Here is a 102,563-nt window from a genome sequence, read left to right as displayed (position 1 = left end):
GGACCTCACTATGTAGCCCTGGTTGGCCTGAACTCATTTAGGTAGACCAGGCAGGCCTTGAATTCACAAGACATCCTCCTGCCTCTGCCTCCTGGATGCTAGAACTAAATGAAAGTGACGCTCCAGTTTGCTTATTCACAAAGAGACAAAAAGGTTTTAAAGGAAAACAAATGGCAGGTTTTCTTACCAACTTATTTTTTTCTTCATAAAGAAACCCAAAGCCAGGGTGCTGCTGGGCGGGCAAAGATGAATCGCTGATCACGGCCTACGGAGCAGCGCTGCTGGTTTTGGACTCTCAGCTCCTCTGTCTGGAGCGGACCCCTATTATGATATAGCAGCACAGAGCTGAGGATATTTGCACAATTAGATGAATGGATATATATCCCACCCATCAGGCTACAACCAAAACATTATTCTCTTCCCTCCTTGTGTCCTTGAGACTTTGGGGAGAGGATTAGGACAAGTTTTTAAAATCTCTTTATAAAAATTCTACACCCACAATTGGGTGTGGTGGTGCATGCCTTTAGTCCCAGCACTCGGGAGGCAGAGGCAGGGAGACCTCTGAGTTCCAGGCCAGCCTGGTCTACAGTTCTGTTACACTGAGAAAACCTGACTCCAAAAACAAAAAACCAAACCAAACAGAAATAAAAATCCTATACTCATATAAGAAACATTATTAATAAATAAATAATTTAATGTAAATGTGTATTTATGATAGGGTTCCACTATATAGCTCAGGCTGTCTTGAACTAGAAAATTCTCCTGTCTTAGCCTTCCAAGTTTCATGATTACAGGTAATCGCCACCACTCCTGGCTTTAGAAACTTTTAAAAAGTACAGTTAGAATGAGGAAAGGGCTTGATAAAGTGCTTGTTGTACAAACATGAAGACTAGAGTTCTGATACACAGCTACGTAAAAACAACATAAACAGCCACCTAAATGATACAACTACATAAAAAGACAGAGATAGCATAGTCCCTGAAACCCAGTGAGTATTGCAGTAAACTTGGTTCAGAAATGGATAAATACTGTCCACAGAGCAAACGATATGTCCAGTGATAACTCAAGCATGTCACTGAATGCATGTGGACACGGTTCACTGAAACTTGAAGATAAACAATGGCCTATGCAAATCACTTCATACTCCAATGATTTCTAGTACCGAGATGCCATGTCTACATGACAGTTTGCCATGATAAAACATGTGCATTAAAGCAAATCTACTGCCAGGATTTGGATGAGAAAGAAATAGATCAGACAAAAAAAGGAATCATTTTTCAAATAAAACATTTTCTTTTTCATTTTGGTTTTTTTGAGACACAGTTTCTCTCTGCAGCCTGGCTGTCCTAGAACTTTCTGTATAGACCAGGATGGCCTTGAACTCACAGATCTGCAAACAGAGACTGTTCTTTCATTTCCCAAATAATCACACAGAAACTATACTGTATTCCTAGCTAGCTCTTACATCTCAAATTAACCCATTTCTATTATTTTAGATTTTACCATGAGGCTCGTGGTTTGTTACCTCACATCTTATTATCTACATGGCATCTGCCTGACTCTGCCTTCTTTCTCCCTGCATTCAGTTTGGTTTTCCCACCTACCTTTATTCTGCCCTGCCATAGGCCAAAGCAACTTCTTTTTTACCAATAGTAGTAAAACATATTCATAGCATAGAGAGGGGAACCCCACATCAGAGATTCACCTGCCTCTGCCTCCCAAGTCCTGGAATTAAAGACGTGGGCCACCACCACCTGGCAAATAAAATGTTTTATCGGGATTGAGGCTATGTCTCAGTGCTACAGTCCTTGCCTAGCGTATACTAATCCCTTGGTTTCTATCCCCCGTATCACAAGTAAGCAAACAATAGGCGTAGTGCTAGCACGTCCACCTTTAAATAATGGGTCTTCTTATTTGTTTTATTTTTGTTTCTTACTATTGTGCCCGTGCATGCGTGTGTGCACACGCAGACTGTGGTACAGTGTGGAAGTCAGAGGACAGCTCTCAGGAGTAAGTTCTTGCCTCCCACCTTTTTGAAGCAGGGTCCCTCTGCTTCTTTTGCTGTTTATTTTTTATCATTAGTGTGTGGGCAAATGCACACACATGGACACAGCGTTCTTCTGTCTTTCTCGGGGGTTTCTCTTGCTTTGCTCTGCTGTATATTAGAGGCTAGCTGGCTGGTCACCTTCCAGACAGTTTTCCCGTCCCCACCTCCATTCTGCTGTCGCAGTGCTGGGATTACAGGTTTGTGTCAGCACACTTGACCTTTATACATGGGCTCTGGGTGTTGGGAAGAAACCAGGTGGTCAGGCTTGCTTTGCAAGTGTTTACCATCTTGCTGATCTGGTAATAGTCTTAGAACTCTACTGTACTGTATTTGACATCTGTTCCAGTTGATTGCCATTGTCTTTTGGGGCCTCTTGTTTGGGAGGCATTAATATGTATCAACCTTAGTCTTTTCTTTTCTTTTTTTTTTTTTTTTTTTTGCCTTTTCAAGACAGGGTTTCTCTGTAGCTTTGGTGCCTGTCCTGGCACTCACTCTGTAGACCAGGCTGGCCCTGGACTCACAGAGATCCACCTGCCTCTGCCTCCCGAGTGCTGGTCAACCTTAGTCTTTTGAACAATTCAGGACCATGGAAAAATTAAGATATCCCCCCACTTTCCCAGGTTTCTCCCCTGGAAATCATTTAAACTAAAGAATAGTTTTGTGAGCCTGTGTTGACTGCTACCCTCAGACAGACATCCTTTATTTAGGTTAAATGAGGAATAAGATACTCACTGATACTGTCGGTTACTTTCTTGTCATAAAGCACATGCCGTAGGCTGATATACTGCTCTGATATTTGTCGCCAGTCTATTTGGCTGCACAGGTCTTGTTTGATACCTGGCCTGTCAGATCAAATTATAATCTAAAGGCTTTAGCTATGTTTAGCCCCTTGGCCATGGGTCAGTTGACAATCTAGAATTCAGAAGCAGATGTTTCCAGGGCACAGTAACTAGAGAGGAACAATTTTTCTGTGTATCTCTGGCATGAGTCTGAGCTCCACTGACCATGATCGGTCCCGCATAAGGTTTTAGTGACTTGACTCACTTGTTTCATAAACGGCTCCCCGCGTTACAGAAACTCATCACTCTGGGCACTAATTGGCATTCTTGTTGTCAGCCCCAGGAACGACGCCAAGGCCTGGATCAGTCCGGAAACCCCAACTGCGGCAGGGCCTGAGTCATCGGTCTAGGCGGCCCATTCAGCCTTTGGCCTTTCTTTAAGTTTATGGCTCGGCACTGCTGTGTAACTTCACTACCTGTGACTTTACAAAGCAGGCCAGATAATGCTTTTCTCACTTTTTGTTTCTGTTTTTACTTTAATAATTTTAGTGGCAGAGCCCTGCTATAGAGTCGTGGCTAACCCGAAACTCACACTGTGGCCCAGACTGCCCCAGAACTTGTGACAGTCCTCTTGCTTTTGCTTCCGGAGTGCTAGGATTACAGACATGCGCTACTAATGCCTGTCTTAAGAGACACTTTTATAATAGTAGTGATGCTTAACATTGTTGTTCTCATGTGAGAGACCAGGCATCGATCTGAGTGTTAATAATTGGCACAGAATTCCTACAGTGGTGGTTCTCACTACTTCCTCTTTAAAGTTTATTTATCTATTTATTAACGTCTTTACTCACTTATTTGTTTCTACAGGGCATCAATGTGTTGCCCAGACTGATCTCAAACTCTGGGTTCAAATGCTCATCCCACCTCAGCTTCCAGAATGTTGGGACTTTAGGGGCCAACCACAGAACTTGGCTTCCCATTTGTAGAAATGAGTAAACACATCCATAACATAAAGAGACTTCATAACTTGCTAGGGGTTTCTCAGACTACCAATGATGGAGTTAGAATCTGACTCAAAATTCAATTACATTCTGCCTAGTTATAGTGCTGACTTGATTTCTTCTCTTACCATCTTCTGTGAACCTGATTTCTCCATGTGTACGTGTGGGATGCATGACTGTGTGCAGGTGTGAGTTCATGCATGTGCATGTTCATGTGGAGGCCAGTAGACAACTTCAGGTGGTGTTCCCTTTCTTTCTTTTTTATTTTTGTTTGTTTGTTTTATTTTTTTCAAGACAGAGTTTCTCTGTGTAATAGTCTTGGCTGTCCTGGAACTCTCTTTGTAGACCAGGCTGGCCTCAAACTCACTGAGTTACGCCTGCCTCTGCCTCCCAAGTGCTGGGATTAAAGGCATGAGCCACCACCGCCCAACTAAAGTCATACATATTTCTTACATTTTTAATTCATTTTCATCATTCAGGACTTTTAGGTCCTCAAAGGTCTTTGTTTTACATAGAGAAACCCTGTCTTGAAAAACCAAATTTAATATTACCCAGGCTTAGAAAGAGTCTCTGCTCTCCACTTTCTAATGATGAAGAGAAATTAGCATTAGATTAAAATAAGAACTCGTTCTTCTCCTCCATCCTGACACAAGTACAGTGAGTAGCCATCAGACAGGTGTCCCAGGACCTTCTTTCTGTTGTCATAGCAACTTAATTCTTTCCGCTTACTGTCTGGTTTTAATTTTCTGTCTTACGATATAACTCAAGCTGGCCTGGAACTCACTATGTAGCCCAGGCTGGCCTTGAAACCTTGAACTCTAAGTGCTGGGCTTACAGTGTGAGCCCCCACGACTGGTCTCCAAAATTAACAAGCTGAACAAGGCTAGTCTGTATAGTGAGTTCCAAACAAGCAAAGGCTACATAGCAAGATCCTGTCCCAAGAAAATAGGAAAAGAAAAGGGGGAAAAAGGAAATAAATAGATTTTAAAAACAAGTAAACGAATCTAATTGTCTATTTAGAGATGGGGCTTTCCCATAGTAGCTAAGAAATATATTTTTGATGGGATGAATTGTCTTTAAAGTACAGTTCATGAAGCAGTTCTATTTCTTCCAATGGATAAAATAAAGCAGTCTAATTTTCACCGTTTTCGTAGCTCTGTAAAATAATGTTTATAGCAATTCCTATCTAGAGGCATGAAATAATCTTTCAATGTTTCTTTCAGTTGCTTGTTCTCATCATTGTTGCCCCAGGTCTCTCTGGCTCTCGTTTATCGCTTGGTCAGGTCCAGGGTGTTCCCCCGGAGAAGATCTCCCTAGTCGGATGAGCAGTGACCACGGGACTCGGCGTTTCACTGCTGGCGTGTCCTCACACACGGCCCTGGTCGTCACAACTTTCCTAGTATCACGTGAAGACCAACTCCAAGGACAGTGCACTTCGGCTACTTTTACTTGTATTCCTTTGTTTACAGGATGAACCCGACCGTATTGCCCAAGCTGCTTTCCAACCCTGGCCCCAAGCGCTCCTCCTGCCTCAGCCTCCCAAATAATTGGGGTTACAAAAGTTTGAGCACAGTACCCAGTTCCTTGTTATAATGGCATTATGTTGGAAATAACTTAGAAGGGTAAAATGCTAAGGCTGTGTCTGCTTGAAAGACTGGAGGGAGAGTAACAGCCTCCCATACTTGCGTGTCCCGTGCCTCCTAATCTGCAGACAGATACGGAGAGGCGTTGATTGTTGTTGTTGCTTCAATTCATTTAAGTTGCTTCTCTGACGGGCAAGAGTGACTGAAGCATCTGGATTTCAAAGGAGTCGGGAGAAGTTTGGAGGGAGTTGGTAGCCATCATGATCCAACATCAGCAGATGCTTCCTTGTTGTTCTACTCTGCCAAGGTTCCCCCAAGCCCAAACTGACTCCTGAATGTATTCCTAACCAGTGTGGATGCCTCTGAAAGTGGCTTGCTGCCGTAGAGAAGAGCTTGGGCTTTGGCGTCGAACAGACTTGGGTGTGAATCACAGCTCTGCGTGGCTTCATACAGAGTTCCTCTCTGATCTTTTGCTTCTTCCTCTATAAAAAGAAAATAATGGCATAGTACATCTTAAGTGACCTTTTTTCAGACCCTTGAATCTGCAAAAAAACATAGAGGCATGTAATTTGTTTCTCACGTACATCTTCTATAAAATAGGGATAATGACCTGCACTTCCTGAATTGTAGTAAACCTTTATATTAACTAAGGCAACAAAAACAAAGCTTGGCTGTTGTGCTGAGATCACAGCATCATGCACGGAGCTAAGAAACGCATTCTTTTTCTCTGCATTTTAGAGAGTAAATAACTAGTTTACTCTCTAGTAAATAACTAGTAAAAAAACTAGTAAATAACTAGTTTTTAACAGAGTCAAAAACTAACACTGAGATCTTTTTTTTTTTTTTTCTGGTTTTTCGAGACAGGGTTTCTCTGTGGTTTTGGATCCCGTCCTGCAATTAGCTCTTGTAGACCAGGCTGGTCTCGAACTCACAGAGATCCGCCTGCCTCTGCCTCCCAAGTGCTGGGATTAAAGGTGTGCGCCACCACCGCCTGGTAACACTGAGATCTTGATGTAAGTGTATATTATATGTTTTAAATATATTCTTTTGATTTGGTTTGGTTTTGGTTTTTTGAGATAGGGTTTCTCTGTGTAGCCCTGGCTGTCCCGGAACTCACTCTGTAGACCAAGGGTAGCCTTGAACTCACAGAGATCTGCCTGTTTCTGCCTCCTGAATGCTGGGATTAAAGATGTCACCACCGCTGCCGAGAGTTTTAAATATATTCTTTACTTCTGGACAAATAGAAAGCATGGCTGGAACCCGGAGCTGGGCTCCCCAAAATTGAGGCCTGGGAAAGGACAGAGTTGCTCTCTTAGGGTCGGGAAGTGCAGAAACCCCAGAGAAGCAGGCTGTGGAAGAGAAAATCAAACAGGAAACCAACAGAAAGCCAGGCTTCTCTCTGTGGGGTAGAGTGAAGTCAGGGGTAGATATAAAGCAAAGTTGCAGGCAGGTTCAGGAAAACCGATAGCCACTGCGGGAGATGGCAAACGTGGGAAGGACCACCTAGGAGGCTTCTTTTGCATGGATTCTTGGGCATGATGGACATCTAACAGTGCCAAACCTTTCCCAAAAGCAAGGGTTCTCCTCCTCGAGTTATGCCGGAAACTGGGCAATCACTGGGGCAAGGGCACATATGGCTCCCCACTCTGTGGCCTGTATACAGCAAATATCCAATCATCTTTAGTTCTCTACTTCATTTGACTTCATTCGTCCTAGCATTTATGGATTAAATATCCTAACTATGAATGATAACTTAGCCACCAATGAGGAGATTTCAGGCCATTTGATCTCTTGTAACACAGAGGAAATGGTAAGCAAATATGTATTGAATTAAGAGAATAATTTAGGACAACTTCCTAATAATTAGGACAACTTAATAATGTATACTTCATTTTCATGATATGCCACAGGCAAATATTTGTCACCTGGCTCCTTTGTGCTATGCTTTGACAATTTAATTATGGTTAAAAATTTTTGTGGGAAAGCCAGGTGTAGTGGCACATACCTTTAATCCCAGTGTTTGGGAGGCAGAGCCAGGCAGATCTCTGGATTCCAGGCCAGCCTAGTCTTACATAGTGAGTTCCAGGACAGCTAGGACTACATAGTGATACCATGCCTCAAAAAATATAGGTGTGGGGAGGGAGCTGGAAACATGGCTTGATGGAGGAAGGTCATTTGTCAATAAACAAACTGCCTTGGCCCATTTGATAGGCTACCCCTTAGGTGGGTGGAGTAAACAGAATAGAATGCTGGGAGGAAGAGGAAGTGAGCTCAGACTCGACAGCTCTGCTCTCTGGAGCAGACGCCATGCTCCCCTCTCCCCGGCAGACGCGATAAAGCTCCGACCCAGGATGGACGTAGGCTAGAATCTTCCCGGTAAGCGCTCCTTGGGGTGCTACATACATGAACAGAAATGGGCCAAGCAGTGTTTAAAAGAATAGAGTTTGTGTGTCGTTATTTTGGGGCATAAGCTAGCCAGGCAACCATGAGCCGGGCTGTGGGAAGAGGCCCGCAGCCCCTACTACAGATGGCACCCACGTGGATAACTGCATCCACAGAAAGCCTGAGAAAGCTTGGGAAAAAATAGAGTAAAGCGTGTTTTCTTGGTAGCAGCAATTTCTCGGGTCTGCTCTGCTTGCTAGAGGCAAGCAAATGCTCTCATCTAAGAGAGGCTTCCTGACTCAGCTTCAGCTGTGAAACCTTGCAGCTCATTTAAGAGGTCCTGCCACGAAATACTTAAAACGGTGTTGGTGAAAAGCTGAAGGCATGCTTTTCGGTTTTCAGCCGTAGCAGGAAAAAAGTTGTGCTGTTTTAAAATGCCGGCTTTCTGGGCCATCCTGCCAGGGCAAACTCTGACTGTTTGAGGCAGGAGGGCCAACTACAGAGAAAGGACTTGAATGTTGTCTGTGGATATAGTATTGCAGCTTGTTTGAAACGCCACAGAGGTGTGGTGATAAACATGGCTACAGCCGGTACCTCCGCCATGAGGCTGGAAAGCTAAGGAATGGCCTGGATTTAGCTGGCAAAGCCGCGGCTTTAATCCTACCCATATTGCTCAGTAATTTAAAGGCTCGTGTGGTCAGAAAAAGAGAGAGATACAGTAAAGACAGATTCAAAGACAAAGAAAACTTTAAATGATTTACAGTGTGTTTAAAAATATATGCAGGCTGAAAGATAAAGTTCTTAAAAGTAAAAAAACAAAAATAAGGAAGTAGTTGGGTGTGGTAGTACACATCTTTAATCCCAACACTTGGGAGGCAGAGGGAGATTGACCTCTGAGACTTCAAGGTGTGGTAGCATACGCCTTTAATCCCTCTGCCTGGGAGGCAGAGACAGACAGATCTCTGTGAGTTCAAGGACAGCCTGGTCTAAAGAGTTATTCCAGGACGAAGATATACAGAAAATATAAAGTAAAAGTAAACAAAATAGAGTTAAAATAAAGCTGCACAAAGATGGAAATTACACAGAGAATCTTGATACTGTATGCTATTATGCTCTCTTTGAATTGTTTGAATGCTGAGGAAGGAGCAACAGATGCTAAAAGATATTTGTTTATAAATGCTGCTGAACTAATCCAAGATAGATATTTTCAAAATACCTTGACTTCAGAATTTGGATCTAAGGATATGATACTTTGGAAAAGAGTTTCTTTTGTTTTCACAGAGGATGGGACACTGTGGATTGCTTCTTCGATCCCAATATGGTATGATAGACCACGTCCTCCTGAAGGGTTGCTGTGAACACCTTCAAAAAATTACTTTGCTCAACTGCCGACTGAGAGGAACCTAGCACACAGGTTATACCATGAAAGACTTGATTAACAGCGCCCCCATTCAGCAGGAAGCAGTTTGGAGAGAAATAACTGCGCCCATATTCCCAAATATTGTTTATAAATGTTCTTTTACATTTAAAGGGGGAGATGATATAGATGTGAATAATTTGCATTGCTATGAATCTTGGTTTACTGATATTAATTTAAGGTCAATTTTATTATATGTATATGTATTTCTGATATTGATTAAGGTATTGTGATTGTGTAGTTCACTTAAAAATGTAATGTCTATAGGTTGTTAATGGATAATTATCAATAATAGTCCAGTTTGTAGTCATGTTAGTTAGATTTTCTAGATGTGCATGCTTATATTTTAGATAGACATTCTTCATATCTTTCAAAGATTATAAAATATGGCATTTTAAGTGCTTTAATAACTTAGGGTTTTTCATGACAATGAGACACTCTGCTCCTGGCAGCACCAATCTACTTCAAGAAGAAAGAAGACGGGCATCGAAGAGGCACCTTATGGAGTTTGATAGCCATTTGGGCAAGAAACTGCTCTTGCCTGGACTATTTTATAAACTGGACACAAAGAACCCGCAGAGAGAGGACTGCTGAACTTGCCTAAAGGTGAGATGATCTTTCGGGGTTCCTGATTCATGAAAGAGTCTGCGAGACATTTTGCAGGACACAGCAGATAGTGACTGAACTGCCTTTAAATTTCCTGCTTCATGGAAACGTCTCTGGATACTATGGACCTTTAGGCCGAAGATGGATGCCCCAACGGTACAGAGGAACTTTGGGTGACTGTCCAGGCAGTGAGATGTCTCTGTCATTTCTAGAGTTTAGAAGTTGCTTATTTCTTGTTTGCTTAGGTAATATTATATCCTTCTGGAGTCTTTGGTAGAGTTGAAGAATAGATAGTTATAGTTTTCTTTAGTTATGATAAAGATAAAATAGATGTAAATATTGTAACTGTAATTTTTACTTGATAACTGTTTTGTTATATGTAATTTTGCTATGTTAAAGTTAAAGCCTTCCTTTTTTTTTTGTTTAAACAGAAAAAAGGGAAATGATGGAGGAAGGTCATTTGTCAATAAACAAACTGCCTTGGCCCATTTGATAGGCTACCCCTTAGGTGGGTGGAGTAAACAGAATAGAATGCTGGGAGGAAGAGGAAGTGAGCTCAGACTCGACAGCTCTGCTCTCTGGAGCAGACGCCATGCTCCCCTCTCCCCGGCAGACGCGATAAAGCTCCGACCCAGGATGGACGTAGGCTAGAATCTTCCCGGTAAGCGCTCCTTGGGGTGCTACATACATGAACAGAAATGGGCCAAGCAGTGTTTAAAAGAATAGAGTTTGTGTGTCGTTATTTTGGGGCATAAGCTAGCCAGGCAACCATGAGCCGGGCTGTGGGAAGAGGCCCGCAGCCCCTACTACAATGGCTCAGCTGTTAAGAGGATTTACTGCTCTTCCAGAAAACCAGAGGACTGTCCCCAGCACCCGCAGTGAATGGTTTAAAGTCACATGGAACTCCAGCTTCAGGGGAATCCAGTGCCCTCTTCCCGCCTTTCAGGCATATGTACACAGACACGAACACACACAAATCTTTTTTAAAAACATTTTTATATGTCAGATTCTCAAGAAATTTACCTGGGTACGTACATGCAAGTGTAATTCAACTACACACGAAGAGCAGGGCATGGAGATACACGCCTGTGTGGTGCTTAGGAGCTGGAGGCAGGGAGGTGAGGGGTTCAGAGCAACAGGCAGCGGCTAGTTGTTTCATTGCGTCCTAAGTAAAAGAAACAGTGAGAGAGAAACAGGGAGAGGAGGCAGGGAGAAGCTGGTTGAGGTTTTGGTTGGAGACAGGATTTGTGCAGAAGGTGAGACCTATTGACACAGGGCCAGGAGGATCGCGTTTCTAATGATACCAAGACCTTTCAGCGCGTAACAATTGCCCACGCACGTGGGACACAGTGCGGCTATTTCTATATGTGTTTTCTTCTTACTCTTGACCAGAAATCTGCAATATTGTCGGGCAGCTGACAAATAGATTCGCCTCTAGTTCACTGAACACTGCCCTCAGTTTTTGTGTTTAAAGATTTCTGTGACATCATCTGTTTGCATGCCCCTGTTGGTGACACTAGTGACACTGTCAGTGGCCACATTTTGACTTGAAGTTTACTGCCTAGGCTAGAAGATGAAGGCAAGGAGCTCCAAATGACAGAACACACGTGGTGATTACCGTGGCCCTGGAGACTGTTTTGACTGGGTTTTAAATAACCCAGCCTTGAATCAGAATGCATGAAGAGCAATTTGGAGATGAGCAGGGTGGATGAAAAAGCGGAACAAAGTGATTTTCTTTTTAGGTTCTTCTCCATTCAGGTATGCTCTCCTTACTTGACAGGGAGTTTATTATGCCCAGAAAACACCAAATTGAGTTGGGCAGTGGTTAGTGGCATACACCTTTAATCCCAGCATTTGGGGGACAGAGGCATGCAGATCTCAATGAGTTTGATGCCAGCCTTGTCTACAAAGAGAGTTCCAGGACAATCAGGGCAGTTACAAAGAGAAACCCCATCTCGAAAAACAAAAACAAAACAAAGGAAGGGAGGGAGGGAGGGAGGGAGGGAGGGAGGGAGGGAGGGAGGGAGGAAGGAAAGAAAGAAAGAAAGAAAGAAAGAAAGAAAGAAAGAAAGAAAGAAAGAAAGAAAGAAAGAAAGGGAAGGAAGGATAAAGAAAATGCCAGATGGACCAGATGCAGAGAAAATGTGAGCTTAGACCTATCAGCCTGTGGGTTGTGACCCTTTTGGGAGTTGAATGACCCTTTCATAGGGGTTGCCTGTCAGATATCCTGTATATCAGATATTGACGCTACAATTTGAAACAGATTATAACAGTAACAAAATCACAATTATGAAGTAGCTACGAAATAGTTTTACGGTTGGGGTCACCACAACGCTAGCGCTGTATTAAAGGGTTGCAGTGTCAGAGCGGGTGGGAACCACTGGTTAGATAAAGATATAAAATACAGACTCCTTTTGCATTCTTCACAGCTAACATTCTCCACACTCTCTCCTTATTCTCTTCCCTTTTTGGCAACAAACTCATCCCATTTGACACATTTACTAATTCCATGATAAGCTACATGTAATACGATGATAATTTCTCAGAATGTGTCTGATTCTTTGCTATTTCAGCCAATTTTATTAAGGTGTGTGTGTGTGCGCGTGTGCACGTGTGTGTCTTAAACTATCTTTCTCTTCTCTTCCTATTTCTGTAAAATAGACACCAAGTCCCTAAGAGTAATGGTTTTCACAACTTCTTTGCCTATCAAAACATAGAAATCAAGATGAGCATTCTCTTTTGGCTTTCATGGGTAGACAGTGGGGACCAATGATAAGAGGACACATTCTAAACCAGAAGACCAATGTTCCAGTGCTCCTAGCCGTGCACGCCACTGTCGGCTTACTTTGGGAAAGACACACTTCTTAATTGCCCTAGTATACACCTGTAACGTTAAGCCTTGGGATTGCTGGGAATTAAAGGAGAGTTAACTCTTGGAGTTAGAAACCCTGGTTCCCGTTTCTCCCCTCCGCCTGTCGGTGTTAATGTGTTACTCATATATCTTGAAGAAGAGCACTGAACTTTGATTCTGAGACGACCTTAGCCCAAAAATAGCCTCTGAGTGGGATCACCCAGAGCCTGACATACCAGCACATTCCACGCTAACATTCTACAGGGAGAACTCAAACCTACCTCTTGCGTGCAAAAATAGAAAATTATTGACTTGTGTGAATGTGCTCAGAAATAACATTTAAAGCATTTAAATGTCGTTTCAAATGAACAATGCTCTTAAATTATTTTAAATTGCTGTAATGAATAGAAACCTGAGAAAGTCCTGGAAGGTCCCCTGCCTGCCTGTCAGTGCCCTTCCTCTGAGCATTGTTTTGGGTTTGTCTGCAAAGTAAATCATAGGGCAGGCTAAAATCTGTCAGTAGTGAATATTCAAAAGCATCTCTACTCCCCGCCCCCTAAATTTTTTCCTTCCTCTCGTTGGTCTAATCATACCGAAGGATTCCAGAGTACATGTCAATCAGAAACAAACAAGTTTACATGAAATCTCTTTAGGTTATATACTAGAAGAAAAGGCATGTTTCATATTCTGTTAACCTAACTTAGTCTTTTAGCAAAAATGTTGGAAGTGAGAGATTTAATCGTTTGCAATGGTTATGAGCATATATTTATTATTGCTCACAAATGATAAATTTCAAACACGTAGAGCACACTTTTTGCCTCTTTTGAGGTCCCAGATTCTCCCGTAATGAAAGAACACATAAAGTGAAGCTCTCAGCAAAGTTTCTAGTGCACAGCACAGGAACGCTAACTCATTTGTACCAAAATGGTGAGTTAATATCTTTGAGATTACATATCTGATATTAATTATTTTGAAATTTTGTAACTTAGTGTTACTCACAGAATATTTTAAAGATATGTTTATTCCTTGAGAATTTCATACAAGATAGTATGCTCGTTCACCTCTCCTTGCCTAGCTCCTCCTAGATCTACCCCCCCACACACACTTTCCTATCCATCCAACTTTGAGTTTTCATCTTTTTCCCACTATGGAGTTCAGTTTGTGTTGCTCAACTGTTTTTAGGTTTGCCCTAGAGAGAAGTTTACCTACAGGGGTCCCACCTCCTTATAGAAAACTGTCTCTTCTCTCCCCGCAGCTATCAAATTCCAGTCACACCTCAGCTAGTGGTGGGATTTCGTGCCCACTTCCCCACCTCCAGGGTGAGATTTTGTCCGGCTCAAGCTTACACAGACCCTGTGCGTGCTGTCGCAGTTGCTGTGAGTTGCTGTGAGTTCCAGCGTGCAACTGCACTGCTGAGTTCGAAACAAAAAACAAGACAAACATGGCTCCCTTGATGCTATCTATCTCCCGCTTCTGACAACTTCTCTGTCTCCTCCTTCACAAAGATTCCGAAGGCTGGTGGGAAGGGGTGTGATATTCATGTCTCCTTTAGGCCTGGCATCCCACTGTCTCTTACTCTCTGTGCGTGGGTCAGCTGAGAGTCTCTGTGTCGACTGGCATCTACTACAAGGAAAAGCTTCTCTCGTGAGGGATGAGAGATGCCCTAACCTGGAGTCCTGAGTTGAACTCCACCACTCTTCTTTTTGTTGTGGTTTTAATCTTATTTTACGTGTATGAGTGTTTTGCCTGCATGTACATGTCTGATGCTTGTGGAAGCCAGAAGAGGACAGCAGATCCCCCAGAACTGGAGTTACAGACGGTTGTGAACCACCATATGGGTGCTGGGAATTGAACCTAGGTTGCTAGTTAGAGCAACAGGTGCTCCTAACTGCTGACACATCTCTCCAGCACCTCCTCTTTGTTTTCATTCTTTCTTTTTTTCAAACCAGAAAGTTTGGCAAGTTGTGGGCCACATACCAAGTTCAGAAATGTGAAAATGAGAATACACACACATCCTAGAACCAATCAGCTGATTTTGTACTTTATTCCCATCTCATATCAACTGTGAACAATTGGGGTCATCCCCCAAATAGATACTTAATTTTTTTCATTACATGTATCCATTGTACATGGTCCTGTGCTTCATGAACAGGAAGCTTACCTAATCACTTACCTTTGTGTGTATTTGCATGTGTTTATGTGCGCACACACACACACACACACACGTTCTGCAGATTGAACCTAGGGGCTAATGCATTCTACACACGCACTTTCCCACTGAGCTGCTCACCTGGTCTCAGGACATACCTTCACAAAGGTCTGGGAACAGGGACTAGAGAGATGGCACTTAACAATGCTGACTGCTCCGGCAGAGGACCTGGGTTCAGTTCCCAGAATCCATATGGTTTTGTTTTCCAGCACCCTTGTTGCGTGGTTCATAACTACTGCCTGTAACTCTAGCTCTGGGGCATTTAGCGCCCTCTTCTGACCCACACACATGTGACATACACTCTCACAGACACACATATACACATAATTAAAAATAAAAATTAAAAGTTCTGGGAACATATTTTGTTTCTAGGAAGTAATACTTTCTATACTTACATCTATACGATATAAGCTTTGATATGTTTGGAAATAGACTATATTTCCAATGTTCATACCGACAGCACTGTAAAGTAAGCATTGCTGTGTGTTAACTATAAAGCACACTGTAGCCTCTAACTACCCTAAAGCTGGGGGCACAAACAGGAAGCATTTAGTAGCAGTAATTGATTGTACCCTACATTTACTTAACAAATGCATTACCCATAGTCTCAATTTTGTACAAATTAAAGCCTCTCTGTGTCGTATATCTTACAAAGGCCTTAAATTTTGTTTTCCAGAATTTCTTGGTTTATTTTAAGTGTATTTTATGTTTTCAGTTAGCATATAAGACAAGGAGATTCCTTAGGGAGTTGTCACAAACGCTCAGTGTGGTGGATGTGCTTTGGAACCTCTTCCGGAGTCCTCTCATCTGGTCTAAGAGGTGGAGTGTGTCTGTCCATCGTCGTCTTTGCTATTATCCACCCCACCGCTGCTGCGGGCTAAAAACATCATTACAGACTGGGTTATTAAAGTCGATCTGAAAGAGCAATGTGTTCTAAGCAACTGTCCCTGGATCTGCAAAGGAACCCCGTGAATACCCTTCGTACTCAGGCTGGGCTGTATCACATTTCCTCCATGCTTCTCTTGTGCCTGGTACAAGCTGGGCAGTGAGAGCCGGGCTTTAGGTGATCCTAGTTGGATCTAGGGATGGCGCCTCTCCTGATACAGGTAATGGCAACTTTTCTTTATAGGATCATGCGTGTAAACAGGTCTGTGTAGCTTGGAAAAAGAATTGTTAGGAGGTCTTATAACCAATGAGTTTTGAATTGATAGTTTTTTGATTTTTTTTTTTTTGCAGTTTTCGCAGGTTAATGCTCTTAGGGTGAAAAAGAAACTTCTTAAGAATTTCATTGTATTTCTCAATTGTATAAAAGAGGGTTGGACAATGACGTATGCTCTACCACGTCCTTTCATTTGAAATGGTTAAGACCTTGTCTCTGGGGTTTACAAAAACCTGGAAGATGAATTTATATTGTTGGTCTTTAAATATGATACCAGAGGGGGAACCTCAATATAAAATAGCAACTTTAAGCCAAAGTGCTTAAAACTTAGCTATGTGGGAGCAGTTTCTTTTAGACATCAGAGTTTATGGCAATATAGAAAATAGGAAACCAAAATGTTACGCGAATCTCCTAGCACAGCGATTCATGTCTCTCCTCCGAGTGAAGACAGCTCTGTCGTAGATTCCCAGATTCCTTGATGTCCCCCTCCCAGTGTGGCTAAACTGTTTTAAAGGAACAGCTGAAAGCAAGCAGAGAACCCGGCTCAAAACGTAACAACATACGTAGCAGGGCTGCCCTGGGTTATGGGGAAGGCTGAAGACATGTAACCTTATATTTGTTTGTCACGAGTAAGTTAATCTATGACTATGTTAGGTTTTTAAAAGCTTTAAATTTTTTCTCCATATTAATAAACTCTGGTTAAAAAAAAACTAAGAGGTTTATGGTACAATATTTACTTAATTGTTACTAATAAGCAAGGGAAAGACTAAGACAAAATCTAGAATAAGAACTTGAGATACAATAAACAAAACACCTTGTAGTTGCTAAATACTTAGATACCTAATACTTAGCTTTTTAAAGGAGTTTAAGGCCAGCCTGGTCTGCAGAGTGAGTTCCAGGACAGCCAGGGATACACATAGGAAAAAAGAAAAAAAAAAAAAGAAGAAGAAGTAAGGAAGGAAAAAAATTCCTGGCATTCAAGACTGAATTTCGGAATGTAATCTTCTGACCAGACAGCAGTATTAAACCAACCTTTAATCTGTACTAATGGAGCTAATGTTTTTCAAAACTCATATTCTAAAAATACATGAAATTATCATCAAAGAACCTACACTTTTACAAGACTATTATCTGAGTAGATGTAGTCAGGTTAAGGATTTTTTTTTCCTTTTTCTTACTGATTATGTTTATTAAAGAAGACAACTAGCATTGATTTTTTTTTCTGACAATAAAATACACGAAGTTATCACTGGGTTCTAGTAATAAGAGTTGTATTGTACTGTTTCAGTAGTCATTTTAACTTGACCAATTTTGCGTGTGTGATGTGTGCATGATATGTGTGTCCACACACGTGTGTGCGTGTGTGTGGTGTGTGTATGTATATGTGTGTGTGGTATGTATGCATGTGTGTGAGGTGTGTATGTGTGTCTGTGTGTGTGTGTGCGTGTGTACACACGCGTGTGAGTGCAGTGCTGGAGGAAGCAGAAACATCGTCTTGGAGCTAGAGTCACAGGTGGTTGTGAGCTTCCTGGCACGGGTTCTGGTAACCAAATTCAGGTCTTCGGTAAGAGCAGTCAGGGCTCTCAACTGTGAACCGTCCTTCTAGTTCCCTTTTTAAAAGAGAGTTTTTTAGTTTTAAAGTTACATTTATTTGTGTGTGTGTGTGTGTGTACATGCAAAAGTTTATTTTTTTTTTCACCACTGGGTCCCAGGCATTGAATTCAGGTCACCGGCTTGGTGGCGAAAGTCTTTACTCACTGAGCCATCTTGCTAGCCCTCATTTTAACTTTTAAGCTTATCCAATTTGTAGAATTTTAATTTAATTTAATTTATTTTTATAGGGTCTTACTATGTAGCCCTGGCTGGCCTGGAACTTGCTAGGGAGACCACATTAACCTGGAACTCACAGAGATCTTGCGTCTGTCTCCTGAGTGCTGGGACTAAAGGCACATGCCACCACATCTGACTGAATTTTTGTTTTGTTTTTTGTTTGTTTGTTTTTCGAGACGTGGTTTCTCTGTAGCTTTGGAGCCTATCCTGGAACTGGCTCTTATAGACCAGGCTGGCCTTGAACTCACGGGTCCACCTGCCTCTGCCTCCTGAGTGCTGAGATTAAAGGCATACGCCAGCCCGTCCCGAGGTTGTGAAGACAGTCATTTAAATGTGTTGTTCCTGTGTTGATTCTCAAGCCAATGGAGTTTTCCTGTATTTTTTTTTTTAATCTGTGCTTTGGAATTAGCTCCCTGTGGACAGTTTTAAAAAGCTCTTGGCTTCAAGTTGTCAATTTCCGCTTTGTATTTCCTTCCCGTAGACAGGTTTTCTCAGTGTCTTAGCAGTTAAATGGAAGTCAGGTTTCCATTGACTAAAATTAAAGAAACTGGACCAATGGGATGGCTTAAAGGGTGAAGGTGCTTCTGACAAGCTTGATAATCTCCATTTGACCCCCACATCCCATAAGGTGGAAGAAGTCAGCCAGCTCCTGAAGCCAGCCCTTCATCTCCACAGGTACACGGTGGCGCCTGTGCACCCCCCCCCCCCGCATGCACCACACACACAAACTCACCAAGATAAACATATCTGTTTTTTAAACTTAATAACAGCAAAAATGACAAATTCTGATGCGCCTTTAAAGTAATGCCATTTTCTTTGACAGGTGGAGTGTGATATAGCTCATTTACTATTAATTCAAAATGTCAATCAATAAACATGTCGGGCTTCCAGCTGTAAATGAAATTCTATAGGTAGAAAAATACCACTGACCCGGGCTCCTGTAGGTGCTGTCCCGCAATGGAATCCCTTTGCTCAGTTTTCTCCTGTCCAATCAGGTGGAATGTTTCACAGGCACATGGTTTATACAGCTCAAAATAACTTGGGACCCGTGAGCTGACAAATGCTCTTGGCCACGGTGGTGACAGGTTGCCCAGCTTCTAACAGCCATCTTCACCAACACTGAGGTTAACTCGGAGTGCTCTATGGACGGCTGCTCTCTCTTTCCAAGGGCGTGAAGAATCTCCCCTTTCTCCCGTGTTTTCACCCGAAACTTCTCCTTGGATAATTGTCGTCTCAGAAGAAGCGAGCCTGGGTTGGACAGCCTCATCTGGGTCGGACAGCCTCATCTGGGTCACCTAAAAAAAAGCAAGGTAACATCCAGATTTAAGTTCAGAAAGTGTGTTCTGGCAGTGGGTTGCTGACTATGGGGAAAGGGACATTTCAGAGAAGTAATTATTGCTCCTTAGAGCAAAACCTAGGAGAACTTTCTAATTACGTCTGATGAGATACACAGTTAAATGGAAAATAAGGCTTTCTATCCCAAAGCTTTTGGCCGGGATGAGGCTCACGGAGATGGTATCCCATTCGAGTCCCTGTTTGGGTTCTAAGGAAAAGTACTTCAAGAGAGGAGGCGGTGGCAAACATGACTGACATTTTCTGCATACGCACCGATTATACTAATGTGGTCTACATGGAGAATATGTGTGCAATGCCTGTTTCCCTCTTAAAGGAATCAAATCTGAAATAGTATGACTCCATGGTTGAAGACTTTCATTTAAAACTTTTTTTTATCCTGTAAAAGGATCTGCTTGCTATATTTAGGGTTGGGAGATCTGCCCCCTGGATTAATGTACACAACAGCTGCAGAAAGCCCTGCTCAAGAGACACTGCGCTCTCTCTCTCCTTTCTCTCTCTCCTCTCTCTTTACCTCTCTCTCTCTCTCTCTCTCTCTCTCTCTCTCTCTCTCTCTCTCTCTCTCTCCCTCCCTCCCTCCCTACTTCCCTCCCTCCCTCCCTCTCTCCAGCTGCATCAGATACTTGACAGTCAGTGGCAAATGTTTGGCCTGGTACACTATACTCTTAGCTCTTAGCAGTAATTAGAGGCATAGCTTGAATATTTTTAAAACTATCCAAGCAAAGAGAAAAGGCAGATGACTCGGTGTCTCCAGTCAAAAGGGGTGCATGACGTGAAGAGATGGCATCACCTTGTCCACAGATCTTCACGTGTGCGTTAGAGTCGCTCCCATCATGCCGTGATGGGAGATTGCCGTGATTTGCGAGAGACGAAACTGCTAGTCTAGATTTTTATCTCTCCCAAATAATTAAGGTAATATGATCATTTTCATATTAGTAATAATTTAGTAATGAGAAAATGAATTGTATAGGCTATGAATTAACTTTTGTCATAACTTTACAGTTTCTCCTTAGTCATACTCTTAGAGTCACTTAAAATCTAAAGTATTTTTCTAGGAAGTCAAGAATGTCTACATCTATATAGATACTATCTCTGACATTCTGTTTGACAACAAGCAAAATCTTTGAAATCAAGGTCACCGCAGGAAATCTGAGGTACAGGGAGAAGTGGAGCGAGTAAGTAGACTCTGAAACAACTGGCCACTAGGCAATTCTGGAATGTCATCTGTGTCCCCACTGATACTGCGTGGTTAACAAGACTTACACTTCTGAGAGGGAGGCACCAACTCTCTCACACGTCTATAATTTGCTGCAGAGGCTCCTCACGTGCTCCTGTTACAGGAGCATACACCATGCACACCCACGGGGATGGAGAGAGGGTGCAACAGGTAAGGCACGCGCTGCCAAGTGTCTGACCTGAGGTCCCTCCGCAAGACCCGCTTCACGGAAGGAGGGAACAGACTCTCTAAGGTTCCCTTCTGACCTCCACACCATGCAGTGGCACACATGCACAATATGGCAACAACAGTGTTGTTAAAAGGGATCCACTCCGAAATACAGTTTATGAACACCATACGAGGTTATCATGCAGGTCAGTTTTGGAATTGATGGAGATAGTTTTTACAAAAGAAGTTTTGAAAAGAAATGGCCTAGAAAGATTGTTTTTTTTTGTTTTTAAAAGAAAAAACAGCCTTTCCTCCTTGCTTGGAGATGCTTTCATGAGTTTCTACCATTGTCTACAGAACATTTTTAAACATTTCTAGAGTGTCACAATGTCCTTCAAGGGAACAACCTGCCTTGTGTATGTGTGTCACATGCATGCCTGGGACCCTCAGAGGTCAGAAGGCAGCAATGGAGCCCTGGAAATGGAGCACTAGGGGTTGAACCTCTCTGGGTCCGCTGTAAAAAGCAACAAATGCTCTTCTCTTTCCTCTCTCTCTCTCTCTCTCTCTCTCTCTCTCTCTCTCTCTCTCTCTCTCTCTCTCTCTCTCTCTCTCTGTATATGCTAAGTATATGCTGTCCCATGGAACTACTCCAGCCTGCAAACACCTTTCTAGCCCTAGATCCCATCGACAGGCCCTGGGATTTTCTGGTCATCAATTGTCTGCTGTGTCTCAGCCTCAGTAGTGACTGGGCTCTGGTGTCAGCATCTCCTACACTAGTCTCTTACAGGCTCTCTCACATTGGTCCCCTCCTGTGTACAAAACTGCTATGTTGCATAGCCAATCTCCCTTTCTTGAGCATCAGTGAAATCTTTCTTTCCTACTCCCTGGCCTCTATCAGTTTATGAAAGCAATGAGAGAATGGCCTGTTGGCCTTTGCCATATTTTCTCAAAGTGCTTTCACCGGCAGACTCTGGCCTTCGGGAGGGGTCTAATTAAGAGACCCTCCCTCACTAATTCTCCTTGTGTGGGCTCAGCTTTGCCTGATTCCAACACACGCTTTTTCATCTTTAAACAAACAAAACAACTTTTTAAAACCCAGGATCTTGCTGTGTAGCCCAGGCTGGTCTCAAACTCACAAACCTGCTCCCTCAGCCTTCTAGGTGCTGGGATTGCATGTATGTGCCTCTGGCTTCACCCCCAACATATTCTCTTCCTGGGTCTGTTATCTGGATTTGTCTGTGTCTGCTGTTTTTCTTCCTCCAGAACAGAAGCTCTTTAAGAGAATGGGCCTCATTATTTCTGGACTTTGGCACGTTCCCGTATCTCGTCCCCACTTCTATCTACACTAATGCATTAAATTACCAATGCCGTTTGCATTACAGATAGACTAGAAGGAAGACAAAGGGCAAGATGATCAATGTAGTAGCTATCAAGGGATAGGCATTGAAATGGTGTACAAAGTGCGTCTCACTGGCAGTCCAGTGTTTCACAAAGGTATTCCATACATAGTTCCCCAAGCAAGGGTACCTCCCAAAGGGCTCGCTTCTGCTGGGGAATTCTGGGAAATTCTATCTGTAATCTCAGCACTCAGAAAGCTAAGGCAGGAGCATTGAGGGAGGCTAGTCTGAACTACATAGGGAAATTGTGTCTTAAGGGGAAAAAAGTAGGGCCAGTGAGATGGTTCTGTAGGTAAAGGTGTCTACTGTCAAGTTCAGTCCCTGAGACCTACATGATAGGAGAGTGACAGCTCCCACAGGTTGCTCTTCGATGTTCACGTATAAACAATGGTACACAAGAATATGCAGTCATGTTTCTCTCTGTCTCTCTCTGTCTCTCTGTCTCTGTCTCTCACACACACATTCTCTCTCTAAATGACTAAAATGTAGTTTTTTTTAAAAAGCAGTACTCAGAAGGTAGGGGCAGGAGGATCATAATCTCAAGGTCATTCTCAACTACAAATTGAGTTTGAGAATAGCGTTGTCTACAAGAGAACCTGTCAGAAAGACACAAACAAAGCCCCAAAGAGAACATTGTCTCATGGTTCCCCTAATGAAAATTCTAGGCCTAGTAATTACGTATCGGCAGAAAATAGTTATCTTAAATGTGCACATTGCTCTATTTTTTTTAACTTTATTTAACTTTATTTCATGTGCATTGGTATGACGATGTCAGATTCTCTGGAACTGGAGTTACAGACAGCTGCAAGCTGCTATGTGGGTGCTGGGAATTGAACCTGGGTACTCTGGAAGAGCAGTCAGTGCTCTTAATCCCTGAGCCATCCTGCCAGCCCCCACATTGCTCTATTTTTAAAGCGCTTTTGAGACAAACCTAGGAAGTAAGCAGGGGATGTGTGTGTGTGTGTGTGTGTGTGTGCAGTTTGAAGGTAAGTAGCTTAAACTTTTCCTGTCCCAGAATTCTTCATCAGTAATTATTAACTATTAGACTGCTTTTGTGTCAACCTAGAAACTAGATTTGATTTTATGGGTTTGTTTTGTTTTTGTGGTGGTTTTATGAATGTGTTCTCCACACTGCAATGAATGTACAGCCGTGTTTAGAGAGCTGTGTGTAAAAGATATTTCCCGTTTTACAGTTTTATTAAGGTTGATTGACAAAAGTTGTGTTTGCTGATGGTAGTAGCATAGTGTCTTATATATATGTATCGTACAGTGATTAAGTCAAGCTAATAATTGCATGCTTATATTTTGGCATACACTGTTGTATTGGCTATAGTTACCATGCTGCACGGAGAATCTCCAGAACATATTTCTTCTGTCTAATTGAGATTCTGGCCTCTTGCGCAACCTCTCCTCACCTCCAACCTCTGTGGCTGTTTTTTTGCAGTTATATATATATATAATGATACTTGACGTGTTTAGCAAGTGCAAGGCTCCAAGTTAAGTCCCTAGCACCAAAAAATAAACAATTATTAATATTTCATAACCAGAAAATTCTAGCACTTATGTTTCAATTTGAGTTATTTGATATTGGGCTTTACCAGTTCTCCAGGTGATACCACAGCTTGTTTGTTTTTGTAGCACTGGAGAGCCAACCCTGGACCTCCTGCATAGGAGACAAATGCTCTGCCACTGGACTAAGTCCCCAAAGTGCCAGTTTAAATGTAAATGAAAGATGACTTTATAGTGTATGATCTTTCCAACAACAGGGACATTTTAGAGCCTGAAGAACATAGCACTGAGTTATAATGAGTCAAGAAATATGCCCCACGGGCTGGGGATAGAGCTTAATAATAGACGCTTGCCCAGTATGCTGGAGGTCCTGGGTTCAAGCCCAAGCAGAGGGAGGAAGCAAGCAGGGTAGCACAAACCTTTAATCCCAGCACTTAAGAGGCAGATGGGTCTTTATGAGTTTGAGTCCATCCTGGTCTACATAGTAAATTCTAGGTCAGCTAGGACTACACAGTGAGACCCTGTGCCAAGACAGAGAGGGAGGGAGGAGGGAGGGAGGGAAGGAGGAAGGGAGAGAGAGAAAGAGGGGGGGGGAGATAAAGGTATTAGCATCAAGTTTTGTTTTTTATGAAGCAAACAAGTTCCCAGGGCAGATTCTCCTCAGGAAAAGTCATAGGGAAAAGAAAGCACAAAGAAATTCCGCTAAGTAAATTCTCTGTGTGGCCACTGACTTAGGACTATAGCCAGGTCTATCCAGACAACTAATGGGGCTGCTTCATTTCCGCCTGGTCCAGTTCACAGACACCATAATGTCTTCCGCCTGGTCCAGTTCACAGACACCATAATGTCTTCTGCCTGGTCCAGTTCGCAGACACCATAATGTCTTCTCAGGAGCAACTATTCATCTTATTTTGAAAGTGACATAAAACTGCATTTCAGTTTACAAGAGAAAGAAATGAGAATACGACCAAATGTCCCAGAACACCCCAGATGAAAAGTCTAAGAGAACCTTTGGTTTCCATTCCCCGGATCTGATTCTGCCATCCACCCAGTTGCTCAGGTCATAAATACTCTGGCCTTTCTCTCATCTCTCATTCTCAACCTATGAGCAAATCGTTGGCCTCTGCTTTCAAAAGGGATCTCAAGTCCAACCATTCCTTACCACCTCCTGCTGCTATGGCTCACTGCCCCCCGCCCCGCCCCTGCGACTTGCATCGCCCATCACAACTGATTCCTGTTCATCTTCTCCCTTCATATGGTAAAAAAATTGAAGCCCTTTCCATGGTCTGCAAGGCCTAATATGATCTTACCTTTTACCCCTTCCTTCCCTTCCCTTCCCTTCCCTTCCCTTCCCTTCCCTTCCCTTCCCTTCTTCTTCTTCTTCTTCTTCTTCTTCTTATTATTATTATTATTATTATTATTATTATTATTATTATTATTATCATCATCATCATCATCATCATCATCATCATCAATTATCATTATTATTACAGACAGGGTCTTACTCTACAGTTCAGGCTGTCCTGGAGCTCACTGCAGTCCAGGCTGACCTAGAACCCGTGGTGCTGTGCCTGTCTCAGCCTTCCAAGTGCTGGGATCACAGGCATGAGCCGCCACATGCATTCTGTGGCCTTGTATTTTCCCAACCTCGTGTCTTCCATTCTTTTTTATCCCTGGGTACATAGGGCTTGTTCCAACGCCACAAACGTGTTTTCTTTCTGACCTTGACATTCCTTCCTTGGTAAAGAATATTCTCCCAGGTGGTCAGATTACTGATGTCTCCATCATAGGTTATCTTGGCCTTCCCGGTAACGCACCCTTCTCGCCTACCCTCCCCACTTTAAAGTTGGCCACCACACCCTACATTATTTTTGCTCATAACATTGGATCAATTACCCCCAGGAACTCAGTTCCATAAAAACAGAAGCTCTGTCTTTTATTGGCCACTGAATCCTCAATCCCTAGAACGGCACCTGGCATCGAGGAGATGTTCAACTAATAGTTATTAGAAGACATGGCAGGGTTGTGGCCAGTGGTAGGATGTTTGCCCAAAGTGTACGAAGCCTTTTTTCATTTTTGCAGTATCAGTTAGTTTTTCTTTTGACTATACGCCTTCTTTTGTCATTTTATCTCTTCAACCTAACCCTGCAATCAAAAAAAAAAAAAATAACTAATAGAGCTAATGGGAAGTTTTGGTGAACAAAGCAACGCAGCAGGTATTTGTCGATGACCTTCTGTTCTCTGTCTATAGAGAGAAGACAGAACAATGTAGAAGAGACAATTAAAAAAAGACAAATTCAGTATATTTCATTAAGCACTGTGTTGGGTGATAAGAACATGAGGTTTTCAGGCATATTGGAGAGAGGGTGGTGATGTCTTGGCTAAGAGTTGCAAACTATGCAGAATTTAGTCTAAAGAGAGGAAAGAGAGGTGGGAACAGTGAGCAGGCCAATCGAAAAGAATATATCCAGTGTTCTGAAGTGAGGGCAGGTCGTCCATGAGCTTGGATCTCAGCAGAATACAGACATGCATTACAGACAGCCGTCCATCCTGGGTAAGGACAAGGCGAGGGGCCAGTGCATTGTCCACGTCCTTCCCAGGAGGTTATTTCACTAGTGCTCCCATCGCTCCATCTCGAAACAGGGCCACGTGCGGTCATGGCAGTTATGAGTCAAGAGTAACGACCCCTCTGTTGATTGTTTAAAAACTGCCTTACGCCGAGACCATTTAATCATCACTTCAGCCCAGAGATGGCCACTGCTGTCTTCCCTGTTTCACAGCTTGAGATGAAGGCTTCCAGAAGTTAGGCTTTCTCAACTTAAGATGGCCAGGAAGCCACAGATGTTGAGCACCGAGTACCAATATCTTGGAGCATAAGACATTAAAACTACTACAGAAATCCTATATTTTTCAATACTTGGAAGTTTTATTATTGGAATAGTTTTCAGAACCGTAAACATAAAAACAAGCACACGTATCTCAGTTGGCTTCTTAAAAAAAAAAAAAAAACTTTATATAGAAATCAGTGACTATTCTCTTTATCCACTTCCACCCTAAATATGAATTTTCTGAAATTTCTTCAACATCAATGTCTGTGCCATGTTTTAGGAAGGAAAAGAAATGTCTTTAAAAATAATGATAGCCGGGCGATGGTGGCGCACGCCTTTAATCCCAGCATTTGGGAGGCAGAGGCAGGCGGATCTCTGTGAGTTCGAGGCCAGCCTGGTCTACAAGAGCTAGTTCCAAGACAGACTCCAAAAGCTACAGAGAAACCCTGTCTCGAAAAAAACTAAAATTAAATAAATAAATAAATAAATAAAAATAATGATATCAGTTGCATCCTCACAAGCACAGGCTGTGTGTGAAGGGCTTTGCCTTCTTGATGTTGTTCTTCTTGACTCTCAGGGAGAGAGATTACGTGGAGATAAGATAAGGGAAGTGAACTCGAGAAATCACGTCGACGTCTCAGTCACATTCCTGCTAAGAGGCAAAGCCATATTTTGAACTCAGATCTCCCTAATTCGAAAGCCAATGCTCATTTCTTTGTTAACTCCGGATCTAAGCCAATGCAAACACAGAGCTAACAACAAAGGCACATTACGTCGTCGCAAATAATAGCATCCCTCAAACAGAAAGGCATGCCGCTTTCTAAGCAGTGTTAGTTTTCACCTTCACACTTCAGCTATTCAGAAACTCAAACAGAGCTAAAGAAGTCATCGATAACAAATGAGTAATTACAATAACTGATTTATGAATTATTGGTGATAATCAGGATATTAAATAAGCTTTCAAATAGCATTTTGAACCTTATTTCCCGCATCTGTTCTTCCACAGAGTTCATGCACAAATGAAAATTTTCAACTAACATTAGTTTTGCTTTCATGGGCTGCTTTGCATATTATCATTCTACAAAATTTAAAACTATTCTAGTAAGTGAACATATCATAATTTGCTTAACTAAATCTTCCTGAAAATAGCTTCAGTTTTCATATTAGCATCTGTATCACAATGATCGTCTTCCTAGACTAAGGTGATGGTTTTCATCCAGCACCCATGAATTTTAAATTCATCACCTTTGAAGGCACAACAGACTTCACTGAAGTAACTCCAGTCGGAACCATCCCAGGCTCTGGCAAGAGCACGCAAAACCATCTTACTGCATGCCATCTTTCCAGCCCTCTCTAAATGTCCTCTCAAGGTGACTGCCTACTTTGCCAGTTGAGAGGTTAGTCTGGGATAGCACTGTGAAAGTTTGGGAGCCAGGGAAGTTCCTAGGAAGCCTTCAGTGTGATGTAAGTGAGGGACTACTGCGCCAGGCAGAAGAGACGGACGGACTGAAATAGGCTCTGTCGTGAATCTTAGGGTATTATTTTCACCCCCATCTTTCCAGGACAAGGCCGATACCTAGTAGCAAAGAGTGGCAAGTAGTCTTCATTCAGTCGCCACACCTGAGGGTGGGTGGAGCTAAAGGGTGGGATGCTAAGCGAGTCAAGGTCAATGGGAAGGTTGTAGCATCTGTTCAGGATGGGGGAGAATTGAGAGACAAGTTTGTTATCCCTCTGGTCAGTGGGTGACATCACCAGTACAAATCACATTGTACTATTTCCTTTCTTTTTTATTTATTTTTTCTAGATTTTTTAAAATTTTATTCATGAAGCCGGGAATATTGAAGAGAGGATAATTGGGAAAGTAATTAATTTAACTGTGGTGGCGCAAGCCTTTAATCCCAGCACTTGGGAGGCAGAGGCAGGCGGATCTCTGTGAGTTCGAGACCAGCCTGGTCTACAAGAGCTAGTTCCAGGACAGGCTCCAAAGCCACAGAGAAACCCTGTCTCGAAAAACAAAAAACAAAAAACAAAAAAAAAAAAACAAAAAAACACAATTTATTCATGTGAGTGCTTTGTCTGCACATATGTCTGTACCCACACGTATGCTTAGTGCCTCCATGTGAGTGCTGGGGTTCAAACCTTTGAAAGAACAAGTACTCTCTTAACCAGTGAGCCAACTTTCCAGCCTCATGTATTTCCTAAAGGTTTTAAAAGTATTCGTTTTCAAAAGGTGATATATTAATAATTTACAAACTAAGACTGCGCTCAGGCATGCTAAGTCCCCTGTCAAGCATTACATTCTGCTGCCTCTCGTGTCTTCTCTTAACCAGGGCTAATTTAAGACACTCTTAAAAACCTAGATTGGGGCTGGAGAGATGGCTCAGCCGTTAAGAGCACACTGCTCTTGCAGAGGGTGTAGTTTTATTCTCTGTGCCCACATTAGGTGCTGATGCCTCTGGCCTCCTTGAGCACTGGCACTTGTGGACAGACTCTACACAGACATACAAATGATTTTTTTTAATTTTAAATCTAAAAAAACCAAATCCCCACAGCTTAGACTCAACATGAAGCCCCCCAGATTATCCTAGCTTTCAAGAACAGACTGAGACCAGCAACAACACTAAATTTAAACATCTTGTCTCTAGTCAAACAACATAAACATCATTTCTTTTCATGAGCTGTAGACACCAAGACCACATTTTCAGCAATTAAATGAGACTATGCTGTCAACTTCTTTTATTTTTCTGTAATCCTGTTATCCTCAAGTTAACAAGATTGGCAAGAATGAGGAAAGGAAGTAGAACAGATCTGCACATCATCACCACAGAGACCACTGCAACTGTTAGCAAAATCAGGCTCAGACAGGTCGATGAGATGGCTCAGTGGGGAAAGGTGCTTGCAGTCAAGCCCAAGTGTGCTTCCTAGGCCTACATGGTGGAAGAAAGACCCTCCATGCCACATGTAGGCCTTAAACAACAATAAATAAATGAATAGATAGATAAATAAATAAATGTGATTTTATAAATTAGGCTTAGATTTTTTTATCTTTCACATTTTAGGCAAGCGTTCTGCCTCTGAGTTCCATCCCCAGCCCTGACACAGTATAAAATTGCTATGGTTATCTCATAGCTCGTACAATACAATTTAATGTAAAAAAAAGTACTGAAATAGAAATCCCCAGGCAATTTTTGTTTGTTTCTTTGTTTGTTTGTTTTGGATTTTTAAGACAGGGTCTCTCTCTATAGCCCTAGTTGTCTTGGAACTGATTATGTAAATCAGGCTGGCCCAGAACTCATAGAAATCCACCTGCCTCTTCCTCCCAAGTGCTGGGATTAAATAAGGCATGAGCCACCACCGCCCAGCAGGATTTTACTTTTAATTTCAGGGAGACTTCATTGAGTTTCATTTCCTTTTACAATGAGGCAGCATTGTTAAGTCACTTTTGTGGAAGTGTCAACATTAGGTGAATTAAGCATTTCTTAGGTAATTTAAGTCTGTGCTATAGTAAATACAGTCTTGTTATTCCGTGACAGTGGTCTGAATTTTTTTTTTTTTTTTTTTTTGCTATGCCCATCACTTTGATACAGCATGCAAGACGACAGCATAGAAGCATCTACTTCCATCTCTCAGCTTCTCAGAGAAAGCTATCTGGCTGAAACCAGACATCGCGGGGACAACGAGCGGAGTCGAGCAGAACCTTCCTCCAACCCTTTCCACTTCGGCAGTCCTTCCGGGGCTGCCGAAGGAGGAGGGCAAGAGGACCTTCCGGATCTGTCGGCCTTCCTAAGCCAAGAAGAGCTGGATGAGAGTGTCAATCTGGCGAGGCTGGCCATCAACCACGACCCTCTGGAGAGAGTGGATGAAGCTCAAGCTAGGAAACGTCTGTCTTCTGACAAGACGAAGCTTTCGCCCAAACCAAGCTTCGAACCTGCCTTCTGCCAGGATAGCCCTCGAGGTCCTGGCAGCTCAAAAGACAGTCCACCGGAGACAAAAAGACCACAGTACAGTTCTGAAAGCCAGTCCAAGAAAGTCTTCCTAAACAAGGCCGCCGACTTCATCGAAGAGCTGTCCTCTCTTTTCAAAGCTCACAGCTCCAAGAGGATCAGACCTCGGGCCTGCAAAAACCACAAGAGCAAGCAGGAATCTCAAAACAAAGTCCTGCAGGAAAACAGCCCCGCTTTCTCAGATCTGACAGAGAGGCGGGAAAGAGCATCGGTACCCATCCCTATCCCTGCAGACAGCAGGGACAACGAGCTGAACCACGCGATAGAACAGCGGGAAGCTAAGAGGCGGGAGGCTGAGTTGGCTGCGGGTGAGGCTGCTGCTGGAGACAGCACCCCGGGGTCTTCACCTTCGTCCCTGTACTACGAAGAACCTCTGGGGCAGCCTCCCCGCTTCACACAAAAGTTACGGAGCCGAGAAGTTCCGGAAGGAAGCCGAGTCCAGTTGGATTGCATAGTGGTAGGAATTCCACCGCCCCAAGTAAGGTAAAAACAGCCAGAGAGTGGTGTTTGGCAATGCTATCCGTCTACCATGATTGTTGTTCCAGAAAACCCCATACTTCCTTTGAGAAAGGAGCTAGGATGAAAGGCCGGAGCCTAACATTAGCTCCGTAAGTAACTCAAATCGTTCTAGGGCTAAGGCTGTAGCTTGGTGCTGGTAGAGTATTTGCCCAGGATGTGTGAGGGCCTAAGTTCAACCACTCACCCCGGCATCGCAAGAAAATAAAATTCTTGGGCTGGTAGAGTTCCTGTCTAGCTAGCATGCTGGAAGCCCTGGATTCCCTCAGCATCACAGAGAACCAAATATGCAGGCACAAGCTTGAATTCCAGCACTCAGGAGGGAAAGGCCAGGGGATCAGTTGTCCCAGGCCATCTTTGACTACTGGAGAGTTCAAGACCATCTGGGCTACATAAGACCCTCTCTTAATTTTTTTCTTCTAAAAGCCATATATTTTAAAGATTTTTTTTAAAAAAAATATGTATATATGTGTGGATGCTGATGGAAGCCAGGTTGGAGTTCTAGGCCAATCTCAGTTACATAGTGAGTTCAGGGCCAGCTTGGACGACTTGTGACCTTGTCTCAAAAAATTAAAAACAAATGGAGGCAGGTAATAATATAATGGTTGATAGCTTTTGAGATAGAATAACACGGCGGGTAAGGTCAGTTTTATAAAATTCATTCTATGTATGTAAAACACTGTTCTCCCTAATTCTCAAGTCTTTCCCTAATATAGCTAATGAATACAGGGAATGTTTATCGTGTGTGTGTGTGTGTGTGTGTGTGTGTGTGTGTGTGTGCGTGCATGTACATTAGCCAGTCCTTGAGTTTCTGGGAGCTCTCTGCCTTCACCTCCCGTCTCTCCAACTGGAAGAGCAGACGGATACTACCACACCTGGCTTTCACATGGGTTCTGGGGATCCCAGATTTGATTCTGATGCTTGCAAGCCAAGCGCTTTACCCATTGCGCCGTCTTCCCGGCCCTAAAGACACCTCTGCGGTGTCTACCACAGTTAGCTGTTCTGGGAGGCGCCCAGGCAGAAGCCTCAGGGCCTACAGATGCTGTATCTAACTTGATGTCCTAATGCTATTCTATACTTTTAAGTTTTCCCTTCTATGTTTGTGGTCCCACGGAACCTGGAAGCAACCTTAGCTTCTCAGGTGATATTTGCTATCTCTCTTATTTCCATATGGTAACATGTGAATGGTGCAGCTAAAATACATTGTTTTGTGGAGCTTTGCTAGTATTCAAAGTCCGTGAAGAGTTACTATACTTCCCTAATCACCTATTCACTGCTAGAATATGATGTCATTACGACATGACCTTCGTTTTCTGTAAGTCAACAGCATTTCATCTTTTTCTTTCATAATAGTCATACTATAAAGCTATCATATTAATATGAATAATTGTGTTTTATATGTGCATACTAATGGAAAGTATTCTGACCCAAAGACGTATTTATATATCAAATTTTGCTTTCGAGGGTAACCTAAAGCTTATTCAATATTATCTTCCCAGTGAAGACAGTTTACTATCAGGTTACCCCAACTGACCTTCAAACAGGGTTTGAATGGTTTTAAGTCTGGAGCATCAAGCATCGCTTCTGACCTCTGCTAGTCACTCAGGAATGTTGAACCCATGAATAAAGAGTGGGTGGGGAAGACTTCACTTTCAGGGACCTTCTCAATGCTAATTACCAGAGAAGTCCCTTGGAGTGTGCAGGGCATTGAGAGCCCTGAGGAGAAGGGGCAGAGTGAAGCTGGCTCCTGGTAGTGTTCCCTGCACTTGGCGTGATCAGTTGATACTGGTTCTCCTCATCTGAGAGAGTGTAGGGCAGAGGACACCATAAAAACAAACAAGCAAAATCAGAAATGCAAGAGATTCATGTTACGTTTAAATCATGAGCTAGACAATTGGCCAAAGATACCAGAAAGAGCAAGAATGGTGGTGTCTGATCTTCTCCTTTAAATGTGACTGATGACACAGCCTGGGACTATGGTCAGTAAGCTTGTGAGCTGTCATTCCAGCAGCATGTGTCATGGCTTCTGGTCAGCCTAAGTAAGCTGATGGGCCCTTAGAGCACAGCACACGCACATTTTTGGGTGGTCCAGTCCAACTCACTGGTTTCGGGGCACAGACTGACTTTTTAAGAAAAAGGCCAAATCAAACCAAAGAGAGAGAGAGAGAGAAACACCAAATCACTCAAGGAGTCATGCTTCCCATTCCTCAATGGTGACAATCTTGGCTACAAGAACCAATTCAGTACAGCACCCCAAAAACCCAAGCAGGATTATAAAGTACCCCTTCCCCCATCAAAGTAATCCAATAGCCACCCAAAACTGGTCAATCAGCCAGACAAAATTTTACAGATCTATACATTTCCAAGCCAGAGAGGTGGCTCAGTGGATTAAAATGGAAATATGAGGATTGAAGTTCAGATCTCCAGAACCCACATAAGTGCAAGGTTCCCAGGTGATAGCCAGACCAGACGGAATGGCTGAGCTCCAGGTTCAGAAGAGACCTTGCCTCGGTAAATAATGTGGAGAGCAGTGGAGAGAGATGTCTGATGTGGCTTCAACCTCTGCCTGACCCCGTGCATGACTAGGAACTCACACATATGTGAACACCTGTACACACATGCTCACACACAAAGTGAAAGTCACGTATGTGGCTTCTATGAAGCCATACTAATTTTATCTGGGAAGAATTTCTCTACTGATAGAGTTCATGTCTCTACCCACAATTGTTCTGCGGTCAGGGAAGCTAATAGGAATTCATAATACTTGTTTCTGAATGAGCTTGTACTGAATTTCCAGACTAAAATTGTATGAAGAAAACTGCAACGTTCCTGGCTGGCTATCAGCCGCCACAGTTTTCCTTAGAAAGCGATATTTGTTAAGTTTTTAATTTGCTTGGCACCATTGTCAATGCCCACATACAAATGATATAAATGTGTCCCTATGCCTTCCAGGAGGTTGAGATCCAATTCAAGAAGTCATCCTAATGTCTGTAGTAGTAACCCATGTGTTCTCAGGCTGGGAAATAGTACAGTCGAAGGCTGCGGAGACATAGAGGCATTCTACCAGAACTTTGAAGACCAAACAGCAGCTAGTTAGAAATGGACTCATTTGTTATTCAACAAACACCTGTTGAGTCACTAAAATTGTTCCCCAAGAGTTCAAAGCAGGGAGATGTTGAAGGTTAGTGACTTTGTTTTAAAACCACATCTAAACCATTCTGAGAGGGCAGCTCATAACCTAGCACAGGAATCAGACGTGTGATCAGAACGCGGTAGCTCGTATAATAAGGGGTATACAAAGAGTAGGGCTGGGGACGCCTGAGTTTGGTCCCCAGCCCCACATAAAACCAGATGTGGTGACACAGGCCTGTAATTAGCACTTGGAAGGTAGAGGCAGGAGGGTCAGAAGTTCAAGGTCATCCTAGGCTACGCAGCAAACTTGAGGCTGGGCTAGGCTCCGTGAGACCCTGCCTTCAAAAATAAAAAAATAAAAAATAAGGAGTATAGGATGCAGTCACAGCTCAAAGGAGACATTGCTATTCCCGGAGTACAGGATAAAGCAAGCACTGGACCCTGGAATAGGAGCAGGGGTAGAAAAATCAACTGCTCTCAAGGAATCACAAGCCCTTGTCTGGTGGAACATGGAGGGCAGAGGCTCCACGGAAGAGGTGGGTGGATGAATCCTGTCCCACCAAGGAGGCCTGTGTACAGATGCAGGCGTTGTAATATTTTCATGGACAGGGAGGAGACCAACCTAACAAGAAAGGAGAACAGAGTCAGGTGATCTTGAAGTGCCTGGAAAGCAAAGTCCAGAACAAACTGTAAACCATCTAAGGTTGTGTGAGCAAGGTGAAAGGGGGCGTTTCCGGAGGAAGCTTCTGGAAGGCTGGGTTAGGTCAGGAAAGGGTGGAGTGCTGAGTCCTCTGGGGAAGTTGTGGACGGGGTCCCAGGCCTCAGATATTCCAGCGGGGCAGGGTGCATGCCAGGAGAAGGAGAAAGGATGGCAGAGACCAGTGTTTGGAGGAGGCTGGACTCCATGACTGACTAGACGGGAGGGAGGAGTTCAGAAACTATTCCGTTTGAAAATGCTGGGCGATGTTGTGCTGGGGAGGCAGCAAGTGATCCTTGGGACTCCCTGGTGGATAGAAGGATGCTCATGCTCCAGTGAGTGGCTCTATACCCATGCGGCACTGACTGGACTCAGGGAGGGGTGAAAAGAGGACACGAAGTGGGGAGGAAGATGTGGCGGGGAAGGTGGTCTGGAAGGGGTGTGAAGGGAATCGGGAGGTCTTCTCTGACCAAAACACATTGTATGAAATCCTCAAAGAATAAATTGGAAGGAAAAAGATAGACGATAACTGAGGAAAGACGCCTGATGTCAACCTCTGACCTCCACAAGCATATGTATGACCTGCACACACAGGAGGGTGACACACACACACACACACACAATTATCCCGCAAGTTTGAAGCTGGGTACCTGGGAAACAAAACAAAACAAAAGGCATCATGGGCCAGGACTAACCTAGCAGAAGAAACAGCAGGTTTTTAGAGGATGCTGACGGGCGTTGGGTCTGATGGTCCGAAAAGAACACAGTCCTCAGAAATGCAAGCAGAGTCAGGAGTGGTGGAGGCAGGAGGATGGGAACTCAAGGTCATCCTTAGCTACACGTGAATCAAAGACAACCCAAGACCCTGTCTCAAAGGAATTAGAACATCCAAAGAGTTAGCCTGGGCACTGGGAAAAGTCTGCCTTAGCATCCCTGTGCCTTCTATAGAGCTAAGTTGATATAGCCTAAAAGGACAGAGGGAGTGTTTGTGTTTCCCTAGTGTTTACCCAGGGACTGGTCACACAGTGACAGTGAAGAACAGCTTCTGACTCAATCCAGTACTAGAATGGAAAATAATCTCTTCAACTTCAATAGAAAAAAAGAATTTCCCCAAACACTCTGTCTCTCTGTCTCTCTCTGTCTCTCTCTCTCTCTCTCATACACACACACACACACACACACATTTTTAAGATAAAACCAATATGGTTAGTCTTAAAGAGTTGAACAGGGAGCACCTGAAGCCTGCTGACCCATAGCAATACATCACAGTTGAGCTGGGAATGTACCTCGGCTGGTAGAGCGCTTGTCTAACGTGTGTAAGGCCCCAGATTCAATCCAGAGCCTAGCATAAACCAGGCATGGGTGATGCAGACCTGTAATCCTAGAATTTAGGCAGAAGAGACGAGAAGGATCAAATGCTTAGCATTCTGCTCAAAACAATGAGTTCCAGGGCAACCTAAGACTTTGTCTCAAAAAAAAAAAATGAGTAAAATAATGAGTCATTTCATCTTGTAAAATAGGAGTATCATGGTCAGGAAGAAGATGAGTGATCTGGGCAGCTGTCCCCGGGCTCCTCTGTGTAACTGGTATTTTACACACGTTCATGCAACTTTACTTTAGCGAGCTGAAAACACATTCGTGCTCGTATTCTGGGTTTCCAAGTTAATTACGTTGAGGTCTCTGAGTAGAAGCGAGATCTATCTCGGTGAACTTAGCATTTCTGGACAGCCTGTTAAAGATTCATTTTAGGACTTAGACAATGAAATCTATGGGTATGGTAGCCGCACATGAGTCTGCAGGAATTCACAGCAAATGGCCCTGCTGCCCTCTGTGTCCTGACTCCATACTCTGCTCGGGAATGTACAGAGTCGGCTGGGTCACTCTGGGTTTGCTCGTACACAAACTGCTTTTCTCTTTTTTCTTTTTTGGTTTTTTTTTTTTTTTTTTTGAGACAAGATTTCTCTGAGTAACAGCCCTAATTGTCTTGAAACCAGTTTTTTTTTAATATTTATTTATTATGTATACAATATTCAGTCTTTGGGTGTGCCTGAAGGCCAGACGAGGTTGTGAGCCACCATATGGTTGCTGGGAATTGAACTCAGGACCTTTGGAAGAGCAGGCAATGCTCTTAACCACTGAGCTATCTCTCCAGCCCCCTTGAAACCAGTTTTATAGACCAGGCTGGTCTCGAACTCACAGAGATCCATCTGCCTCTGCCTCCCAAGTGCTGGGATTAAAGGTGTGCGCCACCACCGCACAAACTTGTTGTACACAAACTTCTAAGCGCACATTTACCCTTTCATAGTGATCACTGCCTACTATGGTTGTTAGGTTTCCTTATTGCCTGAAAGTAGCTTGCCAAGGAGGTAGAGAGGAAATGAGATCGTTGTTTTAAAACAGAAGAAAGGATATTGCGCAGCCACGGTGGCTCATGCCTGTAGTCCCAACACTGGGGAGGCAGAGGCTGGAGGGTCAGTAGTTTGAGGTCCTCCTTGACTACTTAGCAAGTTAGAGGTCATCCTGGGCTACATGATCTCTAAAATTAAAATAAAATAAATAAAGGGTATCTTTTTTTGATGATGGGTGAAGGAAGGTAAGGTATATCAAGGCAGGGTTTCTTAGTGTGGCCCTGGCTGTCCTGGAACTAGCTCTGTAGTCCAGTTTGGCTTTGAATTTATAAAGATCTGCTTGCTTCTGCATCCCAAGTGCTGGGATTAAAGGTGTGTCACCACTGCTAGGCAAGAAAGGATATCTTAAATAATACAGAAGAAATTCATATTCTGTCATTTCAGGACTTTTTCTTCAATCTTTTGGGAAATCCACATTCACTCATTCATCCATTTATGTGTTTTGTGTCTAAGGTTAAATTAAGCAAGACTCACAAATCTCCACCTTCAGAAAGCTGAGAGCCTAGTAGGGATCAGATCATTAAAAACTATAAATGATACATAATTTTAATAGCGATGAATTCTATAATTAGGAGACAAGCCTAATGATCAGTTGGAGACATTGATCTGATGCCTAAAGAATGACTAGGAGTTAACCCAAGTAGAATGTGATGAAAAGTGTCGTCGGGTGAGGGAACAGAAAATGCAAAGCCCTTGAGGTGAACAGCAAGGCTGAGGCAGAAAACTAACTCGGCAGTTCATCCTTCAACCTCCACATGCACAGTATGGTGCACACACACACTCGCATAATGTATAAATATTAACTTTTTTTAAAAATTAAACATCTAGTAAGTCTGCTGTGTAAAAATTTTAAATGAATGTAACAAGAACGTCCATATTCTTCTGTTGCGTGACTTGGCTTCCTTAAGTATATACGGCTCTACGAGTTCACTTTCATTGCTGTGTAGGGTATTACCATGTGCCTAGATTGCTGTATTGCCTGTGTACATCCGATTTGCTTCAGCGCTTTTTCCCACATGAGTAACGGTATACACGTTCACTCTATCCCGGTGAGTGAGTCTTACCTGTTACGTTAACGTGGGCAGGGATGGAACTGTAGGCAGTGCGCGCATAACTTCAGCTTCATTATAGTGGCACGTCATTTTCCCCAGAAATTGTTCTGATTTATGATCTCACCAACATAATAAGGATTTTGGCTATTCTGCATGGCTGCCAATATCGGCATTACCAGTTTAACCATTATAACAGGCGTGAAGTGCTGCCTTGTGCTAGTCATTCATAGTTAAACTTTATTTGGTGTATACGTGTGCCACGTGTGGATATGGAGTTTGGAGGGTAACTTGCAAGAGCCAGTTCTCTCCTTCCACCACGTGGGTACCCTGGTTAGAACCCAGGCCATCAGACATGGCAGCAAGTACTTTTACCCCATAGCTAACTTGTTGGCCCTAGATGTTCTTATTTTTCTATTGAATTGCTTTGTCTTTTTCTTTTCTTTTTTTGGGGGGTGTTCCTCTGACTAACAGTCCTGGTTGGCCTGGAACTCATTTTTGTAGACCAGGTTGGCCTTGAGCTCACTAAGACCCACCTGCCTCTGCCTCCCAGGTGCTAGGATTAAAAGCGTGCGCCACCACCGCCCGGCCAGTCCTTTCTTTTTGTAAGATTTTTAAAAATAGTCTGGACATTAGCTGAACTTGGGGGAGCAGGACTGTCATCCCAACTATTTGGGAGGGTGAAGCCGAAGGATCCTGAGTTCAAGATTCGCCTGAGCTACACTGTCATTCCAGGTAAGCCTGGGCTATTTAGTTAAACCCTGTCTCAGAAAAGAGGGACTTAATGTCAAAAACATGGAATGTCAAAAGCGTGGTGTATTTTTCCATTCCCTTAGGTATCCTTTAATAAATCTGTTTGGTTTGATTTGGGTTTTAGAGTTTTTTGGAAACAGACTTTTGCAGTTCCCACTGGCTGGGAGCTCCCAGCCTGGCCTTCTCCTGTCTGGAGTCCTAGGATTACAGGACCGAGTGTGTTACTGCAAATGGAATCTAAGCTGCGTGTAACGCACTCCACGGAGCAGCCTCATTTCTGTGGGTTACCCTTATTCAGAGGTATTTCTTTTAATGAAACTATAAGCGGCATCATTTTTTAAGAATGGCTGCTGTGTTTGTCAAGTGTAGAAATGCCGTTGACTTTCACAACCTTGCTGAGTTCACAAAACGTTCTCACTGGGGAAACTCCCCTTGTTCCACAACTGCCGAATGGATGAGCGTTTAGCTATGGTTTTGCTCACATAGTCTTTCTGCCTCTGTCCTGTCGTTCCTTGCTTTCCTGTTCATCAGCATGGTGACTTTATGTAGAAATCCCATTTAGAAGACAGATGTCAGTTTTGTGAGTCTTGGCGTGTATATATACAAACTGAGGACAGCATTTCCTCCTTCGGATAATAGTGCAACCTCCTAAATATGCGGTAATAAGGCCTTGGAAGGGTCCCGTGGAAACCTAAAGTTCACATGGACCCTGACTGACAAGGAAACATCATATTCAAATCATAGAAAAGATGGCCTAGGTACTAGGTTCTCTTCTGGGCATTCTGCAGACACAGAGGGGAAAGACCCAAAAACTAGGAGAGGACCCTGGCAGTCAGCATGATTAACCTGGGAATGACATTCAGAGTATCTGTGGGGGTCAGGGCTTCCCACTCTCTCTGCCTGGGCTGAGCACCAAGCACAGCCCTGAATACAGGAGCCAAAGCAGTGAATGTGCTCTGGAGGGGCCAGGCAGTGGCCCAGATAGCTAACAATAGCCAGGAGGATTGAAGCACTTCTGGTACACAGTGTCTGCCTATCTCAAATCTCAACTGCCTCTCCCCAGTGATCACCAGAAACTATTGTCTGCTGTAATCAGAGCCGAGTCCTGAGCAGGCCAGGGTTTCAAACAGCTCAGGCGAATCAAGTTAGAGGCAGCACCCCGCCCCCCTACACACACACACTGGGGAGCAAACAGAAGAGTTCATTTTAGATGTAACCTAGCAGGGTCCAGGGACGGCTCATTTGGTGACATGATTGTTGCATAAACCTGAGGGCTTGAGTTTGGCTCCTCAGCGTAACAACCTAGGCGTGGCAGTACGCTGTGGTCCCAGGACTGGGAAGGTGGGACAAGGTGACCTTTGTCATCTGTGCACGTCACACAGGGTGCTCGCTAGCCAGCCAGACCACCCAAATCAATCTGCGAGCTTCAGGCCAATGGGAAACCCTATCCTGAATAAATAAATAAACGTAGGTAATCCCAAAGTCACGGAGAAACCCTGACGTGTAGGTAGAGAGTAACTGAGGAAGACTCTCAGTATTTGACCTTTGTCTTCCTCCTGTGCAAACATATAAGCACATGTGCACTCTCTCCTCAGCTCCCCTCCCCCAACATCGCAGACGAAACAAAGGACTAAACGACATTTTAAAACGTGTAACAGAGCCGGGCGGTGGTGGCGCACGCCTTTAATCCCAGAATTTGGGAGGCAGAGGCAGGCGGATCTCTGTGAGTTCGAGGTCAGCCTGGTCTACAAAGCAAGTTCCAGGACAGCCAGGACTGTTACACAGAGAAACCCTGTCTCGAAAAACAAAAAACCAAAACAAAAAACCAACCAAACAAAAAAACATGTAACACAGAAAGATTTCAGTACTCCAGACTGATAACAACTAAACCTGAAATCTGTCTGTTCATTCAATAACAATTCAAGGCACTCACTATATGTATCAGAAAAAGTTTCAGGGACACTGGAGGCCTTTAAGGAAAGGATTGAAATACTGCATTCAGCGAAGGAGAACAGCTAATAAGCGATAACTTTAAGAAATAAGCAAATTGTGTAGTAATTTAGACATAAAGGCAATGGGTTAAAGGAAAGAAAGTTTCTAGAAAGAAGCAATTAAAGTTTTGGGCAAATGAGCCCTGACCAAAGTAACTTACTCTTTAAAACATACAGTTTTTCATAAAACATGAAATTCAGCTGGTAGAGTGTTTCCCTGGCTTGGGTCCCCAGCAGCAGATAAACTCAAGAGGTAGAGGCGGGAGGGTCAGAAGCTCAAGGTCATCCTCAGCTCTGTAGGGAGTTAGAGGCCAATCTGAGATATAGAAACCCTGTCTCAATAAAAAATACTGGGACCAGCTGTGGTGAGGTTCATCGTAATCCCAGCATTTGGTGGGAGAAGATGGAGAACTGAGAATTGCGCATCCAAGGTCATCCCAGCCTTGGGAATTACTTTTCTCGTCTTCATTCTCCTTTATGCTATGTAAATTTAGCTAAGTGGAAAGGGATGGGCTCAGTGTCTTCATACAAAACACCTGCTTATTTGGGCTTTTCTTCAGTCACCAACTCCCACCTGGAAGAATTCTCTCAGAAGAATTCATCCTTTTTTTTTTTTTTTTTTTGAGACAGTATTTCTCTATGTAGCCCTGCCTGTCCTGGAACTCATTATGTAGATCAGGCTGGCCTCGAACTCAGAGCTCAGGGCTGACTGTCTCTGCCCTTTGAGCACTGGGATTAAAGCTGCACACACACACCCAGCTAAACTCACACATTTTAAATAACCTTTAAGCTTGGTCTGTCCTCCCACAGACACGCCGCTTACCATGAGCGGAAGCCCCATAGTCAATGGACAAGGGAGATTTAACTTGTAAATTTAGGAGTAAACAGTAAACATTAAAATCACCAAGTTATGTCACAAAAATCGAGCACAAGGCTGGGAAGACAGTTTAGTGAGCAAGGTGCTTGCCGTGCCAACATGAGACCCGAGTTCGTCGTCTAGAACGTACATAAAAATGCCAGGCTTGGCGGGGCACCCTTGTAATCCCAGTGCTGAGACAGTGGGGAGACACGGTATCCCCAAGACTCACTGACCAGCTAGTTTGGCCTAACTGGTGAACTCCAGGCTGACGTGAAAGCCTGTCTCAAAAGAGGTGGATGGCATTCCCATGAGTGATACCCAAGGGCTTGTCCTCCGACTTTCACACCTGTGCGTGCACACTCACATGCACTTATACGGGTTTTTGTTTTTTTTTTTCCGAGACAGGGTTTCTCTGTAGTTTTGAAATCTGTCCTGGGGCCGGGCGGTGGTGGCGCACGCCTTTAATCCCAGCACTTGGGAGGCAGAGGCAGGCGGATCTCTGTGAGTTCGAGGCCAGCCTGGTCTACAAGAGCTAGTTCCAGGACAGGCTCCAAAACCACAGAGAAACCCTGTCTCGAAAAACCAAAGCAAAAAAACAAAACAAAAACAAACAAACAAAAAAAAAAACAAGTGAAATCTGTCCTGGAACTTGCTCTATAGACCAGGCTGACCTCGAACTACAGAGATCTGCCTGCCTCTGCCTCCCGAGTGCTGGGATTAAAGGTGTGCCCAGCTACACACATACAGTTTCAAAGGGAGAACATAAACTGTTTTAAGATAAACATAGCTTCTAGTCCTTGATAGCTCTTGTGTTTTTCACATCCCATTAAGGAAAGAGATGTTAAGCACATAAACTTTCAAATAAATATGTAATTATGGATCCTGTGTAGGTTCTAGGGAGGAAAAGGAGCAGGCTAACAAAATAATAGAAGGTGAGATGGGGACTTTGGAAGGACCGGGGCAAGGTTAAAAGAGGACTCTGAGCAATCGCTCCTTAACAAGCACTGTTACTAGTGAGTCAGAACGGCACACTCAAATTATACTTAGAACTTGTTAACGTGCTAAAATGGCAAGTCACAATATTAACCCAAGCCATGCTTTAGCTGCACTAATAATCTAGTAGATGATACTCGGTAATGATAGGCAGGAGAGAGAGAGAGAGAGAGAGAGAGGACACTAGTTAAATATGGAAAGCATATTTCTTGAGTTTCTTCCTTCCCTGGCTTGATAGCTGGCCAAATCAGCAGGCTGGCAGGTGACTCCATTATGTAGAGGGAGGTTTGGATCTGCCCTGTTCCCCCAACCCAGTGACTCATTTCTTCTGAGTCATGAATCACGCTGGGCCACCTCCTGCCATTCTGTGAGTGTCCTAGGATTGGCCTTCCAGAAACCCGGAGTCAGTGAGAGCATCTGTCTCTACGAAAGCGTTCGCTGACCTAGGTAGCTCCGAGTCTCGAGTCTCTCCCGGGGTGGCTGCGGAGGTTATCAGCCTTCCAGAAGGCAGCCTGAGCACCCGGTTATCAGCCTTCCAGAAGGCAGCCAGAGCACTCTGGTTTCTGAGTGGATCTCAGTGTTCAAGTCAGACATAGAGGGACTGGCCTTTGGCCCTGGTGGAGGCCACCCTGGTTGAGTAAGGGTGACAAATACTTCTGACAAAGGGCTCAGGCATTCGAATCCACCCCTGTTAGCTCCCTCTGGCTACTGAATTAGACATGACTCCACTATCCTTTGGTAAGGAGGAGAAATCTTTTTTTTTTTTTTTTTGGTTTTTCGAGACAGGGTTTCTCTGTGGCTTTGAAGCCTGTCCTGGAACTAGCTCTGTAGACCAGGCTGGTCTCGAACTCACAGAGATCCGCCTGCCTCTGCCTCCCGAGTGCTGGGATTAAAGGCGTGCGCCACCACCGCCCGGCAGGAGGAGAAATCTTACCTAAAGGATTGGATGATCCTATATTGTTTATATAAAGGAAGGCATTTATTTATTTTAAAACAACTACTTATACTTGTTTTAGAAATTTTTAAAAAAAAAAACCTTGCTGCATTGCCTACAAATTCAAATGCAGACACTAGAGAGACAGCTAAGCAGCTCAGAGCACTATAACTCTTCTAGAAGACCTGGGCTAAATTCCCAGCACTCAGCAGCTCACAACCCTCTGTAACTCCCGTTTCAGGGGATCCATTACCCTCCGTGAGTACCAGGCACTCACATGGTACACAGACACACATGCAACCAAAACACCAACACACATAAAATTTAAACATGAAAGTTGAAATACTGGTCAGGCTGTGGTGGCAAACCCCTTGATGCCAGCGCTCCAGAGGCAGAGGCAGATGATTGTCTTTGAGTCTGAGGTCAGCTTGTTTACAAATTGAGTTCCACGCTAACCAGAGTTATACAGCGACAAATTACCTCCAAAACAGAAATGCAAATGTTCTAGCACAGAGTGCTTTCAATTCTCCTGCCCCTTTCCTGTTTATTCCCGTCTAAGTTTCTCACAGGGTACCAGTGCTTCTCAGTCTGATTGTTCTTAGTTGCCCTTTATAATCTTAAAGATCACTGAGGTCCAAAAGAAGGGGTTTCATTGTCTCCTCCCCCTCCTTCCTCCTCTTTTCCTCCTCCTCCTCTTCCCCTCCCCCTCCCTCTCCCCTTCCTGTGCAGGAATTGAGCTTGGGTTATCAAACATGCTAAACAAGCACTCTGTCACCGAGCTATTGTCTCCAGCCTGGAAATTTTGTTTGCGTGAGTTATAATTACATCTCATGTTAGAAAATAAAACTACAGAATGTTTCAAATATTCATTTTAAAATAACAATAATAAATATGTCCCTCCGAATAATTTGATGAAGAATAACTGTCTTCCAGGCTAGTAAGAGTGGCATGACTTCAGTTTGTGTTTGTATGCTACATATGCATAATACATATGTATGTGTGTGGTGTGTGCAGGTACACACGTGTGTGAAAACATGCGTGTGGAGGCCAAAGGTTGACACTTGCTGTTTTCCTCACTCGATTCTCCACCTTATTTTCTGAGACAGAATCTCTCACTGGACCTGGAGCTCACAGGTTTAGCTAGGCTGGCTGGCTAGTGAGCTCCAGGGATTGGCCTGTCTCTACTTCCCAGTACCAGGAGTGTGGACGCTGGTGTTGGGGTTCTAAACTCGGGTCCTCGTGTTTGCACAACAGACTCTTTAACAACCAAGCCGTCTCCCCAGCCCTGTCGCACATGTTTTCACAACTGTCTTTGATATCTAGCGTAAAGGAAGACTCTCGGCTGAAGTCACCGAATCTCCTACTGATAGGAAGCTGGAAGCAAGGGTTTCACAGACTTTTTAGGCAAAGGTTAGCCACAGTGGGAAACCCGAACCCTACCAAAGAGCTTTTGCACTCTATTGTGTTAAAACCCAGAAAACCCAGTGAGCCATTTTGAACTCCTCAGGGACAATATCTTCCATCTGTCCTTTGGAAAATGAATACAGATCTCCAAAAAGTAACATATTTCACATCTGGTATTAAAAAGAGCAGAATTCACTTGTTAAATCATGATTTCATTAAAGATTAAAAAAAACCCTTTAAGATAGTAAGAAAGCTAAACTCACTGTGGGAGACACAAAAGTTTTCTAATTTCTCCTGGAAGACACATTTTTAAAAAAAAAATCCATTAACAACAAATGCTGTTGTTTTACTTGAGATGACAAGCTTGCTTCCTTCATTTGTGAGAAAATGCCCACGGATGGTGGTGGCACACACCTTTAATCCCAGCACTTGGGAGGCAGAGGCAAGCAGATCTCTGTGAGTTCGAGGCCAGCCTGGTCTACAAGAGCCAAGAGCTAGTTCCAGGACAGGCTCCAAAGCTACAGAGAAACCCTGTCTCAAGGAAAAAAACAAAAAGAAAAGAAAAGAAAGTGCCCGTGGAATACCCACGTCTGAATATCCATAACCTGCCTATCAGTCATCCTCCCAAGCTAAAATACCACTCCATGCATGAAACAGTTTAACCTTCAATTCAAGCACAGCACAAGGACCTTCTGACATGCAGCAGAAATGCCCTAGACCACATCCCCGGCCACCACTCAGGATGTTAAAAAACATGGACTCAACTTAACTTTATTAGTTAAGACTTAATAAAAAGCTCCTGGATACAGTGGCACACACCTTTCGCTCCCGCACCTGGGAGGCAGAGGGTAACCTGGTCTACATAGTGAGTTCAAGGCTAGCCCAGACTATATATAGTGAGACCCTGCCTCCAAAGAGGTGGTGGTGGGGAGAGCTGATAAACTTTTGTTGCTTTGTCAAAGTCTGCTCTATGTGGGTATGGTGGGCCCAGCACCGCAGTCGGCTCTGACACGCTTCAGTTCATGTGGCCTAAGCACTCTGAGCTCCTTTCACTTACTGTGGCGTTTGTCTCATCAGTGTAAACGTGGGAACAAAGGGCGAATGATCTCACTTTTGTTCTCACCAAAGAGAGACGGTTTGGTTCAGCGATGTGCTTACGATGGCATTGCTCAGTATGCAGAGTAAGCTGTTTCCTGCTGGCTTCCTTGTCTGTTGGCAACAGCTTAGCATCCCTACCGTAAGCCAGCGCCCTTCCTTTTCTTTTAACGTCGCCTCGATATAGTGTCACATTGCTTATCAGAAAGTATTTAGTGTTTGCTTCCTTATTCCTGGGAAATTGTTCTTCACTCCAGCCTTATGAGGTAGAAGAGTTTTCCTTTGTTTACACAGCACCCCACTGTTATCAGGGAATTGGCTCCAGCACCCTGTGGATACCAACATCTATGATGCTCAAGTCCCCTATATAAAACTGTATTTTATTTATTGGTTGCCTATGATAAATACATATTGTCCTAGATCTTTTTCTCTTTGAGGGCATGGTGTTTGGGGCTAAACTCAAGGTCTCATGTGTGGCAGGCAGTCACCTGGCTACTGAGCTATGACCCCAGACCTTCCCATGGACTTTAAATTGCATCTAGATGACATGAGCAGGGAGGGTTACATCTCTAGGGTTGGGGGAACAGAAGCTAACTGAACAGATGTGGCATGAAAGCAGGGGTGGGGAGGCATCTGTCAGGGAGAGGAAAGGGAGCTACAGAGGGAGATGGGGGTGCCATGGTGGGAGAAGAACATAGCAATATAAAGTAGGATGTCACATTGTGTGTGAAGAGGCCCTAGTGAAACCCCTGACGCTGGTTACTAACTTAAAAATAAATCTTTTAGGGCCAGGAGGTGGGTGGTGTTGCACACCTTTAATCCCAGCACTTGGGAGGCAGAGGCAGGCGGATCTCTGTGAGTTCCAGGCCAGCCTGGTCTACAGGAGCTAGTTCCAGGACATGCTCCAAAGCTACAGAGAAACCCTGTCTCAAAACCACCCCCAAAATAAGCAAATAAATAAATAAACGAATGAATTTTAGCCATACACCTTTATTCCCAGCATTTCAGAGGCAGAGGCAGGCAGGTCTCTATGAGTTCTAGGCCAGCCGGGTCTACAGAGTGAGTTCCAGGACAGCCAAGACTGTTACAGAGAAAACCCTATCTTGAAAACCAAAATAAATAAACAAATAGAATTTAAAGCCTCGGTGTGATGGCGCATATCTTTAATTCGATACCTTGGGAAGCAGAGTCAGGTGGATCTCTGAGTTTGAAGACAGTCCAGTCTACACAGTACATTACAGGCTTGCTGGGAATACAGTGAGACCCTGTGTTAAAAAAAAAAAAAGAATTACAGGTGGTGGTGGTGCATGCCTTTAATCCCAGTACTTGGGGGGCAGAGTCAGGTGGATCCCTGTGAGTTCAAGACCAGCCTGGTCTATAAAGTGAGTTCTAGGACAGCCAGGGCTGTTACACAGAGAAACTCCGTCTCAAAAACCCAAATAAATAAGTAAACAAATACATAAATAAGGTATGTGTGTGTGTGTGTGTGTGTGTGTATGTGGCCCCCAAGAGGGTTTAGCTGGTGTAAGGGTTCTTGCTACAAAGCCTGAGGATCAAACTTTATCCCCACATGATGGAAGAAAAGAACCAAGTCCTACAAGTTGTCCTCTGACCTCTACACAGGCACACACAAAAATAAATACATGTAATAAAAAGGTAAATACATAAGGAAGAGAAGACCTAATATAATAAATGCCATAATAGTAGTTGTTGTATATCGTTGGGAAAACCCTAACCCACAAAGTCTGTGCATCTCAAAGCAAATATGGCTCCCTCCCCTGAATTCATGGCATCCTCGGTTCCACCTTCTTGTCCTTCACAGGTCGACTCTTCATTTTCTCCTAATTCCTGTTGACCCGGCTCTCAGTGGTGGTGATTTTGTCCCTTCTTGCTTGAATGTGAAATAAATTTGTCTTGATTCAGTCTGGGAAATTTCATAACAGCCTGGTCTATTCAGCTAAGCCCTTCCCTTCATTTTCCCCTAGATAAATCCCTCCTGAAGCCCCCGCTGTCTCTCGCTCCCTTCTGGGTCGGCTCCCATCTGGGTCGGCTGCTTGCTCACCCTGCAGCAAGGGCTGGCTCCTCAGCTGAGGGGCAGTGACCTGGGGAGGAGACTCGTTTTCCACATGTGTGACCTTTCCCCCTGTTTTACACCCCACCTCCTCTTCCCTGTTGTCAGCAATCTCCTGCTGCAGGGCCCAGGTTCCTGGGGTTTGGCTGTATGGACATGTCTTTCACAGACATCACCAAGGAAGTGCTTGGTTTGCAACTCTGGACTGGCCTGCTCCTGTAGGTGCTATCTTCCCACAGAGCCTGAAGGCTGCTGTCTGCGCCCTGTTCCTTCTCATTCTTTTATTTATTTATTTTTTTTTTTTGTAGCTTTGTGCCTTTTAAAGCTCTTTTATCCTGTGGCCTCAGCATTCAGGAGGATGGGGAACTCAAGGTCATCCTTGTCCACACATCAAGTTTTGAAACCGGCCTTGGCTACAAGAGACTGTCCCAACACTCCCAAACTGGAAAAAAAAAATCCCTTTTGTTTCATTTTATGGGTGATACACGACAAATGTGCTCAATGTGCAGTGTTTAATTGAAAGCCCAGTATTTCTACCTCTTTCAGATTCGCTCACAGCCACTCCCTGTAGTCTGGGTTAGTTCTGGGAGCTTCAGGAACCTGTCTGGGCAGCTGCAGGTCCCGTGTCTTCTGCCTAGAGACAGGCAGGGAATCTACCGAGGCCAACAAATACTCACAAACCATTAACTAGGAAGGTTTCCCATCATCTGGTGGCTCAAGAAGTCTATCAACACTTAATTTAATTTCCAACAATTAATTAATTTTCTGAGTACCTACCATGCACCAGGGCGCTACTGGAGGTGATGGGATCGTGGTGGTAAGGCAGACTGATGAAGTCCGCTTGTGGGCTTTAAAATGTGTGGAGGGAGAACAAACAGTGGCAGTGTAAGTTTATAAAATCTCAAATGGTAGGGAATGCTGAGAGGATGGCAAATGAAGTTGCTGTGGTTTGGATATAAAAGTACCCCATGGGCTTATGTATTAAATGGTCATCCAGCTCCCCATGCTGAAAGTTAGAAACTTTCAGAAGTAGGCCCAGTTGGAGGGAGTAGGTTGTTTAGAGGGGGAGGAGGTTAGAAGGTGACACCTAATGCTAACTCCTGGCCTTGCTCTCTCTGCTTCCTGTCTGTCATGAAGTGAGCCTCTTCTGACTCATGTTTCTGCTGCCAGAATGTTCGGCCCAAGTGCATGGGTTTAAGTAACGAAGGACTAAGCCCCCTGAAACTGTGAGCCAAGATAAACCCTTCCTCCTTTATGCTGCTATCTAACGTATTCTGGTCACAGCTACACAAAGTGACGAATGCCTGGGTTAGCAGGATGTAGTGAGTAAAGAGGCCACACTAGAAAGGGTCTGGGAAGCCTCTCCCAGAAGGTGACATCGGTGCAGTCCTCTTACTTAGCGAGACTTATTTTTGTGAAGATCTGGGGCAGATATTAGGGATCACAAAAGTCCCACAGTGGAATCAGTTGTGGGAGTGTATATCTGTAATCCCAGCACTCAGTAGGGCCAAAAGTCTAAAGTCAGCCTGGGCTACAGAACAAGTTTCAGGCCAACCTGGGGTACCTAGTAAGATCTTGTCTCAGGGGCCTACAGGAAGATGATTCAGCTGATAAAGGCACCTGCTACCAAACTTAGACGTTCTGAGTTTGTTTGTTTGTTTCACACACCAATCCCAGTTCATGACCTGATCTTAAACCCCTGGAACCTACCTAGTGTCGGAGAGAACTGACTCCCTCAAGTTGTCCTCTGGCTGCCACACGCATGCTGTGGCAGAAATACTCCCCCATGTAATATGTTAACTAATATAATAAGACCTCCTTATCAGTTAAAAACTAAACAAAAAGAATCCATGGTAGAGAAGGGCTCAGTGCACTCACAGAATAGAAAGGCCAATGCCTGACGCTGAGGGGTGAGATGAGAGAGAGAGAGAGAGAGAGAGAGAGAGAGAGAGAGAGAGAGAGAGAGAGAAAGCAGACAGCTGCACTGACCTCTGCAGAGGCAGACCTCTCCTTGTGGAGGCAGAATTCTACGAGTTTACAATCCAGTGAAATTAGTGAGACAAACAGAATTTCAAAACAGAGACCCAAAGAAGATTCTATATCACCAAAACTGTCACAACATAAGATAGCTCGTTTCTTAAAGGTGCAATTAGAAACAGGCTGTCCATGGGGGTAAGTGTAGCCGTGTGTGGGAGGTGATATCTGAGCCAAATGGCGATGGGTGAGTTATATTTATAGGTGCAGAAAAAACAGAGGAAGAGGGTAAGAACCTGGACGGAGGTTTGGATACCGGGGTGACCGTAATGAGTTTAATGCAGGTGCGGAGAACAGTTTGGTTGTGAAAAGTAGGTAAACAGATGTGATTTCTAGAGTGAGCCTCCGAATCCTGCTTCGTCAAGTGGTGGGAGGGAGGGGTTAAGCTACTTGGGGGTTAAACATGTCTTAGAATCCCGTCTACACTGACACCCGGTGCTTCTTCTCATCCTCATTTTGGAGCTGCCGCGTTCTGTTGTGTGACTGCATCTTGGAGAACAGCGACCTGATGACAGACAGTTAGCTTGTTTCTGATGGATGGCTTGCTATCTCAACAAGTAGCTAGCATGTTTATCCATTTGGTATGACTTCAAGTCTCTCTGTACATTGTTTCCAATAAGGTGGTTCCAAGAATAAAATGTATCTGTAATTTTAGCATCACTTCCAGAGTCCTTTGGTAAGAATGATACTATCTTTCATTGTCACTAATATATATGAGAGGAACCAATAGATTTTCCCAAAACTGTTATGTGAAAAATTTTGTTTCTGTTTAATTTCAGTGTTCATTTTTCTCATCATGCACTTCCACATTTTAAGTATTTTTCTTTTTTTAAAGATACATGTTTTTTAAAATTATGTATATGTGTCTGTGCATGTGAATGCAGGTACTTGTGGAGGGCAGAAGAGGGTGTTGGGTCCCCTGGGGCTGGGGTATTTACATACAGTTATGAGCCACTTGATATGGATGCTGGGATCGAACCACAGTCCACTGCAAGAGCAACATGCACTCTTAACCACTGGACCATCTCTCCACCCCCTAAATAGCCCATATCTTATTTTGTATAAACTTTTTGCACCCCCCAACAAAAAAAAAAAAACATATAAAAGGTTCTAACTTGAACTAGATGGGGGTGGCACAGACCCTTAATCCCAACACTCCGGAGACAGAGGCAGGTGGATCTCTGTGAGATCGAGGCCAGCCTGGTCTACAAGAGCTAGTTCCAGGACAGACACCAAAGGTACAGAGAAACCCTGTGTCTCAACCCCTCCCCCCAAAGGTTCTAACTTTAAGTATATAGAATTAAAATAAGAGATCAGTCAGGCGTGTGGCCCACACTTTTAACCCAGCACTCAGGAGGCAGAAGCGGGTAGATATCTCAGTTTGAGGCCAGCCTGGTCTTAGTGAGTTCCAGGACAGCCAGGGCTATACAGAGAAACCTGTCTCAAACAAACAAACAAACAAACAAACAAACCTTGCATCATTCATAGAAACATTTAGCTTGGGCTATTAGCTATGGCTAGGCCAGTCCTGGAAGAAGTAGTGATAAAGGGGTTAATTTTCTTACAATGTCAGACACAGCGGCAGTGCATCTGATATCGTAAACATTTAGTACCTTTTTGGTGCTCTCTAGAGAAGATAAGGTAGCCTTTGGTGCATACTCAAAAATGTGGAATAAATTAACATCTGCATCACAGTCCTAGCTTTGTGATCAATAGTGTCTTGTTTGTCAACATCTCTCAGTTGTATATAATTCTTAAAAAAAAATTGTGTATATGCTGAGCAGTGGTGGTGCACATCTTTAATCCCAGCACTTGGGAGGCAGAGACAGGCGGATCTCTCTGAGTTCGAGGCCAGCCTGGTCTACAGAGCTAGTTCCAGGCCAGGCTTCAAAGCTACAGAGAAACCCTGTCTCAGAAAACCAAAACCAAAACCAAACGTGTGTGTGTGTGTGTGTGTGTGTGTGTGGTTTTGTGCAGGAGTGCAGTGCCCGTGGAGGATAGAAAGCATCAGATCCCCTGGAGCCGGGATCCCCAGGGGCTGTAAGCTCCCTGACCTGAACGCTTGGAACTAAACTCAGCTACTCTGCCAACACAGTAGGAACTCAACCTCTGAGCTAACTCGCCAGTGTAATTTCCAATAGGAGTTCCTTTTCAATTTATGGAGTAATTTATCAGTGTGCAACTTCTCACTGTTACAACCAAATAATACCAAGACAAAGGATTGTTAATATTCTTGACTCAAAGCTTGTCCGTTTCCTGCTCAGAAAATATCTGGAGCCATCTCTGCTATTGAGTCTTTGATGTTATTTAGTTTTGTTTGTTTGGTTTGGTGTGTGGCGTTTGTCCTTGTTTTGAGGCAGGGTCTGCCAGTTACTGAGTAGCCTAGGATGGCCTTGAACTTGTGATTCTGCTACCTCCGCCTCCCCACCACACCCCAGGATTGGGATTACAGGTAAATTACACCACGCCTGGAGACTTTTCTCTTCTGCTTGTGTCGGAAGGCCATGTTCTCCTCCTTCCAGGTGGTATTGTGAAGGCAAAGAGCTCGAAAATTCCCCAGACATCCACATCGTGCAGGCTGGAAACCTGCACTCACTGACCATCGCCGAAGCCTTTGAGGAGGACACAGGACGATACTCGTGCTTTGCTTCCAACATCTACGGGACAGACTCAACTTCTGCTGAGATTTACATAGAAGGTACGGCTACATGCTTCTGAGGCCTGACATACACTATCAAAGTATAAGTATGTGTAATTAGATACACATTTGATGAGGTTCTATTCTATCCATCTAGACACTGGGGATAATAGACTCAAGTAGACAAAGGTCTTTAGATCGATGATATGTTGATTTGCATTATAATGGTAGAAACTGCAGACGAATGAGATAAATGATGGTAAGAAACAGCATCACAAAAGAAATAGAGGGGCTGGAGAGATGGCTCAGAGGTTAAGAGCATTGCCTGCTCTTCCAAAGGTCCTGAGTTCAATTCCCAGCAACCACATAGTGGCTTACAACCATCTGTAATGGGGTCTGGTGCCCTCTTCTGGCCTGCAGGCATACACACAGACAGAATATTGTATACCTAATAAATAAATATTAAAAAGAAAAAGAAATAGAAAATAGTGTGTGTGTATGTGTGTGTGTATGTGTGTGTGTATGTGTGTGTGTTGTAAGTTTTGATTGGGTGACCTAATGTCACTAACCGAGTGGCATTTGAAGGGAGACCTGGAGGGAGTGGAGGTCATAGGAAAGTCAAGGGAACTCTACTTCAGGCAGAGAAATCAGCAAATGCAGCAGCCCAGAGGTGAGAGAGCCCCAGTCCAGAGGTAGAGATGAGCCAGTGTGTTGGACCAGCGAGATGCTCATACTAAATATAAAAGCCTGGAACCTGAGTTTGATCACTGGTATCCACAGTGGAAGGACAGAACCAATTCCCAAATTGTCGCTTGACCTCCATGCTTGCCTACAGACACACACGCTAATAATAGTAAGAATAATAAACAAAACAACTTACAATAAAATGAGAAGCGTTGAGCTCGTGTGGCCAGAGTAGAGCAAGCAAGAATAAAGTAATAGGAAATGAAGCCTGAAGTTCAAGATGAGGGGGAGGGGGAGGGAGGCAGGTGAGCCGATTCTAAGTCTTCATCAGTCATTGCAAGGGCTTTGCTTCAGAGTAACAAAGGAAACTCTGGAAGGTTCTAAGCAGAGACACAGCATGGTCTGACTTACCCTCACTGCTGGTTAAGGATATACACTCCGAGAGTCGGGCATAGAAGTCTGGCGACCACTTGAATCATTTGGGGTGGTGTTTGCAACAGTACCAAGCATGAAAGCATGAATAATTTTTGAGGAGAAATCAATTTGTAGTTCTCGGCTATCTGTTAAGCTTTCGCTCCTATTTGCTTCGTCCTCTGAGTTTTAGCTGGAGGATCTTTCTCTAGTACTTTTTCTTGCCTATACAATGGCTTACATAAGCCTTGCCTCCAGCGCTTACATATCGAGTGATCATGGACTAAACACTAATTTGCCAAGAAGACTGAAAGGTCAAATGGTCTCATCCCTCCCTATCTCTGATCATTTCCACAGAACCAAGCACATAGTGAACATTCAACAGACATTTAGTGAAGAAATACATTCATAGAAATGTGTCCCATGTTTTTAACCTCAAGTCTTTGGAGTACAATAAACACCTCCAGGTTTACCTCTACTGTATATGCCTGGAATTTCCGATCCGGAGAAATAAATCTAGGACCTGGTAGGAGAACTGAGATTGGATCCCTATTGGCTTGCTTTTCCACTCTGGCATCTGGACATCGAACACTCCCACTCCCAAGATGGAGGATGACTTGTTAATATTAGGGCAGGACGGAAGAGCACCCGCCTACACTTGCAGTGTTTGGAATCCGGAATAATCCCCCCTTTCACCCACTCTGTGTGGGCTTATGAGCACCAGGGAATGCCTGCAAAAACTGCGCTGTTAGTCCAAAGTTCTTAGCAGGTGTTTTACACTCTGGAATTTAGAACGTGGCCCTGTGTGTTTGAATTGTACCACTCACTGGCACACGTCCCTGATCGACTCCTTTCGATTCTTAGGTCTGCTTCCTTCTATGACAGATAGATGTTTGTGGGAGGAGCCACTGGGTTCCTTCCTGAGCCTAAGATTCCTTTTCAGAGCTTCAAATGCCTAGGAATTTGTTTACTAGATTATCATCTTTAAAATCCCATCTTTTGTTTTCATTTCTCTAGGAGTTTCTTCCTCTGACTCAGAAGGGGACCCTAACAAAGAAGAGATGAATCGGTAATTTTATAGCCTAAACATCCTCGGGCCCCAGGAGAACCCCTAATTAATGTCTAGAACTTGAAGCAGGTGGTTCCACGGTCGGTCCTAACATCATTAAAAAAAAAAAACCATATATATGTACATACATATGGGCAGATTTGGGGAAGACTCAATTTGTTTTTGCTTAAATCCTGCCCAGCAGATTAATTTGAATCTTCCTGATACTTAAAAAATGAAATGACACTTAGGAAATATTATCATGGTTTTGTCTACAGGATTAGAAACTATAACCCAATAACTTTTTTTTTTTTTTTTGGTTTTTCGAGACGGGGTTTCTCTGTGGTTTTGGAGCCTGTCCTGGAACTAGCTCTGTAGACCAGGCTGGTCTCGAACTCACAGAGATCCGCCTGCCTCTGCCTCCCGAGTGCTGGGATTAAAGGCGTGCGCCACCACCGCCCGGCCCCCAATAACTTTTAAAATACGTTTTAAAATAGTACCTATAAAGCTAGGTATGGTGAAATATACCTGTAATTGCGACACTTGGGAGGCTGAGACAGGAGGATTGCCATGAATTTCAGACAATATAAATGTCTTGGCAAGTTATAGCTTTTTTGCTAAACAGTGGTACTGAGTGAAGTTTTATCTATGCAGTTATTACAGTTTTGATGTACCCCTGCTATAGCCCAGGCACTGTGTTGGATCCAGTGGGCATGGAGAAAAATCACAGGCTTCCTGCCTGTTTGAGATTTAAGGTCTGGTCAAGGGATGTGTACAAGAAGTATGGCAAGAAAGGGGCAAGGGTAATGAGATGCTGTGGGGTACGGCCATGGGTAGGCTGTGCAGGACTTGGATGAGTACCCCATCAGTCAAGCAAGAAAGGCTTCGAGCTGTGGGACCACCCTACCCTCCCCACAGAGGGGAGGCTCTGGGCGGGGAGAAATCACATCTTAGTCCTCAAACGTTCTGCGCATCTACCCCTGTAATAACTCACTGTTTGCTCTTGTAAGCATTCTAACATTATAAGTAAAGGATTTATTTCTCTTTCCCCTTTTACCCCTTTCTACCATCATTCTCAAGGCCTTTGTCCCATTCCTCTTCCTTGGGTCTGTGTGCTATCACTTTCTTAAAGGCCCTTCCTTCTGCCTCTCTTTTATACTTGGAAGTGCTACCACTTATCCTCAAACAGATCATTCTGGTCTCATCATGCTCCTGGCTTAGAAAAGATTGTCTGAGGACAGGCGGTGGTGGCGCACGCCTTTAACCCCAGCACTCGAGAGGCAGAAGCAGGTGGATCTCCGTGAGTTTAAGGCCAGCCTGGCCTACAGAGAGAGTTTCAGGACAGCCAAGGGCACATAGAGAAACCTGTCTCAAACAAAACAAAACAAGCTGAAACAAACAGATAAAAACTAAAAAAGATTATCTGTAGAAAATTAAAATCAAACATGAAACAAATAACATTTTTTGAAAATCTTCACGTGGCCTCCCTACAAAGCTGTCCTCAGGAGAATGTCAACTAGGCTGCCCTCTGTCCCCTCTACATCAGGCTCTCCAAGTGGCCGGCACCTCATTCAAACAGCACAGCAATTCACTTTCAGCTGTTCCTTTAAATCGTGCACCTTGTGGGATTTCCTGTTGCGAAATTCCTACTCATGGTCCACACCCAGTCCGAATGATTCCTCTCCGGATTCCATAGTAAACGCCTGTTCAGCCATGTGATCATTGCACCTCTTTTGGGGGCCCCCGGGTCCTGTTACAAAGGCTGATGGGTACGAGTGTTGATCTACAAGTTTCAATAAGTAGAAGAGATCTCATGTATTCATTTGCTTTACTTGTTACCGCAAAGATTTTAGCTTCAGTTGTACACAACAGCGACCAAATTAACTGACTTAAGCAACACTGGTGTTCATTTCTCATTTACATCCAGATCAGGATTCGTCTGGCAAACAGGCTTCTCAGTCTACTGGGTACCAGCATGGGACATCATAGGTCTCCTGTGGCCAGATCTGTGGCCACTTCCCTCATGCTAACACGCGGTCCCATCTCCTTAGTAAGAAAGGAAAGCGTGAAGGACACACCCACCCTCCTTTTGCGTCATCTCTCTTAAGCCGCACACATCACCTCGCTCATGGCCCAGGTCCAGGAAGTCATCCTAGGGACACACCCAGCCACAGCGAAGGTTAAGAAATTCTCTTTGTGTGGAGCAGCTGTGTGGGAAACCAAGTGACGCTCCTGTCTTAGAGGGAAACACGCGGTGGAGACGATAGCCCATGGGATTTCGCTCCTTAGAGCACATGCTGCCTGTTGGGGGGGCGTCATTCTGTGTCCTCATGACCTCCTTGGCTATGTAGGGATCCCACAGGCACCCATACTGAGCATGGAGAAACAAGGACATGCTAGTCTTCTGATGAGAGTTAGCTCTTTAACCCTCCTAACAGACTGACGGGCTGTGAGTGGCTGTTTACCCATTGTAGAGATGAAGAAACTGAGAGGCAACTCCAGACCAAAGAAAGGGCAGCCTCCTGTCAGTGACCGCGGGTCTCCACGGGCCACAGGTGGAAGGCCTGTGGTCGAGATCTTGAGGGCCCTTTAAACCCAACGCTTACTATTTCCCAGTGCTCTTTGGGACGACCAGAGTCTTCCACCGAGAGGACTGCCTTTCCCTCCGCCTTAGGCTGTCTCTCTCACCAGGTTCTCTGGCTAGATCCTCAGACCTCTATCTTCCTCACAAAACTAATTTTCCTTCTGCCTCCCTCTCAAGAGTACTTCCTGGTTTAACACTCTTAAGTTAAATTGTATAAATTTGAAGAGCAAAATCCCAGACACAATGATTTATAAAGCGAGCCGGGCGGTGGTGGCGCACGCCTTTAATCCCAGCACTTGGGAGGCAGAGACAGGCGGATCTCTGTGAGTTCGAGACCAGCCTGGTCTACAAGAGCTAGTGCCAGGACAGGCTCCAAAACCACAGAGAAACCCTGTCTCGAAAAACAAAAAACAAAAAAAACAAAAAAAAAAAAAATGATTTATAAAGCCTAGCCTCTTTTTTTTCTTCCTTGCTCAAAATGGAAAGGGGAGGAGCTAGGGACGTAGCTCAGTTGATGGAGCGTTTGCCCAGTATGCACAAAGTCCTGAATCTGATCCCCAGTACCGCATAAAACAGGCATGGTGGCTCACGCCTATAATCGGAGCACTCAGAAGGGTCAGACATTCAAAGTCCCCCTCAGCTACATAGCCAGTCTGAGGCCAGCAGAAAGAAAGACAGACAGACAGACAGACAGACAGAGAAATTTAGTGGGCAGACATTTAATCTCAGCACTTGGGAAGCAGAGGCAAGTGGATCACTGTGGCTTCAAGGCCAGCCTGGCCTACAAAGTGAAACCCTGTCTCAAAAGAGAAAGGAAAAAAATAAAGGAGAGTGCAGGAAGGGAAAGAAGAAAAGAAAAAAAGAAATGAGAAGTACAATAGAGAAAGTAGCAGCAAAATAGATCTTCGGAAATTGTCTCCAGCCTATACTGTGACCGTCACTGGTGAATCTCAGGTCACTGTAGATATGTCTGAATGCGTAGCAACGAAACGTTGGTGGAAACTTATAGAATACCGTCAAAGACTTGCTATAGCCAACAGCAAGCAATGCTGACATTCCTGGCTTTGCTGACTTTCACAAGCAGTTCTAGTTCTGTGTTATAATCTGTATTTTAATGATTTCTCAGAATCCAGAAGCCAAATGAGTTGTCATCTCCTCCCACTACCTCTGCAGCCATTCCTCCAGTAGCCCAAGGCCAGCCCAGAGTGTCCACCGTCCAGCAGGTACGAATCTAGGTTGAGTGCAAGTGACCATGACCGCCTTGCGTGGCAAGGTCATGCCCGCTGCTGTAATTGATCATTAAGTAATCGCTTTGTCCTTCAACTGCATGAGCTCATTGCTTCTCATGGCTTTGGGAACCTGGTCTCCTCCTTGGGAAAACAACATAGGAAAAGAGATGTTTGACAAGTTGGTATCTGACAACCCCATTTTATAAAAAGTGCCGATCATATGTGAACCAATGGGTGTACATATTAACTTCATTTCATGAAAAATGAAATAATTCTACTTCCTAAGACAAAAAGGAAGTAGTTTTTCTTTTTTCAAAAAAGAGTAAAGACTCATATCTTTCCAGTTGATGATAGTGTTTATTATAAAACGCTCTGTATAGAAGCATATTAAGTAAAAACTTTAATGCGGTTGACAGTTGCATGCCTGGGGCAGACTGAGGGGCCATTGGCAGTGGCACCAGGTTTTATCCCTACTGCATGTACTGGCTTTTGGGGATCCTATTCTCTTTGGATGGATACCTTGCTCAGTCTAGACATAGTAGGGAGGGCCTTGGGCCTTCCCCAAAGCAATGTGCCTTACCCTCTCTGAGAAGTGGATGGGGGTGGAATGGGGGTGTGTGTGGAGAGAATGGGAGGAGGAGGAGAGGGAGTGGGAACTTAGATTGGTATGTTTTTAATAAATTAAAAAAACAAAAACAAACAAACAAAAAACTTTAATCAGAACTGGAGAGACGGCTCAGTGGTTAAGATGAAGTGGGCAGCTCAAAATTAACCCTAATTCTGGTTCCTAGGGATCCAGCTGCCCCTTCTGGCATCCATGGGCACCTGCAGGCATATGCACAAACAGAGATACATACCTACACATATAATTAAAATTAAAATAAAATCTTAAAAAAACCGTCAACTTTAGTCACCCTATCCTCAGATGAATCTCCTGTCAATAGTAATAATTGCTAGGAGAGACTTCCAGGCATTTCCTGCTCATGTATACATGTACTTTAAAACATGAAATTATACTTTCTAAATGTATTTGCTGCATTCAATAATAATCTAAACAAATACATTTTGATATATTTTGAGAATTACTTATCTAACTTTGAGTCCAAGTCCCTTGGTTTATAAACAATGATTTGTGTAGCTCCAGGGACTTGAGCCCTCTTCAGATTAGGGCTAGTTACCTGGACCACGGGGGTGGGGAAAGTGTAATCTTATAGCCAGCCTGACCTAGGAAGAAATGCAATCGGTTCAGTCTACAATCTCAAGTCTATGATTTGTGAATTTAGAAAACACTGGTCTTTTGATTTAAAATTAATTTTATATAACGAAGTCTGTAGATTCGTTATCTCAGTCTATCCATGCAGCAGCCCTGGTGACAATGAACGTGTTGTTGGTTCTCTTCTTACAGTGTCAGAGTCCCACCAACTATTTGCAAGGACTGGATGGAAAGCCTATCATTGCGGCTCCAGTGTTTACAAAGGTAATCAAGTAAGACTGCTTTCTTTCTGCCAGGGCTTGAAACACCAGGGAATCCAGACAAAGGGCCTGAGATCCTCTGATTTTATCTCAGGATTCGTCTTTTGGAAGTACAGTGTAGGATTTAAGGGTTTCTGTGTTTTGGTCGTTTCTATGGCATCATGTCTAGCCCCAGGCTTATTTATTTATTTATTTATTTATTTATTTATTTATTTAAATTATTTATTTATTTATTATGTCTGTGTGCATACCTGCCGGCCGGAAGAGGGCACCAGACCCTATTACAGATGGTTGTGAGCCACCATGTGGTTGCTGGGAATTGAACTCAGGACCTTTGGAAGAGCAGGCGATGCTCTTAACCTCTGAGCCATCTCTCCAGCCCCCATTATTTATTTTATTTTACTTTTTGAGATGGTATCTCATGTATCCCAGGCTGGCCTTGAACTTGCTATGTAATTTAAGATAATCTTGAACCCCTGCTGCTCTTTCTCTCAACCTCTTGAGTGCTGGGATTACAGATGTATACAGCTACAACCATTTTATTCGTTGCTGGGAATTGAACTCAGGTCAGAGCCTTGTGTGTACTAGGCAAGTAGCTCCGCCAGTTAAGCTAGCGACATCCCCAGCCCCTCTTTTCTGTTTTTTCCATCCTTCCTTCTTTTTTTTTTTTTTCTGAGACAAGGTTTCTCTATGTAGCCCTGGCTGTTCTAGAACCCACTCTGTAGACCAGGCTGGCCTTGAACACATACAGATCCGCCTGCCTCTGCCTCCTGACTGCTGGGATCAAAGGTGTGCGCCACCACGGCCCGGCTGCAAACTACCTTGCCATGCCACCTCTCTCCTCCAGAACTCTCCTCTTGGTTAGGAAGGGGAAAGCCCTTCCTTGTCATGTAGCTAGAAGACACTGAGGCTCAGCACCGAGATCACCTGGTGAAACAGAACAAGAAATCCAAAACCGACAAAGAGCTTTTCTGCTCTAATCTGGCTGTCATGTCAGGTAGAGTGGGTACCATCATCGGGCGAGCAGGAGGTCTCATTGTTGGCGGCCCAGGCATCACGGGCACGTGGCCTCCCATGGGTGGCCTCTTTCCAGGAGCAGGAGGGCCACTCATTGGCATCCAGGGAAAGCCTCCCATGTGGGGTGCAGGCCTCTTGCCAGGGCAAGGAGGACCCAAGAGACCGGGGGGTGGGGGGTGGGGTGGGGGGGGGAGGTGGGATCATGGCCCTGCAGGAGGAGGAGGAGCAGAGAGAGGACCTGGAGGCATCTTTCCTTTTTGAAGTGCAGCTGTTGTTTCCTCTGTCAGGCTCCAGGTCTGCTCCTCCATCCGTTTCTAGTATTAGTCTGCAATGTTCGCTTTGTGTTTCCGACCACTGCCGTGTCTTCCTCACAGATCACGTGTAAGAGACACCTCACAGCCCTCACAATAAAACTTAGGCATGTTGTTCCTCAGGCCATTGGCTCCCCGGTTCCTCATTGCCCCAAGTCTCAGATTTCTAATGGCAGTTCTTGTCGCGAGGGAAGTGTACTCCCCGCTAACCACTCCGACCTTTATGCTATTCTAGAGGTTGATAAACAGTCACTCTGGACTCAGGTGACAAGGCGCCAGCTACTTGTTCTTCTGGAGATGTATCCTGACTTTCAGGAGGATCTGGTTGTGGGACTGGTCTTTGGTGCTCAAGGAAATAGAGCTAAGTCATTTTAGGAGATTTAACATAAAGCCTGGATTAGGACAAAGAGCTCGTTCTTCTGTTCCTTGGTATTAGCAGCTATAGAGTCACCAAATTTTGAATCACACGGTCTTTGTATTTTGAACTTGAAAATTCAGCTAGAGATTTTCATTTACAAAGGGAAAATCCAAGGAAGGGTCAGAGAGATTAAACTAAAATTCAGTCAACATCGCAGGACTAGTTAATGGTAGAATCAGGAGGAGAAACAAGTTTTCCCGCTTCTAAGAAGATGATTCTTCTGTGTGCAGCGCACACTGTTGCTCAAGACGATGAGTTCAAAGGTTAAAAAAAAAATAAGTCGCACTGGATTTTTTTCACGTTATAAAGATCAAATGTAACATCTTCGTGATGTTCTTCTTAGTATGAACAGCACGTGTAAGCCCAAAGAGATTTTTTTTTTATTCTATAGAGAAATAATCACTTGAGCCATGGATATTAGATGTACCTGATCTTGTTCTCCAAGGGCCATTGATAATGTCCGGGAACACTTTGGCTGCCACACGAGAAGGCTGTGCTAATGGCATTTGGAGATGTTGTTGAGCACAGTACAGCACCCAGGGTGCCAGCCCCCCACAGCAAAGAATCATCTAACGCTACATCTCTAGACTGCCCAAGATGGGGAGCCTGATTTCAAGAAAAAAGCAGAAAATCTGGGCTTTTCTAGCGGCAGTGATACTCTCGATGGATGACAACTGCCCTAGAAGGGGGGCCGGCCATGTTGGATGAGATCGTCCAAACTGGCTTCCCCAAATCCATCACAGTCTAGAGTGGTCCCTGTTTGCTCGTTTCCATGTTGATCAGGTGCATTTCCTGATGTGAATAAGGTATCTCTTTATTTTTTAGATTTATTTAATAGTCTGCCTCTGGTGTTTTAGCCTCACTATTGTAAAAGACTGGAGGCAGGAAAATATCATGTTATGATTTAGTGGATACAAGATTCTGAAGAGGAATTGTGCATGGACTCTGTGTGTGTGTGTGTGTGTGTGTGTATGTGTGACTGTGTGTGTCTGTGTGTGTATCAGTGTGCCTGTGTGTGTTTATTGGTGTGCTCATGTGTGTATCTGTGTCTGTGCATGTGTGTCTGTTGTGTGTGTTACAGTTAGTAGATATATTTTTGTCATTTCTTATTTTTTTAAGATTTATTTATTTAATGTACGCTGGTGTTTTGCCTGTATATACTCTGTGTGAGGGTGTTGGATCCCCTAGAACTAGAATTACAGACAGTTGTGAGCTGCCATGTGGGTGCTGGGAATTGAATCCAGGTCCTCTGGAAGAACCGCCAATGCTCTTAAACCGCTGAGCCATCTCTCCAGCCCTTGTCATCTCTTATTGACACTGCTAAGCCATCTAAGCCTTAAGAGACAGCATAAAAGCAACACAGGAATATAGCATCTGTCACGTCCACTTGTTACAGACAGTGCCAACTCTTCAAAGGTAGCTGAACTACCAAATCTCTGCTGGTCCCAATAGTCTCCTTTCCCCCCATTCTCAGCACCCACCATTTCAAATCTTAGGTGTGCTAAGATCCCCATCTCCCAGAGCGCATGCCTCACATGCTCATCATAGGTAAAGCTTTTTATAGTTTAGGATTTTCCCAACCACCCTGAAAGCTACGTGTGATGTGCAGACAGAAGTTTAAAAGGTGAAGTCTGGCACACTGACACAGGCCTCTAATGCTAACCACCGGCAGGCTGAGACAGAAAGAGGCTGTTCGAGACCAGCCTGGGCTGCGTAGAAAGAGCCTTTCTCAAAAACTAAGTTTGAAAGGTTTTCTTTAAAAATCTGGGTTCAGAGTATAGTTTTGTGGTTAGGTACTTACCTAGCAAGCACAATGCCCTGGGTTTAACCCTCAGCACAAGAGGAGGAGGAGAGAGAGGGAAAGAGAGAGAAAGAGTCAGATAGGACCCTTTAATAGTCTTTATATTTAATTTCCAAGATCAATCCAAGCATTTGTTTTAACTACTTTACTGGGGTGACTCTGAACACCTCTCTCTGATTAGATGTTCTGATTGGCAGATGAAAATGCCTTTGACAAATGAAAGTGGAAAAGTGAATTGATCATTAGATTCAGTGTAGTCTATAAAAACTATTAGCCAGCTGGTGGGAACCCAGCTCAGATGCACACTGTGAGGAGGTTTTCTCTGCCCTCTGAATGTGAGCTCTCGCCTCCATAAATGGGCTTGTCAGGGGACACGGGGCAGCAGGGTAGGCTGGGGTTCAGATTCCAGAGAGACTTATCAGCTGCAGTGTGCTTGCGTTAGTCTCCGTCAGCGAGGGCAGGATTGAGGTCACAGCCGCTGCCCGTGTCATTAGCGAGTTTCTGAGTCACAGTTACCAAGGATGGTATTTCGCCACCAACTGATGATAGCAGGTGATTTGCATATATCCGTTCAGGTTATTCTGTCTCTGTCTCTCTCTTCAGGGACTTCTGGCAGCATGGCTCCTGGACTCACTTTCTATACGGTCCAACAAAGCATTTCTTTGCCAATGATGGCGAGTTGTCGTTTTTTCAAAGGGACTGATTAGAGAATTTTATTTAACTCCTTTTCCCTTCTTTGATGATCTTCCTTTTATAGAAGGTTTAAGTGAAAAGGAGAATTGCCTGGCCAAATGGTGACAGAGTTAAGAGCAGACTATGGGGTTCTGAGTTTACTCAGAGAGGGGGTGCCTGTGCCTCTCGTTTGTTGTGCATTGAGTGTGTGCTTATGAATCCTAGGCCCTGCTCTGCCTGGGAGCCACATCCATAGCCCTCCTGTAGTTGTTGTTGTTGTTTTAGACTGAGCCTCACTAGCCCAGGCTGACCTTGAACTCTCTAAGTAGCTGTGGATGACTTTGAACCTTTGGTCCTCCCACTTCCACCTCCTGAATGCCAGGGTTACGAGGTATTTGTGCCCACACCCAGTTTATGCAGTGCTGGGAGCCAAGCCCAGGGCTTTGTGCCTGCTAGGCAGCCTCTGTACCAACTGAGTTACCCCCTGAGACCACTGTCGGTGTTTTGTTTCTTTTAATTTTTTTTAAGTGGGTTTTTTTAGAGCCTTTTTTTAATATTTATTTATTTATTATGTATACAGTAGTCTGTATGTCTGCAGGCCAGAAGAGGGCACCAGACCTCATTACAGATGGTTCTGAGCCACCATGTGGTTGCCGGGAATTGAACTCAGGACCTTTGGAAGAGCAGGCAATGCTCTTAACCACTGAGTCATCTCTCCAGCCCCCTCTTTTAATTTTTTATAGAGTTATTCACTTATGGGGGGTTGGGGTGGGTACAATACATGCGTGACATCAGAGGCAACTTACAGGAGTCAGTTCTGCCCCCCGACCATGTATGTTCCAGGGATGGAACATAGGTTGTCAGTCTTGGCGACAAGCGCCCTTCTGCGTCAAGCTGTCTTGCCATCCTTCCTGTGTTTTAAAACAGTCTGTGTACGGCGTTAGACCACCCTTCCTCCCCCAGACATCACCAGAAACACTTCGCTCTGCTTTTGAAGAGAACAGCATTCACACTTCTGGGGTGTGGAGGGAGGGAGGCTACCAAATTAGAATCTTGCTCCTGTCGCCTCCCACTCAATGGCAGCTGCCCTGGCGGGCTTTCAAGGCTGCGGCAGCCCTGGCTCTGGCTGCTTCAGCAGTAATTTGAAGAGCATAAGGGGGCAGGGGAAGTGAGAGTTTCAAGAACGCTACATTATATAACAGCAGAGGCAGGAAACCCGGAAATAACTGGGCCAGTGGCCAGATCCAGGTTTCTGAGGACTTCAGGGTCCCTCCCAAATCATCGAATCCAGAGACTTACGCTGCCTGGAGTACCTGTGGCAACCAAGTAGCAAAGGGTCTTCTGTCTATGTTTTTGTTACGTGTGTGTGTGTGTTGCTCACAACACGGACCAAGTGTGAAGGTCATAGGACAACTTGTGGGAGTCAGTTTTTTCCTTCCACCATGTAGGTCCTGGGTTTGAACTCAGATCCTCAGGCTTAGTGGCGAGCCCCTTTACCTGCTGAGCCATCTCACCATCTCCCATTGGTCTATATCAGTACATCTTTCTGGGCCAGCTCCAGCCTAAGGCTCTGTACATAACCACCTGCGTCATGCCCAAAGATGCAGAAACATCTGGATTTTCAAATGATAAATAAAAAAATGAACCTTGGAGCTATTCTTACAAATATGTATATATTTTATTTTATATGTGTGAGTGTTTTGTCTGCATATATGTATGGTACCCCATGCATGCCTGGTGTCCAGGGAGGCCTGAAGAGGGCACTAGATCCCCTAGAACTGGAGTTACAGACAGTTGCGAGCCACCATGTGGATGCTGGGAATCAAACCCAGGTTCTCTGCAAGAACAAGTGCTCCTAAGTGATAATGCATTTTAGTCAACAAGGGAGCCGCTGTTTCCGAGATCTTCTAAGCAAGAGCCCACGTTTGTAACACCTGACACGGGGCAGGGACAAAGCAGGCACGTGGTCGAATTTACCCTGTGGTAAATGCTTCTATTTCTGGAAGGTTCGGGAAGAACAGAACAATGGGCTCCATGCTGACTGTTCATGGGGATCCTCCAGACTGTCAGCTCTGTCATGAATGAGCTCGAAGATGATCTGGTTGTTGACAAATACGGCAGAGTTGTACTTTGGACACTGTTTTACCTTGGGAGGCTGTGGACTTTTGACTATAGTGACTTCAGTTCAGATCCATAATTTCTAGTAAAGATTAACTCAGCCCTCCTCAATTGAGGGCTGATTGATTTATCCTTTAGCAAAGTGAGATGAATGTAGTCAAGATTGAGCACCTTCTGAGTGTGTATCTGTGTTTTGTTATTGTAACAAACCACCGAAGGCTGGGTCCTTTATTTTAATCCAAAACAGTATCACAACATTAGAAAACACATAAGATCTACTGCTGTGATAAATGCCATGCCATTCATGGCTTAACCAATCTGTATGTATGTGTAGCCGCATGAACTATCTCCTTAGGAGACTTGGTGAAGACACAGGTTTTCCAGGCTTACTGGTGCAGGCCTCTAATTCCAGCCTTCAGGAGCTGGAAGCCGGAGGAACAAGAAAGAGTTCAAGTCATCCTCAGCTACAAGTTTCAGGCCACTTTATTTGAACAACAAAAGCAAAAACAGCCACAGCAAGATACCCCCAGCTGGGGGCTGGAGAGGTGGCTCAGAGGTTAAGAGCACTAACTGCTCTTTCAGAGGTCCTGAGTTCAATTCCCAGCAACCACATGGTGGCTCACAACCATCTGTAAATAGATCTGGTGCCCTCTTCTGGCCTGCAGCATACATGCAGACAGAATACTGTATACATAATTAATAAATAAATCTTAAAAAAAAAAAAAAAACACCTTCAGCTGTGGAGGCTGAAGAAATGCCTCAGGAGCTAAGAGCAAACACTGCTCCCCAGAGTACCCATGTTCAGAGAACCGCATCAGGAGGCTCCCAGCAGCGTGTGGCTGCAACTCCAGAGACTCTGGGGCCACTCCACCCACATGTGTGCACACACATGGAATTGAAAATAAATTCTAGGAAAAGAGAAAGACGCCTCCGCAGGTAAAGGCACTCGTCTCCGAGCCCAATGACCTATGTTTGATCCTCAGGTCACACATGGCGGAAGGAAAGTGCCAACCCCCGCAAGTGGTCCTCTGCTACCCAAATGTGCCCCGTGACACTCATGAGCCCCTAGCCACACAGTACATGAACATGCAGTAGGCTTTAAGGAAAACAAAACACTCCACAATTTGCAGGATAATGACTGACTTTCAACAGCTTTTTCTAAGTGGCTCATAAGATAGCCGTTGGTTATCTTCCTGCAATGAATTTCTTCTGCTTACCCTAGACGCTAGCAGGCCTGCTCCCTACATGGTGGCCTTCCAGGTGTCTTGGCTGACCTCTCAAATAGAGCACAGGTCTCTGCTTTCATTATCAAATGAGAAATTACAATCGCGAGATAGGGCTTCTCTCAGTTCTGGGTAACACAGCCTCCCTAGAGGGTCCTTCTGCAAGAGGGTCCTGCAGATGAGCTGAGCCGCAACCCACGTGGCTTGTGGATTCTCTGCGTGTCCATATATCCATTTTATAAACCTGCCATGTGTCATTTACACAATCCCTTCTGCCACAACCATTTCTGTTGTTGTTGTTTGCTTGTTTGTTTGTTTTTCTAGAGACAGGGTTTCTCTGTGTAACAGACCTGGTTGTCCTGGAACTCATTCTGTAAACCAGGCTGACCTCGAACCCACAGAGATCTGCCTGCCTCTGCCTCCTGAGTGCTGGGATTAAAGGAATGCGCTACCCTGCCTGACTTTTTTTCCCACCACCATTTTTATTGACTTGATTTCCTAACCTGTTCACCTCAGCAGTAATGAAAACTCCACTACATATTAATTCCAGAGAGATGCTGGACTGCCAATACAGGTTTCAACAGGCTCCGAAGTTGGCATTTTAGCACAGAGCTTTCTCCGAGGTCAGGGAGAGGACGGAGCACACAACACATGACATCGTCTGCCCTCCACCTTGTCATTAATAAGATGTGTGGGGAAATGAAGAATATCTGGGATTTTCAATCCAATAGCACGTTTATGAGTTCATAAACCACTCCATGTTATTCAGGTCATGAATGGTTTCCACAAGCCAATTTGGCACTATATAAAGAACCAAATCCTGATGTTGACTACAGTGCCGCCTGGCAGTCATAAAGCCACTGCACAGACATCTCTGAATTAATGCCAGCTGCTGTGTTCAGGGAGACCAGAGTTCTACCTTTTGACCCTGGGACAAGACCTTGTCACCTACAAAACTCATGCTGCAAAACTGGGCAGTTGACCCAAACCACCCCACTTTGTGGTATTTTTTTTAAGTGGGTTTATCATTTTTGTGTTAGGCATTACTCATAGCTGGTGTGTGTGTGTGCTGGGGGGGGTGTCTATGCAGCCCACATCACTAGACAAGGGTTACAAATGTGTTAGGGCAATGCACGAAATATCAGAAGCTTTATTTAGACAAGAATTATAAAAAACAAAAAACATCCAAATTATAAGAGTGAATACAAAAGAAAAAGAAAGAAAACTAACAAGTGAAAACAAAAATTACTAAAAAAAATTATCTCCTTTATTCAAAATGTTTGACCTAATACTTAATAAATTTGATTAGCACTTAAATGGAGGCAAAGGCAAGAAATAATGAAGAAACGGTCCTGGAAGGGTTGGGTGGCGCTGTCTTCCAGACTAGACTCAGTGTACATTCCCTGGCTTGAAGCTGCCGGAGACATAGATTTGCAAAGAATTATGAGGTGGAGACTGTGTCCCTAAAATCCCGCTGTGGGATGCGGTCCCCGAGCGCTCAGGTGATAACATACTCCGTGGGATGCGGTCCCCGAGCGCTCAGGTGATAACATACTCCGTGGGATGCGGTCCCCGTGCGCTTAGGTGATAACATACTCCGTGGGATGCGGTCCACGAGCGCTCAGGTGATAACATACTCCGTGGGATGCGGTCCCGAGTGCTTAGGTGATAACATACTCCGTGGGATGCGGTCCCGAGTGCTTAGGTGATAACATACTCCGTGGGATGCAGTCCCTGAGCGCTTAGGTGATAACATACTCCGTGGGATGCGATCCCCGAGCGCTCAGGTGATAACATACTCTGTGGGATGCAGTTCCGAGTGCTCAGGTGATAACATACTCCGTGGGATGCGGTCCCCGAGCGCTTAGGTGATAACATACTCCTCTCGTCCCAGATGCTACAGAACCTGTCAGCCTCTGAGGGACAGCTGGTTGTCTTCGAGTGCCGGGTAAAAGGAGCCCCGTCCCCAAAAGTCGAATGGTACCGAGAAGGAACCTTAATAGAAGACTCTCCGGACTTCAGGATCTTACAGAAGAGTAAGCGGATGCTTTTCTGAGTCTTGCCTTTTTAGACAAGTGTTTCATATAGGTTTGTCTTTGTGTTTTTTAACAACAAATTAAATAGATAGTAGGAAGCCAACATAAAGGGGCAAACAGCAGGTAAGAGCACTGGGTGTTCCTCCGGAGGACCGAGGTTCAATTCCAAGCTCCCACAGGGAAGTTTACAACTGTCTGTAACTCCAGTTCCAGGGGCTCCTACGCCCTCTTCTGGCCCCTGCACTGCAAGCTCAATGTACACAGACCTAACCTACGGGCAGAAACATAGGCACAAAAGAACTTTTTAAAAATTTTAAACTAACATAATCACTTTAAGAATTATCTCCTAAGAATAAATTGTATTGTGTGGGTATATATTCTCCAAGATTTCTCTATACATATTTTTAATTTAAAAAGATATGTATCTTTATTAAATATATATATATATAATTGATTTTACTTTTTGAGATGGGATCTCACTGTGTAGCTCTGACTGACTTTGAGTTATAGACCAGGCTGGGCTTGAACTCACAGATTCATTCTCCTGCCTCTGCCTCCCAAGTGTCGTGACTAAAAGCATGTTCCACCACGCCCGACTACAACTGATTTTTTTTACACAAAAGTTCATAGACACCTTTCCATATTAATATAGTTTTCTTACTTTTATTTATTATTTTAAAGTTTAGTTACACATATGTATTGTATGTGTGCATACATGTACTACAGCAACCTCTGATGGCAAGGACAAGTTGCGGGCAGAGTTTTCCACTTCCACCGTGTGTGTCCTGAGGATTGAGCCCAGGTGACCAGCCTTGGTGACAAGTGCTTTTGCCCACTGAGCCATTTTGCCAGCCATAATATAATGGTTTTCTTTCTTTCAGTAGTAAGGATTGAATCCAGGACTTTCTGCATGCCAGGCAAGAGTTCTGCCTCTAATCTAGTCTAAGCCATGGGCTGGTGGGATGGCTCCATGGATAAAGGTGCCAGCCTTCAAGGCTGACAACTTGGCTTCAATCCCCAGACCTGTACAGTGGAAGAAGTGAACTGACTTGGGAAGACTTTTCCTCTGACATGCGTGGGGGCAGCAACAGTGATAATTTGGCACACTGTTTAGCTGAGAAAAGACAAACACTTCCATACTTCTGTGTATTGTGTAGAAGCAGATGTGCCGCAGATGCACAGTATTTGCTGAATGCCTACGATCGGATAGATGTCTGTGGAACGCCTGTACCTAGTGGTAGGCACTTGGAGGAAAACCAACCAATTGTAAGATGGTGAACTGGCGTTCCAGGATCTTTCCATATCCTGAGGCTCTTAAGCTTACAAGCTTACTGAATGAAGTAGATATGTTTTAGAGGCCCGGGAGGGCCCAGAGCCAAGAAGTATTTCTCAAACATCACAACCTTTCTCCCAGGTGAAGCAAGGCATGGGCCAGTGAGATGGCTCAGTAGGTAGAGGCTCCCGACTTCAAGCCTTAAGACCTGCGCTTGATCCTGGGTTCTGAAGGACGGAAGGGAAGAGCCGAGTCCTGAAAATTGTCCTCTGGCCTCTACATGATTGCTGTGGCTTGCACAAGATAGATAGATAGATAGATAGATAGATAGATAGATAGATAGATAGATAGATAGATAGATAGATAATACATACATACATGCATGATAGATACATACATACATGCGTAAATGATAGACACATACATAAATACATGATAGATACATAGATACATGCATGGATGATAGATGCATAGATAGATAGATAGATAGATAGATAGATAGATAGATAGATAGATAGTAGACAGATAGGCACAGGTAGGAAGGGTTTTGATGAATATGATGGATGAGCTGAGGTGGGGCAGATAGACAGATAGATGATGGATGGGTGGATAGATAGATAGATAGATAGATAGATAGATAGATAGATAGATAGATAGATAGATAGATAGACAGATAGATAGACAGATAGATAGACAGACAGACACTAGTCCTTCTGAATATCCCTGCCTGGGGTCTGAAGCTCATGTTCACTGAAGCATCATTTAGCAGCCTCCAGCTGTCCCTCTGTGACCTTATTAAGGTCACCTGTACTTGGGTTATTAACCTTGACGGATTGTCCTTATCCCTTCACCCCCAATTAAGCCAGACATTGAGACTCTACCGGAAGCTTCTGAAGGAAATGCAACTTCTCAGTAAAGTAGACGCTCACGACCCTTTGTTTTTTCTCCCTTTAGAACCTCGGTCCATGGCAGAGCCAGGTAAAATTCGTCTCAATGCTAACTTACTAACGTGTGATGAGTGGTTTGAGATACACATGTGTGGAAACGTAATCATTCTAAAAGTGTGAAAGTAGTCAAGAAAAGGTGAAAATAAAAAGTTCTAGAAAGATCCAAATGAACTCTAGCTGTTATTGTAGAAGGGGGGGAGAGAGGGTGTGCTCAAATTTGCATACCAATTTAACATCTGATATTAGTATAGTTAATTTTCTGTGTTCCTGGGACTGTTTTCCCGGTGACCATCACTCCCACTCATTTTATGCTCTCCTCAAAACGGGGCTTGGAATTTCTTTGATGTCCAATTCCTCAGCTTTTGTATCTCTCAAACTTAGTAGACGAGACGCTGGGAATATTGATTATGAGAACACTTACCTAGCTTACTCAAAGCTATGGGTTTGAACCCCAGAACCAGTCAAAATAAAATAAATACTTTATGGACCAGATTCAGGAATGTGCTGAGATTAAATACAGCGCGTGTGCTGCTTCTTGAGCTAGTTTTGGAGAACGCTGAAGCAGAAGTGAGAGCCGTGAGGCATTTGCCCATAGACAGAGCGAGCCATTTACAAACCTGAGCCCTCGGGCTGTCTTTGTGGCTCTGGGTGAGGAGACGGTTGGCAATGCCATGCAATTCTCTTCTAACAGCACAGGCATTCCAGAAGGAAGCACAGACCATCTGTACTGCATGCCTATGCTAGAGCATAGAATAAAGACCTAAGGACTAACCAGCATTGCCTGCCGCGGCTCCTGGGAAGTTTCTTCTAGAGCAGTGTTCTCAACCTTCCTGATGCAGGACCCTTTAATATGGTTCCTCATGTTGTGGTGGCCCCCAACTATAGAATTATTTTCATTGCTACTTCATAACTGTAGTTTTGCTACTGTTCTGAATCATAACATAAATATATCTGTTTTCCGATGGTCGTAGGTGACCCCTGTAAAAGGGTCATTTGACCCCCGAAGGGGTTGCAACCCATAGGTTGAGAACCGCTGCCCTGGAGGGTTCTAGTTGACTTAAATCCAGCATGAAGTCCTGAGATGCCAAGCTTCCCCTAACGCAGCTGTTTTAGTAATTTTGTTTTAATGACCCTGTTTGTCTTTAGTTTTCAAAAGCATCTAACTGCATTAATTTCAGGATCTAGTCATCTCTGAGAATTACCTGTCATCACTCTCAAGACTCCATGCTGTATATCAGACTGATCCACAGGCATGACCATGGCATTCCAAAGGGAGATGGCTCTTCCATCTCCTCTTCCCCGGAATCTCTCTCTATCAGCGAATTGCTGCTACTAAAACAAAGCAGCCTTTGACTGTCCAGTTTTTTTGTGCTGCTGGGGATCAAACCCAGGACCTCACGCATGAGCTCTCTCACCGAGATACACCCCCCACCCCAGCCTTTTGCCCAATTTTAAACTGTGGCCTTTGTTTTAAATGATCTCGCTGTGAAATTTCCCCATGAAACTAACGAGAGACTGGGGTTCGGAAAACTGTTTTTCTGTTACACCCACACTTCCTTCTTCCTTTCCCTTTGACTCCCCCAATGTGGTTTTTTTTTTTTTTTTTTTTTTTGAGCAGGATTTCTCTGTGGTTTTGGAGTCTGTCCTGGAACTAGCTCTTGTAGACCAGGCTGGTCTCGAACTCACAGAGATCCGCCTGCCTCTGCCTCCCGAGTGCTGGGATTAAAGGCGTGTGACTTCTTATAGTTAATCGTTAGTTAATTTTTGTCATCTGGATTGATGACGTAGAAACAGGGTGTGTATTATGAGTATCCACTGGTCTTGGTTTGTCCTCGTTGGCAGATGCTGAAGAGAATAAGGAATCAGGAGTTTGAGGCCAGCCTGCGCTGCACCTTTGGGGGATGTAGGTCAATCGTTAGAGGGTTCATGCAACACATTATCTCCACTCCCTCTTGTCCAGTACCCAGCCTGTCAGCATGAGCCGTTGGTTTATGTATCTGGACTCTTTCAGCCTCCTAGCCGGTCAGTTTCCTCCAATAGTTACCCGGTGCAGCTGTTTTCAAAGAACCAATTAAGTCAGCCCCTGTGTCAACGTTCATAGAACCGCCATTTGATATCATTTAGTCTCACGGCTCCGTCTCCGCGATTAGGTCGTTAACTTTTCTGTCTTACTGGCACACAGAGGAGATCTGCACTTTAGTCATTGCTGAGGTGTTTTCCGAAGATTCCGGATGCTTTACCTGCACCGCAAGCAACAAATACGGCACCGTGTCCAGCATCGCCCAGTTGGACGTGAGAGGTGAGCGCTCCCTAGTGGTTAGACTGGGAGTGGCAACTTCAAAGTCTGTTTCTGTTTTTGGTTTTTGAGACTTGGTTTCTCCGTATAACTCTCCTGGCTGTCCTGAAACTCACTCTGTAGACCAGCCTGGCCCCAAACTCAGAGATCCGCCTGCCTCTGCCTCCTAAGAAGTGGAGACTAAAGGTATGTGCCACCACTGCCAAGTGCAGAGTATCTTTCTTTCTGATTCATGTATGGATCATAAAGATTTAGATTACCTGCTGTGTAAGTGTGTGGTCAAAGCCTGTTGTGGAAAGACAATAAAGGGCAAGACTGACTGAAAACAAAAATTTAAATTGGGGCTTGGAGAAATGACTCAGCAGTTAAGAAGAGCCCTGGCTAGTCTTCCCGAGGACCAAGGTCCAATATCCAACATTCACGGGGCAGCCTCACAGCCATCTGTTATTCCAGAACCAGGCTCTCCAGCACCCTCTTCTGGCCTCCAAGGGCACTGCATACATGTAGGGCATGCGCATACATACAGGCAAAGCACTCACACCTAAAATAAAGTATCTCTGAAAATTTTTGATTATTAAGGAAGTTGTTCCTGGGAACTGGTGATAAGATGGCCTAGCAGGTAAGGGTCCCTCCTACCAAGCCTGACTGATTGAATTCAGTCCCTGAGACCTACACAGTGCAAGAGGAACACTGATTCCAGCCAGTTGTCCTCTGACCTCCTCCCTCCCGCTTAGGCATTCCTGCATGACTGTATACACACATGCACAAAAATAAAATAATAACAGTGTGAAGAAAAATGTTCTTGTGACGGAGATTATAGTCCAGTTGGTGGAGGGCTTCCCTAGCAAGCCCGAAGCCCTGGGTTCTTTCTCCAGCACTGCGTAAACCAAACCATAAGACCTGTAATCCCAGCACTGGGAACGTGAAGGCAGGAGGATCAGGAGCTAAAGGTCATTGGCAACAGAGTGAGTTCAAGGCCAGCCTAGGACACGTGAGACCCTGTCTATGGACAATGTCCAGTTTTCAAATTCTTATTCCCCTTGCAGCCACAGCCTCCTCAGTGGCCCTGCTGTCTCTTCATAGCTCCTGAGAAAGCATCTCTGTGGCTTTATATAAACCTTTCAGATTCTTAAGAATACTTCAAGGGGTTGGAAGGTATTCAGTAGGTGAAGTGCTTGATTCACAAGCTCGAGCGCCTGGGTTCAGTGCCCTGAATCTACATGCAAAAGTTAGACATGGTAGCCTATGCTTGTAATCGCTGCCCTGGGGAGAAAGAGATCTCTGGAACTCAATGGCCATGAATACCTGAAGTCTTCCTTTGACCTCCACATGTACACACACACGTATGTAAAATACACAGAACATAGCCAGGTATGGCGGCACAGACCTTTAATCCCAGCACTTGGGAGGCAGAGGCAGAGAAATCTCTGTGAGTTCGAGGCCAGCCTGGTCTACAAAGTGAGTTCCAGGACAGGCAGGGCTGTTACACAAAGAAACACTGTCTTGAAACAAAACAAAGCAAAATAAAACACAGAATGTTTAGATTCTAGAGGTAGGGACTCAGGGAATCAAGCCCACCCACATGCTCAAATAAACCAAGCCTGTATTCCGCAGCGCTACACATGCGTACTCGGATATTCAATTCAGTTTTCCTAACATCTTCACCATTCTTGAAAGCTCTCGGGCAAGCATCTTCCTGGTGTGCGTTTCCATGAACTGGTATTTTCCTGCTTGTATGTATGCCCTAGCTCCAGGTGACACTTTCAGCTCAGTCCTGTTGGTGGCCTCCAGCTCCAGTTAATCTAATTGTCCTTTCAGGAAATGAAGACCTCAGTGATAACGGGGCTCTTCACTCCACCAACTCAACGACCACCCTGGCTGTGGCTGAGCAACAGCCCTCCCCACCCAACCCAGTGCCTCGTTCTGAGGAACAGCCCCCAAAGCCCAAGCTTGAAGGGGTCCTGGTGAACCATAACGAGCCCCGCTCCAGCTCCAGGATCGGGCTACGGGTGCACTTCAACCTGCCCGAGGATGACAGAGACAGCGAGGCCTCCTCTGGCAGTGGAGCGGCCAATGCCAGCCACACGAGGCCCAACTCCTTCCCTGAGAAGCTCAACGGACAGGAAGCCAAGACCCCAGAGCCTTCCTCACCTGTCAAAGAGCCCCCTCCGGTTCTGGCTAAACCCAAACTGTAAGTAAAAATAGAAAGAATAACTGTGAGTGTCTGTGTGCCTTCCGTATGTAAAAAGAGACTGACTGTTGATTCGTTCTCAGCAGCCCAGACCTGAATAATCACACAGAAACTATATTAATTACAATACTGTTGGGCCAATGTCTCAGGAGTATTTCTAGCTAGCTCTTACATCTTAAATTAACCCATTTCTATTAATCTGTGTACCACCACGGGGCTGTAGCCTACTGGTAAGGTTCTGGCCTGCAGTGTCTTTCTCCTCTGGCAGCTACATGGCATCTGCGTGACTCTGCCTACTCCCGTGAGTGACCTAAAAATTATAGAGATAGGGGTTGGCAAGATGGCTCAGTTGGATAAAGATGCTTGCCATACAAGCCTAAAGACCAAGGTTCAAGACCAAGATTCAATCCCTGGGACCCATGTGGTAGAAAAAAAGCCACTCTCACGAGCATCCTCTGGCCTCCACACACACACGTGTATACATACATAGGAGTGTGCACGCATGCACACACACACAAACACACTAAAAATTAAATTTAAAAATGTTAATAGTAGAGCTGGACTGGGGATGTAGCTCGGTTACTAGAGTGTTTGCCTAGGGTGCAGGAGGTCCAGGGTTCGAGCCCCGGCACTGCAGTAGGGGAAGTTGGGTACACCTGCAAACACTCAGCAGGTGGAGGCAAGAGGATCTAATGTTCAAGGACAACTTCAATTTCACACCGAGTTTGAGGCCAGCCTGGGCTTCTTGAGATCTTGCCTCAGACCTAAGCAAACAAAAGACAAAGTTGAAAAACATAATTCCAAGAGGGGAAACAGACACTGAGTGCGTGCAGAGCAGACATCTTTGCATCCCCATAAATGCGCTCTTCCACTCATCCTCATTATTAACATTCCACCCACACTACGTGGCTCCTAAATTCGGGAAATGCCTGTCTAGTGAGTTCTCTAGGTAAAGCATTTCTGGACTCTTCCCAGAATAGTATACTCTTTCTTGTACCTAATAATTATTTTTTTTTTCCGAGACAGAGTTTCTCTGTAGCTTTGGTGCTGTCCTAGCTCTTGTAGACCAGGCTGGCCTCTAACTCACAGAGATCTGCCTGCCTCTGGTTCAACATAGTGATTGTTGACTTATTTTTCAAAATGTTTCTTGTGTGTGTGTGTGTGTGATTATGTGCAGCACATGTGTGCAGGTGCTCTTGGAGGTCAGAAGAGGGCGTCAGATCCCCCGGAATTGGAATTACAGGCAAGTGTGGGCCACTATGTGGGTGGTGGGATCTGAACCTGGGTCCGCTGCAAGACCACCCATGTCTCCAGAGTTCTTTCTCATGCTGTGCTTGCACGTGATGATATATGTCATGTGTGAGTGTGTGTGTGTTTGTGTGTGGTGTATGCACGTGTGTTGTGTATGGATTCCTATGCCCAAAGGAAGACATTGCTACCTGCAGTCTCTCTCTGCTTATTTCCTTGAGACACAGTCTCTAACTCAGCTTGGAACGTGTCTGGCAGCCAGAAAGCCCCACTGGTCCTGCTGCCCTCCTCCCCGGTGCCAGCTATGTGCTGCTGTACCATCTTTTTCACATGGGTGCTAAGGATTTGAACCCATGTTTTCAAACCTGCACAGCAAGACAGCAAGTGCTCTCACGTACTGAAACGTCTCTCCAGCCCCCTTTCTCTTTTTAAGAACAAGAAAAATCAAAGGTAACCAGGCAGTGGTGGCGCATGCCTTTAATCCCAGCACTCGGGAGACAGAGGCAGGCAGATCTCTGTGAGTTCGAGGCCAGCCTTGTCTACAAGAGCTAGTTCCAGGACGGGAACCAAAAAAGCTACGGAGAAACCCTGTCTCGAAAAATAAAAAATTAAAAAAAAAAAAAGAAAAGTCAAAGGTGATGTTTATAAGCAAGAGAAGCCTAAAGTTTATCAGGACATTTCTTTTGTTGTTGTTGGTTATTTTTAAAACTATGTGACGTGGCCTGGCAGGAAAGGAGGAGCTTAGCTGAGGCTGGCCTTGAACTCCTGACCCTCCTTCACCAAACACTCAATTGCTAGGATTTAGGCATGCCCCACCATACACAGTGTCACAGGAGGACACTTTCAAGAGTAAAAGTTAATCTCTCTCTCTCTCTCTCTCTCTCTCTCTCTCTCTCTCTCTGCTGTTTTTCATGCAGTGACTCCACCCAGTTACAGCAGCTTCATCACCAAGTGTTACTGGAACAGCAGCAGCTGCAAAATGCATCTCCTTCATCACCGAAGGAGTCCACTTTCAACTTCAGCGCCTTGAACTCGGCTCCCCCGGCTCCCCCTGCAGTGACCATTTCCAGCAAGCAGGTGAAGGGTCCTGCACCACAGACGTCCAGCTTGGCCCGGCCAAAGCATTTCTTCCCCTCTGCAAGCACTTCCACGGCAGCTGTGTCCCCATCCAGCTCCCCAGTCTTCACCCTGAGTAACACTCCTCAGACAATCCAGAGGACGGTCAGCAAAGAAAGCCTCTTACTGTCTCACCCCTCTACACAAGGCAGATCTCCAGGGGTGCTCTCCATCCAAAATGAGCCGGCTCCTCCTGGCCCTGCAGAGCCAGCAGCGCCGCCGCCGCCACCACTACCACCGCTTGCATATCCCACCCCCAGTGGAAACCAGTTTCAGCCTCACTGTGTGTCCCCAACTCCTGTCTCTCCTACCGGTCGGATTCAGAACCCAGTGGCTTTCCTCAGCTCTGTCCTGCCTTCTCTCCCATCCATTCCACCCACCAATGCCATGGGGCTGCCTAAAAGCGCACCATCCTTGTAAGTGTCTTGAAGGTTTGGAGACGCCAGTTAAGAGGGACACATGCACAGAATAGCTTGGCCTGAGCCAGGACTTCAGCGAAGGGATTCTGATATAATCTTACCAAATAGATACGAAATGGATAATGAATGCCTCGTGTCAAGGGGCATGATTTCCTTTTCTCTTTCTTTCTTTCTTTCTTTCTTTCTTTCTTTCTTTCTTTCTTTCTTTCTTTCTTTCTTTCTTTCTTTCTTTCTTTTCTTTTCTCTCTTCTTCTTCTTCTTCTTCTTCTTCTTCTTCTTCTTCTTCTTCTTCTTCTTCTTCTTCTTCTTCTTCTTCTTCTTCTTCTTTTTTAGACAGGGTTTCTTTGTGTAACGCTGGCTATCCTGGAACTCACTATGTAGACCAAGCTAGCCTGGAACTCAAAGATTCACATGCCCATGGGGTGCCAGGGCAGTGTGCCATAATGCTTGGCAATTAAAAATAGGCAGTTCAGCCAGGCGGTGGTGGCACACACCTTTAATCCCAGCACTCAGGAGGCAGAGGCAGGTGGATCTCTGAGTTAGAGGCCAGCCTGGTCTACAGAGCGAGTTCCAGGACAGGCCTCAAAGCTACAGAGAAACCCTGTCTTGAAAAACAAAACAAAACAAAACAGGTAGTTTATTTGGTAGAGCACTTGCCTAGCTTGAATGAAGCCCTAGGTTCAGTGCCCAGCATCTGATAAACTGCGTGTGGTTTGCACTCCTGTAATTCTAATGCTGAGAGTCAAAGGTGGGAGGATCAGAAGTTCAAGATCATCTTTGACTACATAGCTAGTTCAAGGCCAGCCTGGGCTACGTGGAATCTTGTCTCAAAATAATAAAATAACATGCTCTACCTACGGTGCTGAGGTCAGGTGGTCATTTTATCCACTCCAACCTGTAGACACTGACTAGTCATTTCATAGGTGTGGGGATTTCTTTTACAGACCGCCCCAGGGTCTGATGAAGAAAACCACAAAGGCTTCTCCGGCAATGAGTGACGATTACATCCTGGAGACTAAGAACTCAGTGATTCTAGACTTGGGGAAGAAAGTGAATTTTGGAGATCTCAGATCACACCAGCAGGTAAGAGTGTTGAACGCAAATGGTTGGGTGAAATCTGTTTTAAGGATGTTTGATGCAGTCTTTGGGTGCTGAGGTTGACTGTTCTTAAGAGGATGATCACAGGACGGCAGAGCACATGCTGACCCAGCTGGGGAACTTGATGGTGGAGAAGGTGGCTCTGAACCACTCCCATCAGGTTTACCTGTTTATGGGGGTGCACAGCAGCTGTAATTCTAGAAATCTCGAAACCAGAAATCTAGAAAGGACAGGTCATTTATCATTGATTTGAGTTCTATACTGCCCATATTACACAGAAGGGTGTGTGTGTCTGTCTGTGTCTGTGCTGTGTGTGTTTATCACTGTAGTTGGCAGTGCTAAACTTGGGAGAATGGAGCCTAAAAATGAGGCAGGCTAAAGTTTCATGCAATAGTCAGCTTTTATTTAGACCATCAGACATTTGTTTGTGTGTGTGTGTGTGTGGTTTTTTTGAGACAGGCTTTCTCCATGTAGCTCTGACTGTTCTGAAACTCACTCTGTAGACCAGGCTGGCCTCAGTCTCATAGAGATCGGCCTGCTTCCCTCCCAAGTGCGGGGATTAAAGGCATGCGCCTCCACTGCTCCACAGAGCATCAACAATTTATACTCTGAGGGTTAAACAAAATCACGTGAGTAAAGTGAGCAATCACAAGGACAAACTGCACATGGCAAAGCCATAGTTTTCCAGAGACATATAAACAAATAACGATAGCCAGCTGTAATAATAATCTAAAGCACTCCTATCTGAGACACCTGGGAGGGGCACAAAAACACATTCCAAGAACACTTCTGTGTTTTTGAAGAAACCAATGTCACAAGACTCTCATTTTCTTCAAGTTCTTTTCACAGGCACTCAGAATTCTCTTCACACGCTCTTAAACTGTGTTCAGGTGTGTGTGTGTGTTCTTTCCTTTGATTACAGAGATCACGGGAGGCAGCTGATAAAGAAACTTTCCGTTTTTATTCTGAGAGTAAGGCAGAAGTGAGAAGTGGCCTAAACCCAGAATGGGAAGTCGGACATGGACGTCCATCAGTGGTGGATCTGTAGTGCCGTTTTCAGGAATGACAGTGCAGGAAGAACCTGTGGGTGTAAAGTAAACACACTGCTTGCATTTTACATGGTTCATTAGGAACTCTGACATTGCTTGGAACTTTACACTTGGATCTGTGTGTGGCAGAGACAGTCGACCTTGAGAGCAAGCAAAGTGCTGCCCAAACTGCCCAGAGCTCAGGGATTTAGTAACAGGCTAGGCGGCATTCTCTGTCATGGTGTCCTTGTTCCTGAAGCTCAACCTGCCAAATGTTTAATCTGTCGCGGAAGCAACTTGGCCTTTATATTCTTATTTTAGTGCTCATCAGTTCATCCACTGTACTACATGGTTTGCACATTGATCAGGTGTATCTGGTTTTTTAGATTTTTAATTTTATAAACTTCACTATAAAAGCTTGCAGATAAACTAATCATGCTAAAATCTTACTTTAGTGCTCACCTTCAGTTCATGCATTGTATTACATGGTTGGTACACTGATCAGGTAAATCTGTGTGTTTTATATTTTAATTTTATAAATTTTACTGTAAAAAGCTTGCAGAAAGACTAACCACACACCAAAGGGAGCCAGACCCAAACTGTGTGTGTCTGTGGCATTCTCTACCTTTTGAGCAGCCTTTCTGAAGCTGGATTCCGCACTTTCACTATCGGATAGATTTTTATGCACTTATTTACCAAAAGCTTACCAGGCGGGTTCCTCCCCAGGACAAGGTAGAGGTGAGGGGTGCTGGATGGCTCTCCTCAACTTGACACAAACCCAGACATTTCTGGAAGGAGGGATCTATTTTTCTGTTGTTGTTGTTGTTTTGCTTTTGTTTCTCTGTTTCTCTGTGTAGTCCTGACTGTTCTGAAGCTCACTCTGTAGACCAGGCTGGTCTCGAACTCACAGAGATCCGCCTGCCTCTTCCTCCTGAGTGCTGGGTTTTAAGGTGTGTGTGTCATGTGTGCCACCATCCCACCCAGCTGCCACATCAGATTGGGCTACAGGCAAGTCTGCGTGATATTGTCTTGATTAGTGACTGATGTGAGAGGGCCTAGCCCACTGTGGGTGGTGCCACCCCTGGGCAGTGGTCCTGGTCTGTATAAGAAAGTAAACTGGGTTTGTACCAGCTTGCATTCCCACCAGCAATGCAGAAGTGTTCCCTTTTCCCCACAACCTCTCCAGCATAAGTTGTCATCAGTGTTTTTGATCTTGGCCATTCTTACAGGCGTAAAATGGAATCTCAGAGTTGTTTTGATTTGCATTTCTCTGATGACTAAGGATGTTGAGCATTTCCTTTAGTGTCTTTTAGCCATTTTAGATTAATCTCCTGAGAGTTCTCTGTTTAGGTCTGCACTCTGTTTTTGGTTTTTTTTTTTTTATTGGATTATTTGTTCTTTTGATGACCAATTTCTTGAGTTCTTTTATATTTTGGAGATCAGACCTCTGTCTGATGTGGGATTGGTGAAGATCTTTTCCCATTCTGTAGGCTGTCATTTTGTCTTGTTGACCATGTCCTTTGCTTTACAGAAGCTTTTCAGTTTCAGGAGGCCCCCTTTGTTAATTGTTTTTCTCAGTGTCTGTGCTACTGGGGTTATATTTAGGAAGTGGTCTCCTTTGCCAAGTATACTTCCCACTTTCTCTTCTATGAGGTTCTGTGTGGCTTTATGTTGAGGTCTTTGATCCATTTGGACTTGAGTTTTGTGAGGTAACCCAGACCCAGAAAGACAATTATCATATATACTCACCCATAAGTGGTTTTTAAACATAAAGCAAAGAAAACCAGCCTACAAATCACAATCCCAGAGAACCTAGACAACAATGAGGACCTTAAGAGAGACATACATAGATCTAATCTACATGGGAAGTAGAAAAAGACATGATCTCCTGAGTAATTTGGGAGCATGGGGACTATGGGAGAGGGTTGAACAGAACGGGAAAGAAAGGGAGGGGAGTAGAGAAAAATGTAGAACTCAATAAAATAAAATAAAAACTGTAACATACTTTAGGAAAAAAAAAAGTAAACTGGGCAACCAAGAGGAGCAAGCCAGTAAGTAGCTTTCTCCATGGCCTCTGCTTCAGTTCCTACCTTCAGGTTCCTGCCTTGAGTTCCTGCCCTGACTTCCCTGGATGATGGAAGCTGTAAGATGAAATAAACCCTATCCTCTCAGAGTTGCTTTTGGTCATAGTCTTTATCACAGCAATAGAAACTTCAACTAAGGGGCCATAGAAATGGCTCCATGGTTAAGAATACTATATATCTTTTCAGAAGACATGGGTTCAGTGTCAAGCACCCATATGATGGCTCATAGGCATGTACACGCTGCACAGACATATATGTAAGCAAAACATCCAGACACATAAAGTAAAAGATATATATATATATATATATATATATATATATATATGAAACCCTAACTAAGAATGAACTCCAGGAAGCTGTCTGGGACATTGGCATGCTGTCCTGGCACGCATGCATGACCCATTACACACTAATGATAATAAAGTTTTTTACATAGAAATTTCAGTGTCCCCTTCTGATTGGCAGGAGTATAAAATTTCAAGCTTTGAGCAGAGGCTGATGAATGAGATAGAGTTCCGCTTGGAGCGCACGCCCGTGGACGAATCAGATGACGAGATCCAGCATGATGAAATCCCCACGGGCAAGTGTATCGCACCCGTCTTCGACAAAAGACTCAAGCACTTCCGGGTGATGGAAGGCTCTCCGGTCACCTTCACCTGCAAAATTGTTGGGATCCCGGTTCCAAAGGTAGGGAAGATGGCCTGCCAGATGACCGTCAGCAGCGTGGAACTATCTACAAGTTCTTTCAGAAAGTCTCACGGGGCTGGGATGTAGCTCAGCGGTAGAGTTCTTGCCTCTAATGGCTCTAATGTGTCCTCTAGACCAGAAAAAAAATCTCGGGGAGCAAGAGAGATGGATTCTCAGTTAAGAGCAATTGCTGGGATGGGCGTTCAGTTCCCAACACTGTCAACCACCTGTAACTCCAGCTCCAGGGCATCTTCTGGCCTCTTCCAGAATCCCCACCCGACCCATCCACTAGAAACACATTAGTTTTAGGCTTGGAATGTAGTATGCATGAAACCTTGGGTTCAGTCCTCAAAACCATACTTAAAAAAAAAAATTGACTGGGTGGTAGTGGTGTCACATGACTTTCATCCCAAAAATTAGGAGCCAGAGGCAGGCAGAACTCTGCATACAAGCCCAGTCTAGATTACAAAGCCAGTTCCAGGACAACCTAGACTACACAGAGAAACCATGTCTGGAGAAAAAAAAAATCAAACCCCAAACCAAACCAAACAAATAAACAAAAGCAAAAAACAACAAAACCTAGACATGGTGATGCATGTCTGTAATCTCGTCACTCAGGAGAATCATGAATTCAAGACCATCCTTGGCTATAGAATATTTTCGAGGCCAGCCTAGGCTGCATGAAACAAAGCACACACACACACACACACAAAAAAAAAAAACCAACAACTTATACTGTAGTGAAACATCTACAGAATAAAAATGAAAATTAATACTCAAAAATTAGCAAAGCCCAGGTGATTTAGAAAAAAAAAAGGATCAGGAACAGGATTATTAGGCCAAAAAGAAATCAGACTCATTAGAGTTTTTTTGTTGTTGTTGTTTTTTTTTTTTTTTTTTTTCGAGACAGGGTTTCTCCGTAGCTTTTTGGTTCCTGTCCTGGAACTAGCTCTTGTAGACCAGGCTGGCCTCGAACTCACAGAGATCCGTCTGCCTCTGCCTCCCGAGTGCTGGGATTAAAGGCGTGCGCCACCACCGCCCGGCTCATTAGGGTTTTTTATTTGTTTTTTGAGTGGGGTCCTGACTGGCCTGGGCCTCTGTATATAGACCAGGCTGGCTTCAAAGTCACAGAGATCCACCTGCCTCTGTCTCTGGAGGGCGGGGATTAAAGGCGTGTACCACCACTTCAGACACTGTTAGACTTTTAATAAAAGTGTAGAACAAATGTCTTAGTCGTGCTGCCTTGTTTTGGATTAATGGCTCTCTTAACTGTCAAACTCACATGATTGTTGTTCTTCATTGGGTTTAGTTTCTACTCAACACCCACAGGGTGCCCTTTGCTGTACAGAGAGGGATATCTTAGTGTCCTTGCTGTTAGGTTAGCAAATGCCAGCAATGCCCCATGCTTGGTGTTGGCTGCTGAACGATCCTCTGAGTCACCGCATTCCTTGGCAATCAGGGAAGGATTTGCACCGGTGTGGCTGCGGCAGGGGATCTGCTTTCACAAACACAAGAGCAGTACTGCCACACACGGATCCGTAACCAAGGAAGAGGCGAAGTGGGCACCTATAATCAGTGCTTTATTCCTCTGCCCCCCACGCCCTCCTCCCACCCACCTCCCTGCCCTGCCTTGAGGAACTCACTCTGGCTTGTGCGGTGCTGACCACCGAAATATTTGCACAGCAAATCTGTACTGATTTCAATCTTAGAGTTTGGTTTTGGTCTAGGGTGTAAATTTAGCCACTTGATCCTAGCCTTATTCCTTTTGATCCAATAAACCATCCTAGCCTTTCAGCTTCGTGGCTGAGGTATACATAGGATAATAGGGGATGATCCAAGTTCCTGTGTTCATTATTTTACCTGTGAAGACATATTTGGTCCGTAAAACATCCTTAAGCTAATTATGAGGTACAATAAAGATAGTCAAAAGCTTTACCACCATGCTAAACTACATCATATTTCTTACTGGAGTTCTGTATAGGTACAGAAGGAGGTGCACAGTATTCTGTCCTTTTGAATATGTTTTATGATTTTTCTAAATTTTTGCAGAAGATGAGTGTTTTGTCCCAGGGATGGCATTCAACCTCCGTCTCATATTCTGAAGCTCCGGCATGGTGAGTCCTCACCAACAGCTCCTTCTCCCTGCAGGTTTATTGGTTCAAAGATGGGAAACAGATCTCTAAGAGAAGTGAGCACTGCAGAATGAGGCGAGAAGGAGACGGGACCTGCTCCCTGCACATCGAATCAACCAACGGTGACGATGACGGCAACTACACCATCATGGCGGCCAACCCCCAGGTGGGTGGCAGGGCTCCCAGGCATCAGAAGGAGTGATCCAGTGACAATGCATTGAGTCTGAAGGCAGAAAACAAATCAACACAAAAACAGGGGGCTGGAGAATTGGCTCAATAGTTAAGAGCATTTGCTGCTCTTCCAAAAGACCCCATGTTCAATTCCCAGCACCCACATCAGACAGCTCACAACCACCTGTAACTCCAGCTCCATGGGCTCCGATGCTCTCTTCTGGCCTTTGAAGGCACCTACACACCTGGCCAACACAGATGCAAACACATTAATACCGATTAAATAAAGAGATGAGGGCTAGAGAGGTGGATCAGCGGTTGAGTGCACATGATGCTCTTGCAGAGGACTAAGGCTCAGTTCCCAACACCCACATGGTAACTCACACCATCCACCATTCTGACGGCCTCTTCTGAATTCCAGTGGAACCAGACCCACACATTCTGCACAGATATATATTCCAGTGAACTACTCATACACATAACTCTTTTAAAAATTAAAATAAGTAAATCTCTTTTCTTCTTTATGGATCAAAGTTGCAGAGCTGTGATCCTTTCTCTTTTCTGAATGAGAACGGCTTTCAAAATTCCCCTGAAAGATGGGACACAATATTTCCAATTACCATTCCAATTGAAAATATAAAGCCATAATTTCTATTTCCATCCATTTTCCCACTAAAATGTCAATCTTGATGGATCTCTGTTGAGGAAAACCTAAGAATAATTGGCTATGTTCTTTACACTGTCGTGCAAATGATGTTAAATGGGGGGATTGTAATTTTTTTTTAAGACAGGGTTTCTCTGTGTAGCTTTGGAACCTGTTCTGGAACTCACTCTGTAATCTAGGCTGGCCTCAAACTCACAGAGATCTGGGATTAAAGGTGTGTGCCACCACAGCTCAACATAAAAATTGTAATTTCAAAAATATCTGTGCTCTTTTTTATATCTTGGGTTAAAGTGGAAACTATCATTACTACTCCTAAGATCTCTCCCCCTGACATATTAACATATTAACAAGTCATTTTGTGCCTGGAAAGATGGGTCACTAGGTAAAGGCATTTGTCACATGAACCCAGTAACCTTAGTATGATTCTCAGAACCCATGTAAACGCAGGAGAGAACTAACTCCAAGAAGTTGGACTCAGATGTTCATCAAGAATGTTACATGGCGGAGCTGGAGAGATGGCTCAGTGGTTAAGAGCATTGCCTGCCCTTCCAAAGGTCCTGAGTTCAATTCCCAGCAACCACATGGTGGCTCACAACCATCTGTATTGAAGTCTGGTTCTCTCTTCTGGACTGCAGACATACAGACAGAATAAATAAATAAATATTAAAAAAAAATATTATTAAAAAAAAAAAAAAAAGAATGTTACATGGCAGGCCGGGCGGTGGTGGCGCACGCCTTTAATCCCAGCACTCGGGAGGCAGAGGCAGAGGCAGGAGGATCTTTGTGAGTTCGAGGCCAGCCTGGTCTACAAGAGCTAGTTCCAGGACAGGCTCCAAAACCACAGAGAAACCCTGTCTCGAAAAACCAAAAAAAAAAAAAAATCCCCCCCAAAAAAAGAACGTTACATGGCATTTGTACCCCCCACACCTGATAATAATAAATACTTGAAGTCATACACACACACACATACATTTAAAGATTGTGTGTGTGTGTGTGTGTGTGTGTATGATGCAGATGCCCCCAGGGACCAGAGGAGGGTGTCAGATCCCCTAGAACCGGAGTTACAGGTGATGGTGTGGATGCTGGGAATATCACCTAAAGTACAGCAAGCTCTCTTAAATTCCGAGCCATTTCTCCAGCCCAGGAGAAGCCAGATTTTTTAAACGCTCACTGTTCAAGTGTGGGGACCAGAGCTCCTATGAATCCAGGCTGGATGTGATGGCCCACATGGAACCAAGCCCCAAAAGGCAGAGATAAGGGGACCCCCAGTGCATACTGGTCATGTCTGCAAGTTCTGAGTTCGACTGAGAGAGCCTACCTCAATGACTAAGGTGGAGGGGCCATCTTAGGAAGACTCCCAACCAACATCAAGGCTTCAGCACACACAGAAAAATGCACCGAAACACACAGACACACACACTAAAATTTGCACTGCTTTTAACTGGGAGGTGCTATTACATGCCTTTGATCCCAGGACTCAGGAAATAGAGACAGGCAGATCTCTGAGCTCAAGTTCGGCCTGGTCTACAGGGTGAGTTCCAGAACAGCCAGGGCTACATAGAGAAACCCTGTCTCGAAAAACAAAACAAAACTAAAATCGTATTGCTTTCACTTCTCTTGGGCAAAGATAATCTTTCATTGTTAGAAAAAAATGTATAATGTTTTGGTGAAGAAAACACTTATATAAATTGAAAAAAAATGTGCATTTCTTCTTATTTTAATTTTGCTTGTTTTCTGCTTCTCAGGGGAGAATCAGCTGTTCTGGCCACTTGATGGTGCAGAGTTTGCCCATTCGAAACAGACTCAGCCCTGCCGGTCAGTCTCACAGGTAATGCAGACCCCCCTTTTCTGAACCCCTCCCATGTCCCCACTCACCACAGTGACTCACTACCTAACACTGTGCCACCACCAGGGGCTCCTTGGAATACAGGCATCAAGCCTGGTCCAGAGCCGGAGCATCCAAGTCAGAATTCGCACTTCGAACAGAATCCCCAAGAGATGCACGGGCACATTTACGTTTGAGAAGCTCCAGGCTTTGGCATTTAAAAAAAAAAAAAAAGGACAGTCTTCCATGTAGCCCAGGCTTCCCTCAAATATAGCAGAGGATGACCTTAAACTGATGCTTCTGCCTTCACCTCCTAAGTGTTGGGATTATAGGCTTGCACCACTACACCCAGCCTTTGTGGTACTGGGGAATGAACCTGGCTTCATGCATGCTAAGCAGGCACTAGCCCAATTGAGCAACATTCCCAGCCCCTTTGATACAATTGTAATGGTTCAAAACATTGTAGCCACCAGTAACACCTGTGCACACAATGCCTGACAGACCCTTTGAAATCATGGGCTTTTCTATTGCCAGACAGAAACTTGAATATTTCCGCTGTTATCTCCATGATAACGATTTTCTTCTCAGATTTTATGAAGTACTAATGAGAAAGGGCCTGGATTTCCCCTGGAGTCTTAGGGTGCCACAAAGTCTTAGCAGATTGCTGCTGAGGCTGATGAGTTAAATGACTTACTAAAGGACCAAAAATAGAGACCCGTGTTTCGCATAGTGTTACACTGCCCTCGGGAAGACACTTCTCTGCCCCCTCCTTTATCTTTGCTATTTTGTTTTGTTTTCAAGCACAGCTGTTACTGTTGGTCACTCTGACTGAGTTCAAGTTCATGGTCATGTTTAATTATCAGCCGTAATTTATTGCCGGGCTGAATTTTATTGTGGTCACAGCCATTTTGTTCTGGGTGATTTTGGGAGGACCTTACTTTGGGTTCTCAGATGGAGTACTGATTTATATGTTTATTTTGATGACTTTTCAACAAGTTCCAAAACCCGCAGAGAGTGGAGCTAAGCCAATTAGTGTTGAATAACTTCAGAGAGGAAGAGACTAAGTCTTGCTTATTTTATTTGCACTGTTTTTAATTATGTGTATGGTCAGGATGTGTGCACAGAGTACAGCAGATCCTCTCGAGCCAGAGTTACAGGTGCTTGTGAGCCACCTGGAGTGGGTGTTGGGGACTGAACTTGGGTCCTCTGGGGGCATCCAGTCCGGAGCCTATTTCCTGGATTTCAGAGTTTGGAGATGATTCTACAATGTACAATGCCGCAAGGAGTTTTGGTTTTGAGTTTGGTTTGGTGCGCGCGCGTGTGCGTGCGTGCGTGCGTGCGTGCGTGTGTGTGTGTGTGTGTGTGTGTGTATCAATTCTAAGCTGTGATTGATTGACTGTCCAGTGAAGCCTTTCTACTCTAGGGTGTGGTTCATTTGGTAGAGTTCTTACCTAGCATGCTCCAGGTCCTGGGTTCCATCTCCAGTAGGTACTACATAAACTGGGTATAATGATGCTTGCCTATAATGTCAGAACTCAGGAGGTAGAGAACAGAGAACCAGTTCAAGGTCATCCTGAATTTACTTATTGAGCTCAGCACAGGCTACAGGAGACCCTGCCTCATTATAGCCTTATAGCCATTTCTAAATGCATGTGGTTATTGTTATACGTTTAAATGCTTCTTGTAGGGGAAGGGCCAGAATGCAAGAGAGAGACAAGGAGCCTCTACAGGAGCGCTTTTTCCGGCCACATTTCCTGCAGGCCCCGGGTGACATGGTGGCTCACGAGGGCCGTCTCTGCCGGCTGGACTGTAAGGTACCTCCAAACACCTGTCCTTAGCTCCAGGCCCGACCCGAGTTTTCATCTAGTTCCTTGTTTGCAATCGTTTTTGTCTGTGTTTGTTATGTGGGGTTTCTCCCAGACAGAAGGGTCTTAGGGAAGGGAGGAATCGTCCTCGCCATAGGCTCCTTTAGAGCATTTCATCTTTTCAATACCATACAGAAATAAGTCATTAAAATCTTAAACTATCTTAATAAAAATTATGTAAGCATGAAAATTTTTAAAGAAAAAAGAACTGTTTTATGTGGGCCTTACATAAGTCAATTCTTCACTGTGAAAATATAACCAAAAAGAACTAACATGTACTTTTCTGTATGGTCCCTGGAATCCTTTATTGCTATGAAGCCAGAAGCTTAGATTTTTTTGCATCTTTGGTTGTAGGGAGGGGAGAACCTTTGAAAAGTCATAGGTGTGAGAAGACAGAGCCAAAAACACTCTGAGTGAACAGGGTCGTTTCCTCAAACTAAGCCACGTCTGTCACCTTTTGTGATTCTACATTCTGATTTCCTAATGAGGCTTCATAGGTTCAGGTCAGTGAAGGCTGGAGGTTAAGCATGTGCAGAGAACCCCTTCCTGTGCGTGGCTCTTATCCTCCTTAGCTGCTGTCTAAATGACATTCAGGTTCTATGCTCTCCTGTCTCTAAACCCCAAACACTACCGGTGCCTGGCTCCCATCCTGAGAGATTCTGGTTTAATATTATAACTAGGCATCAAGATGTTTTTATACTTAGTCCATGAGCAAAATCTGAGAACTTTGATTTAATATCTGACTCTTCTCTAATTCTGGTATCTAAGCTGAAGTCAGCCCTCTTATTGATGCCACGGGCCTGTTTTATCCTCTCAGCTCAGCCATTATTCTGCTCTAGGATATAATCACATGGGTTAACCGCAGCTGAAGGGAGGCCAGGATTCCACACAGTTCATTTAGATCCCTCTTCCCTGCGTTTCCCTTCACCAACTATCTGGTGCCAACAAGGATAAAGCATCCACTCACAGATAAACCTGCCTGTCATCAGCGCGCCACCTGAACCAGCTGTTCGTTGGTTCTTAGGTGAGTGGCTTACCGCCCCCAGAGCTGACGTGGCTGCTCAATGGGCGACCCGTGCTACCAGATGCCTCCCACAAGATGCTGGTCAGAGAGACGGGGGTCCACTCTCTGCTCATCGACCCGCTCACGCAACGCGACGCAGGGACCTATACGTGCGTGGCTACCAACAAAACCGGGCAGAATTCCTTTAGTTTGGAGCTCACCGTAGTAGGTAAGTCTCGCTGAGGGACCTCTAAGCAGAACTCCCTTCACGCCGACTGTCCGGATACTCAGGTGCTCTGGCAGAATTCCAGAATTCCTCACCCCAGCAATCCGTTTCCCCTTCACCACAGTAGACCCTGTTTTCTACACTGGTTTCTGAGATACATAGTAATACAGACATGTAAGGTGGTTGCTTTTCATTTTAATCAGACAACCAATGGGAGCGAGCAACCGCAACACTTGACTAAACAATCAATGGGTTATTTAATCAGCTGTCACTAAATTCTAGTCTTTTGCCCTTCAGTCTGTGATTCCACACCAGGCTCTTCTGTTCCCTGAGTTACGAACCTTTGCATTGCACCAGTGATACTGCTAACTGAATGGTCCTTAACCAGCCCTCTTCTCATTCAGGACCAAGGATTTATCAGCTTAGTTGGCAGAGTGCCCAAGAGCACACAGAGTCCACTTAGACCAGTATGGTGGCATATACCTGACACTCAGCCCTGGAGAGGTGAGGACAGGAGGTCATCCCACAGATAAAACCAATCCGGTTACCTGAAGCCTCCTCTCAAAAATAAAAGTAGGAATGAATAAAATGTAAAGGCTGAAGTTGAGGGTCACCACCCGGCACAGTGGGTTCACCAGGCAGCCCTCGGCCACCTCCTCTGGGTTTTCATGGTGCAAGAATAGGCAAGCTTCCCAGAGCGCTTGCAGACTGCCGTGTTCATTGTTCACAGCTCTGCCTCCCTGCAGGCTCTGAGCTTCCACAGACAGAGGCGCTGGTTGGCTGTGTTGTGTTCTTACTTAGGGAGAAGGAGATGTGCCACCTCCTGCGTGTGGCCAGAGTGCAGCTTGCAGAAGTAGTCTGGCTCCTTCTGCCACGCAGGCCTGGGAATCAAACTCAGGTCTTCAGGCTTAACGGCAATCGCATTTACCCACTGAGCCGTGTCCTGAGACCTTGGTTTGGGTTTCTCCGATGTTTGCCCCAGTGGGAGGTGCTCGTCAAATGTTGAATCCCAAAGCAAATGAGCCTTCACCTAATAAGATGGCATGAACAGAACACAGCCCCGCCACAGAAAGGGAAGTAAGACATCATCAGCTGCAGGGCAGTGGTCCAGTGGGGATCTTAGTGCTAGGCTTCCTCCCACTGTGGGTAGATCAACCCGAACTAGGCAATCCCAGCATGAGGGAGGCAGAGGCAGGCAGATCTGAGTTTGAGGCCAGCCTGGTCTACAGAGAAAGCCTGCCTTAGAAAAAAAAAGAGAAAAAAAAGAAAAGGAAGGAGGGAGGGAGGGAGGGAAAGAGGGAGGGAAGGAGGGAGGGAGGAAGGGAGAGAGGGAGGGAGGGAGGAAACCAACAGTCAGCACTGCTGTTCTTCTTCCTCAGCCAGTGGCTGCTCTCCTGTGAACCCTTTTCCTTTGCTCTTAATTTAGTCTCACCAGCAAAATAGGAAACTGTAATTTTGCTGCAGGCTTTTACCTTTCTCCATATTTCTAAAACAGTGACTTTGATAGATGAGGCTACCTTCTGGGGATGCATAATGTGGTAAAGGTTTTTACCCCCAATACATTTATGGGAGTTAGAAAAGGTTTTTACTCCAAATACATTTATACAAAATAGAAAAATGACAATGTGGCCAAATCTAAAGAGTCAGTTGGGGGCTGGAGAGATGGTTCAGTGGTTAGAACACTCATTGCTGATGCAGAGGACCTGGGTTTGGTCCCCAGAACCCACATGGCAGCTCACAGCATCCTATAACTCCTGATACAGGGGCTCTGAAGTCCTGCCTAGCCCTCAAGGCCCCTGAATGTACACAGTGCACAACACTCACCCAGACTCCCATTCATACGCATACACAATAAACAATAAAGTTTAAGTCGGGTGAAAATTTAGTTCCTATGAAATAAAGTCCTCAAAAAAATCAGTTTTAGTACGTGAAATATGTTCTCAAAAGTCATTATTTGACTATCAAGATGACTTAGTGGATAAAGGCATCGGCCACCAAGCATTCTAACCTGAGTTCAAATCCCAGGGCTCCATGTGATGGAACAGGAGAAATAACTCCTGACGAAAACGGTCGCACACACAATCATCCAAACACATGCATGCAGGCACGCGCGTACACACAAACAGGAACATACACACATACAAACACACGCAAATCAAATGAATTAATTAAATGTAACTTTGAAAATTTTTTTTTGTTTGTTTTGTTTTTCAATACAGGGTTTCTCTGTGTAGCCCTGGGTGTCCTAAAACTAGCTCTGTAGAGACCATGCTGGCCTCAAACTCCCAGAGATTTGCCTACTTTTGCTTCCTGAATGCTGGGGGGAAAAAAAACACTTTTTTTTTAAAGTGACTATTTCTGTGTGGGTATGGTGATGCATGACTTTATTCCCAGTACAAGCAAAGTTCAAAGCCAGCCTGGTCTACAAAGCAAGTTCCAGGACAGCCAATACAATGGGACCCTGTCTCAAAATAAAATAAAATAAGCGTGATGCGTCTGAGGCAGAAACCTCAAGGGCCTTGCTACTATTCAAATAGAAAAGTAACTTCTCTTGTTTAGCCAAAGAGGTGAAGAAAGCACCCATGATCCTGGAGAAACTCCAAAACAGTGGTGTTCCTGAGGGCCACCCGGTGAGACTGGAGTGTCGCGTGGTAGGCATGCCCCCACCCGTGTTCTACTGGAAGAAAGACAACGAGACCATCCCTTTCAGTAGAGAGAGGATCAGGTACAGCAAGCACCGTCTCTGTGGAGACATCCGTGCTCAGAGGGGCCTGGTGGGCCTTCCAGATAAGCCCGCAGCCTTTACAGTGGGCTTCTTTCATTGAATATGGCACTACCGAGTTTCAACCATGCTGTTGTACGTGTTCCAAGCCTGCCTGGGCCACAGAGTGAATTCCGAGTCAGTCTAGGCAAGAGTAAAACTCAGGCTCAAAAGCAGGTGGGGTGTGTGTGTGTAGAGCCCCTCTGCCAGAAGTCTATTTGCCTTCTCACTTTGCCTTAATAAAAGTCTGTTTACCAGAGAGAGAAAGCAAAACTGACTGCACGTGTCTGAGGTATGGTGGCATTCCCACCCTCCGCAGACTCAGGAGGAATCTGGAGGTAGAATCAGGAGTCCAAAGTTATCAACTTGGCTACAGAACACGTATGAAGCTGTTCTGGGCTCTATGAGACACTGCCTCCAAAATGAAAAGAAGTTCTTAAAAATATACATGGAGGAGCTGGAAAGATGGCTCAGCAATGAAGAGGTCAGGAGTTCAATTCCCAGCATCCTCCCTGGGTGAATCCCAGCTGCCTGTAACTCTAGTTTTAAAGACCCAGCACCTGGTTCAGGTCTCCACAAGCTCCTGCATATATGGAGAACACAAACCTACAGAGGCACACCTTCACATAAATGAAAATAATAAATCTTAAAAATTATACAAGGAACATATAAGATCTGGCATATTTTTGTCATATTCTCAATTGTTTTAGGACCTGGAAAAGGTTTTGTTTTGGTTTTTTAATAAACAAAAAGCTGAGTTAGGGGTCAGGGGTGATAGCATATCCCAACATTTTGGAAGGTAGAGGCAGGAGGGTCAGGAGTTCAAGTTCTTCGAAGGAGCTCAAGGTCACTCTGGACTACGGAGACCATCTCAGAAAGGAGGTTTAGTGGAGAGATGGCTCACCAATTAAGAGCAGTTGTTGCTCTTGCAGAGGACCCAGGTTTGATTCCCAACACCCACATGGTGGTTCATCTGCACCTCTAGTTCTAGAGAATCTGATGCCTCTTCAGGCTATCAGTATATATGTGGTGTGCATACATGCATACATACTCAAAGAAATTTTTAAGAAGGGGAGGATTAGAGGGCTGGATTCAGTAGTGAGAAGAGGCAGGAGGATCTCTAAGTTCAGGCTAGCTTGATCTATCTAATGAGTTCCAGGCCAGCCAGGAGGCTCTGTCTCAGAGGGAGGGAGGGAGGGAGGGACGGAGGGAGGGACAGAGGGAGGGAAGAGGAGAAGAAAGTGAGAAGAGAAAGGCTTTTCTAGGCTTTGGCTAAGGAGCTAACTGTCCCCTGTCCCTTCTCTGAGAGTTCCCCCAAGCCTAAGATTGACCGCAATGCTTCTGCTCCCAAGTTAAAGGTGAACATGTTCTTTCTCTTCCCCAGCATGCACCAGGACACAACGGGCTATGTCTGCCTCCTCATCCAGCCAGCCAAGAAATCTGACGCCGGCTGGTATACCCTGTCAGCCAAGAATGAAGCTGGCATTGTGTCCTGCACAGCTAGGTTGGATATATATGGTAAGGATGATGTCATTCAAGGAACATCTGTGCGCGGAGGACAGTTGAAATATCATCTCCATGCGTAAATGAGATAGATAACACTCTCTGTTGTGCTTTGAAGATGGGTTCTCCCTGCCATTTGTTTTTTGTTTTGTCTTGTTTTTTGAAAATCAAGTGGTCAAACATGGCATCAAATGCCTTTACCAGCTCAGCCATCTTACTGCTCCTTCTTTTTTTGGAAATTCCAGCAGAAACTCCATTTACAAGAAAGGGATGTGTACCAGGCAGTGGTAACACACACCTTTAACCCCAACACTTGGGAGGCAGAGTGGATCTCTAAGTTTGAGGCCAGCCTGGGTGGGCTACAAAGTGAGTTCCAGGATAGCCAGAGCTATGCAGAGAAACCCTGTCTTGAAAAACCAAAATCAAAGGAAAAAAGAAAAGAAAAAAAAATGACATGTATGAAATTTTTTGCTCAACCTCAGTGGCCCATAATTTCACTTTATCAGATTATAATTCTGAAGTCATCTGCAGAGCCGTTCTATAATCTTACCAAGAAAAGAGAGAAGACAGAAGCAGAGATTATCTTTTTTTTTTTTTTAACAAGAGCACAAATCCACTTTTATTTATCTACTTTTCATTGGTTTAAATCTGGGAAGGGTACAGCATCACACAGTTCTGTGTCCAATGGCCTCTGCAGGAAGGCTGCTTCGGAATTTGGCACGGACCATGCCACTGTTTCCATGGGCCCGAGTTACTTTCCCCCATATCACTCTGGTTTTGTTTGATTTGCCTCCAGGTGTCACTGGGTTGTGTTTTTCTTTTTATATATAAGTGCATCTCTTGCCCAAGTAGAATTCAGCTTCATCTTGGGCATAAATACCTTCAATTTTAAGAAGAGCTGTGTGCTCTCTCTGGTTCACTTATAGCCAGCAAAAGTGACCTTGTACCGCAGTCTTCCAGACATACTGTTCTTTAGAAGTCCTGTTCCCAGCAGGCCCCAGGAATCTGCCACAAAGTTCAGCAGGAGGAACATCCCTCACCTCTACCTATCCTTTTTTTTTAAAGATTATTTTTACTTATGTGTGTCTGTGTGTGTGTGTGTGTGTGTGTGTGTGTGTGTACCAAGTGAGTGCAGTACCTGTGGAGGTCAGAAGAGGGAGTCAGATCCCTGGAGCGGAAAATTACACACTTCCAGCTGGAAAGGAGAAAACGCAACAATTAATTGTTAATTGTGCAAGATTTTGTTGTTGTTTATTTATTCTGAGACAAGCTCTCGCTATACCACCTTAGCTGGCCTACAACTCTATAGACCAGGCTGGCTTTGAACTCACAGAGATCTGCCTGCCTCTGCCTCCTGAGTGCTGGGATTAAAGGCGTGGGCCACCACCGCCCAGCACAAGGCAGGAAGGTTTTAATGTTCCTTTTAGAAACGAGGTATCAGTGCTCCTCCCATGGATTCCTTTGATCGTAACATTTTGTTTGGCTCATTTTCCAGCTCAGTGGCACCAGCAGATCCCGCCACCCATGTCCATCCGTCCCAGTGGCAGCCGCTATGGGTCTCTCAGCAGCAAAGGGCTTGACATCTTCTCTGCCTTCTCCTCCATGGAAAGCACGATGGTGTACTCCTGCACTTCTCGGAGCGTGGTGGAGAGCGATGAACTTTAAGGATGTCTCCGTCCCTGCTGTGTGAGAGGGTAGACTGTGGAGGGGAAGGAGGACCGATCATACACAGTGGTTTCCAAACAGCTGCATTTAAGTGAGTTCCCATCCTTCTGGACCCAGGGCAGGAAGTGTTTTAAGTAAGATGGCCGAGGCTTTTGGAGCCTTGGTTGAGGGAGAGTTTAGGGCTGTGCATCTTAGAGATGCAAGTAGACAATTCTCACAAACCAAAGATACCATACCACTGCCACCGCGGCCTGAGGGAGGGGGGAGCGAGCGTGCTTCCCCACGCCGTGTGTAAGGGACATTAGGCCCAACTAGGAGTGATTAGGAGCCATAGCCAGGGCTGAGAGAAGTTAGTGACTTTAGAATAGATGCAAAAGAGAAAGCTGGGGAGCCCATCATCACCTTTCATGGATTACACATACCCACAGCGGTCATCTTGGGGAATTCGCTAGATGAGTTCCCACTTAACATTAGAGGATCTTGCCATACACCTCTCCTCCCAAGTGCAATCACCCGAGAAGCCAAAACGTGCCCGAGATTTAAAAGCAAAAGGAAAACAAAAACAAACAAAACCAACCAGGACACTCACAATTTCACAATGCACTCGTTATGTGGTCAAAACAAGACTCCCACCAGCCTGTCTGCACCATTTTAGGCAGACAGTCACACCCACACCCACCCCCAGTGCCTAGATTGGCACCGGGCATAACGGAGACTTCAACAGACATCTGCTGGGGATGACGTACTCAGCTCTCTGCCATTCTAAGACCAATCCAAACATGGCCCTGAGAGTGTCTGTCACGGCATCTGCTTCAGGCAAGCCGGGGGTATGAACTGGGGGTGTCTGTTTCCAAATCCCTATGCTCAGATCTCTGGTGTTCTCTGTGCCAGGTCCCCCTCCGCTGGGGATTTTTAGCTGGAGATGGTAATTGCTTTAGAAAGGCTTGAGACCTTCTTTACTTCAAGGCAAGGATTTGCAGTATAAAAATAAATTAATTTACTCAGCAAATCAGCGGTGTGTCTACTCTGTGTAAGATGCTGTGCCGGGTACCGTGGGCGGCAGGAAAATAGGAATAAGGGGGCTGGAGAGTTGAGTCGGCAAATAAAGGTGCTTGCCGCCAAGGCTGAGAACCTGAGTTTGATTCCTGGAACCCACATGGTGAAAGGTGAGGACTCACTCACTCCTACAAGTTGTCCTCTGGCCTGCGCGTGCGCACACACACACACACAGACGAAACACATTTAAGTACACTCAAAAAAATTCTCACTCTATTTTCAGTTTTGAGTTGTCCCGTTCTCTAAGAGGTAACACCCACTGGGCTGTGGTGGCACATGCTGAGTGCTCAGGCCTGTCTTCTCTCGTGTAGGCAGTGACAGGAAGTAGAGGATGAGACACGCTTCAGCACGCAGTAGATGTCAGCTGGCAATCAGGGGGAACCGGCTCACTCCTTCCACCAGACCCCAGGGATCCGACCCAGGTTGTCAGGCTCGGCACCAATTGCCCTCACCAGCTGAACCAACTTGATAGCTTCAGGGGAAACTTCAACCTTAGACGGAATGTAGTAAAATGTTTCCACAGGGCCATGTATCATGAGATCTCTGATAACCAAGAATCACTTTCTAAATCCTGAGACTGCCTCTGGAATACTGTGTATGTAATATTCAATATTCATCATATTATATATTCATATTCATCGTGCCATCATGCCTGTTTATTCTAACTCTTACATTCGCGCTTGGCATATATATTCAATTGTGCAATGCATATAATACCACCATTCTATCTACCATGTAAAGTGTAGCCAGTTATGAATATCCTTCATCTCCCATACCAGCACACTGAGTATTTTTTTAATCTGGTCCTTTATTATTATTCAGCAACAAAGATAAATATTATATTCTGACACTAGGTGGTGCTGTCTCACTGAAAATAGAACAAGTCTCAACTCTCCAGTTGGCGCTATTGGGTTATGGTTTTGTTTCGTTTTGTTTTCCCCGCGTTCACAGGCAGGTTTGTTAGGTCATAGCTCAGGTCTGCATGACTGGCCGCGACATTTCCACCTGCAGCTTCACTCCCGAGCCTGCAAAGCCCGTCCCGCCCCGCTGCAGCACGATGATGTCACGCTCTGTCAGGGTATTCCCACTCACGGGGTCCACCATGTCCTTCCGAATCAGTTTCTCGACACACTCCAGAGTGACCACCGCCCCGGAGGGCCGCAGCACTGCGCACGGTGTGGCGTTGCTCAGGCTGTCTCGGGTCACTGCACACACGTAGCGCTCACGGCGTGGGATGAGCCCCACGCGGTCCACAGAGTCATCCAGCCGCGTGAAGCGCACGGACGTCAGGTCTGACATACGTAGTGGCTTCCCAGACATGGGGCAGGTCACGATGCGGGATGGTTTTTCCAGCTTGGTGGCCTTTGCCTCGGGCGTCAGTGAGGGAACCCAGAAGCTGGGCATTATTGTGTCCTTGTCCTTGCCCGGGGGACCCGCACTGAGCCCTGGCTGCTCATCACCTGTGTTGGGTAAGGTGGCAGCCTTGGGCATGAAGGGGTTCAGGGGCTGGCTCAGGATGGCTGCCTCCTTCTCCAGGAAGCCTCGAGCTCGGTCCTGGGCTGCAGCTCGTTGAAGCTGTCTCTGCTCTTCTCTGAGGGCTGCCCGCTGCTTCTCATAGGCCTTCACCTGCCAGGCAATCTTTTTCTTCTGGTGTAGGATGTACGCCAGGATTGCCTCCCGTTCATACAGGTAGCCATCTGGGGTGACCACAGGATCACGACAAGGCTGCAGCGAGAGACAGCAGCAGTCAAAGTCCTTCACAGCGTCCCGGTTCAGTCGAATGTTCTGGGTCCCATAGCCTGAGGCTTCTGTGTCCTTTTTCTTCTCATGGTAGGTGTATACTGCTCCGGCGCTGCAGTTCTTGGTGTGCCGCGTCATCCTCACAGACGATTAGCCGACCCGCCGCTGCTTCAACCGTGTCCTGGGTTAGGTTTTCAACCAGGATTTCTGAATCTCAGCAATGCTGACTTAGGGGCTGTCCTGTACACTGGCAGCGACCCTGGCCCCTTGCCCTACTTCGAGTTGTGGTGACTCCAATCTCCAGACTGACTCTTCCTTGAGAGGCAGAATTTCCCTTTGTTGAGAATGTCTATGAGGGGAAAAAAAAAAATCAGTGTATTAGAACTCTATTGAAATGGAGGATATCTAAGTAAACTTAGATATCTGTGGATGTATTTGTAGCACACCCACAAACAAACCCACCATCTTCCGTTTTTTATTTTTGGTTTTTTTTATTTTTGGTTTCTCTGTGTTGCTTTGGAGCCTGTCCTGGAACTAGCTCTTGTAGACTGGGCTGGCCTCGAACTCACCTGCCTCTGCCTCCCGAGTGCTGGGATTAAAGGCGTGCGCCACCACCACCCGACCATCTTCCATTTGCTCAATCTGGTTTAAGGACGTGTCATCCTCATCACCCAGTAAGAAACAGCCAAGCTATTTCTTTCTCTTCCATGCAGTTTGTAGTTCCTTTTTTTTTTTTATCATTTAAAAAGATTTTTTTAGCCAAAAAAAACACAGAGAAACCCTGTCTCGAAAAAGAAAAAAAAAAGATTTTTTTTTAAATGTGTATTTGTGAGTATGCACATTTGTGTGGGAGAGCCCTGGGAGGTCAGAAGACATCCATCCAATCATCTGCAGCTGATGGGGGTGCTGGGAATCAAACTCGGGTCTTCTGAAAGAAAAGTAAGGATCATGCAGGCTATGCAGTGTGTGCCCCAGGTTCCCAGCTTGTGTGAGCTGTCACCCAATGCCAGGGTGTGCTTAGGTGCTGCGGCTGTCTTTGAGTCACCTGTGGTCCTGTAGTAACCCCTCACCCAGACGCCTGAAAGGAATTTTGGCTTGCCGTGGCCTCCGTACCTGGGGTGACTATATGGGCATGCTGCATCTCGGCAGGAAAAGTCTCGTCGCACAATAAATAAGGCTGGCAAGATGGGTCAGTGTAGCAAAATCAATAAAAACCCAGAGTCAGATATTGGAGTTCAAGCTGAAGATGAGAAAAACAAAGCAGCCAAGCCACTAGAGAGTTCTTACCTATGCCAAGGCTCAGGCAAACAAAAGTGCGATTCTATCCTCAGAGCGCGACTGTAGATTGCAGTGTCTCCACCAAACCTCAGACTGCACCGAGATCCTGTCCCCTCCTGCCTTATATATCTCTCTCCACCCAGCGATATTCACTCCTGTCTCCAGCTCCCTAGTGCTGGGATTAAGGGCGTGTGACTCCCGAGGGCTAGGGTCACCTTTGTGTGAGCTGTTTGCAGATTCTGTCTCTCAATTCTGGCATTAAAGGTGTGTACCCCCACTCCCTGGCCTCTAGTGGCTTAGCTCTGCTCTTCAGGCAAGCTTTTTTTATTAGGACACAAATAAAATATCA

At 44.7% G+C, this 102,563-nt stretch overlaps 2 protein-coding genes and 2 pseudogenes across 2 annotated transcripts; 1 reads left to right on the top strand and 3 right to left on the bottom strand.

Moving 5' to 3' along the window:
- Positions 1-18,945: 18,945 nt before the first annotated feature.
- Positions 18,946-98,228, top strand: Mypn (myopalladin). The gene is made up of 20 exons (XM_057751916.1): positions 18,946-19,174; positions 29,923-30,822; positions 52,798-52,973; positions 55,026-55,077; positions 58,767-58,863; positions 60,275-60,346; positions 69,797-69,938; positions 72,166-72,189; positions 74,341-74,457; positions 76,273-76,645; positions 78,811-79,425; positions 80,373-80,511; positions 84,104-84,325; positions 86,474-86,623; positions 89,038-89,120; positions 90,805-90,931; positions 92,007-92,214; positions 94,771-94,936; positions 96,357-96,490; positions 97,971-98,228. The coding sequence occupies exons 2-20, from the start codon at positions 29,924-29,926 to the stop codon at positions 98,138-98,140; spliced, it is 3,966 nt and encodes a 1,321-aa protein (XP_057607899.1). The 5' UTR covers positions 18,946-19,174; position 29,923; the 3' UTR covers positions 98,141-98,228.
- On the bottom strand, positions 61,266-61,781 carry LOC130861962 (U1 small nuclear ribonucleoprotein C-like; annotated as a pseudogene).
- On the bottom strand, positions 97,118-97,439 carry LOC130862343 (60S ribosomal protein L35a-like; annotated as a pseudogene).
- A 1,940-nt stretch (positions 98,229-100,168) lies between the features above and the next one.
- LOC130890403 (nitric oxide synthase-interacting protein-like) lies at positions 100,169-101,074 on the bottom strand. Its single transcript, XM_057794333.1, has one exon. It carries the CDS (start codon positions 101,072-101,074, stop codon positions 100,169-100,171), a length of 906 nt encoding a protein of 301 aa, XP_057650316.1.
- Positions 101,075-102,563: the final 1,489 nt, after the last annotated feature.

This window comes from Chionomys nivalis, chromosome 19 (genome assembly GCF_950005125.1).
Source record: "Chionomys nivalis chromosome 19, mChiNiv1.1, whole genome shotgun sequence".
NCBI lineage: Eukaryota > Metazoa > Chordata > Mammalia > Rodentia > Cricetidae > Chionomys > Chionomys nivalis.
Note: the sequence above shows the minus strand (reverse complement) of the source record. Positions and strands in the feature narration are given on the sequence as shown.

Excerpts from the sequence above, each read along its gene's own strand:
- Mypn (XM_057751916.1), top strand. The coding sequence starts at position 29,924 with ATGCAAGACGACAGCATAGAAGCATCTACTTCCATCTCTCAGCTTCTC. Across the intron at positions 80,512-84,103 it reads ATCTCAGATCACACCAGCAG|GAGTATAAAATTTCAAGCTT; the intron begins GTAAGAGTGTTG and ends TCTGATTGGCAG. Across the intron at positions 90,932-92,006 it reads TCTGCCGGCTGGACTGTAAG|GTGAGTGGCTTACCGCCCCC; the intron begins GTACCTCCAAAC and ends GTTGGTTCTTAG.
- LOC130890403 (XM_057794333.1), bottom strand. The coding sequence starts at position 101,074 with ATGACGCGGCACACCAAGAACTGCAGCGCCGGAGCAGTATACACCTAC.